The sequence below is a fragment of the Centroberyx gerrardi genome, chromosome 18 (assembly GCF_048128805.1).
Source record: "Centroberyx gerrardi isolate f3 chromosome 18, fCenGer3.hap1.cur.20231027, whole genome shotgun sequence".
Classification (NCBI taxonomy): domain Eukaryota; kingdom Metazoa; phylum Chordata; class Actinopteri; order Beryciformes; family Berycidae; genus Centroberyx; species Centroberyx gerrardi.
This window is the reverse complement of record NC_136014.1, coordinates 26616982-26744762: the sequence shown is the minus strand read 5'-3', so window position 1 is coordinate 26744762 and position 127781 is coordinate 26616982. Positions and strand designations below refer to the sequence as shown.

The 127781-nt window shown below is 41.4% G+C and overlaps 5 protein-coding genes across 5 annotated transcripts; 2 read left to right on the top strand and 3 right to left on the bottom strand.

Moving 5' to 3' along the window:
• Window positions 1–1518: 1518 nt before the first annotated feature.
• Window positions 1519–2871, bottom strand: insm1a (insulinoma-associated 1a). Its single transcript, XM_071914523.2, has one exon. It carries the CDS (start codon window positions 2869–2871, stop codon window positions 1519–1521), a length of 1353 nt encoding a protein of 450 aa, XP_071770624.2.
• Window positions 2872–6370: 3499 nt separating this feature from the next.
• LOC139908573 (cilia- and flagella-associated protein 61) lies at window positions 6371–46311 on the bottom strand. Its single transcript, XM_078289779.1, has 25 exons — window positions 46169–46311; window positions 45594–45744; window positions 44931–45007; window positions 44543–44610; window positions 44324–44444; window positions 43323–43455; window positions 41389–41508; window positions 40110–40241; window positions 39954–40051; window positions 38377–38416; window positions 36775–36914; window positions 35704–35830; window positions 33898–33975; window positions 32979–33182; window positions 31307–31435; window positions 26121–26248; window positions 21065–21157; window positions 19858–20026; window positions 18529–18706; window positions 14952–15244; window positions 13635–13962; window positions 11892–11965; window positions 10570–10775; window positions 8033–8129; window positions 6371–6896 (listed from the first exon to the last, which is right to left on the bottom strand). Exons 1-25 carry the CDS (start codon window positions 46309–46311, stop codon window positions 6702–6704), a joined length of 3522 nt encoding a protein of 1173 aa, XP_078145905.1. The 3' UTR covers window positions 6371–6701.
• A 424-nt stretch (window positions 46312–46735) lies between these two features.
• On the top strand, window positions 46736–56596 carry crnkl1 (crooked neck pre-mRNA splicing factor 1). The gene is made up of 14 exons (XM_071910613.2): window positions 46736–46900; window positions 47264–47416; window positions 47910–48001; window positions 48212–48370; window positions 48973–49139; window positions 49398–49576; window positions 50087–50257; window positions 51073–51264; window positions 51982–52041; window positions 52220–52300; window positions 52902–53141; window positions 54229–54330; window positions 55057–55305; window positions 56080–56596. Exons 1-14 carry the CDS (start codon window positions 46853–46855, stop codon window positions 56500–56502), a joined length of 2316 nt encoding a protein of 771 aa, XP_071766714.2. The 5' UTR covers window positions 46736–46852; the 3' UTR covers window positions 56503–56596.
• Window positions 56597–56615: 19 nt separating this feature from the next.
• naa20 (N-alpha-acetyltransferase 20, NatB catalytic subunit) lies at window positions 56616–61103 on the bottom strand. The gene is made up of 6 exons (XM_071910614.2): window positions 61029–61103; window positions 60330–60354; window positions 59765–59855; window positions 59067–59202; window positions 57624–57769; window positions 56616–57058 (listed from the first exon to the last, which is right to left on the bottom strand). Exons 1-6 carry the CDS (start codon window positions 61079–61081, stop codon window positions 56973–56975), a joined length of 537 nt encoding a protein of 178 aa, XP_071766715.1. The 5' UTR covers window positions 61082–61103; the 3' UTR covers window positions 56616–56972.
• Window positions 61104–63117: 2014 nt separating this feature from the next.
• Window positions 63118–96551, top strand: cd109 (CD109 molecule). The gene is made up of 33 exons (XM_071910620.2): window positions 63118–63188; window positions 64288–64454; window positions 64567–64595; window positions 66298–66534; window positions 66928–67053; window positions 67890–67929; window positions 69152–69233; window positions 69354–69447; window positions 69732–69870; window positions 70606–70715; window positions 71172–71453; window positions 71808–71909; window positions 72332–72394; window positions 72826–72999; window positions 73226–73378; window positions 74288–74377; window positions 75266–75335; window positions 75426–75537; window positions 76729–76846; window positions 77377–77490; window positions 78711–78926; window positions 80142–80289; window positions 83340–83516; window positions 84430–84511; window positions 85808–86036; window positions 87447–87618; window positions 89477–89667; window positions 91898–92056; window positions 92344–92409; window positions 93589–93722; window positions 95089–95245; window positions 95883–95985; window positions 96364–96551. The coding sequence occupies exons 1-33, from the start codon at window positions 63118–63120 to the stop codon at window positions 96549–96551; spliced, it is 4395 nt and encodes a 1464-aa protein (XP_071766721.2).
• The last annotated feature ends 31230 nt before the right edge of the window (window positions 96552–127781 follow it).

Here is a 127781-nt window from a genome sequence, read left to right as displayed (position 1 = left end):
TATTTGGACATTTAGCAAAATACTGCAGAAACATCCAAAGCGGTAAGAGCTAAGGGTTACAAAGAAACAAAAACAACAAAAAACATAATGATTGCATTCGATTATTATTATTTGAGAGTGTTTTTATAAAACTCCAGATCATTGATTGCTATTTCACTTCAACACACCGTCCATCTGATATAAGTTAAAGAAAAAGAGTCAAGTTTGGCTAACACCATGAGAAATACAGCAACAGATCACAAGTCGATCACACAGAGCAATAATTTACACAAATAATTTAATAAATACATAAATAAATAGAAAATGGTCATAAGAAGTTAGATATATAATAGTGGTAATACAGTAGGCTTTGTAAAAAATAATAATAATAATATTGATACCCAGCCAGTGATAAATAAGTGATCAAAAAACAATCCGTGTGTAACGTGTCAGTTAAGGCAGTTTTACAGCAGTTGTACAGGAGTTTCTAATCCAAAGGCATTACCGGCTACACTAGTTTTTATTTTTTTTTTCATCCTTAGGCAAAAGCTAAACGTAACGTCCACAGACTCACAGCTATATTAAAGCTAATCAGAGCGGTCAGAGCGGTTTCCAGCCTGTGAATTCAAGGCAAGTTTCTTCATTATTTCGGCTGGGACTTCCCTCTCTTAGGTCTAGAAGCTAATAGCACTTGTGCGGAGATGCTAGAAAAATAAATTAACAGTCTAACGCTTTAATGTTGATGGTGATGAAACAGTGACTTCAAGAAGAGACCCGGGTTCAAACGCCACCCGCCGCCCTGCTGGAGTGTCCTCGAGCAAGGCACTGATCCCCACCAGCTGCACACCCTGACCTCTGACCTCTGACCTCCCTGTGGGGGGGGCGGGGTTAAGTGAGCTCATTTAAGTATCACATTATCATTATTACATTATGAACATCCCCCCAGTTGCTGTCTAGTGATTGCAATGCAAAAGAATATCCACTTAACAAGTCATGTTGTCTCCTTCTGTCTTTAAATCCTAATTTTTAAATCCAATTTTTCCTAAAAACCAGGTGAAAAAAACATAATTCCACTTGCTTCCAATGAAGTTTCACTTGTTTCAGGATTGTTTTCAAGAAACAATATCTTGAAATAAGGCAGAATGAGGCAGATCAGCCAAGAAAATGACACAGAAAACAAGTTAATTTGCATTGTGAACAAGTGGAATAATCTCATCTCCACTGGTGGATCTTTGCTTTAAGCAAAAAGAATCAAGGCAGAATCTGTCAGATCATTCCACCGAGGAAATACTTGAAATTAGTTAATTTGTATTTAGAAAAAATGAAGTTATCTCACCACAAAGGCAGAATTCTTTCACTTGTTTAAAGAAAATTAAGATTTTAGAGCCAACTCTAGATGAATTGACTCGTTCAGACGGAGGTTGGATATTATTTGCAGTGCAGCTGTAAAGTCAGAGGCTCGCTGTCAGAAAACAAGCCGCAGCTCTGCGCCTTGTCTCCGGACAGCGTGAAGGTGAAGGCGGGCGGTCAGTCTCCAGATCAGCAGGCCGGGCGGAGCGGCATCTGCAGCAGGATCACCTGCCGGTTCTCCGACGGGTGGCATTTGTTGATGTGCCTCGTGAGTCCCGGGGAGCTGTAGAAGATGGCGGGGCAGTATTTGCACGGATAGACCTGCGAGGAGTGCAGCAGGCGGATGTGCCTCTCCTGGCTGCCTCTGTTGGAGAAGTTCTCCCCGCAGACCGGGCACAGGTGGCACGAGGACGAGCTCAGGTTCAACGGCGCTGCGCTTTGGGCGTTTTGGTCGCAGGGCGGCGCGTCCTCGTCCTCGACCGGTTTTGGAGAAGCGTGCTGCGACGTCAGGTGCTTCCGCAGGTACGCTTGACGCTTAAACTTTTTCCCACAGTGGTTACAGTCGTACAGGCCTTCCTCTGAGCCCGACTCGGACGGGCCGGGGCTGGGTGTGTCCCTGTCACTACAATCCTTCGCTTCCTCCACGGCAGCCTTGTCAGGCGCGCTCACCTTCTCGCTCTCCAAACTGACGTTTTGCGCACCGGGCGCGCCGCTCTGGGGCTTCGGCTTGTGCCACCGCCGGTGAGACGCGAGGTTTGCCGGGCAGCTGAACACTTTGTCACATTCAGGACATCTGTACTCAACCCGCACTATTCTGGAGCATTTGTGCTGAGCCAGAGCGAACGGGTCGGCGTACGCCTCCCGGCACAGCTGGCACACAAACTCGCCGAGCGGGTTGTCGCCGCCCGCCGGCTGCGGTCTGGCAGGCTTCTGGTCCACCGGCGCTTCTTTAATTTTGAGCCCGAGAACCGGAGATGTGGTGACGTCGTCCTCAAAGTGCAGTTTACGTATAGCTTTGGTTTTCTTGGACGATGGTTTGCCTTTGCGCTCGGTGTCGCTGGACGGCCGTTTGGTCCCGTTACCGGCGTTGGGAGCCGTGCCGGTGGTGGTCCCGGTGCGGCTGCTGTTGCTGGTGCCGATTTTCAAATCCACCGGGGCGAAGAGATGGTCCAAAGCGGTGAGCGCCGCTGGTGTCGGGAAAGATTCCGCGGATACCGGAGAGCCGAGGTTGAAGCGCCTCTCGAAGTAGGAGCGGTCGTGCTCCTGGCTGACGGGCCGGGTGGGGCTGTACAGCGCCTGGTACACCGCCTCCGGGTTCCCAAACTGGACCGGCTTGGTGTCCTGCTCCGGAGCCGCGGCCGCCGCCTCGCAGCTCGGTGTCGGCGTCAGCGCGCGCCCCGGGATGGAGGCGAGAGAGGCGGAGGGCGGCGGCGGCGGCGGCACATCAGCCGGCGTTTGATCCGTCTCCTCCTCATCGGACCGGACCCGGTAGGACACCGGATTGGCTTTCTTGTTCCTTTTCACCAGAAACCCCCGCGGCATGTTTGCGCTGGACGGAGCGGGGAAGGCACTTTGGACGAGCGACGCTGCGGGAGAAGAAATCCACTTTCAGACGCGCGCGGACTGACACATCTGATGCGCTTTTTTTTGTTTTCTCCTGCTATTGATCCTCTGTTCTCTTCCCGAGCTGCTTTCACCACAACATAGCTGCACTCTTTTTAAGGCGACATGATGACATTGTTCCCGTCCCCCGTGTTGCCTCATCCCCGACCAATCAGAAGGAGCCGAGGTCCCCTGTGGATTTGGGAGTGGGTGTGGGAGGATGGAGAGGAGAGGAGGAGAGGAGGGGGGGTGATGTAGGGAGGATTTGCAGATTGCAAAGCAGATGTACCTGAGGGTTTTATTGTATTACTCCCCCTCCTCCTCCTCCTCCTCCTCCCCCCTCCTCTCGTCTCGACCCGGGCACACGCCAGGAGCCTCCTGCTTTTACGGTCTGATGAGTTTGTATAGAAATCTACACGTGCCTCGGCTTTATGTGTCTCCTTAGGGTGGGGGCTGTGATTTGTCCAAAAAGGAGACATCCGAACATAACGACGTCTAGGTGCCAGAGATTAAAACCAAAAAACCCTGAAATGAAACGAGAATACAGGTTTGGAAAAGGGAGAAGTAGCCTAAAGCACAGGCTCGGGTTGTGGTCAATAGAGGGTATCTGCCAGTTAATTATAAGACTTTTTGAGACATTTTAATACCAAACAAAATAAAATATAAGACCAACTTCACGATTGAAATAAACGTGAAAATGAAGTTTGATTTGAGTCTGATTTGCCACTGGAAAAACAGCCGCGACCAGAAACTCCAAACCTGAATTTTAGACTTAAAATGCTTAAATTAACTGTATTCAAGACCGTTTAAGGCCTTGAGTCGAGACAATATAATGTAAGACATGTTGAGACATTTCAGGAGCTGCAGACATTTTGAGGAATAGACGTGGAAAGCAATTTGCCAACAGTTGCTAAACGGTGAGGTAGCCCGCGAGTAATTGAGTTCAAATTGGCAGATACTTCACTATAGAAGCTTAAATTAGATGAAGACAAACACAAACAAACAGAAACATTTCAGTCCGTCCGCTGCGGCCTGTGACAGTTAACTCCGGACATATGAACCAGTCATTTTACGCATACATAATTAATAGAGCGGGGTCCCCTGCTTTGCATTACAATGGCCGCGCTTGTGCAAGCTGTAGCTGTGGAGCCGGCCGTGATTGAAAAGGAAATTGCACGGTAAAAAAGAAGAAGAAAAAAAAAACAAAAAAAAAACTCGGGGCCCCCAAAAGCAATCTGGCCCCCAGATACCGTCGGCGCGTGCTGTGCGTAATCAGTGCGCTTTTTTGGACAAAGCATCTCCAAATGGGGCAAAGCAAGATTATCTGTCAGTTAAAACACATCAAACCCAATTCCTGCGGGTCAAATCATATCCGTCAGTCGGATATGAGTCTGTCTTCTGCCGCGAGGAATGACGAGTCACATGGTCCACATTTAATACCAGTCTGGTCCAGCAAGTGGGTTTAAATCACACTGGTGTGTGTGTGTGTGTGTGTGTGTGTGTGTGTGTGTGTGTGTGTGTGTGTGTGTGTGTGAGATCAGAACATGTTGCAGGGCTCGGTCTGAAGCAGCAGGTTATGCTTCATGTCTCTGAATCTCATTGTTGACCTCAGGATGGATTTTATTGATCCGCTCAGATTAAGAACTCATCTGTCAAAACTGATAATGGAAAAAACCCAATAACGGCTCTCCTCTCATTCATTATTATCGCTCACACGAAGGCGTGTTGCTTCTTTCTCGTCTCTCTCCCAGCAGACTTTATCCAATAAATCACCTCTTTACTCCACTTTTGATGTTTTTTTTTAATATATATATATATTTTTTTTCAATCTAAATTTAGCATATCTATACAGCAGTCTCTTATATATGTGTTCACCTTTCATAGCCATACAGTCCATGAAACTCGTTTAGAACCAATACAAAACTTCTGTAGGCCTAATGAAGTTTAGAAATGGAACAGCAACTCCAAAATATGAAATATTACGGAGTTGCTATTGGTAAAATACACCAAAAAGCCTATGCCATAAAATACCATTAAGTAACATAATGTTACTATAAACTCACAACGGAGAACCACAGACAGACAGTCCCTATAGGAAAATTATAGATGAATTTAGCTAGAAAAATACCATAAAATACAATAAAGTCGCTATAAACTCATTGTTGATTCCCACAGACGCGCACATGTAAGTCTCTATAGGAATATTATTATAGTGATTTTGGTGATTTAAAAAATACATGATCGGAAGTTATCTATTTATCTGAATCCCAGAATAACAGATTTTTAAAAAAAATGTATTTATAAGACAGAAGTTTTGTTGCAGTGTCTCAGTAACCCGCGGCCCGTTCAGATGCCTTCGGGTTGTTTATAGGTGCGGACATATGCGTGTGCGGTTATTTGTTGAGAGGCGTGTGCTGAGCTGCAGCCCTCTGCCCTCATTACCATACAGCTGCACCCCCCCCTCCCCCATCACCCCCCCCTTCCTCCACCCAAAGGCTCACAAATCCACTTTCATCTGCAGCAGCGGCTGCGGGCCGGTCTTATGTCTTATCGGTCACGCTGCCAAGTCACTATTGTGAGTTTGTGTGTTCAGAAACATGATGAGTTACAGTTGGCTGAGGGGAAAAAACTAAGATGTTATACTATGGAAGTGTGATGGTCTATTGAAATAACAAAAAGTTTCAGATTATGTTCTAATTTCTCACTTTGATTTGGATTAAACTATTTAGTAATTAATATTTAAGTAAGAAATCATAACCTAGTATATGTAAGAACTGAAAGCTCACACTTGGACATCAAATTTTACTTTTCCATGAATTTCAAGGTCTTCTTTGGTCAAATTTATAATTTATGAATTGATTGATTGATTGATTGATTTAGTAGTGTATTTAATTTAAGGATAGTGCAGTTAACATTATTACACTTCACAGTTGAAATATAAAAGATGTTGCACATGGAGTTTCCAACTCCAGTCCCTAGTTGGGCTTTTAAATAGACTACAACTATCTAAAATATCTTGTATAGGCTAATAAAAAGTACAGAAATTTAAAAACGGCCTTTTATAGTCTTTTAACCATCATACATCATCACAATTGCACAATATCACATAATGTATACAACACATGAAACAACAAACGAGATTTAGAAATGCATTTATAATCTCATTAATTGATTGTTTGTCAGTTTTAGGATTAGCTGTGATATGAAGACCGGCTACAAGTGAGGACAAGCTCGATTAGACTTCAGCCACTTCTTGACTTGTATAAAATTGTATTATCCTTATAGTTTTATTTCAGTCGGTAGTTTATTCCAGAGTTTGGTTTCCTTTACAGAGAATGCTGGTTGTGCAAAAGCATGAGTCCATTATCAGTAATCATAATTTCATTTCAACTTTGCAGTGGCAAAATAACAACACACACTGGCACAGTATGAGGACAGTATGAGGACAGTATGAGGACATTTTATTTTCAGGGACACTAATTTAGGCACAACACCACATCGACCCAGTTTCCCCATGGGGATTATTAGAGTTTCATTTTATATCTTCAAAAAAACAAAACTGCCCATGCAGCAGTGATAAGTAATCATAACTTCACTGAATGACTGAATGCTAATAAAACCATGTGGAGGTTTAATTGAAGATGGAGAAAAACAGGTCGTCTTTATTATTATTATCATATGATTATTTTAAGTTCGACAGGAGAAGAGGAGTCATGGCCTGTGATGCAGATGTGATGATATGTGTGTCAGTGTGTGTTGGGACTGTCCGGTCACAGCAGCCCCGGCAGGGCGAACATGGGCAGCTGGTTCCTGTTGTACCTCAGGAAGTTGAGCGCGGCGCTCCTCAGAGCCGCCGGCCCGTCGCTCCGCTCAAACTGCTGCTGCAGGAACAGAGCCGGACTCTCCGGGACGTCCTGCTTCCCCTCCACCAGCCGCCGGACCAGCTCCGGCACCGAGCCGCCGTCCTGACAGACAGAGAACAACATGTTGTTTTTAGATAATCAAGAAGATAATCAATTATCAAAGATGGCTGTATTTGGTATGTAAATAGCTTCAAATAATAAGTATATTTGGTACAGCAAGGCATTAAAGGAAAAGTCCCTCCTTGAAGTACAACACATTCCAGCAGTTATTTAGTGATGAAGTGTCGTAATTTACTTTATGGGGAACCCACTTTCCCTCAACCTGCCTTGTCTACTTCTACTGCAGTTAGTGATTTCCTACGTTTCCCAGAATGCCTTTCGACAACCCACAGAGAAGGGGCGGGAGCTTGTCGCTTTCAATCAAAGGTGGCCATATCGGCATGTAAGTAGCTTTAAAGTGTGATCATTCAGCTGTGGGTTACACAAGTCTATAATGATGGCCACGCCCCCTTCCTCAAACCCCAACCTGTCTCTCTGCTGCAGTGCATTCTGGTCTCTCTCCTGCTCCTGTGGTGGAGAAACTGGTCTCTCTCCTCTTCTACGATGGATTTCTCCCTGTATGATTGTTGAACGTCTCTCGGTGCAAAATGGCGGCTCTAGAAAGAAGCCCTCGCTCTTTGATTCTGAGGGACTGACACCAAAACCTGACGTTTACCGCTGATGTTTTACATCCTGAAACAAACTCCATTGGAGCTGCTGGAAATGTCTGGAGGTGACGTCACCTCGTCTACGATTGGCCGGTTATCCACCAAGAAGAAAAAAACAACTAACTACTGAACATATGGGCCCGGAAAAGTCTGGTATGCCGTCTTGTGCCTGACACCTGTCATCACCCGCAGAACATCCAGGAAAACCATGGAAACAAGTCCAGGCTTCTTTTTTTTATATATTATTCTTATTTTATTCAATCAAATATTTTTTTTTATTTTATAGTTTTATTTTATTTTATTTGCCTTTTTAAATTTATTTATCCATTTTAACTTTTATTCCATGCACATACATGTTATTAATTTTTCATTTGTCAAAGAAATAAAGAAAGACAGAAAGAAAGTGTTGAGAAGTAACACTAACATGCACCGTGTCAAACTAAAGTGCTGGACATCAGATCTAGTTGCCATTTTGCACATAAAACCATAAACCTAATCTTGTTGTTTTTCAGGATGAAGATGAAGACCGACCTGCAGTTTTGTTGAAGCGATGATCTGCTGAATCTCCAGCTCAAAGTCGGAGAAGCGGTCGTGAAAAATCGCCAAACTCCATTTCTCCCTGAAGAAGCTGCAGGAAAACGAAGGAGAACCAACTCAGCAATACATTCAATTTATGCATACACACATAATACATGCTTAATACTTACACAAGTACACACACATGCTCACACACACATAACCACATTGGGTTCCAACTTCCAGATTTTTTCCAACCTTCATTTCTTGATTAGATTTGAAGACTTTTGTGTTCAGAATGTTTTACTCATCTTGTTCCTACTAACTCACATCACTCTGTAGAAGATTATTATTCTTCACAGCAGCAAATAACAGAATATGTGAGATGACAGGAAACTAAAACCACAGATGTGTGTGACAAATGTGCAGTTGTATGTATATCGGGACAGTAAAACAATATTTTTCCATACTTTTCCAAACTTTTTTGTGCGACTGATGTGGTGTTTTGAAGGGCAATATTGATATTTTTATACCGATATTATATTCGACCATTCATGTCAAACAAAATACTTGAGTATACAGTATTTCACCCCAGAGTTTTCTTCTTGTCAGGGTGGAAAAGCCTCTGAAACATTTAGAGCATCATGGGACACTAAAACTCTCCACTGAAACCCAGACTGATGAAACTCTTTTAGTGTCAGCAGCTCTTTAAATCAGAGTGACCCTCCACACCTGTTCAATGGTAGAGAAACTCTGGGAGACATTACTGCCTTTAAATGAAGAATCAATTCACAAAAGCCCTTACTGAACATTTAAATAAATAACTAAAATGTGCAAAGAACCTAAAATGTCAAAGCTGAGTTCAGGAGGAACCTCCATTATATCAGCAGGAGACGACACTGACAGGCTGATATCTGATATTTAATTAAAGGCCAATATCAGCAAACCCTCACAGGAACCCTGCAACCAAACACACAAAACCACAACCACTGACACACACACACACACACACACACACACACACACACCCAGAAGCCGCACTAATTGTGGTCGTTGAATGGCCCCCAACCGCAGCACGGTCAATCAATTATTTTAACGGTTCGCGATGCCCAGTCGGCCTCAACAATGACTTTAAGAGTTTAGGAGTCAGCTCCTCATTGAGCGGCGAGTCGTGGCGCGCGGAGGAATCCAGATCCGGCGAGCGCGGCGCGGCGGCGGATCTGCGGCTTTGTCCCCGTCTCCCGCCGCACAAAGACAGACCGGCAGCCGCGTAAACAGATTAGGAGCCGGGGGGACAATAGCTGCCGAAGTCTGGGGGTCAACTGTGTCCAGACCTCAGAAGCAGGTCACCCGCTAGTCCACAAACACACACACACACACACACACACACACCCTGAAGTCACACTACCAACACACAGACAAAAGACACTTTGCACTCCTAAATCCCCTTTCGCCTGTTTAGTCCTTTTGTCTGTGTTGTTTGATGTGAGGTTATCAGTCAGAGTGGGAGATGAACCCCAGTCAGTAGAGATGGGACGATGTGTTTATCTCACGATACGATTCAATACGCGATATTTGATTCAATAAAACCACGATACGAAGTGATAAATAAAAGTTCAGTGACAACAAAGTCTGACTGTGCAGAATTCTGTTTATTTCTGAGACACAAATCTTTCTAGCGATGCCATTGGCTGCTAGAATGTAAACAACAATTTAAAAATGTCATTACAAAGTGACAATAATATAATTTGGATGGAGAGCTTGTGAAACTGTGATGGTCAAGAGTCTCATTAGTGATTACTACAGCAGAATAACATGGAGCTGATATCACCATTCATGTTCCTGACACACCATACGTGTTGTCACATTTTTGTATCGAGATATAATGAATTTGGATATATTGTCTCATCCCTACCAGTCACCACACAAATACTGGGAGGTTTTGGTTGTGGCTGGGGATTTTGTCGACCAGACACTTTTGCAGGTAAGCAGCCAAATTCTAAAAACTTTTCCATTCTTTGAATCAAAGTGTCTGGTGGAACGGTGAAAGTGGCCGGTGTAGTTCTGGCAGGTGAAGTTAGTTTCCATAGTTTCCTTCCTACAGTTATTTTCTAAGGTTGACCCCTTGCCTTCTGTCTCATGTCAACATGAAGACGTTTACCGTTGATGTTTTAGATCGCCGAGACATTTTCTGCTATCAAACTCCATTGAAGCTGCTGGAAATATCTGGATCTTGTCTACGATTGGCCATATCCACGAAGAAGAAAAATACACCAAACAACAAAAAAATATACCACCAAATGGGCCCAGAAATGCAAGGTGCATCACCAGTAGCTGATTTTTTAACATTGTTAAAATATTTTAGGGTGGATTTTTCCTTTAAGTCCTTTGTTGACAAAATGCTAAAACTTTTACAGACTGGATGCTGTATTTTCTATAAATATTGAATGAAGAACTTCAGGTGAGGATATATTTTTTCCCCCAAAATGGAGATGTGGGGTTTTGGAAATAAACTCTTTTCATACAGCGTGCAGTATGTCCTACTTCCCTACCTGTACAGGTCGTGGACCAGGCCCTGGTCGTAGCGGGAGGCCAGCTGGTTGAGCAGCAGCTGGTGTTTCCCATACAGACAGAGGTAATTGGAGACGGGGACGGGCTTCAGCGACAGGCAGGTGACGGACTCCACCGCCTCGTAGCGGTCCAGACGCAGGCGGAAGTAGTTCCCCGTCTCGACCCGTCCGGTCAGGACGTCCGCGCCCTGTGGGGAGAACGCCACTCGTCACACCGGTGTTTCAGCTGGAGTTTAAACACAAGTCTTTTCACGAGTGAACACATGAGTCAGGGAGAGGAGGTGGGCTTTGTTCATGAGATGTGTTGATGAATACTTGGGTTGATTTTCAAAAGAATGGAATAACTTGACACCACCTGCGCCTGAGCAGAGGCAACCTCAGAGGAAACTAGTTTCAGTAGAATGTAACTCCTCCTGCCTGTCTGAGGCAGCACTTGTATGAGTGATCAATACATACGTCCTTATACCAACAGTTAATGTATTCATTGATAGCATGTGAGGCCTCAGTGGGAATGGAACCCTTGACGCTGCAGTTTAGTGCCTTGCTCCACATATAATAATATAATAAACTTTATTTATAGAGCACATATGGAGCCACACAGGACATCATTCATTATTAGATAGGCAAAATGAAAAACTTCTGTCCCACAATAACTATGTTGAGAAATGACTGAATGCAATGTAATACTACTACTACTACTACTGCTACTACTAGTACTACTGCTACTACTACTACTACTACTACTACTACTGCTACTACTAGTACTACTGCTACTACTACTACTACTACTGCTACTACTGCTACTACTAGTACTACTACTACTGCTACTACTACTACTACTACTGCTACTATTACTACTACTACTGCTACTACTAGTAGTATAACTACTACTACCACTACAACTACTACTATTACTACTATTACTACTGCTACTACAGCTACTACTACTACTACAGTTGCTGCTACTACTGCTACTACTAGTACTACTACTGCTATTACTCCTACTACTAGTAGTATAACTACTACTACCACTACAACTACTACTATTACTACTATTACTACTACTACTACTGCTGCTGCTGCTACTACTAAAATAATAATTAAAAAGTCACTCATCTTAGACAAAGGTCCATATAAAAATAATAATGATTTGTGTAGTGTAACATTATTACGTCTGTCTATTCATGCCCACATTCCACTTAGTGTTCTTTTCAAAATCTACCTATTAGTGTGAAAGAGAGATGCAGACAGAACAGAAGTAAACACAGTATTTGACAATGAAAGCTCACGTGTGGAACAAGCGCCGGCCGTCCTGCCGGGTCAGGGCCGGCCGGCTTGGTGAAGTGCAGGTAGCTGAATCCTCCAGGCAGCCGCCCACCTGAGGACAGGATGAACACACGATGACAGAAAGAGACAGCTTAGTTACAAAAGATTACTCAGAAACACTGTATGCATTAGTGATTTGGCAACGCTTTCTCATATTGACTTAGCAGTAATAAAATGCACGACCACTGCTAGTGAAAATGCGAAATTAAGAAAATATTGTAATTAAAAAGCCCAAACACCTACAGGCCCAGTGGTTAGAACAGGTGCTTTTGTAGTGCTGAAACATGTACTAGAACTAAAACTTGGGGGCAAAACAGATACAGCTGAGAAAAGAACTACAACATTTCAAATAAGTAGTAAGTAGACAAGTAAATAGACCAAAATTATAGAATAGGCAAATAAAACGAGGAGCCTGCATTGTTGTTACCATGCTGCCACTCTGGAATGGAAAGCTTGAGCAGTGAACTCAGATACCAGGCTATGATATGGCATTTCTGCTTTCTCTGAACATGAAAATCCCCCCTGAAAAGTTCATGGGTATTTCATCTGTCATAGAAGGGCAGAGAAGAGTGGCTATTTTGTTCATGTAACCTGCGGAATGGCCTTGGTTACTCTGTGAATACCCAGGAACACAATGCAGCATTGTTATGGTATGATTATCCGCCACAATAACATGGGCAGTGGGTGGGTGGCCCGAACGAAAGATTGGAAAATGTTCCACAAAAGCATGATCAGAAAATATCGGTGCTGTAAATTCTCCCAGATAGAAAAAAACAAACAACAAATACAGATGGACAAATGAACTGGAAACAGGACAGAGAGAAAAGCATCAGGCAGATTGGCGTCAGAGTTGATGATGAGACAATCTGTCCGACATCATGGAAACCTGAGGTGTGCTGGTGAGTGTGAAGGTATTTTTCTGATGTATTTGTGTGAATGTAAATGATTATCCTCGTGTTTGTTTATTGATTATAAATAGAAAAAGAAAAGAAAAGAAAATAGCGAGAAACCAAAGCAATTATACCATGTAAAATCACAGGCTATCATTACCTAGATGGATCCCTTTTTAAAATGCCAAATTTTTTCACAAGCTTATATTTCTTGCTCATTTTGTTGGACGTTTGCTAATAGGGCTGAACAATTTAGAAAAAATATCTAATTGCGATTATTTTGACTGATATTGCAATTGCGATATGATTTGCGATATTAGAGGGAATGGTCATTTTTACATCATTATTCTCATTTTCATTGAAAAACGTATTAAAATGATTATGGTGTGAAAACAAAGATGTTTTCTTAAGTCTGTAGAATATGATGTGTAGGCCAGGACATCTCTGCAGCACGACAATATTTAATTTAAAATGGTATTTTGACACACATTTCGCCTTTAACAAATATTGCGCCTCCTGCGATTTGAAAATTGCAGTAGGCCACATTGTGATTTCGATAAAATTTCGATTAATTGTTCAGCCCTATTTGCTAATAGTGGTGATATGACTTGTCAACCATAGCTGATGATTATTCTTCTCAAATATCACAATATATAGAACAACAGTGGGTCTATGACTGTATAGTCATATGTACGTATATTGGAACGGAAAACAAATATGTTTCCACGCTTTCACAGACCCAAACTTTTCAAGCCCTGAAACTCAAATTTCTCAGTTATATTTCTCCAGACTTGCAGACCTGATCCTGCCTGATCTGAGTTGGAATCAGACCTTGGATCTTGGCCTGTGTGTAGAGGGGAGTGAGTCGGTCCATGTCGGGCGGAGGCTCGACGGCCGGCTCCAGCGTCGGGTCGAAGAAGGGCAGCAACATGGCCGCCAGGTCCTGGCCCACCTCCCTGGAGCTGAAGCTGGCGTGGGACCAGCGGTCGGCGTAGTAGCGGCGGGAGAATTTGGTGAGCGGCCCGGCGGCGCGGATGGTGGAGTCGTTGGTGTGGAAGGAGGCGTCTATAACCAGTCTGCCGTCAAACACCAAGCAGGCGGCGTTGATGCTCCTGAAGGCGTCGTAGTCGACTCCTTTAGAGGAGAGGTTGAGAAACACCTGGAGGGAGAATAATCAAATCAACAAGTAGGTATCAGTATGATTGATCAGAATCACTTTACTATGTGAAGAATTTTGTGTTTCCCATAAACTGATTACTTCCTGTTGCAAAGATGTTGCAACGTGTCCCATTCCCCTTCCATGGTGTTTGTTTTGAAGAGCAAGAAGAAGAAGAGCTGCTAACAGCCAATCTGCATTCTGCAGAATCTGCATTGAGCTAACATCAAGTTGACACTCTGCAGTCAGAACAGTTTAACTGGAATAAAGTTGTGGATTACTGGCAAAGTGAAAGATTCTTGTTTTGTACCATAAAGTAAAATCCCTTTGTGCTGTAAAGCAATCCATCAGATTTCCCACCAAATCCGACCCAGTGGCACACAATGTAAAATGCAGACATTTCTCTTGGCAATTGTCTTGTTTGTTTACCATAATTATGCCAATGTCTCTCAATTAATATGGTGATGATTTATTCATGTGAAAATGCTATATGAAGCACCTTTAAGTGCAAATTACAATAACTTTACAGGAGTTTGTCATGGTGTCATTGTCTCAACAGGGCCTCGCCTACAGTGTGATTCTATTTTACACTAAAATGTAAGAAAAAACACAAAACAGACAACAGAATCCTCTAATATCTGAGACATTGTAGGGAAACAAACCTAAATCATTTTGTGCCTTGTAAACATGGTGTAAGGTTTCTTCCCTGGTGGGAAATGAACAGCAACAATCAGCCACATGCTGGTAAATTCAGGCTGTCGCCTGTTTGCTTCTCAGCTCCAACAGCCACCTTGGCAGGTAACCAGCCATTGTTCGGAGGTTCTTTTCTACCCTAAAAACCATAACTGGCTGGGTAAGCAGTGAAAGCGTCCAGTGAATTTCAGAAAGCACCAGCCAGTGTGGCCAGAGGACAGAAAAACATCAAATTGTTACAGGTTGCTTCACTGTAATGTCTGTTTTTCGGTGGTATTGATGACCCGATGAAGACTTACACCACACTGCAGGTGGAGCAGCTGTCCGTCGCTGGTGAATGAAACGGACGTGAGAGGCTCCAGGTGTTCTCCGTCATTCATCTGGGCCAGCAGGCAGTTGCGGTGGACCTGGACCTCGGCCTTCTCCAGGGCCCGCGCCACGGCTTTCTCCACGGCGGGGTCGCCGAAGCGGGAGACGGCGGGCTCGGAGGGCGGCAGGACCAGGTGGATACGAGATCCCCGGACTCCGAGGCTCAGCAAGGTCTCCACGCTGGTGTAGACATCGATGCTGCTGCCGTAGACTACGGCGTTATCTGGAGGGACGCCGTGGGAAGGGAGATGCAATTCATTTTGTTTTGACATCTCAAACAACATGATTGTACAGCACAAACTCACAACAAAGTATGGTACTTGATCATGTGAGTTGGATAGACCGATGTGGATACTCAATTTTCTAAAGAGCCTACTGAGTTTCAGGTGGTACGATCATGTGAAAAGTAGTCAGTAGATATTCAGTGTCTGGGGTAGGGCTAATCTTTGGGTTAGGGTTAGAAATAGGGTCAGGTTAGGGTTACATCACAGAACTCGAATGGATAGAACGGCCCTTCCACTGTTTGTCATGGTAATTTAGCTAGTTCAGCATAAAATGGCGATTATGGAATTTTAAGTGTTAGTTGCTATGGTGACAACACAAGTCTGGACATTAAGGCTGTAAAGTCTGTCACGGTGTGAGAACTGAGCGGATGAGTCTGTTAGCAAACTGTCAAAACTGAAAGCTAACGTTAGCGACGAGGCTAACGTAGCTTTATCACAGACTGTACTTCTCTCTCTAGCTCTTCTAGTCAACATTAGCATGTTAGCAATCCATGGCAGCAAGGAGACAGAGAAGCTGCTTTGGTTCTTGCTGTAAAACCTCTCAGCTCAGTGACTTGCTGTGAGTCTCTTTATACAGAAGCTAGTCCAACGGGTCACAGCAAGATGGCCGCCGCTCCGACCTTCCTGGAACGTTGGTTTGAATGGGAATGACTTCTATCCATTCAAGTTCTATGGGTTACATAGCCTGTAGATATGCAGCAAATGTAAGTGACACTTTGTGGAATATCTACTTGTCACCAGATAGTTGAGTATCAACATTGGACTATCCAATTAAAGTGTTGCCTGGTACTACGCTGCCCTACAAAAGCAAGGCCAAAGATCATGACTAGGGTTTAAATTTCCTATGAACAAAAACCCATAAATGTTACTCTGTACTAATACATTTGCTAGGAAATAAGATAAACTTTTAAATTCATTTTGCTTAGTTTCACTGCTCACATAGTTACAAAATTATTACAAAATTGTAATACTTCTACAGACAGTAGAAATACTTCTACAGACAGGATCCTGTATAATTTAGAGAAATTGAATGGCAACCTTCAAGAAATGATTTTTTTTTAAATGGATGTATAGCATTTTGCAAAGGACCGCTTCATTTGTATTAGAGAGGGCTGACAAGAGTGTTTTTCCCTTTTCAATCTACAGTCTCCCAGATGAGCAGTGGTTTGCTGGTCCGCTCAGGTTTCCACGCAGCCTTGGTGGAGGATGGAAAAAACGACACATGCTGTACAAGAGGCTCTCAAATTCCTAAACCATCAAACCCTCTGAAGTTAAGAAATACCTTGATGGAAATGAAAAAGGAAACAATGTAAATAAGAGGATCTAATTGAGCTTTGCCTGAGTGAATCTGTCCTTTGATGCAGGCTGTTCTAAGAGCCCTCTTGTGCTTTTACAGACTATGAGCTCCTATACTATGAGCTAGAGTATGCGCTCCTAATCCTTCGCTGATTATATTAAAGTGAAAGCACAATGCTTGGTGCAGAAGGGCAAGAGATAGAGCCACTTCGAAGGTCTGTATGAAAAAGACGACATAAAATTTGTTTTAATACGTGTAAATTCATAGCAGGGTATTTCTATGTTTTTGTGAGTGCTCAAGTTGAGAAAATTCTGGTTATGAGACAAAATTCTGGTTATGAAACAGCTCATGTTGTCCTAAACAGAACAAAACCACAGCAAAATCTACGTTTCCAGCCCTGTTCTCTTCTCATAACAACAAACAGTGCTAATCGAACATGTTCTATTAACTTGTGAGAGTTGTGTGTCAGCAAACAAGTCAAAAACAAATGCATGTAAACACAGTCTTGACCTGGAATTAGCTTAAAGCAAAAAGTGTTTCCTATGTTTTCATTCAGCAGTGCAAGAACACTTCCATCACTGTTCGAGAAAATAGGAAATCGAAATAAATAAAACCAAATTCAATGACTGCGGTTCCACTATTCTCTTTACTGTTTTCATTCATAGATTCTCCCTATTTGTCCAAATTAAATTCTGCTGCCTGTATGCGCACTGGTGGGAAATCTTCTCTTAACTTAAACTTAAGAGCGAAAAACAACTGTCTCCTAAACAGCAACACACACACACACACACTAACACACACTAAGAAGAAGGCATCTAGTTTCATGTGACATCTTCAAACTTTCAAAAAATTCAAACAGTAATCTCCACCTGCCATCCAAGATTCAGCAGCCATTTTTTTTACTAATTTACCAACCAACTAGATTAGAGCAGAACTGGGTTGCTGTGTACTGTAATGTCAGTACTGTATAGAGAGTAGGGTTAGCTCTGTGCAGTGTTTGGCTTGTTTCTCTCTGTTTCCCCTCCTCTCTTGCTGCTGAGTGAGCAGGCAGCCGCTCAGCCTCTCTCCATGGTGCTGAAACAGGAGAAGCTGCTGCTGCCTCTGAACCACAAGGCTGCCAGTGCACAAGGCTTTATATTACTTACTCACTTTATCCATTTACTATTACTATTAATATTACTTTTACTACTAGAACTACCCTAGGAAATACGGAAATAAATGTACTCCACATGAGTCTACTAGCAACATTTTAATTTGTTTGTAAAAATAGAGTCAAATTAATAGTGACTTTGCATATGAAATAAGAGAACAAATGCACTCTGGTTGAGTCTAGCTTCAGAATTTTAACTACTAATCATTATGATTTACATTTTAGTTTAATTTGCTATTACTATTACTATTAGCATTAAAACATAACACATGAAATAGGGGAAGACAGTTACTCTGCTTCAGTCTATGGTTAAAATTATTTACTTTTAATTTCCATTTGCTATTATTATTACTATCACTACTAGAACTAACATATGAAGACGTGGTATCTGCCTGAGTCTACCATCGTGATTTGCATTTACTAATAGTTTCTTTTATGACTGGCATCTCCTAATTAGTATCTATAATAGCCTTCCTCTAGATCACGGCACAATTCCTTCAGAGAGCAGATTAATTTTGCTTAATGACACTGTGTATTTTCTCCTCCTCTGAAAAGCCTGCCTCTCAGAAACTGATATGATCCTGGAAGATGGATAGGAGAGGCCAAGCTGATTCACAGAGATAAAAGATTTCTCTGCAACTAATTAGGTGCTAATTACACTGGAGCACTTCAGCGCTGACTAGCTGAATAATGACACACTACTGCGGATTAATTTTAGGTTATGTGTGTGTATGGGGGGAGGGGGGAGGAGAGGGGGGGGAGGGGCGTTCACGTACCCTGCAGCTCCACAAAGTTGCTGCTCAGCCAGCGGCGAGCGGCGGCGCAGTCGTGCGGGTCGTTGAGGGTGAACAGGTTGGACGGCACCGGACCGGTGAACCTGTGGCAAGCGGACTGAGGCTGCAGCTGGCTGCTGGAGACCGGCTGGCTGAGATCCACACCAGTAGGACAGGGGACCTACAGGACCACACAGCACGATGAAGACAAACCAAATTTTATTTACATCGCACATTTCATACAACATCACCCAAAGTGCTTTACAAACACGGTTAAAACAGTTCACAAACACAGTGAATAACAGAAACAAGATAACCAACATCATAAAGACACAAGAACAGAGAATCAACATTAAAAAATTGTATAAATACCTGGCAAAATCAACAAATGAACATAGCATTTGAATGGTTTCATTTGAAACTGCCATATAATATGGTCATTTATTATGTATTTTTACATAATAGAAAAACACATTTTCCTTATGAGACAATAAAGTCTTCACTAAAACAAGTCCCTGTGGATTTATTGCACAGGAATAAAGTGAGAATAAAGTGATTTTGATGTTTATTCTGGTGCTGGTATATTGATTTCTTAGCATGTTGATACGTTGGCTTGTTGGCTGTTGCTTGTTTATGCTAGCTGACATATTGTTTGCTAGTAGCATGGTTCCTCTGGCTAATGATGATTATGAAGACATGAAATATGAAAATCTATCTCATGATTAGTTAGAGTTATATATCATATCACAGTATAGATATTGTAGCCGGAGTGAGTAGTCATGCACTGTTCTCAGCTCTTGGTATAATTGTTTGCTGGTGTTATTTGGTTTCTGAACTGCTGAGCGGGCTGTTTGAAGCCAGCAGTCTCAGTCCCATTATCTTATTGCTGTTGAAATCAAAAGCAAGTTTAGAAATTACTGAGTAATGCTGTGAACTAGGGATAAACCTGAGCACTGGTACAGGACATTATACAGTAGGTAACTTTAGCTGTATTTGGAGTTGAGAGTGTGTATTGAAGGGGGCGGCGGTTCTGGGACACCACAAATCACTGTCGAGCCTTGTGGAGGTGCTGTGGGCCTGATTCAATTAAACATCTGTGATGGGAGGAACTGCCCGCTCTCTCACTCTCCACCCTGTAACATTTAGATTAGGAGGCTGCTGAATGCTGCTGCCTGTCTGATGGGCCTGTGGATAGCCTGATATCCTCTACAGCCACCAGTCTTTTACATCTGAATTGAGCTTTCTGTATGAATGCTCACACTGGATCATAACATCAAATCTTGCGCAGAAACGTGCCGTATGCATGTCAGCAGCAGTGTTCGGTTCTCTGACCTGGTACTGCTGGCCTGTGCAGAGGATCAGGTGGTCGTACGGCACCTTCCTCCCCCCAGACACCAGGACGTGTTTGGCCTGCCGGTCGATGCCCACCATCTTCCCCGTCACCACGCTGACGCAGGAGCACAGGGAGAGCTGGGCGAAGTCTCTGCTGCTGTACGCATGGCTGCAGGAGGCAGGGAGAGAAGAACAGCTGATAGTGGATTATGCTAGCAAAGTTTCTCTGCTGTTAGGTAAAAACCATGTATCTGCAAAGAGTACTTTGAATGCTTATTTTCACATTGATGACACAGGTTTTGGCCCCTTATATGGTTCTGGTGCAGGTTGGAGTGCAGTATTTTTTCTTTGGATATTTTACTACAATAAAAACCTAAAATCTAAACAAGAAGGATACACTCTTTAGGAGTAAATGAGACTTAATCATACTATTCCATTCATGTTATTCCAGCATCACATTTCCCTCGCCACTGCTAAATGAATACAGAGGAAACACTGGAATCCCCTTGGCTCGTTTCTTACATTTGTGGAAACAGTACATCTGGGAATCATTACTGCCCTGCTTTTCCATTTACATTATGTACTGCTTAGATGTAGTTATGAATAAAAAAAACACAAGTATGCTGCTTAAAGGGAAAGTTCAGTGATTTTATAAGCCTATCCTATTAGTCACTAATCAAGCTTAATCTTAGCATGTGTCAAAAATGTTTACATTAGAGCTGGTTATCATTTGTTAGCAATGCTAGCACAAGTCAATGGGGTATGAAACATAACTCTTAAAATCACTTGCAGGCCATTCCATATTACTTCCATAGCTGCAGTAATAGTAAGAATACATAACAGAACTGTCTCAAAGCACTTGAATGGGATTTTGAAAGCAATGGTTTCACACCCCATTGACTTGCACTAGCATTGCTAACAAATGCTAACAGGAGGCTGGTGCTGATTTCTCAGAGACAAAAACTGTGATGTAAAAATGTTTTGAATGTTATAACAGTGAACATGGTTAGTGATCAATAGGAAAGGCTTCTAAATTCACTGAACCTTCCCTTTAATAAACTAAAGTTATATAGCTGTGGATGGTAACCGGAGTTCAGATCACACGAGTTATAGATTTCTTTAGAACTATCTCAAGGTATAGTGAGATATATCTCTTTTGTGTCGTCATATCAGATCTTGTGCGAAGGTACATATTACATTCATTCACCTTGTGGACAGAAACCCGACATCCTCGTGGTCGTAGTCGCCGGGGAAACCATTCGTTGAGATCAGGGTCACGTTGTTGAACCTCAGGTGAGGGCTGGAGGAGGATGAACAACGTCGGAAAACATGAGTGCTCGTCCAGAGAATACTCAAATTACATACTGCGAGGCTGGAAGCTGGAGGGGAGGACGATTTTCCAGGCGAAGGACGAGTTCAAGAGCTCCAAAAATGGCACTTAGAAAGCCTGGCTGATGTCAGCGGTGTCAGGAAGAATATAAAACATATAAAGAGTTAGAAAAGATCTTAACCTCTGCTGCCCGGCTCTCGTTTGTGCATCCAGCACTTCTCTACCAAACATGAACACTCTATGGACGCAGGAATGCATCTATTCTGCTTTGGCTTTGACCCTGCACTCCTCAATATTGGTTGGTGGTCATGCTGGAAATATAGAAGTATAAGCTTATTGTACTGCTGCATTCATGCTAAGTTTTCTGTACTATTCACTGATAAATGGCAGGATAAGTGAGGAGCAGATGCTTCTGTATGTTCACTAAATGTTCCTGAATGTACAGCTAATTCCTTGTTGCTTTTCTCTACATAAATTAACATAAATACATGAATTCCACTCTTTCTAAAGCCCTTAGTGAAAGCATGTTTTTTTGTTCTTTCCATGGCCTGTAATGCCTCTGTTCTGGAGCCCAGCAAAATGAAGTTTGTTTTCCACTCAGCTAAAATCCAATTTAAAAACCTGTAACTGAGAGATGAAGGATTGTCAAATAAACAATATGTAATATGCAACTAAACAAGTTGTAACTGTCATTTGGCCCCATAAGTTTTCATTAAGAGTTGGACACAATGGGAGACTGGATGAGAAAGGGCTGAACAACAGCACAGCATTTCATTTTCAGCTTTTTCGGGGGGGACACACTCTGGATCAAATCTATGGGCGTAGTAGTAAATGCCTATAAATGCAACTTGGTTTGCTCTCAGGTCAATGGCAAGATTGAAAAATACAAATTTACATGAGAAAAGTGTACAGATATCAGACAGTTAGGAGAATTATTGGTTGTTTGCTCTTGTCCAAAGCCAATCACAACATGTGCTTCAGTAAAACTACATAGATAAGAATGGCGTGACGTTTCAAACAGGCCACGCCCACAAAGTGCGGGACAAGTGATCTGCCCCGCTCTGATGTATCTCTATCGGCAAAACATTTTCTGTGGTTGCTTGTGAAATGTATACGGTGTAAATAATTTGTCGTTACCTTTTCACAGTTATCAAAGAACTGCATTATCATTAAAATGTTTATTCTGTGGAAGTCACAAAATGCTAACAAGCTAGCGAACTTCCGTGCGAACTTCCGCTCAAGAGAGGAGTCGTGTTCGCATTTTGAGACTTCAAGAAAAAATTTTAATGATCCTGTTGTTGTTTGACAACCGTGAAACTGTAACGACAAATTATTTACACCAAATACATTTCACATATATTAGAACACAGAAAAAACAACCACAGAAAATGTTAATTTACTGATTTGCTCATAGAAACTGAACAGGGTTTCGCACTTTTACCACACTTTGCAGGCATGGCCTTTTTGCCGTGTCATCGCCATTCTTATCTATTGTGCTTCAAAGAAATAATTGGAGGTTACAATTCACCTTTCTCCAAATACTAAAGGGGACGTGTCTCCCTGTTTTCCCCCCAAAATCTTCACCTATGGAGCTGACCTGTTCTGATCACAGGCTTCACTCCACAACAAGTCTCCCTACTGACAGACAGAAATGATGAAACTCTAAGAAACTCATCACATGTATAAACAAAATCCCCTCAGATGTGGAGTCCACGGGGTGAAGTCTCGCCAGATGGGGGGTCTCCGGCCTGACGCTGATTTATTCAGGGGTTCTTAGCATGAAACAGCCTGCGCTCCCCTGCTGCAGAGAACCTCTTGTGTGTTTACTGTCCGCAGTGTAAAACGTCTCTTGTGATGCAAATGAGCTCTTTTGTCCCTGGCCTAAAGGGACATTACATTACTGATAACAGCAGCTACAGCTCCTGCGCTCGCTGAATGGCGGAGGGTTGTACCTCGCTCAGCGTTCAGCCTTATCACGCCGAGGCCTCAGATCACCTACTGCTCCCTCCTATCTCATCTGCCCACCGGATCAGATGCAAATAGAAACGCACACTGCGGCACCGGACGCCACACCGCTGGTAGAAATTACGCTGTGGCTGGGAAAACTGTGTTTTCTACCAGCCACTCTGGCAGGAACCAACCATCATATGGAGATTTTAGTCTGTGCTAAAAAATCTAGTTTTGTGGTGAAAGAGTCAGGTAAACTTGGGGATTTTTGGAGGAGGAGGTAGTGGATGAACACAAACATTATCCATTAAAGTGGTAATCCTCCAGATTCTTGTTTTTTTTTTATTATTCAGTCTCCATCTTTGTCCCTCAGCCTCACTGTGGTGTTTCTGCACTGCACTTCCCACAGATCACCTGTCAATCAAACAGTGTGGGCGGAGCTTGGATTTTCTGTCGATGCAGTTTGAGTTTCTCTTTTCTTTGTCTGTTCAGTCATGGTGGCTATCACTGCTCATGCTAACTACCCAGTTCTTCTTCTTCTGTTTAAAGACATTTATTTATATGACAATGCTGTGGATTATTACTTTAAGTTATCCATTGAAATCCATAGACTTCATCAAAACAATCTTTACAAATGGATCAAATAAAGAATCATTAAGCATCAGATCTAAGCTTTGTGTCATCAAAGACTTGATCCTTGATTTTGCTTTGAAGTGAACATGCAAATAATGACAATCATAACAATCAGACAATCATTTCAGTCAAACTTTCCTTGTTAATCTGTGGCAGGAGGAGGATTTGTGCCGCAGCAGCGAGGCGTTAAGGCCCATCACTGCAGTCTGGACGTGACTGAATTACCAGGCGCTGGATCTGTGCTGTTATCAGGCGGTGACAGACGGCCACACTGACCCGCAGCCTGACCGAGCCTCCAGAGCTCTTTATCTGTCTGACCCCGTCCCAGGCAGTGAGGGGGGGGGGGGGGAAGCTGTGGTGAAGTGGGGTGGGTGTGTGTGTGGGGGGGGGGTTTAGCCGTTTGGGCAGGGCTGATAAGGAGGGCCCCAGCAGGCCGAAGCTGACCCATCACTCACCCTCTCAATGCATCGCCGCCTCGCCATTAGTTGAGCGGACACTAACTGCCTCATTAGTCAACTCATTAGTGACAGCAAACACAGATCGCGGCAGCAGATCCCTGACGGGAGAAACAGCGGAGTGGCTAATTAAAGGGGCCTAGCGCTGGCCCTGCTGAATGCCAGGCCGCAGACAGCTGCGTGCCGGCCGCCCAGCAGCGCCCGCGTGCCAGGCCCCGCCGCCGCTGAGAGCGCCGCGCTTCCACTGCCGCACAGCCACGGCTCCGGTTGCCTGGCAGTTATCTCCCCGTTCTGAATCAGCGGCTCCCGCGCTTCTTATTATTTGCTGAAGCGGTTAATCTGACAAAGCGAGGGTGAAGGCAAACACGCCGCACATCCGCCCCCCGAGTCAAGTGACATTTCCAGAGATTGGATTCCTGGAATAAAAGATGACAAAGGAATAAAAGAGACACCTGAATCTGGGATTGCTGAAGATTTAAGACCTCTGCTCATTCTTGGGAAGAGGATCTCTTTACACCAGGACACTTTGGAATAATTCTCTCTAGATATACTGTATATCCTGTAAATACTTGAATCACATAAGTCCCTATTCTAACCAGTCTACTGTCTCTCAGCTCCTGGTTGTGAGGTTCTTCTGTGCTTTCACCATGTGCATCAGCTTGTACGTTGAAACTGATGAAAGCGTTTCTGACTCTCTGACCCACCTGGGCAGGAGGGGCAGAGGGAGGATTGCATTACTTCCACACATGTTGCTCTAACAGCCCAAGCTGCTCACACAGTGTTTCCTCTGTAGCTGTTTTGTAGCAGCGGTGAACAGGTTTATCTTTTGGTTTTGGTTCAAGTCCAGTAACGGTCTTCCTGCAGGTTACAGCACTACAACTATTCTTACTTGTCTCATTTACTAGGATAACAGCAATTTGGTTGAACATTGGGTGTATACTTTTTGTATATTTGGAGTTAAACTGAACTTATAATAGCAGTTTTCTTGCTGTGGAGCCCAAGCCACAGCTGAATGGTTACAGAGGAAACACTGTCGCATTATTAGTCACTGCTGCAGAAGCTACTATTTCTAAGAATATACACTACCAGTCAGAAGTCTGGACCCACCTGATTGAATGTTCTATGTGTTTCATTCTCTTAAAGCCATTTTGATCTAAAGGCTTCTGCTTAAATGCTTGAAATTAGTTTCTTAGACAAATATAAATAGTGAATCCTATGTATGAATTTCTTTCCAAAGCCTTTGCCTTTCCATCAAGGCAAAGGGCGGCTGCTTTAAAGAATCTAAAATATAAGATAGTTTTGATTTAACACTTTTTTTGGTCGCTGCATAATTCCATTTGTGTTATTTCATAGTTCTGATGTCTTTACTGTTATTCTAAAATGTGGAAAATGTGAAAAAAAAATGTGGTCAAACTTTTGACTGGTAGTGTATAATGAACTGATTCTACATCAACAATCTACAATTTGGATAAAAATTACACTGGAAACTACTAGGGATGGGATGATCTGCTTATCTCACGATACGATTCAATACGTGACATGGGGTGCAGGATTCAATCAAACCACGACACGATGTAATAAATTAAAGTCTCACAAATCTTTCTAGCGATGCCATTGGCTGCCAGAATGTAAACAACAATTTAGAAATGTCATTACAAAGTGACAATAATAGAATTTGGATGGAGAGCTTGTGAAACTGTGATGGTCAAGAGTCTCATTAGTGATTACTACAGCAGAATAACATGGAGCTGATATCACCATTCATGTTCCTGACAGCAGAATAACATGGAGCTGATATCACTGTTCATTTTTCTGACCCACGATGCGTCACATTTTTGCATTGCGATGTATTGATATATCGTCCCATCCCTAGAAACTACATTCAGAGGTAGACTCACCAGAAAGCAAGCACCTCCAGGAAGGATAAGCCAGTGTCGGACGCTCCCACCACCACCACCCGGGCGTTCACGGTGACCTTTGGCTCCATGGTTAGCTTCCTGCTGATGAGGTTCAGGGCAAACGGCTCCTGGGAGGCAGAGAGAGGAACAGTCAGTCAGATTCACCGGCTTTATTCCTCTAAAAAAAACTATTTTAGAGGGGTATTTCTGTGGATCGAGCCGCAGTCTGTCAAGGTTTCAGTCACAAAGTGGCTGCTGCCTTTTACGAAAATTCATTAATTCATCAAGTGTATGCACCCTTAATTATTAAACCACTAAAAGCATTACATAATGATGTGTCCAATTTTTTCCCATTTGGATTTCATTGAAGGACGAGGCTCTGCAGCAGGACGAGCATTTATCAAGGCACTTCTCCTCTGTCTGCCTGAGAGAGTCCCAGCTTTCAGCCAAAAACCTTTACAATATTTAAGCAGTGTTGATGCCAAATGTTACACTTCCAACATGCGGGCTGAGTGAAACATACTGAATGCCAACCGTGCTTTTTAACATTTAAAAGTGGGGGCCAAATCTAGAAGAATTTCTCCAAATGTCACAGCAGAGGCACCAACGGATTCTGGGGGTTTGAGAGGAATACAGTGAGAACGACATGGCATGATTTTGGCTCGTACAGAAAGTGTGTTGAAGTCGTCATGGAGGGACATTTTGAAAGCTGAGATATTTTCATTCTAAAACTCGAAGCCGCAGGTGATTGACAGCAGCTTGGTCCTTCTACACTGCAAAAAAGTTGACAAGTTGTCCAGTGATTTGAACTTGCTTCCAGACCTATCAAGCTTATTTTGTGATATTTTTTGTCAAATGATCTCACTTTTACCAAGTAAATGTCCTGAAACAAGTTACATTCTCCTGGAAAAAAAGTCAAATTTGTTGAAACCAGTAAAATGATCTGCCAGTGCAGTGAGATGATTTCACTAAAACAATCCTAAAATAATCTGTCTGGAGACAAGATGAAATAACTGAACAGTCAGTCAGGTTTTGCAGTGCAGTGTTAAGCAGGAGGTAACATTGCCATTTAACTCCCAAACTCCCATTTTTCCAATTCCTCCACCGCCTCCCGTCTCCGCTCGCCGCCCTGCGATCTCAGCGCGCTAATTGCTCCTTCATCATCCATAATTAGGTAGATTGGCCCCACAATGCACCTTGTTGGATGGAAAATGGCATCAAGCATAAAAAGGGGAAACCTAGCGGGGGAATTAACCTTTGTGTAATATTCAAATGAGTTCCATGAGGGCCGGCATGCCCAACATCTGTCATATACCATACTGATGGACCGACTCAGGGCTTTGATTAATCTGTGCTTATGTTAAACATGTGTGCATGCATCTGATATCTTCTTATATTCTGACTGAGGATGTAAAGAGATGAACTGTTTGGATTCTAGCTAGGAAATGAAAGCAACTTATGTTAAATAGAAGTCTTACATTTCTATTTTAAATTTTATATACTACTTATTCTACTCATAGTTATATACTACTTATATACTAAATACTTTATATACTACCTCAAAAAAAGACCTTTTTCCTAAGTCTACATTAAAATCTTTTATATAGTACATTTTTTACATTTTTCATGTTAGATGTGACCTACAAGAACAAGTCGAGTTCCTTGTATGTGCAAACTTACTAAATCTGATAATCTGATGCCAATAAATCTGATTCTGATTCTGTTATATAATAAATATATTGGCATGTATGTATATATTGTAGATTTTATTCTGTGATATTCAGTGATAGAGGGAAGCAAAACGGACATTTATTTACATGAAAATGTCGCTGATTATTACTTTAAAGAGAAAAGTTATCCATCTAAATACATAGATTTTATCAAAACAACATTTTCAAATGGATCGAATAAACAATCATTAACCCTCAGTTCTGAGCTTTGTGTCATCCGGACGCTTTATTTTGACATTTATTTATTATTTTGACACTTATTTATATGAAAATGTCACAGATTACACATTAGAACACATTAACTCCCTGCTTGTACGCATCTAAAACACATGAGGCAATCAAACGAACAAAGCTGCTCTCTGGTGTGTGTGTGTGTGTGTGTGTGTGTGTGTGTGTGTGTGTGTGGGGTGTGTGTGTGTGGCGTGCAGCAGGTGCAGCGCTCCTTATCGTGCTGGAGATGCCTCACCTTTCCTAAACACAATGAGCGTGGCTCTGTGTAATATGATCCTGTATTGACAGAGAGGGAACAGGTGCTTTAAATTTGATTAATGTGCCGGAGCCGGAGCCGAGGCTTTACACCGGGAGGCTGAGACAAAGCTGCAGGCGCTTATCTGCACGCCGGCCTGGAAGTCATGGTTGCTGTGTTACGAGGAGTGCGTGTGTGTGTGTGTGTGTGTGTGTGTGTGTGTTGGGGGGGGTAAATCTGATGGAGTGAGATGGCCATGCAGGTGTAGCTACATGGCGGCGTTTAAAGAGAGCTGCACATGTAGCAAATATTTGAGGTGTGTGACGCTAAATTAAATCACAGCCACATTAAGTTCAACGAAGCTTGTGAGAGTTAAGATCAGAGCGCACGGCGGTTCAAGGTTCAATTTCATGTTTTAGCAACCAAACAAGTGGAAAACATGAAGTGCAGGGCAGGAATTGAACTTCTGTCCGTTGGACACAGTGGCTCGGTCTCCAAAACTTCACCAGCCACTTTCACTCTTTTACCAGCTACCTGTTTTTAGAATAAAACCCTTACAGAAAAGTCACATGTGCAAACCCACAAGTGAATTCAAATTTCTGGACACATGTTGGTTTTCACATGTGACAGTTTTTACTCTGGGTTAGGCTAACCCTTTGCATTTTCACCTGTCATTAGATATGTCAATAGCTGTTTCACATGTGAGAACTTCTCACATGCAAAGAGGAAATGCGCAGGTGAAAATGTCAATGGGAAATGTCACATGTTGACATACGAAAAGCAACGTGTCTAAATGAATGAAAAGCTCACCTAATCATGCAATATCTTCTTTAAATAATCTATGTACTTTTCCCCTATTTTCTGTCATCATTATTAGTCATACTATTCACTTTTTCATATAGTCTTGTATTGAATTGTATTTGTAGTTTAGATATTGTGTTAAAATTGATTATGATGTTTTTAATAGGGAGGCTGTACTGCTGATTTTAACATGTGCTAATAATAATAAAACACAACAAACTAAATGATGCTTGGCTCCCTGCTGAAGCGGCTGGTGGAAAGGGCAAACCGACAGGCAGCAGCCAAAATTCACCTGTATCTGGCCGGTGGGCGGTGTTAACTGAGAGAGTGGAAATACCTGCATTTTCCAAACTCATCAAGATCTGGAAATGACCAAATTCTTTCTCCAGACTTGTGTAGGAACCCTGCTCTTTCTCTTTTCGTCCTTAATGTAATTACATTTCTTTCCTTGCACATTCATCCAGTTCTCCAGGAGCACAGGCAGCACTAACACAGTAAGAAGCTCATCAGCATTACTGAGCCAGTCCAGGTAAAACTCCTGACCCACATCAGACCTGGAGTCACATGCTGCTGCTGCAAATCATTAGCAGCGTTTGTTTTAACCTGCTTGGAATACCAGATGGGCGGGGTTTACCACATTAGGACAAATTCTGATAGAGTCAGGCAAGTTGTCAATCACAGAAAAGACAATCACTTCCTTGTCACTCATTCCATACAAGCTTCCTTCTTGAAACTTTAACCTCAGCTTTCAGGTTGTAACTACTTGGGAACTGGTGGTTTGGCGATGGACCCTGATGTTTCCAAATTCCTGAATTCTGACGTCACCAACAAGAAAATACCTGCAGTCAAGTGTAGGGAATGATAGATTCATTTAATAAAGAATCTAAACCATTCAGTCATAAACAATTTAAACTATTGCTGGATTTTTCATTTGTGGTTGACATTGCCATGTTCAGTTTGCTGTTAAACATGAACCTAAATTTATGATCATTATGTTCATGTGTGAGAAAGCTGATCAGGAACAACCAAAGTCTACAGAAAACTGCAATCACGGCTTTTGACGGCTTCACACAAAAGTTTGATCAAGTTGTTCTGTTATTCCCATTCAACATGAATGCAGCACATGTGGGCTAAAACAAACCATAAAAAGTCCATATAAAGAAATTATCCATAATATACTGTTTTGTATTCCTGTCACCAACCAGCAGCTGATTAAAGTGGCTCTGCACGGTGTCTTGACTGCTCTTCGGTAAACCATAAAAAGTATTTGGAAATACTATATGTGGGTAAACTGCAAAGTCTAAACATACTAAAATAAAATCTAGATATTTTGGAGAAGTTAATCTACTATGTTCTTTTCCTGTTGCACCAGAGTTTCCCCCCCATCCACACAGAAAAATAAAGGTACGAACTGGAACCAATAATGGTTCTTCGGAGTGATGCCACAGAAGAACCATTTCTGGTTCCACAAAGAAGGTTCTTTGAAGAACCATCTCTGCTCTCCTTTGCTTAGACACCTGCATTGTGTTTTTGTTCATCTGCCCTTGTATAGCCTCATTTGCAACTCGCCACCATCGAGTAACTAAGCCTTTTAATAACTAAACCTTTTATAAATGTTGAAAGGTTCTTTGTGGAACCAGAAATGGTTCTTCTATGGCTATTCATAGTATTCCCATGATGTCGCATGCATTTCCTACCAATATGGCGCTTTACAATACACACAGCTCATTGGCTGTGCTTGTCATTTGATTGTAATCACCTGTTAATTTATTACAATCACCTGTTATTTTCCTACCAAGATGGCCGTGTGGTGATGTAACAGAATACTATCAATACTCAAAAGAACCATTTTCGGTTCCAGTTTGCACCTTTATTTTTCTGTGTACCTTCAAGTGATATTTCCCAAACACTTTATCTATGGCTTGTCCCTTTTGAAGCAGCGCCCTCTGGTGGTCAAACTGACCCCCTGTGGTCCCCTTCCTCCCTCCTTCCCTCCCTCCCTCCTTCTCTCCCTCTCTCCCTCCCTCTCCCTCCCTCTCTCCCTCCTTCCCTCCCTCTCTCTCTCCCTCCCTCCCTCTCTCCCTCTCTCCCTCCCTCCCTCCCTCCCTCTCTCTCAGCAGACAGCAGCCTGCAGCTCATCTGCATTCCCTGGCAGGCTGAGGCTGTCAGCCAGCTGCTGCTGTGCCCACCTGCTCCTTGGTGATCTGTCTGGACGGGCCGTTGGTGCCCAGCTCCTCCGCCGGGTAGAGGATCTGGCGTCGCGGGCGGACGGGCACCGTGCAGCTCAGGACGCAAGTCAGAGGGTGGACGCAGGAATTCTGAGAGGAGAAGAAGAGGGTTGAGTGTCAGAGAGGGTTACATATCCTCCCGGGCTGTGCAGCATCAGTGTGGAGGGCTTGGGAGGCAACTGGCAGGCCCCGATGTGATAATTATCTCTGGTGAAGAGGTTGGATGATGCAAGGCTTCCACCATCGATATGCTCTGCCAGCGAGCGGGAAACACCACCAGATCCACGACTGGCAAAACCCAGCGCTCCATCCACTCCCTGAGTACAGCTAATTCTCTCCTCTGGTTAGCTTTTCCCATTATTCTATTTGCACCTCATCATCTCCCAATCTGGTGCTTGTTTGTGAGAAGTAATTAGCAGAGGAAGTGGAAGCCTCTACACGGCGAGGAACCGTCTTGTTATGGTGTGGAGAGGTGGAGCTGGCAGCGCCGGCGGCACCTGCTGCCCCGGCCCCCGGGACCGCCGGCCTGCAGGGAGACGCACGCTGCAAGAAATGTCCGTCTTAAAGCTGCAGCAGGCAACATCTTTGTGTAAAAATCCAGCTGTCTTATCAGGATAAATCACAAAGTGGGGCTGCACACAGAAGAGCGTCCCATCCCCACTAACTGAGATGCTGTAGATTCACCCTACAGTATTATCAGTATCCCAAATGAAATTCTGGTCTTGTGTATGGACTCGCCATCGTTAGATCTTTTCCTCTCTCGTCTCTTTGGTATAAACCAGCGTTTTAAAGGTCAACGGTCACAACTAAGGTTTAGATTTCACGTCAAAAAGAAAAATTAGATCCATAAATACTTTGGCAATACTTTCGTCGGGACAGAAGATAAACACTGAAGTCATGTTTCTCAGCTTCACTACCCGTGCAGTTACGACTCTTTGGCTTTGCAGGGCAGGAATGAACTTCAGCTAGTTTTCAAACAGTTTCCTCTGGCTGCCATTTGGAGCCGCCAACGTGTGAAGTTGCTTCGTGCAGCTTTAACAAGTCCTTTATATCGTTATTTTCTCAAGAAACACTTTTGCTGTATTGAGACAGTCAGAAGGCTGAGAGGGACTATAAAGTTTCTGTCAGGAGTTTGAGTTAGGAGTCTTTAACATTAGTGAACAGCATCTCTAGATACTTAACAATCATGCATTCACTCTTAAACTACAATAAACAAATGAAAAGGATCAGATAGGTGAGATAATTCCACCTTCCAAGTTGTTGGATTTTTCTTGAATCAAACGATAATATATTGGAGTCCATCTGCCTTATTTCATGATAATTTAGTGTTTAAACTTAAGACCTTTCTTTTTAGTATCAACTTCACTATTTATACTGTATTTGTCTAAGAAACTAATTTTTAAGCATTTAAGCATAAGCCTTTAGGAGAATGAAAAACATAGAACATTCAGTTAGGTGTCCAGACTGTTGACTGACTTAGATTTAAGACTGAATGACTTGTGACGATGGACATTTTTTGCAGCACATGCACTAATGAACATGTGTAACTGAGCAGACTTGCACACTGGAGCAGGCATGATGATGCTCAGGAGCCGGTGAGGAGCCGGTGAGGACCTGCCCCCCTCTGACCCACCTGTCTGCGGCGGGGGGGGGGCAGCCGGAGGTACAGGCAGGACTTGCGCGCCAGCCGCAGCGCCTCCTTCAGGAAGTGCTTGGCGTGGTGCTGGAAGACGGGGCTGAGGGCGAAGTGGCACATCTGAGCGTGCTCCTCGTAGCGGTGGTGGCTGAAGTAGATGAAGTTCTCGATGTTGTAGTGGGAGCGGATGAACTCGACGTCCTGAGGGACACAGAGTCACACGGTCAGACTCCTGTTAATAAACTCCAGGACTTCTCCGTGGCAGAGAGACACATTTCCAGGACTAATATTTGTCAGCGTCTATGTTCAAATGTTTTTTTTTGTTGAATAGTTTATTTGAGTGTCCCTATCGCTGAGGGAAACAGTTTAAACAGTTTATGCTGAGATTATGATGTGTGGATGATGTGTAGAAAGTCAGTACAAATGAACAAACACAAAAAACGATTCTCTACTGAGACGTTTTTCTATTACAAGAACCTATTCACGTTTTTAAAAAATGATTGATTGTCGTTGCTGTATTCTTGACTGTATTGTAAATGAGGGTTCATCCTTCAACGCAGCACGAGACTTAAATAAAATAAAGGTTCACAAGTTGTTTCCAAGGTTTTTTCTTGAATCAAAGGATATTATCAGTCATCTGCCTTATTTCATGATAAGGTCATATAGGGCATCAAGCAAGACTTGAAACAAGTGAAACTGCATTGGCAACAAGTGAAATTATCTCACATTTTTTCATATATTTTAGTAAATATTAGATTTTAAGACTCAACACAAGATTGAATGGACATTTTTTTCTTTTTCTGCAGTGAAGAAACACTATGGTTTTAATGCTACAATTATAGATACGTTTTTAATGGAGTATAGCATCTATTCATCTTTAAAGACAGCTTCAGACCCACTGCCTTCTGGTAAGTACCTCCTCGTCTCTAATGATCAGAATCCCCACAACTTGGCTCTGCGCTTCGGCCACGAAAGCCTGAACCGGAGTCCCGTCCTAAAAAGAACAAGAGAAGAAGACCACACATAGAAAATGAGATGAGATCATTTGAGTTAACACGAAGTGAAAGCGGCCTCACACCCTAGCCGAGTCCGATGCCATGAATACACATGAAGTGCTTCCATTCTCATTTGAGAAGTAATTATGTGTCCTGGAGCTGCAGCAGTGACAGCTGGGGCGTCGGGCGGGACGGGGATCCGCTGAACTGAAGTCTCACCAATCTGTTCCCTGGCAGAGACGTGATACTCCTCACCACTCCAACACAATCATGATAATAATAACAGCTCCAGTCACACCTTGATACTCCAAATCAATCACCGTTTCATTCTGAAAGTTTGGAATTTTAATCTTATTATTCCTTACCAAGAACTTTGAGAAAAGGGTTTTCTGTTTCTATCATCTAGACATTGTTTGTATTGTTTGTGTTTAAGGGAAGAAAATGGGCTGAATATGGGAAATATCAGACTGATTCACATTCTCATATTTCTTTTAGCAGTGGTGGCAAATTAGCTAGCTGTAGTGGCACACTGCCTCCTCATAAAGAAGGGGGAAACAGTAAACAAATAAGTAAACATTCAAAAAATAAAGATACATTTAGAGGGAAAGAAAGAAAGAAACAAACAAACACAAAGACAGAGGATTGATACTGTGTGATACATGCGTACGTGCTTACTTCATTATTACTACATACATACTTTATTAAAGTATGTATGTATGTATGTATGTAAAGCATGTATGTAGTAATAATGAAGTATGTATGTATCTCAACCTACCCTCTGTCTTTCTGTTTGTTTGTTTCTTTGTTTCTTTCTTTCTTTCTTTCTCTCTAAATGTATTTATGTATTGTTTGCTTGTTTGTTTTCTCAGTTGTCTGTTGTTCTTTGTTTTGGGGTTCTATCAGCACCAAAACAACAGGCTGCATTCTGGGAAAACATCCATAAGCAGTCAGTGAAGTGAGTGTCAGTGGGTGTTGTCAGTGTTGTCAGTGTTGTCAGTGAGTGTTGTCAGTGTTGTCAGTGTTGTCGGTGAGTGTTGTCAGTGTTGTCAGTGGGTGTTGTCAGTGTTGTCAGTGGGTGTTGTCGGTGAGTGTTGTCAGTGTTGTCAGTGGGTGTTGTCAGTCAGTGTTGTCAGTGTTGTCAGTGGGTGTTGTCAGTGTTGTCAGTGGGTGTTGTCGGTGAGTGTTGTCAGTGTTGTCAGTGAGTGTTGTCGGTGAGTGTTGTCAGTGTTGTCAGTGGGTGTTGTCAGTCAGTGTTGTCAGTGTGGTCAGTGGGTGTTGTCAGTGTTGTCAGTGGGTGTTGTCAGTCAGTGTTGTCAGTGTTGTCAGTGGGTGTTGTCAGTGTTGTCAGTGGGTGTTGTCAGTGAGTGTTGTCAGTGTTGTCAGTGGGTGTTGTCAGTGAGTGTTGTCAGTGTTGTCAGTGAGTGTTGTCAGTGTTGTCAGTGGGTGTTGTCAGTGTTGTCAGTGAGTGTTGTCAGTTAGTGTTGTCAGTGTTGTCAGTGGATGTTGTCAGTGTTGTCAGTGAGTGTTGTCAGTTAGTGTTGTCAGTGAGTGTTGTCAGTGTTGTCAGTGGATGTTGTCAGTGTTGTCAGTGAGTGTTGTCAGTTAGTGTTGTCAGTGAGTGTTGTCAGTGTTGTCAGTGGGTGTTGTCAGTGAGTGTTGTCAGTGTTGTCAGTGGGTGTTGTCAGTGAGTGTTGTCAGTGTGGTCAGTGGGTGTTGCAGCAGCTGACCGGGTCTCTGCGGGCCTGGCAGTACTGGTCCAGGTCCTCCAGCAGAGCCTCCTGCAGGTTCAGCCTCTCCACCACACAGCAGACTGCAGGCCGGTCTGCAGCCAGCGCCGGCCGCACCGACACACTGCTGCAGCAAGCACACCGGACCAGGAGGGAGTCCGCTCATTACATCAGGTTTAACATGCAGTATCTCTGAATTACACAGGATTCAGCTGCTAAAATGTTTTGTCAGTCAAGGACTTCAGGTACTTAATAAAAGTACAGTCACACTTTACTTGAAGCAGATTGTGAAGCATTACAAGCAGATAATAAGCCTGTTAGCACAGATCAACTTTTCTTAGAATATAATCATCAGACAAACATCATGATTCTAAGTACATTTTTAGCACTTTTAACTTGTTAGCACTGTTTTTAAACCTGTTTTTAATCATACATGTTTATTACTTATTTATTGTATATTTATACTAGCTGCATTTACGGATTGCTGTTGGACTTGTTACATGACAATAAAGAATCGAATCGAATCAAATCTAATGATAGAAACATCAAATAATTACATTAACTAAAACATCATGTCATTAGCCTTTAAAGTATCCAGCCCACTCATATTTTGCACAGTGTGTATATTATATCATGCTCTGATTATACTAATTATCATGCACACACCATGTGCTTATAATGCCTTATGAGCACCACTTCCACTAAAGTGTTCAACGACGACTGTAATTTGTTTCATTTTGTGCTATCAGTCACTGTGTTTCTCTTGAGGAATGAAACTCCTTTTAAAGCAAAGGAAAAATGCAAACCAAAACAAGTAAAAATACAGGAAGCATTGGGGCTTATGGGAAATGTAGTCTTAATGTGGAGAAACACTAGAGCTAACATTACTACTGGTGTGAGATAGAGGAGACCAATCGTCTCCAACATGCTCTCATTGGTTTACAGTCATTAGAACAAGATATCTCAGTTAATTTAACAAGGATATATTGATGTGTAAAATGCTACACACAGCACCTTTAAAACAAAGACAAAACGGTCAGATAGAAGAGGTTTCTGTTGAGTTCGACCCACCTGAGCGTCCCGGAGCGGTGGCAGATGTAGAGCTGGTGGGACAGGGTGCTGCTGGGACGGGGAACCAGCCTGGAGAAGCTCTGCAGCAGGGGGAAGTCCGGCGTCAGCTCCGGGACCGTGATGACGCAGAAGTCCCGGTCCTGACAGAGACAACGACCAGGGCTTCAACTAATACTGTACCTCGGTTTAGAGAACGGCGAGCGATGCAGTGTGTTCTGTGTGATCTGATATGTTTAATGTTTCAGAAAGACAATTTTCTGAGTAGATTCCAAGAAACTCCCAGGGTTCCTACACATTTCCTACACTGTTACATCCCACTACTATAATTGAAGAGCGGTATGTGTGTTTGTGTGTCCCGAGAGGAGAGGAGGAGAGGAGACAAGGAGAGGAGAGGAGAGGAGAGGAGGAGAGGAGACAAGGAGAGGAGAGGGGAGAGGAGAGGAGAGGAGAGGAGGAGAGGAAAGGAGAGGAGAGGAGAGAGAAGAGGAAACACGGAGAGGAGAGGAGAGGAGATGAAAGGAGAGGAGAGGAGGAGAGGAGACAAGGAGAAGAGAGGAGAGGAGAGGAGGAGAGGAGAGAGGAGAGGACAGGAGACAAGGAGATGAGATGAGGAGAGGAGAGAGAAGAGGAAACACGGAGAGGAGAGGAGAGGAGATGAAAGGAGAGGAGAGGAGGAGAGGAGACAAGGAGAAGAGAGGAGAGGAGAGGAGGAGAGGAGAGAGGAGAGGACAGGAGACAAGGAGATGAGATGAGGAGAGGAGGAGAGGAGAGGAGAGGAGAGGAGAGGAGGAGAGGAGGAGGTTATAAATTCTAGTATCATGAATTTGTGATGTTCAGTACATTCCAGGAGTTATTTTGTGATGAAGTGTTGTAATTTAGTTTTTTGGTGCACCCACTTTCCCTCAACTTGCCTCGCCTACTTCTGCTTCAGTTAGTGATTTCCTGTTTCATGTCGTCTACATTTGGCCAGTAATAGCTAATGCAATAGCTGTTTTTGTAACTGTTAAAGTGTTTAAGGATGGATTTTTTCGTTAATGATAGTTGGGTGATATAATGGCTGGTCAATATGGCAGCCAAGTAGGCCACATCACTCAAGATTATTCTTCACAACAACAAATATCACAACATGTGAACTAGTATTGGCTCTAAAACTATATTAAATGTGTGCTCATATTTGTATTAGGATTCAGAAACATTTTTGCATACTTTTCCAGATTTTTGTGCAATTTAAAAACTTTTCAATACCTGGAAATGATCAGCCATGCTTATTCCATGATTTCCAAACTTTTAAAACCTTTCCTGATGTGTGAAGGAATCCTGTTTTTTACCTTTACTCCCTCAGTCTGACTTCTTTACCTAGCACATTTCCAGCATAAATATCATAATTTCTACCATACATCATAATTTCTTGCATATATCATCATAGGGACACAGTAATATTTGTTGCATCTTGCCTGGGTGCTGTGGCTCTGACCTTTGACCTCCTTATTGGCTGCTAGTCAGGTAGAAAATCCAGGAATGGAAGCTTATTCTACTTTTCCACTAATTGGAAGTCACTCTGGGTAGGAGCTGAAACGGGACATGTAAATGTAATATACTCACTGGGAAAAGTTTGAATATGTGTGGAAGAAAGTCCACTGATCTGGAAGAGAGGAGAGGAGAGGAAGGGGAAGTTCAGTGAAAATCAGTTTTCTCTGCCAGCGTCAGAAGCGAAGCCAACCGGGAGATCAGCGCACCGGAACGACCGGCCGGCCAACCCGCCCGCCGCTTCCAGCTCAACTTCTCGCCTTCGACTCGCTGTCACTTTAAGCGCGGCTCTCATTAATAACATGCTCACTCTCGGCGGGGAGCGACTCGACTCCATATTCAGTAACAGCTGGGAGGTAAGGCGATGGTGAGAGGAGCTCAGCGGGAGCCAGCTAACAGTCACTCTCCCTGCTTTAACGACACAGCGGACGACTGGAGCCGCTCTGGACGTCTGCCACCGCTGCTATGAAGGGTCGGACTCACACACACACACACACACACACACACACACACAAATCTAATATAAGGAATTTGTTTTTTCTGTATCTGTTCATTTTGAATTAAAAAAATCCCTGACTTTCTTCATTTTCATTCAATTTCATTCTTCATTCGTCTCTAAATTACAGAAGATTATTTCATTCTGTAAAAGTGTTATCACCTTTGTCAACCAAGATCTTAAGTTACCTACTGTGCTTTAAAAAGTACCATCATTTTTGTTCAATTAATCATTTTTGAAAGAGAAGGTGCCACTTATTTTCGTCTAGCCAACTGTTTTTATTGTATATCTCATTTTAGAACTAAACTCTTTAAATACACTGCAAATTCCCTAACTAGGTATTCTGTCCAGCACAGTATTCTGGTGCTGGCCTAGTTCTCTGTCAGAAAACGTCTTTACTGAGCATTTTACATTTACTTAATTTTCCAATTTAAAAAAAAAAAAAAAAAAAGACATATATATATGTGTATATATATATATATACATATATATATATATATATATATATATATATAATATAATATATATATATGGAAAGCGGTTTGTGTGTTTGTGTGTCCCAAGAGGAGAGGAGGAGAGGAGAAACAAAGGAAGAAAAGGAGTGCACTGTAGCACACTTCCACTGGTGCTCTTTGGTGACTGTGGGATCAGAGTCTTCAATGGATGATTGATCATTAAAAAAGCCTTTACTAAGTTGGGCTAAAACATTAAAATAGCTGGTGACCTACACGTTGTGGCTACCAAGGCCTGTTAATCCACTTCAGTGCCTTGAATCTCCTTTTTTCCATTGAAAAATAAATATTACTTGAAGTTCATCATTCATCATCTCTAAAATATAGAGAATCCAGTCTGCTAAAGTGTTGTTTTGTCACCCAAGGACTTAAGATACAGAAGATACAGCACCTACTACCCTTTAAAAAGTACCGTTTGTTTTCATTTTGAGCTGTTAATCATTTTGCAAGAGAAGGCGCCACTTATGTCCTTAAATTTTTTTGCTGTATATCTCATTTTAGAACTTAACTCTTCATATACAATGCAAATCCCCCAACTAATGAAAAAAAAAATCCCACGAAACAGAGTTTGTTGGCTGTCTGGGTGCGCTTCATTTCTGTAACTGCTTGGCTACAGAATGCACATGACCTCACCCTGACCTCACCTCATCTCATAGTGCTTGTCGATGCTGAACAACTGAATGCAGAAAGCGTTGGGTGTCTCTGAAAACCCTCTGGGCCCCGCGGACTGCGTGTTCTCCTGCTGAGATGAGAGAGAAATGAAACTCTTCAAATCCAATGACAAGTAAAAGCAAACGTACAGCAGAAGAGAAGAAGAGAAGAAGGTCCAGACAGAAGGACGGCTGCTTCACCTCCACTGTGCCGCTGGGTGGAGAAACATGTTCACTCTGCACCTCCAGGTCTGCAGCTTCACCTGAGTCCTGCACTGACACCTTTAAACACATGCAGTCAGTGTAATCTATTAGAGTCTGTCTGCTCATCACATATACAGTAACAGTAACAGTTAGTATATAGTATTATGCAGTAGTGGTTATTGTGGTTGGGAGTGTATAACACCTGCAGTATAGACAGACACCTTTTGCACATCCTCTATACATGCTGTACCTTCACATATTGTTTTTCCATATATTCTCATTTTGCTCTCAAATATGTATGAGAAGTATGAGAAAGTGAAAAATTACAAACAATATCTATCTATCTATCTATCTATCTATCTATCTATCTATCCAAACATTTTCATACTTTCATTCGTACATTTCTGCTTAGCATGTTCTAGTGCTGAAATTGTTGGTTGTGTATGGATATATAAACCACATTTTGTTATGTTTCTATTTATATTCTGTTTTTCTTTACTGTATTTGCTGCTGCGATTTCCTAATTTAAAGTCCCAGTGAAATGAAAAATTACTTTGTCACCATGGTACTTCATTTTCCATATCATAATGTACAACTATTTAACAGTAAATGCCATAAAACATTACAATACTTCTATTTTCTCTGACTTTTATTTCAAAATCCCATTACGTTTCCTTCCTTGACAACAGTGTATTTCTAGTAGTGACTTCATGGCGCACCAGTAGCTGTGCATAAAGATCCCCCCCCCCATCCCATCATATAAAACCTGCAACTTCACAGCTTTCAATAACAATGAGTGGAAACATGGTTCAGACTCCATGGTTGCGTCCCGGTGGCTGAATTTATTCACTTTCTAGAATCGCAAATTTGTGAAGCTCAAGATTATGTGCAAATGCCCCACCGCAACATCCTGTTTCAACCGGAAATAACCGGAAATACGTTGAATTACAGAAGCAAGACACCATCAAGATGCTGCTTCTTTGTGACATTACGTTTCATCTTATCTTAATTCATCCTATCAGTACTGGTGCAGATCGTGATGTGTGTGGTCAGTGTGTTTGAAGCGGACCTGTTCAGCTTCATCCTGTGGGCCGGAGCTTTGTGTTTGCCTGGGTTCCTCCTCCTCCTCCTCCTCCTGCTGCTGCTCCTCTTCCTCCTGCTCCTGCTCCTGCTCCTGCTCCTCCTCCTCCTCCTCCTCCTCCTCCTCCTCCTCCTCAGGCTGGGCAGCAGGTTCCGGTCCGGTCTTATACAAACCGTCAAACACACCGAGCTCAAAGCAGTCGTTCAGCAGCTTTAGATCAACCTCGGTGCTGACACTGATGAAGCCAACAGCAACTCCATCACTCTGCGGAGAAAACACACATCCATCAACACACACACACACACACACACACACACACACACACACAAGGTCACACTGACTCAGTACACGCTCAGTACAGTGTTTCTGAAAGTTTTACTATTGTTTCACCTTCCATACTGTAACACAGTTTTCAATGCAGTGATAAACAACAGCAGTATGATAAATGGGCAGGTAAATGTTTTTTACACTACTGTAATAAAGTAATAAACCTTGTTATTTATGTTTTACGTTTCCAGGTTGTTTGGAATCAACAGAAGAAGAAGAACTGGATAGTTAGTATGAGCAGTGATAGCCACCATGACTGAACAGACAGAGAAAAGAGAAACTCAAACTGCATCAACAGGAAATCCAAGCTCCGCCCACACTGTTTGATTGACAGGTGATCTGTGGGAAGAGCAGTGCAGAAACACCACAGTGAGGCTGAGGTACAAAGATGGAGACTAAGAGAAAACAGGATCTTGAGGATTACCACTTTGACCTTTATGACTATTTCTTACTTATTTGCTCAGGTCTGGGTTTGGTTCAGGCTACATATTGTCTATAAATATTGATTTTATTAATTTATCATTAGAAAATCATTAACAATTTTCTAAGCTCACACAAAGCTATGAATCCTTGTGCTGGTTTTGGGTTTGGACAGAAATGTCTCAGGTTTGAGTTCAAGCTTGACTCTTAAGCAGAAATAGACACACTATCATTAATTATTTAGGACATGAAAATAATGAAAAACTGTTTTTTCTAAATGACATATTCTGCAGTCACACAAATAATTCATGAAGTTCTTTGGAGAGAGAGTGGAGTAAACAGTCCAACCCTCTGGGGCAATGTTGCTCTGTCTGTTCTCTGAGTGCTGAACATATTCAGACAAAAACCCCAAAATGCTACAGATGTCTGGACACAATATGTTCAGTGAGAGCATGTCTTGGCCAAGTATCAGCTCTCATCTGCCATATGCTGCCATGAGCACATGTCAGCTCCACTCAGGGAGGGGAGGGGGGGGGGGGGGGGGGGAGGAGGAGGGGGGGGGGGGGGGGGGGGGGGGTGTCTGTCGTCCCTCCGCTCCCGAGGGAAACGCTCCACAGCGGGATTTCTGACAATCAGGCGAATGCATCTGCAGTGCTGCTATTACATTTTTAAATTGCCTAACAGTGGATCAGAAATGACTGGGAGCAAATGGTTTGACTCACATCAGAGCCGGCTTCAGAGAGACGGGGAACAATGGGGCATCTTGATTTAATAATTGCTGTGGATGACTCTTCTAAACTAATCGAATAAGATCAGAAATGCGCCTGAATTTAAAAACAATACATGTACACCGCAAGGCAAAAGTTTGGGGACACTTTGCCTTTTCTACATTTTCAAAGTACTACTACTATACGGGAAAAATGGCTGCAATGCTTTTTTTTTTTACATAAAATATCTATTTCCTAATCCTTTGGTTCTATTTCTTCCACACTCAGCTTCATGTTCATCCAAGTGTCTCTTTGATGTGAACAGAAGGTTTTTCATGGCGGAGCGTCTCTGACTGTCGGCATGAAGAAAGTGTGAGCAGCAGTTCAGCTGCTGAGGAGGTTTTTCTGATGAACATATAGTTTAATTGTTTTAGTGTTGTCATCACAAATATGATGATGTATGATTTTTTTTCTCAAACTAAACCTAGTTCGTCTTTAATGGGGTTAAGTTATTGCAAACATGCTGATTTATTAAACATTTTCAGAAGCTAGGTGTCCCCAGACTGTTGATGCAGTGTGAATATGAATGTTGACGTCAGCAAAGAGATCAAACTGGTAACAAACCTCACAAACAGCTACATGGTTTTCCTCATTTTGTGCCTTGATGAGCTCTGCCAGGTAGTAAGGTTGATCTGTGTGTGTCAGCTCATTTGTCTGCTCCGCAAGTATGTGTGTGAGGTCATCATGATCCTCAACCCTGTAACACACAGCGTGGACGTACCAACATGAATCACCCAGGAAACAAGAGGATATCAAACACGAAAACGCATATATTATAGTTTAGGCATATGGATGATGCTCTCACCCAGAGTGACTCACATTAATGAGTGTAACACTAGAATGAAATTAAATTCCTAGATTGCTAAAATTACAAGCAACCAACAGTACGGAGGTCAAGGGTCAACATTGCCCTGACAGTAGATGTAAAAGCTTCTTTGTGCACTCGTAGTTTTTGTATTTTTTAATTTTACTTTTACTTAAATATGTTATGACTGAAGTATTTTACCTGACTACATTTTAAATTGCATCAGTCAGAGTGCAAATTTTGTCTCCATGAGCACAGAAACAGAAACTGGTCATTTGTAAGAATGTATCTGCATCAAACTTGCTAAAGCATGTGGAGGAAACAGCTAACTAACATTAAATGCTCAAATTTAGCTGTGATAATAGCTTCATTAACATTAGCCAAAAAGCCATCCATACAGTATTATTGGTTTGCGTTAGCCTAGTTGTTGTCTAGCTAGTTCGCTAGTGACAAAAGAAACATGATGGAGATAGGCATTTTGTGTTTTTTTTTAAAGATGAAAGAAGTAACTTTTACCCTGAGTACATTTTAAATTAGCTGCTTTTTACTTTTACTTAAGTAGAGTTACTGGTATAAAAATACCAGTAACTTTACCTCTAGCCTATTTAAGTAATATTTTAGTGAAGTAGAATCACTTATTCTTAAGCAACTTTTCTAAAATGTCTCTATCATTGATGCTAGAGAAGTGGCAGAGAAGTTTTGGGCTGCACTGTACAGTTTCCATTCTCTCTAGTCATATGAAGCATGTAGCTGTGCGGACCTGGCTGGGCGGACATGCAGCCTCGGACAGTACTTGTGTCTGTGGCAGACCGACGCTAAGCATTGTGGGCCGCGGTCGCTCAGGCGCTCCATCGGCTCAAAAACCTCCTCCAGCGCTGGCTCTGGAAACACAGCGGACACAAGGCTGACTCTCAGAAAATACATTTCAAATAAAATAAATGATGAACTAAACAGTGAGATCAAAGTAATTTCTTTTCACCTAAGACACTGATGTTTGGGCTGAGCAGGCAGATGTGCTCCAGCTCTGTGATGGCATTGAAGACAGCTCTATATAAAGATGCATAAAGACATTATACATTGTTTAGATTATATTTTACAGTAACTTGCACTGTGGGATCATACAGTGTTTTTGCTTTTGTGTGTATATTAGCACTTTACATTTAATATTTCAACTTATTACAGTCCAATGCCCCATTACAATCCCCACACCACACAGCAGATTGAATATCTTGACATATGCAGTTCAGTATATGCAGTATTTTTCCTTCTTTGGATTCAACATGGAGGAATGACAGTGGAATTGAATTTGAATAGACAACAGAGATTCAAAAAGTAAAGATGTTGTGATGATGTGTCTGTTTCCATACCTCACTATCTCCTTCACGCTGTCTGTGGCGAAGCTCGGCTGTGCCACGAACAGGTGGAGGAACAGTGTGTTCAGAGGCTGCAGCAGGGAGAACATACAGTCACATACAGGCTGTCAGTTCACTTTCATCTCACTTCATTTAAGATGTTCTTCAAAAACAAATATTGAGTTGGTGCCACCAGCACTGCCAGGGTTAGGGGTATAGAAAGGCACTAACGGCAGGGTCAGGGCCATTCATGAATTGAATAGAGAATGCATGGTAAATTCCATGAAATTCCTCTTCTAAGAGAGTTTGTCTCGACTCACTAAACATTATAAATGAAACATTATGAATCAAATAAAAGACAGTTCAACAAATCAAATACATGCAATCATAATGTATGGATTACCATTACATGTTCTGCACCAAATACCAGCTGAAAGGTTCCTTTAACATTTTATGATATTCAGTATTGATAATATATAACACTATGTGTAATCTCAGATATGTGGGAAGAAAAAACAAAAAAAAAGGAATTTCACAAAATTTCACTGAATCAAATTCAACTTCCTGAAATTCCAAATCAGTTCCAATTCTGTTTCCTGTAGGGTTTTTTTTTAAAGACAACAACACAACAGCTGATAGGTCTTTGCAGGATCGTCCTGAGTAATAAGTGATACACACTGTGTATTTTTTAGCGCTGAAGTGTTTCTGCAGAAAAGGCTCCCAGCAGGTCTGATCCACCAAGTCTCCGATGGGGAAATCGAAGAAGGCAGCGTGGGCCAGGATGTGATTCTGCTCCGTGGCCAGAGTCACCGCCAGGTTGGCTTTCTCTCTGGACCATCAGAGGAGCAGAGAGGAGACAAGAACCAGAGAATCAGGTCTACATGACAGACAACACAGTCTTGGTCCAGCACTTTGTACGTTTGTACAGAAAGGTACTGGAAAATATAGCTATTATGATGACGAGGACAATGATTATCGCAATTATCATTATCATTCTTATTATTAGTAGTAGTAGGAGCAATAGTAGTGGTAGCAGCAGTAGTACTAGTAGTAGTAGTAATACTAGTAATAGTAGTAGCAATAGTAGTAGTAGCGGCAGTAGTAGTAGTAGCCTAGTAGTTGCAGTAGTAGGAACAATAGTAGTAGTAGTAGCAGTAGTACTAGTAGTAGTAGTGTGAGGAGTGTTATCATTGTTAGCAGTATCTCTATAGCTCTACAGCTAGTTTATGAAACGGAAAAATGTCAGTACTTACAGAACATGAATTACATTGATCCTCCCAAACACTGCCACAGCTGAGGGACTGACCAGCCTGTCGATCTGCTGAGCATCAGCTGACTCACTTCTTCTCACGGTCACAGCTTCCACTTTACCACAGGCTGAAGTTACAGTCCTCATCTTGCCTTGGACTGGTTTTAATGGAGGGGCAGAGTATCATGTCAGATATGAGAGCGCAAACAACAACAACAACAACAACAACAGCAGCAGCAGCAGCAGCAGCAGCAATTTCTTGACCAGACAAATTTTAGTCTGGGCAGATGCTTACCTCTCCGCTACCTCTTCTCACCTGTTCTTTATAAACTACAGGCGTATAAACTCGCTTTCTATCAATGTGAAGAAAGTTTACAACCCATATCAAATGTTGTTGCTTACAAAAGTGCAGTTTTTGTTGTGTTTAGATGGTAAATATTTGGTTAGCTCGCCACAGTAATGACACAAACGTAGCTTACTGGCTTCGAGCGATGTGAGTAACCATAGTAACAGAACGCTGGACACGTCAGAGGTGAAGGGTCGTTTGCAAAGCATACTGGGTACTGTCATGGTGGCTCGCACTCCGTTGTGGTTGTGATTAAAACTTTTACCGTCAACGGTTTGTTTTTGTTATTTGTTTTAATTAAGTCCCGCAAGTACTGTTAATTGTTCTTATCCTGCCAGCAACATGGCCTCCACAGCGGCGGGTAAACAGAGGATACCGAAGGTGGCGAAGGTAAGAAAACCAAAGACAGTATGGCCATGAGCTAACTTCGGCTAAGCTAATGCTAACAAACGGCGCTGAAGTTCTTCCGTTCAAATCTTCTCTGTCTGTAAACGCAAATGAGGATTAAAACCAAAGACTGGAAATAACTGCCTCTAGGGGTCTAACTTTGCAGTTAGCATCTGCTAACATAAACATCAAAGTTAGCCAACAAGCACCTTAGCATTGGCAGGGATAGCTTTGCACTAAAAGTTAAGAACACTACTTAATCACAGTCAGTACAGTTACTTAATCACAGTCAGTGCAGTGCTGGACGACAGGACACAGTGTTCACGGTGGGAGCAACATGTTTAATGACTCTCCGTGCTGTTCCAGGTGAAAAACAAAGCTCCGGCAGAGGTTCAGATCACCGCCGAGCAGCTGCTGAGGGAAGCCAAGGAGAGAGAGCTCGAGCTGCTGCCGCCGCCGCCGAAACAGAAGATCACCGATGAAGAAGAGCTGAATGATTACAAGCTGAAGAAGAGGAAGGTAAGTACACACAGTTAGTGAAGTTTCAGACGTACTAGTATGACATTACTGCACCAAGTGTGCAATCTCTCCAAAACCGACAGTTGAGTTCTCCTAATGCTGCCTTGACTTTGTAAAATAGGTTTTCTAGAGTCTTTCTCACATCAGTACTCACCCAACACCAACATATAATTCATTTTCATGTATTAGCTGTGTGTACTTGCACACTGGCTGCAAAACCCTTAAATGAACCTGTTTTAACTTGTTATAGTTCTCAAGAATTTGAATGGAAAGCTATAAGACACAGTGTGACTATATTTGCGTTATAAGCCTCACATGTTCATCCCGCTTATTCACATTCACATGTGTGTATGGCTTGAGTCAAACGTGAGTAAAACTCTTATTTAACAGGAACAAAAGCTCAGTCTTCAGCAGACTAGGAGACAACTTTTTAATTTGTTAAAAATCTAACCCCATTTAATGAAATTAAATGGTTTGCTGTCTTTGCTTGCAGGGGTTTGAGGACAACATAAGAAAGAATCGCACTGTCATCAGTAACTGGATTAAGTACGCACAATGGGAGGAAAGCCTGAAGGAGGTCCAGAGGTATTATTAACTCATTATAACAATGATATGTTGCTGCTGTCAGATCAAAACCTTTTATTGTCAGAAATTCAACTATACAAGAATGTAACCTTAATTTATCCAGGGGAAGCTGACTGAGCACCAGTTCTCTCTCAGCACCTGAATCCTTAACAGTCCCAGTCTTTGCTCTGCCATGCGGTTTTCCCTCAACATTGCCTTCTCTCCTCCCAGATCTCGCTCTATTTACGAGCGCGCGCTGGACGTAGATCACCGCAACATCACCCTGTGGCTGAAGTACGCCGAGATGGAGATGAAGAACCGGCAGGTGAACCACGCCCGCAACATCTGGGACAGAGCCATCACCATCCTCCCCCGGGTCAACCAGTTCTGGTACGACTGACGTTTTGTTACCTGACGACAGATTATACTGCAGTGCTTCCCACAGTGATGGTGGGGAAGACACACAGTCATATCAGAAATTAAAATTCTATGAGCATAACGAGTAAGAGTGGGTTTCACATAGAGCAGTCATATGGTGATGAATTGGTGATTTGGGGAAATCATGACGCACAATGTTGCTGTCTAAACTGATGATAACAAGCTAATTTTATTTAAAAAGTCTGACAAAATGAGGTGTGAAACATTTTAAGGAACATTATTGGAAAATGACAGCTTTGTTTGACATCACACCTAACATTACCCTTCGGTTTAATGGTATGAACATTAATTTGATTATTTAACATGTGATTTTTGCATACGTGAGCCATATTGTGATATATATCGATACCGAAAAACATCGTTATGATTATTGTGATACTGATTTCAACCATATCGCCCAGCCCTAGTTTCACATGAGCATAAAGAAAAAGAATTGGTTTCACATGACCGTCCCAATGTCTTTTTTGGCCCTTTGTTCCAATGTCTGCCAGAGAATACTCTCTACATTACATTACATCACATCTGATCTACATTAAAGTGTTTCTCTCTGACAGGTACAAGTACAGCTACATGGAGGAGATGCTGGGGAACGTGGCCGGCTGCAGGCAGGTGTTTGAGCGCTGGATGGAGTGGGAGCCGGAGGAACAAGCCTGGCACTCTTACATCAACTTCGAGCTGCGCTACAAGGAAGTGGACAAAGCCCGCAGTATATATGAGCGATATATCCTTCTGTTGGTGTTGACACGGCTAGAAATAAATTACTCACCCCACTGAAAGCAACATTTACCTCCACAGGATCTGATGTAGCTGTTTCTTCTGCTCGGCACTCATCTGCACATTTTGCTGCACTAACACTACAACAAACGTATCAATAGATGATTTGGTGTGAATATTAAGAGGATATGAAGTTTGTAACAGGCTTTGTATTTTGTATTTTTGGTGTTCATTTGTCATTTAAAACTCCTTAACTCCTCTGAACTCGTGATTGTTCACCCTGAGGTGAAGAACTGGATCAAGTACGCTCGCTTTGAGGAGAAACACGGCTACATCGCCCACGGCAGGAAAGTGTTTGAGCGGGCGGTGGAGTTCTTTGGCGAGGAACATGTGGATGAAAACCTCTTTGTGGCCTTCGCTCGGTTTGAGGAGACGCAGAAAGAGGTTTGTGCAGCTTATTACAGGAAAAATCCTTTAACAGAATTAACACGTTTCTGTGACAGCTCAGTTTAGATTGGTGAATGTGAACAACAGACTTCCAAATCAAACAACAAATCAAAGACATAAATCCTGGTTCTGCTCCATTGAAAGTGAATGGGAGAACATGTTTGTGGACACAGTGACAGTGTGCATGGTGATTTTACAGGGAACAAGTTACATTTTTGGCTCATAACTGTTAAAAATAGAGTGAAAACGAGCATCATTCAGATGTAAAAGGTTCTGTGCATTTTAAATCAATCATAAGTTAATTGTCAGAGGAACAGTTTCCAGTTTTTGTCTTTGATTAGATTAGAGCCTTTGTCCTCTGGCTTCTTGAAATACTGATAAAACGGTCTTAGATTGTGGAAATAACAGGAAGTGTGTTTGTAGGAGCATCATTTCTTCTTTTCACCAGCAAACCAAATCTTGTTCACTGACCATCATTTTCCAAAACGTCCCTCCCTTTGCTCCCAGTTTGAACGTGTCAGAGTCATCTATAAGTACGCTCTGGACAGGATCCCTAAGCAGCAGGCCCAGGAACTCTTCAAGAACTACACTGTGTTCGAGAAGAAGTTCGGAGACAGGAGGGGCATCGAGGATGTCATCGTCAGCAAGAGACGCTTCCAGTACGAGGAGGAAGTCAAGGTGCTTACATTAGACTAGTGCCTTAAACCCACCGTCATTATCCTTGAAGAATTCAGTCAGCATTATGCATGGTTCCTAAGGCGGTCTGGAAAAGTACGGGAAATGAATTTGGTCACATTCAGGTTGTGAAAAGTTTTTTAATTTAGACAAAAATCTGGAAAAATATGTAAGAAAATCCTGTTTTTCAGCCCCGATACACATGACTATGTATCTTATTTCTTATATCTTATTTCATATATAACATTTGTTGTTTTGGAGAATATTCTTCATCTGTTGAGTGGTACAAGCTTATTGCCCTGCTATTATTAACAGAAATGATATTATACTCCAACCAAAATCAAGAAATTAAGACCAAGAAACAGTACGGAATTTGAAATGGGAAATACACTCACTGTACTCAGTTATTACTGACATGATAGCAACATTTGATTCATACATTATTATTATTTGATAAGAATATGATTAATAGTTAATTATGGTTAATTGTCATGCTCATTAAAAAACCGAGCCGCAATCTAAAAGTTGCACATGAATTGAAAGTCACAAAACAGCGAAGATAATCAGATGAAGAACAGGCCGCAGGTTTTCCTTAACAAACATGTAGATTTGGAAATGACCGCCAGTGGCTGTTCAGGTTCTCTTCTCTCCCAGCCATCATGTAGCTCCCTGTCCATTCAGTACAGTGATACTCCACTGGTGAAACCGTGAACTTTGGACTCCATCAGTCGCCGTGGGCTGTGGATGAAAAAGTTAGCTCCTGTCCTGGTTGTCACTGACCTCTCGAACGTAATTATTTCCTTTTTCTTCTTGGCCAGGCGAACCCACACAACTACGACGCGTGGTTCGATTATCTCCGTCTGGTGGAGAGCGACGCCGATGCCGACACGGTGAGAGAAGTGTACGAGAGAGCCATCGCCAACATGCCCCCCCTGCAGGAGAAGAGGCACTGGAGACGATACATCTACCTGTGGATCAACTACGCTCTGTACGAAGAGCTGGAGGTCAAGGTGGGTTGACTCGGTTTTGCTAATGTAATCTGGCCATCTGCTATTGGCTGGTCTTTGGTGCCAGGTGAAGTGTCTGACAACATTATGGAAAGGATCCTACAGAGAAATAAAACGTTTTTCTTTACCTTTCATCTTTCTTTTGATCCGGTCTGTGTGTAACCAAGTCTCGCGAGAGTTGAGTTGTTGCAGGAAGTTACACACAGACCGGATCAAGCGAAAGGTAAAGAAAAACGTTTCATTTCTCTGTAGGGTCCTTTCCATAATGTTGTCAGACACTTATAATAACAATCTGAGCCTGTCAGTGGCAAAAACAAGAACTTCGCGGCTGCCGGCTGAAGCGATCTCGCTCAATACTGGACCAGTTTCAAAAATTGTTGTCCCCTTTAGTCACTTAGACACAAAAAGATGGGAAAATAGGGTCCAGGTTGAAAAATACCAAAATTACCCTTTAAAATCTATTCTAAAACTTAACAGGAGTCAGTGGAGAGATCTTAGAAAGGGAGTGATGTGATGATTTTTCTTTGATTAATTTTCCACATAACTGAGGATCAGTTTGCTGACAAACTGTCCTGGAACTGACCGGCTCACTCAGAGCCTCTAAACCAATCAGCTTGATTTCCCTACTGGGATAATTAAAGTTTCCTCTCATCTCAATTAAAAAAAAACGCTAACTGTGTGGAACAGAAATGACACGTTCTTCAATTCTGTCGTCGGCAGGATCCTGACAGAACCAGACAGGTGTACCAGGCGTGTCTGGAGCTCATCCCTCACAAAAAGGTAATTTTGGTTTTTATTTTTCTATTTTCTGCCCTGGTATAATGAGTCCCTCCTTGTTGTTTCTCTTTTTCAATAAACAAGGTCTGTTCTCTACAATCAGAAAATATGGTTGATTGTACTGTAAAAGCCCTTTTGCTGTCATTTCTGAATCTTAATCATGTTTCTTCTTTCCACTCAGTTCACGTTTGCGAAGATGTGGCTGCTCTACGCTCAGTTTGAAATCCGCCAGAAGAACCTGCAGGCGGCCAGGAGAGGCCTGGTAAGAGACCAGCCAAGGACTTCTAATCATTTCCTTTTCCTGTAGATAAACGTAGAGAAGATGGGGGGTAAAAAGAGGACATAGCCCAGTAATAACATCCTAATAGGGTACATAGTCAATTAGTGCTGAACCAATTAGTCAATCGACAGGAAAGGATTATGACTTTAGTAATTGATTCATCATTTTCTGGTTATAGCTTCACAAATGCTAAGATTTGCTTTCATTTCTCCGTTTCATACAAGTATTAAATTAATACTTTGGGTTTTTTTTGGCTGCTGGTCAGACTAAGGAAGCAATTTTAAGTTTTGGGCTCTGGTGACTTAAAAAAATAAAAAAATTATCAATAGATTAATCAAATCATCGAAACATTTTTAGGTCATCGTCAAACCAAATCAGTTAACCTGTTAGCCTGTTCTGATGTTAGCTGTGTTAACTTTTACATAATTAGTCTCCACTATCAACAGACCGTAAAATATCAGAATTATTTTCTGATGCTAACAGGTATAAAGAGAGATTGGGAGCATCAGTAGCGCCCGCTGCATGTCTGCCTGTCCTGGACCGTCTGTGCATCTCATTTTCTTTTTACACCTTCTTCTCCCAGGGTTCGGCCATTGGCAAGTGTCCGAAGAACAAGCTGTTCAAGGGCTACATCGAGCTGGAGCTGCAGCTGCGAGAGTTCGACCGCTGCAGGAAGCTGTACGAGAAATACCTGGAGTTCGCCCCGGAGAACTGCACCACCTGGATCAAGTTCGCCGAGCTGGAGACCATCCTGGGAGACGTCGACCGGGCGCGCGCCATCTTCGAGCTCGCCATCGGACAGCCGCGGCTGGACATGCCAGAGGTTAGGGCTGAACAATTAATCGAAATTTTATCGAAATCGCAATGTGGCCTACTGCAATTTTCAAATCGCAGGAGGTGCAATATTTGTTAAAGGCGAAATGTGTGTCAAAATACCATTTTAAATTAAATATTGTCGTGCTGCAGAGATGTCCTGGCCCACACATCATATTCTACAGACTTAAGAAAACATCTTTGTTTGGTACAGATCCCCGCAAAAATCACACCATAATCATTTTAATACGTTTTTCAATGAAAATTAGAATAATGATGTAAAAATTATCATTCCCTCTAATATCGCAAATCATATCGCAATTGCAATATCAGTCAAAATAATCGCAATTAGATATTTTTTCAAAATCGTTCAGCCCTACCAGAGGTATCCATTACCAACAGCTTTGTTCATTTAAGGGTTTACTGTGGTAATGTGTCACCCCATCTCTACTTTTTCTGATCACAAAGCATTTGACGCTGCCAAAGGTGAAATAATCTGCCTGGTCATGTCTGGTGTTTCAGCTCATAGAGAGCAGAGAGAAAAAAGTTTCTGCTCCTAAATCACTTCTCAAAACATACTATTACTGAAAAGCTTACCTTTTAATCCTGGTCTGATTATAGCCAAGTTGCCTCATTCATTATTGATTTTTAAATTTTCTACAAGATTTTGATTTCTTTGCCATTTATTTGTCTTTTTATCTCTTTGCTGTTATTTTTACAGTACCTTCCATTTCTATTTTACATTTCATCTTGCACTTGTTCCTTGTGAAGCACTTTGTAACTTTGACTCTGTAAAGTGCTCTATAAATAGTTTATTATTATATACAGGCCTTTAGTGCTGATTCGCTCTTTAATGAATGAAGTGGATTTAATAGATGAAATCAATAAGGGGGCATGGCTTTCACCCAGAATCACTTCAGTCCAGTCTGTCTGATAGAAAGAGCAGGCAGTCGCAATGTTTTGGACACTTCCTGTATAGTCAGCACACTTTGTACAAATGATTACACAGATTCAAGCACTTTAAGTAAAGTGATAATGTCATTTGGAAGCAGTGATGACAGAATCCTGCGCAGCTGATTGATGCCTGTGTGTTTCAGGTGCTGTGGAAGTCCTACATCGACTTTGAGATCGAGCAGGAGGAGTTCGGCAACACCAGAGAGCTTTACCAGCGGCTGCTGCAGCGCACCCAGCATGTCAAGGTGAGAACTGCAGAGAAGCTTCTGCACTTACAACCTGGAGAAGTTGTTTTCCCAGACCTGGAATGGTTTTGTAAAATTAGACATATTCAAAAGTTTTGGAAATGTCGTGGAAATCTGATCATAATTTTCATTTTCAACTGACCGAGTGATTAATTTCAAGTTTGGCTGCTGGGAGATGGATTCATATTTGAGGGAGGAATGAACCAAATAACTAATTACTTTAGTCCCCAGTTATAATTCAAGGTGTCTGCAAGTTCCGTCAAGTTTAATTATAAGACTTTTTAATGCCAGGTAGAATGAAATATAAGACTAACTTTGCAACAGAATGCAATTGAAAATGGAAACCGCTACAGACTGGGCTGATTTATCTCCACACCAAGCAGAGCACACAAAGCAAAACACATTTTAGACCTCCAAGACTTCATTTAAGACTTAAAATATTATATTTAATTGTATTCAAGACCTCTTAAGGCCTTGTGTTGAGATATAATTTAAGACGTTATTATTATATTATTACTTGTTCAGGACCTGCAGACACTGAAGAGAAGACCTTCAAATCAGTGATTCAACAAAAAAATATAACATTTGAAAATTTACACAATCATGGAATTTGACCAGCAGAAATTGTGTAGGAACCCTGATAGGCCGATTGATTTTTCTGATAGCTTCATGATGGTCCGCTCCGCTCAACACTAGCTAACCTCTCTCTCGTCTCGTCGTCTGCAGGTCTGGATCAGCTACGCCAAGTTCGAGCTGTCGATCGACGGGCCGGAGCGGCTGCAGAAGAGCCGGCAGATCTACGAGGAGGCCAACAAGAGCCTGAGGAGCTGCGAGGAGAAGGAGGAGCGGCTGATGCTGCTGGAGTCCTGGAGGGACCTGGAGAGGGAGTTCGGCTCGGACAGCTCCGGGGAGCGGGTGAGGAAGCTGCTGCCGGAGAAGGTGAAGAAGAGGAGGAAGCTCACCGCCGAGGACGGGGTAAGAACCAGGCCGAGGGTTTCAAAACGCAGCTGCGTGATACCGTGTTGCAGTGTGAACTGAGATTTTGAGGTCTGGTATTTGAGTCTAGTGCTGAAACGATTAGTCGATAGACAGAAAATAAACCAATTAACATTCTGATAATCAATTAATCGTATTTAACATATGCTGGTCACATAAATGCTAAAATTTGCTGTTTTTCTCTGTTTCACATCATTATAAAATGAATACTTTGGGTGTTTTTTGGCTGCTGGTCAAGTAAGAAATTGTTAGAATCACTTTGGGTTCTGTGAACTAGGAACTTAATCCAAAAAATAATCAATAGATTAATCGATAATGAAAACAGTAGTTAGTTGCAGCCTGACTTGAGTCCAGTCGTGAACATGTTGCATCTCAATTTTGCATTCATCCAACAGGCAACAAATTGAGATTTTAGAATAGTGAATTTGAATCAAAATATTGAACTGATAAGCATCACATGGACCATTTTCACCTCCATCACTTAATTAGAAAAATACTGTACTGTCTCCTATATCAATATATACTGAACAAAAATATAAATGCAATATATGTAAGGTTTTGGTCCCATGTTTCATTAGATAAAATAAAATATCCCATCCATGAAAAGCTTATTCCCGTCAAATCTTCTGCTCAAATTTGTTTATATCCCCGTTAGTGAGCATTTCTCGTTTTTGTTCAGTATCTATTACAATCTTGATCGTGTCAAAACTCACAAATTCATCACGAACTCTTTCTCCCCCCCCTCCCTTTCAGTCGGACGCCGGCTGGGAGGAATACTACGACTACATCTTCCCGGAAGACGCCGCCAACCAGCCCAACCTCAAGCTGCTGGCCATGGCCAAGATGTGGAAGAGGCAGCAGCAGGAGGACGACGAGGAGGAGGAAGAAGAAGAAGAAGAAGAGGGGGCTCCGGATAAAGATCCAGCGGCAGCAGCGGAGGAAACGTCGCCGTCCTCCGACAAACCCACATCTCCGCCCGAAAACCTGCCGGAGGAACCCGCCGACGGGGACGAGGGTCCCGAACCCGAGCCGGGGCAGGGGGGCGCGCACGACGACCGAGACGACGACGACGACAGCAGCAGCACCAGTAGTGAGAGTGACAGCGACCATAATGATGATGATGATGGTGAGAAAAAGGAGAAGAAGAGCCAGAACGGTGACGAGGAGGAAGATTAGCTTCACTTCGTGTCTTGTGGAAACGTTTCCCATCAGACAGCAGAGGAGGAGAGTGGCGGTTTTTCATGGATTAAATTTCTATTGCCCTTTTTTTTACAGAAACAACAGAAAACAGCTCATGAGCGTTCTTTATTGTATGTCCTTGTGTTCTTTGCATCTGTGCCATTGTAAATACATCACTTCCACAAATTGAAACTCGCTCGTTGCGTCATTTCTTCAGCAAATGTCGAGTCAGAATTCACAAGAGATGAAACCGACTTGGGAATTCTGTCTTTGAGTGAAATTAAAATTAAAAAAACTACACTTTAAATCAGTGGCTCTCTGACTAGGAAGCTGCTTCTGCGAATATTAAATCCTGTCGGACCGTTTTAACTATGTACAATATAACTATACCTCCCCAAGCAGGTGTTGTAATTACATATTTCACACTGGATTCTGGGCGTAAAGCGTCAGAGAGCCACGGTCTATCGTTATTCGATGTCTTCTGGTCGGACCGGATGAGGCAGCGGGATGATGGACTTCTTCTCTGTGTCTCTGGACAGAGCTTTCCTCATGTCTGCAGGGGGGGAAGGAGAACAATAATCAACTTTATTTATACAACACAGAACTGTGTCTCAGGCTTTTTCAAGTCTTCTGTTAATGTTAAAGTCCCCATGAAATGAATTCCCATTACTTTTACTTTGTGGAAGACAGAGTATCTTTAATGGTGACGTCATGCGGCACCAGGAGGCGTAAATATAAATTCCAACCAATAAAACGTCACTGATTTTTGAACAGTCCCGCCCCTCTGCCTTTCTCTCCCTAACTAACTCTCCCATTGGTTTACACTGCCGTTTCATGGGGTCTTTTAGTTCCTTTTATTCTACAGTATTGTATTTTTTTGCGACACTCTTGATTCCTGAAGGAGAAATTAATCTATTCTCCGTTCTCAGTATTTTAGGCTTTTAAATGGGACGCATAAATCCCATTTGTTGCATCCGAAATTCCCGTTTTCCTGCTTTTCTCATTATTATCCCCATTTCTTATTATTATTTTATCCCATTATTTCCTGTTTTTGTGTGTTTTTCCTCTCCTAATCATCTCATCCCGACCCTGGTTTTAAGTTGGACAGTCCATCTCACCGTAGGCGTCTTCGTCCGGCTCTCCGTTGCTGGCAGAGTAATACTCGATGACCGTCCTGTAGACGCTGTAGCCCAGCTGTTTGTACATGTTCACCGCCACCTGGTTGGAGACTCGCACAAACAGATCCACGAAGAAACCGCCCTTCCTACAGGACAACAACAACAACAACAACACAGTACAGTGAAAACTTCAGTCATCAGCTGCCCACAGTGACAGGCAGTTTCCAACACTCACCACCAGCCACTTTCACTGTTTCAAATTCAAGATCAAGTGTCTTTAAATATCACACACACAGCAGACACAGGGTCAGCAGTGCAATGAAATGCTGTCTGCTGGGTCCTCGCAGTATAAAAAGAATAAGGAACATATAATTCACAAAGAGAAAAAATAAATTAAAATAAAGAATCTGATTAAAATAGAAGAACAAGTTAAGAGGAAAATACAAAAGCATAAACATAATATTGTAATGCAAGTTATTATACGTGATTTTCAGAATGGAAAACGTCAAAACAAAAGTTATTTATGTGCCGCGTAAATTTCATGACTGTTGAACCTCACAAAACTTTCAAAATTGTTTAAAAACCCACGGGCAAAAAGGGGAAAATAAATTCCCTCATTCCTGAAAAAGCTACTTTTTGCAAATGCCTGTTTGTGTGACAACAGCGATACGTGGCTACGGCTTCACACTGCAGGCCTTCAGGCTCAATTCTGAATTGCCGCTCAGTTTTTTGGATGACAGTTCATATCTTGTCTAGGATGAAACTCATATCTGAAACAGCCATCCACAGAGGAACCAACAAAACAACATCCATTTTTGTAGCTCCACTTCTCCCACTTGTTTTCAGTGACAGAATGAGCCTTCAAGCTTTAACTGAACTGAAGTGTCTCCCCAAATACCAATCAATTTAGCTATTTGTCTTTCCTTCCATTGTCGTCTTGTTCATTCATTCATTCAATGTTTATTTGAATAGGGACAGATACATAGAACATTTAAAAATAAATAGTCTGTTACATGTAATAACATTTATGACCTAAGCTAATTTGCAGTGTTTGTCCCTGTTATGTTGTCCTCCTCGTTAACACTGCTCAGTCAAAATTACTACAATTATGGCAATTATCTTATTTAAATTATTTAAGATTTACTTATTGTCATGGCAACACTGGCAAATTCAGATCTGAGCGTTCAAAATACAAGTCGCATGTAGCTTGCATGCCTCAGGATCAGATTTTGTAGCTCATATCCATGTGGTTCAGATGGGAAGTGAAAAAAATGTGACTCCATGCCGCTTTTTTCTGTTCACTGATTAGAAAACATCAGATCTGAGTCACATGATGCGAGGGGGAAACAGGTGTGACTTGGTGGATGAAACTGTGACAGCTGCAGTGTGAACGCAGCCCGGGTCTCACCACCCTGAACTAGACCAGCAGCAGCAGCAACAAACCTCTCTGAGATTTCCTCCAGCATCTCCATGAGCTTGGCTGCCAGGCCGAGTCTCCTGAACTCCGGGGCGACGGACAGAGCCGTGACGTGGCCGTGCCACTCCTCCCGCGCCACAGATCCCTCCGCCTTCCCCATGACTGCAACGAGGAACAACAGCAACATGGAACAAGCACTTCAGCATGTTTGGTGGGTTTAGTTAACACAGGAGTAAGACAAGTGGAAAAGTGGAATGGGTGGTACAACTCTGTGCCCTTATGTAATGTTAATAAGCAGTGAAAGCTTCAAATCTGAAGTTCTGTGGTAATTCCCTTTCATAATAATGAGATACTGATATCGTACTTTATTGCTCCCTGCAGGGTAATTCCCTTTTTCCTGGGACCCGGGGAAAGTAAATATTCCATGACTTTCCATAACTGAGACCATGACCTAAAAAAGTGTCTTCCTTCCTGGTTTGTTAATGTTGTTTTTCAGTCTGGTTTCCACTCCAGTTGGGCTGAAAACCACCTGATGCAACAGAGGTGTGAACACACACACAAGCTGTAAAATAAATTCTGCTATATTCCTGGAAAGTGACCCATTTGTAAAATTCCCTGACTTCCCCAGAGAATTTATCCAATTCCTTGACTTCCCCTGTCCTGAATACACCTCTCAAGACTCTGCCGGCCAAATATTCCAATATAAAAGAGCAGAAGTACTCACTGTAGCCCATCAGCTCTCCACCAGGAGCCTCGGCCACTATGAAGTACTCCGGCCAGTGGGCGAGGTACTGCAGGTAGAATGGGATTCCATACTGGGAGACGGGGTTAAGGAAGTCTTCACAGAAAATAACACTGACACTGTGTTGATACAGCCAAGCTTTTCTGTGCATTAGTTTCCACATTTACATATATAAATAATTCTGCACACTGCCGAAAATTGACTGGACAAAAACCCTAACCATTAGAAAAACATCACCACTTATAAAGCATAAAGACAATATGAAAGAACCTACAATAGAAAGCTGGATTTAAGAACAGAAACTAATGCTAACTAAATAACAAAGCTAAGTAAGGAGGAAAACAGCGATAACTGCTGTGAGAGCAACAGATTTAACCCTGATCTAGAACAGGAAACAGGGAAAGTGTGTATGGTGAGTTTGGTTGCAGATTGTTTGTGACTGATCAGAGGTGACAGCTGACAACATGTGGAGGTTAGCCAAGTTAGTTAGGCTAACGTTGGCTAGCTAGCAGCTCATCATAACATACACGCTGTAAAAGAAGGATACTGTTTCTGTCAAAGGGTCGAGGTTGCTGTTGGAGGAGAAAGAGACAGACATTAGCCTTCAATCGAGACCGACAGCACGTTCTGTTCTCTTTAAGTGGAGAACCACACGCCAAACTTAACTAAAAAATCAGGCAGTTTAATGTTTCCTTGTTTTTTGGCAAACGTTAACACCTGGTAGAACATAATTGAAGATTATGTACAGATCCTTAGCGTCTACCGGTAAATTCGGCATACGCATGCTCGACCAAAAACCACTTATTTCAATTAAAATTGAACTTTTGTAATTGGTTCACCCTGCTCCTCAAATCCAACCACGGTGTATTTTAGCGGAAGACTGTGGGAATATCAAGCGAACCAAATTCCAATTTTATTAAAAATAATAGGTGTTTGTTGGACTAAATATATGCCGAATTTACCACTGGCTACTGATGACTCAGAAAATGTCTTAACTTCTGTTCCTAGAGGTGTGTATGTTTGCCGATAATCAAGAAAGCATTAAATTGACAGATTTTTGAATGGAGCTCGGCCTGAAGCTCTCCCCATCCTAGAGAGAACGGGCTGGAGTGGATCCATGGTCACACCGTTAGCTGCTAACGCTGCTGCCGCTCAGACACCAGACCGTACAGAGGCTCTTGTCAAATAGACAGAGTAAAGGGGGATAATTTAACCTAGACCGTAAAATTGACAAGATTTGACTCACATGTTGTTGAATTTAAACAAATCATCGCATGTGAAGGCTCGTAATGTTGTCATCTTGGCTTACTGCTGTGTGTCCTTTCACCTTACAGAGGAAAAGAGATTTTCAAGAGAGATTCAAGAGAGAAAGAAAGAGACTGGCGCCCCCTACCGCCGAGGAGGGAGTACACGTGGAGGAGTGTGTGGAGGCCTACATTGTATTTGTTTTTCTGTGTAGTGTGGTTTTATGTGTGTATGTCCAGTTTGCAGTTTTTTGGTGTTTTTTGTTTGGATCTTTTCTTTTTATCTATAGCATATTTTTCCTTGTCAATAAAATGTCCATAAATAAAGTTTGATTGACTGCTGTTGGTAATCTCTCCAGTCATCGCCATCTGCTGTTGAAATAATGAACAGCACCTTCTTTCAAGCATATGAAAACTTTCAAACATTAATGGAGTTCTATTTCTTATTTCCACCATTGTTCACCACATGATTCCTATTAAGAAAGCTCAACTTCTTAAGCCTTTGAATAACATTTGACTGTTAGGATTAAGCAGGAGAGAATTCCTAATAACATGAGTATGTCCTCTACTGCTCAATCTTGATGGATTGGACAATAATCCCATTTTTACTCAGAATAACACCAACATCCATCCTGCCAACAGAGGCTTGATTCAGTCAGACATTCAAAAAAAAAAAGTCTGGTCAGTTCTGGAGTTCATCCTCCTCTTCATCCTGAAACCAATGTTCTTCCTCCTCCTCTTTCCTCTTCTTCCTCCTCCTCTTCACTGTGCCCATCATGCATCATTGTTTTGATCATACGCCTCCATTTCTTTCACGAAATCATCATAAAGTAAATGTCCTGACACAAGTTACATTCTCCTGAAAAAAAAGTCAAATTTGTTGAAACCGGAAAGATGATTTCACTAAAAAAAATCTAAAATAAGCTTTAAATAAGTCAGTTTTTGCAGCACACTGAAGAAATGTCCATCTGAACAGGGTATCTGGTCTAGTATTGAGTCTTAAAATCTTGTTTCCTTTATAACAAGTGAAAAATAATGCAAATGTGATGAGACACTGTCACCGTTTTCCACTGCAAACCAACTTGTTTCAATAATTTTCTTGAATCAAGAGACAACATCTTGAAATAAGGCAGTGTGTCATGCTGTGGAAAGTTTATTGGATATTTGTTTTATAGTGAAGATTGATATTATATTTTGCTTTATAGATAAAGGGAAACCCAGGAAGGCAGTGGGGATAAAAAAAAAACGATACAAGTCTCTACGAACTAGTAATCCCTTAAAATAACCTTACATTTTCATTAATTTACATTAATTCACCCCTTAATTCATGCAGCATCCCCTTAAAATTAATTAAGGGCGTTATTAATGGAGGAGACCCCATCAAAACCTCCTTAAACTCCTCATTAATCTTGACTGCTTACTTTCTAATTTAATGAAAAATTGAGGGAGACAGGAACTTTCCATTAATTTCCACTTAATAACCTGTAAACCTGCATAAAAGACATGAAAAATCCCTTAATTTCTAGTGTCTCTGTGAACCAACCCATGAATAAATCCCTTATAAACCCATGATACTAACCTTACTTTATGAAAGCTGTTATTTTTAATGGATAATTCATGTTTATGTAATGGAGAAATTAAGGACATTTCAGGGATAAAATTAAGGGGTTTGGTTTCATAGTGATTATAAAAAGTAAGTATTTATACCTGTTTTTCAGCTTGACTTGAAGATGGAAAACACATTTGTTGGAGCTTCCTTCACCCATCGCAACTAAAACTGCAGGTGTGTTTTCTCTCGTGTGTCTAAATACAGCCTGTTCCAGAACAGCCTTGCACCCCTGGGACCTCCTGAAAAAAAAAAAAAAAGCCTCTCCCTGGGGCGAGTTCTGCCTTCTGTGACCCGATCCTCCCTTCATCAGATGATATCCAGTCTTAGTCATAGCAGAGAGGCTTCATGGAGGTTGCTAAGCGTCTTCCCTAGGGGGGGGGGGGTAGGAGGGGTTACCTGTCTACCTTTCTCCACAGGTATGAAGGCAGCGACTGAAGCGGTCTGATTCTGATTCGGAGCGGCCGGCAGAGCGGCTCGGTCAGATGGAGTGGCTCCAGGTTTGGGGATTCTTCGCTCTGTTTGCTCTGCCTGCAGCCCAGGAGACTACAGCCAGGTACCAGGCAGCATCACACACACACACACACATACACATACACACACACACACACACACACACAACACACAGGGAAAACAGGCCTAAGTGACACTTCATGAGCTGGGAATCATAAGGTACTCTCTGACCTTGTTTTGATCAAAGATAGAAAGTATATAACAGTTTTACCAGGCGGTTTGTCAAGTCTTTGATGCACAATTTCTCAGAACTGCACTTAGACCCTTATAATTCCAAGTTCGATGTTTTCCTAATTTTATAGTGGGAGCAGCTGTAAAACTTTAAAGGTTCTATCTGACTTTGTTTTGCTGTGTGGTTCTTCCAAAAAAGGGGTTAAATATTTAAATTTAAAAAGATAGAAAGTACATAACAGTCTTGCCAGCTAAATCTTTGATGCTCAATTTCTCAGAACTGCACTCCATGCAGATAGATCCTTATATTTCCAAGATCATGTTTTTCCTAATTTTATCGTGGAAGCAGCTACGGCGTTTAAATGATTGCATCTGTTTTTATTCAAAACATCCGAGGTGTAGAGGGAACAGAAACAGGCCTAAGTGTCATTTCATGAACTTGGAATCATAAGGTTCTATCTGAACTTATTTTTATAAAAGTTCAGTTGATCTTTGAGTGTTTACTTTGCTTGTGTGGTGTGTGGTTCCTTTAAAGAAGAACATTTTGTGGGGTAAATATTTAAAAAGATAGAGTACATAACAGACTTACCAGCTACATCTAAATCTAGATGTTCAATTTCTCAGAACTGCACTCCATGCAGATAGACCCTTATAATTCCATATTATTATTGCATACATCGCCAGTATGCAGACTGGAGGATGTTATAGAGCATTAAGTGTTATAGTGTTATAAAGTATGAACAAGTTGTCCAACACCAGGTCTCAGAAAAGGTTTGCTGCAGCTCTATATATTACATTATTACATTTGCACATTTTATATCTATATTCACACACTTTATATGCAATTTATGCACGTTTTATATATGGAGTTAATAAGAGTTTGTGACCCAGGATGCAGTTTTCCCCTGCAGGACGGCTCAGTGTGTGTGTGTGTATAAACTTGCCTCCTCCTGGTCCCCCCCCCCCTCCAGCCCTGGCCCTCTGCCCTCCTACCTGCTGCTGGCTCCCGGGACGCTGCGGCCCGGAGTCCCGACCACCCTGTCCGTCACCGTCCTGACCGCCTCACCCCTCACTGTGCTCGCTGAGATTGTAAATGGCAACAGCAGCGTAGCTTCAAATTCAACTACAATCGATGGAGGTAAACCTTTAAAAACTCACCCTGGAAACGGCTAATTATCTGAAATTTGCTTAGAATAATAAAGAGCTGAAGGTGTAACTGAAATCACCCAATGTTATTTGTCTGTTTAAAGGTTCAACTGGGCTGCTGTGTTTACCACCTGTAAGTACATCACAGTTTATTTTTAAGCTGTACAGTGTAATGTGACAGTGAGGATTTTGTATAATATGAAAGTGGGATTAGGGGTTTTATCTCCAGATTTGAATTACCTAATTTTATGCAGCACTAGTGCATAAGGGCCAATTTTAGTTTTGGTCCCTCCTGTTTTCTACTACAGGCTGTAGTGTTAAAGATGTTTCTCTTTGGATACTTTATCATGATAAAAACAGTCATTCTGACCGTTAAGACTACAAATTTGATACTGATATTTCAATTTCCCATGTCCTCTATCAGTGGGAGAAGTGTCCTCGCTGAATGAACCCAGAGGAAACACTGATTATCTGTTTTCAGTGCAGAGAGGAGGGATTTTTCCTGGAAGTATAAACTAACAATGTGGGATGGAAACAGATACAAACACATAAATTCAAACAGATGTTGAGCAGATCCAGAGTGAAAGCCTGTTATCTGGACTGAAGCCTCAGGCCTGAAGTTCCCAGCCTCCCATCCTTTTGTTTATGGACACCTGAGAAGACTTTGGTCCGGTCGGATCTTCATCGTCAGAGCAGCATAGAAAACAGACTTACACAAACGAGTTCAATCACGGTTTAGGTGTCACAGCCTTTCTTTCTTCCTGAGAGAATGCTCGCTCCTTTGGTCCACTGGCCTACATTGGTTTCTGCAGATTGTAGTTTTATTTCTACAAACATTTCTCTGCTGTGGAGGCAGAAATAATCTGATTGGTTGAGTTAAACCTCAGTGGGAAAGAACCACAGTTTCTCTGGCTAAGTAACATTAGACTGAAGCTAATATTATGAAGCCTAGTGCTCTACTAACTGAAACAATATAATCTACCATACTAAGTTATCTAGGTTAGCTAGTTAGCTAGCTGACCTTCAAATTCAAACTAGCCATACTAGCCTATAGCTATCTTGGTAAGCTAGTTAGCTAGCTGACCTTCAACATCAGGAATACTACAGTCATGAATGAATGAAAAACATAATTATTACCATTTATATTTTTTACTTATATTTTGACCAGATTTCCTTTAAGTTTGCCAGTTAGCCAACTTGCACTTTGTATAGCTATGATTCTTTGGCTCCACCCACTAAGATTTAACTCAACCAATCAGATTATTTCTGCATTACATGTTTGTAGAACTAAAACTACTATCTGCTTGGTTTCTGGTCTAATATCATTTGGTCTGCTAGAGTATTGCACTTGTATTCTACACTTAAAATTTTAAAACAAGTGAAAAAAAAATAAATAAATACATAATTTCACTTGTCTCCAACCCAGTTTCAGTTGTTTCAGTGATTATGTTAAAAAAAAAAAAAAAGGGACATTTTCTCGAAACACGGCAGTTTAGCCCGCTTCATTCAACAGGTCATTTGATTCAAGAAAATTCTTGAAGGAAGTTGGGCTTCACTGGAAACAAGTCAGATTGTCTCACTCTATTCACAGATTCACTTTTTTATTTTTAAGATTAAATAGGGTTATTACTGTTAATAACTTGGAATTTGGAATTGGAATTACTTGGAATTTTTTGGCAAGAAAATTGTGCAATTCATCCAAAAATACCAGTATCAGCTGTCAAAAACTCATATTGGTTGAATCCTAAATTACTTATTAGTTTGGATCTGTGTCCCTTGAGACTGACCCTCTTTAAAATTCCTTGTTATTGATCCTCATGTTTTTTTCCCTGCAGATCCATGACAGCGAGTCGAGCTACTGGCACCCGTACCGGCTGGAGGTCAGAGGTTACACAGGGAGCGTCATGGTTTTCTCCAACTCCACACAGCTGCGCTTCGACCCCAAAGGCCTGTCCACCTTCATCCAGACGGACCGACCCAAGTACCGGCCCGGCCAGCTGGTGAAGATCCGGGCCGTGTCCGTTCACCCCGACGGGAAGCCCTACGTCAGCCCCGGAGACATCATCATCAAGGTGTGTGTCATCGACATAGCACAAATTAGTACATTTCCCAAAATGACATGATTATTGATATACTGCTTCTTTATATTTTTGATATTTTTGATATGCTGTATCTTATTATTATGCTTCTAATTACATCCCAGAGAATAAATTAAACATCTGCAATATCAATCAAAGTTAACTGTACATTAAAGGATAAGTTCAGCAATTTTGGACCTATATATAATGAGTATCTTCCGTACCTGTAGTACTTGGACCCACAGACAATATTGGCTCCCGAGTCAGCTGTCAGTCGAAACAGCGAGCTCCGCTGCCTCTTGCTGTATGGGACTGTCTTGAAAATAACGTGAGAGCCAGGACTTGCCAGGAGTTGTAATAATCTTTTCTGTTTTTTTATCGATCCAGGATCCCAGGGGAAACATGATCAGACAGTGGCTTTCTCTGGACAGCGTTCTGGGAGTCATATCCAAAGAGTTCCAGCTGTCGGACAACCCTCCTCTCGGCACCTGGACCATCGTAACTTCAGTCAACGTGAGTTTGTGTCATCTGACCCAATCTGCCAAAACGTAGCGTATCGTTTCACACAAAACACTCCATATCGTGCTGCAGTGACGTTTGTTTCATGAATAAGTCCGTGTTGTTAAGGATACACCGCAAAAACTGACACACCTGTTATTTCATCTCGTCTCCAGACTCATCAAGCTTACTTTAGGATTTTTTTTTAGTGAAATCATCTCACTGCACTGGCAGATAATTTTACCGATTTCAACAAATTTGCCTTTTTTCCAGGAGAATGTAACTTGTTTCAGGACATTTTCTTGGTAAAAGTGAAATTGTCTTGGAGAAAGTTTCTTGATTCCAGATTTTCTTCATTGTTTTATAATGATTTCTTGAAAGAAGTCATATTGGCATGAATCAAGCAAGATTATCTGCCAGTGCAGTGAGATAATTTGACTAAAAATATCAATAAATAAGACTGATAGGTCTGGAAACAAGATAAAATCACTGGACAGCTTATCATGTTTTTTTTGCAGTGTATCAAGTATTTGTTTGGGATTTTCTCAAAATTTGGATGAAATGTTTTAAGATATCTACAACATGCAGCACTTGTTGAATATGTCTACAGGGAAATAATCCTTAAAAGGTGTAATGGATACAGTATGTACACTGAAAGTTTCTCATCCTGCTGCCACATTACTTCACTTGTTTTGATAAGATCAGATTTTAAAGCTTTAATTCCCCATTCATTCCACGTTAAATTCCAGTTTAAGCTGTACTGTAGAGGGAGCTCAGCGAAGGAATGCAGATGACTTGTTTCCTTCCTACAGAAATGTGTTGGTATTTGAAAACGAGTCTCTGTTTCACAGGGAGTTCTCAGTGAGCAGCATTTCGACGTGGCTCATTACGGTGCGTATGCTTTATCTGGCCTCCATGTTGGACCTCTCTGACGTTTCTCCCACTTTTCCTTTGTACAATGAAAGCTGGATGATTCTACGAGGAAATCTAAATTTCTGTCAAATAATTAGAATCACTTTCATTCGGGAAGTACCATAAATGTACAGAAATTGGTCTGGGTGATATTGGTGCAGAGTAATGATGCGATATATCTTGCACTGCCCCTTGGTATGGAGAACTTAGGACAAAACTATTAGTTAAAGCTGCACTCAGCAAGAGTTTTTTTTGTATTTAAAAATACACCCGTCTTCAGCCTGGATCAAATCACTGCAGCAGAGACGAGTGTCCCATCCTCTCTAACTGAGACACGATAGATTTGCCTAATTTAAATTCTGGTGTCAGTGTCGTCACTAGCGGGAAATGTTCTCCCCACACAGGAAGCGACAAATCAAAACTTAACAGCAAAAAAATATATAAAATTGTCTCCTAAACAGCAGTGAGCGAGTTCTGGGTTTTGAAGTCTGCAAAATTCAAAGAAATTGGGGCTGCCAGTGTACAAAGTTGTCTAGCTCAGCGGTAATGTAACTTTTCATACTGATTGATATTAGTTGTTTATTCTGTCCAGTATTCTATGTGTAAAGCCCAGCTATGTGTATAATACAGTTGTGCAGATAGGCATGGTGAACTATCACTGATTTATTTATTTATTTATTTGGATCCCCATTAGCCACTACAAAGGTAGCAACTACTCTTCCTGGGGTCCACACAAGTAAACATTACACCATAATGCAAAACAATAATGTATTCAAATCCAAGGCAAAAAGAAACAGAAAATAACAACAACAACAAAAAAAACAAGCAAACTACAACAATAAAACTACCAATAACAACAATAACAACAATGACAACAAGTACCCACACTATATCTAAATAGTAAAACATTTGATACAGCTCAGGAATGATAGTAGTACCATTAAAAACAACATAAACATGACCAAGAAAATTCCTCATTAATGATCATATAGTCAGATATTATGTAGCAAAACGTGTCCTATTTGGAGAGGGGCTGGTGTTCTGGGCCATTAGGTGTTTCTTAATTAACTGATGGTGTATATATATATATATTGGTGTACAATATTCCATGCGTTAGGCCTAGTTATATCCTGTTGCATAGAAAGTCAAAACATTATAGTCAGATGATGTTGAAATCCATGTGTTGTCTGTTTGGTTCCAGTGCTGCCGAAGTTTGAGGTTCTGATAGAAGCTCCGACTGTCATTTATCAGGAGGACAGTCTCCGGGGCTCGGTCACAGCCAAGTGAGTCTGTCACCACGTCCTGCAGCTTACAAATCCACTTATTCTGTCATTTTTAACCTTTATTTTGACAGGGATGGTTCACTGCTTCTCATTCACAGTGTTGTGTTCTGGTCCCTGTAGGTACATGTATGGCAAGCCTGTCCAGGGACACATGAGTATAACATTCCTCCATCATTTTCATGGCATTGAAGTAGCTTATCATGAGGAAGGAGAGGTATGTTGTCTCTGTTCAGGGCCCCAACTATTGCCATAAACTTTGATGTATTCTCACTATTTTCAACATCAAAAACCATCTAGGGAATAACGCTGGACATTAGCTTAATCACTGTGATATACTGTTTATCCATCTGAATCTGCTGCTATATGCAATTAATCCAAATACTATTGCACACAGCTAAATTATCACAAATAACTGATGCATTTTTAAAAGATATTACATGCCTTTACATGTGTGAATGTTGGCCAAATATATGTAATATCAGTGTTGCTTTGATACAGATTGACCACACCGCAGACATTATGTTTGATGTTCCCGACTACAATGAAATGAACAAACGATCTGAAGACTATTTGTCCTATGAACGCTATATGGATGAGTCTCTCACTATTGTGGTTAATGTTACGGAATACATAACAGGTAATCACTCTTTATTTCCCAATATCAGCACCATGCTTCACTTATTTATGAGTCATTGTAGAGTGAAGAGTAAAAGGGTTGGCTGGAGATATTTTGAGCAAATGCACATAGTTTCTTGAGGAGATTGACTTATAAATGGACAATTAGTGCTCATAACTAAATGGTAACTCAAAATACCTCAGAGCTTACAAATATTAGCAACGTGAAAAAGCATGTTATTGCCTCAAAATGTATGGAGAACTCCTGTTTTTTTTTTTTAATAGACAAAAATAACAATACTACACAAAACACACAGAACTGACACAGAAACATAAACATGTAGAAACATCAGAAAACAGAAGAAAAATACTGTAAACAACTGTAGAACAAAATATATTAACTAGACAGAATGGAGATCACAGACCAGTCATGAACAAAAAAGGTAGAGAAAGTCTACTGATATATACAAATGCAGGTATAGTCATATATGCATATACATATATAAACATATATAAAGTTACATAAAAGAACAGAAGATAATAAAATATGATGCATTATATTACAGTCGTTATGAATAAAGACCAATGAAAAAGAGAACTCCTGTTAAACTTGTTTTTAAAAACTAGCTTTGTTGTGTGTGACCGCATAATTTCAGTTAGCCTGGATGTTTTTATTAGTAGGATCATGCACCGACTGTCTGAGCGCAGTGATTTCTCCTAACTCACATATCACTGTCAATGCATTCTCATTTTTCAGGTCTCACGTATAACAATACAGCAACAGTGTCTCTGGCAAGGTGCCGATACAAACTGGCCTTCGAAGGCTATCCCAAAATATTAAGGCCCTCTTTGAACTTCACCGCTAAGGTAAGGGAAGCAACATTTCTGACTATCAAATCAAGTTATTTGAGATTTATTTATAAACCGCTTCTGCAGTGTGATCAGATCCACAATAGCGAGGCATATCACTGTCTCATACGGCCTCAGATCAGTGTCTGGGTATTTAGATAAGTGAGCTTTTGTGTTTGAGAGCTAATCTTTTCAGAGCCACACTTCATTCATGCTTTGCCACCACTACTAGTTCTCAGCACACGGGACAACAGGTGCCATCACCACTGAAGTATCAATTTCATAATCAGAATCACTTAATTCCTCATACAGTAAATGTACAGTAATTTGTCTTGGTAGCACCGGGCCCCTTAAAACAGGGACAGCACATACCATAGACAGTAGATTTTACATATTGTTCCATAAATATACCTACAGCATTAAATTGTAAAGCAAATCTAATGGTACACTATCAATGTTTTCTTGATTTTACAGCTGAAAGTATCCACATACAACAACCAACCCCTGTCCCGAGAGGACCAGAGAAAGACTGTTACAGTTTCAGTGATGCAGCACAAGCTAGCTCCATGGAGTGTGAGATGGGATGAATTAGGAAGCATGTTGCCCCGATTCCCAAACATGTCAGAGCCTTCGGAAACCACTCCTCCCCTGCCGGAGGAGGCTCCTCTCCAAGAGATGGAGTTTCTTGTCCCCGCAGACGGAGTCATTCCCCTTTTCATTCAACTCTCGGATGATACTGAAACGCTCACTATCGACGTAAGAAAAGCTGCAAAACACTTCAAAACCTTAATTAGCACTGACAGGTTTTATTGCTATGAAAGGTTGTGCATTATCATAAGAGGGAAAGAAAAAGAAAAAGCCATATTCATGGATAATACAACTATGATGGAGCATGAAAAATGAAAATATTATGAGGACCTAGAATTGAACCATGTGGGACGCCAAAATAGATGTTAGAATTGCAGGTGTTAACCATCTAGAGAGACAAATTGGGATCTTCTAGTCAGGTGCAGATGCCCGTGAGATCTTCTATGAATAGAATATTAGCATCAAGAGGAAAAAAGTAAAGGCTGTGTTACATATTTATCTTTCTGTTTCTTTGACTCCTAGGCTTCATTTGAGGACAGTGAAAAGACACTACAGCTCTATAGAAGCTACACATCTCCCAGTCAGTCCTACCTGCAGATTCAGAAGCCCCGTCGGCCTCCACAGGTAAACATGAGGAACAAACGGTCCGAGGTGCAATACACACTTTATCCCTGCAGGGAAATTGTTGGGAAAGTGTTGTTGTTGTTGCAAAAACAGGATATACAGATAGTACAATGATACATCTGCTCTCAAATGACTCACCCTCACTCCATGCGATGTATGCCTTCAGCACGGCTCGTAGCACACACACACACACACACACACACACACACACACACACACAATAAATACAAATGCATTTCAGTGCAGCACAAAATACAAAAATCCTACATTTCTTGCACCACATTAGTCTATATTATAATCAAGTCTAAATACAAATTGGAATCCTTTCTTCGGGTCTGGGATGCCAAATTAGGTATGAGTGTTTATGTTTTGTGTTTGATCTTCTAATCATATTAAGTGACATAGCCTTCCTTTTTTTTAAGGTTGGTGTGTCCCTCCTGTTGCCAATTAAGAGCAATTTTCAAATATCTGAGATTCACTACATGGTAAGTACCTCAGTTGGCAATCAGACAGGATATCTTATATTTTATGCTTGATTCATTTACATTTTTACATTTTACATTATATTCATTCAGCTCAGGTTCTCATTTAGAGCAGCGAGCAATGAGTACAACAAAGTTTACATTCCTAGATTATCAAAATTAAAAGGAACAAATAGGGTTTGGGCTGTAGTGATTTGACAATATCCCTGTGACTATAGAATGATCATGTAAGAGCAAAGTGCTACGAAAAGAAATCATTTAAGAGTTATGGAGGGAAATAGAAGGGATTTTTTAAATAGAGAGGATATGATTCAATGGGGAGAAGGTGACATTTCTTACTATGAAACATTCTTAGATATCAACTATCTAGTATATCAAATCATGCATTTGGAAAAAGGCCTGACATGTATTTTCTGGTGTGTGTGTGAGTGCAGGTGAAGTCCAGAGGTCAGATCGTTTCTGCTGGGAAAGCCTCTGGTTCTCTCACTCTGACCCCAGAGGATTCCTGGGCTCCTCAGGCCTGCATCGTAGTCTACTGTGTGCGTCCGGATGGAGAGATCATCAATGATGTACTAGAGCTGCCCATCAATCAAGTCTTAAAAAACCAGGTGGTTGTCTGCAGGTTTCTTAATCTTCGCTGTGATAATTGGCCTGATCACTTTTTGCTTTAGTGTTCTGTGGATGCTGACAGAGAGGCAGCAGGGCATAAATCCACCTCATCTCAGTTTATGAGGGTGTATGATTCTGTGTGATGCTACAAAATGGTATATAATGGTGTCTGATGGTGTATGATGGTGTATGATGGTGTATGGCTGACCAGCCTGTGTCTGGCAGGTGTCAGTGAGCTGGAGCGAGGCCAGGAAGAAGCCAGCTGAAGAGGTCTCTCTGCGGGTCTCGGTGGCGGAGCCTGGCTCCCTGGTGGGGATCCTGGTGGTCGACAAGGCCACGCACCGGGCCGGCTCACACAACGACATCACCAAGGAGACGGTGAGAAAAACACTACTGGTTCACAGAGCGCTAACGTTAATGCATTATGCTAGCCTGACTCCTAGATACATATAGTATACATGTACACAAGTACAGACACAGCCTGACTGGCAGTAGTTTTAGCTATAGTGTCACCTAATTTCCAATGGGGGTAAAAGTTATCTGATGAACATTATTGTCACCGTCTCTTTAATCCATTCTAATTTTTTGGGACCATAAAAATAGTGAGCAAACATTCCTTTGTGGATGTGGATTGCTGTTTTTTGTCCGGCTCCTATGACTATGGATGTGCGTGAAACCACTTTTAATTACTTAATTACCTAATTTCCAATTCCCATCCATGGAGCAGGCTGGAGCACACAGACTGAGGGTATGTGTGCTTGCTCAAAAGCACTTTGGCAGCAATGGACACTGTTGGGACCAGGAATTGAACCATCTACCCATGACTTCAAAGTGGCCCTAATTATTCAGTCTGCTGACCTACTATAAGGCATATAATGTAATACATGTTTCCTTTTTTGTAAGGATTTTAGTGGTCATATAATGTGCTTAGCCAGGTAAAATGGTCTATTCCGGTAATCTGTGAATAACAGAAACTTCCATGACTCTCCAGGGTCTTCTCCAGTTTAATATTTTCCAACGTTAGTTTTACAACTATACATCCACCACCCACACACACACATATCATTGCTGGTGTAATATCCCCTTGCAGTTACACCTGCGAAACCCAATCTGTTGACCCCACCCAAGTATCGGTTTGACGTACACCGAGGCACCGTGAACTGTTTCATCCCAACTTGGTCAAACAGGTTTTAACAATGCATTCCCTTTTTTGTCTCAAGCTGTTTTGTCTGTCTTTGTGTGTTGTAACAGTAGTGGGCTCTGAGGATGTGGGTGTTGCTTTCACAGGTGCTGGGGGAGATGGCAAAGTACAGCGGTAACAAGGCAGACCTCTACTCTGACAACATGAGAATGGGAGATCCATACTCCATCTTCATGGTAGCCTTTTCCTCTCCAGAGACATATCAGATATAATGATTGTATCACAAATATAATGTATTATTATCCTGTTTACTTGGGGTGTGAAAATATCCCCAAATCCCACCCCTCCCTCCCTTATTGTCCCCTTCTGTTCTCTTCTTATCTCCCTGCTTTGTTGCTGTACTTAGCTATACTTACTGCATATTTTTTCTATGATACATGATCATTGCTGGTACACAGGAATATTTATTACATCCAAGTAGACACTATTGGTGACCTACAATGGCTATGTTACATGCACAGAGTAGCCTGGGAATTTGCCATGCTCCAGTTAATGGCTTATTTGGGGTATAACCCATTGACACCCTGTGACCGAGTCTCCCTGTTGCCATGAATTAATCAATTAACAGAATATTCCTTTAGTGTCCAGACCACAGACAGAACAGTCTACTAACAAAAAAGTATTACGTATGAAAAGGTGCAACCACCAGCTACCCCCTCCCTCTTTGACTGAGCAATAGTAGGTTAATTCTAATATGCGGGAAAGAAATGATGATCCCAGTAGTTTTGTTGAAATCAAAATGTACCGTAATGCTGCGTGAGTCTGACTTCATACAGCGAAAACCAAAAGTGAAAGGAGTAAGATGTTTCCATGCCACAATAACCCGTTTAGTATGACAGGCATCTTGACCGGGTTTTTCATAATGGGAGTATGAGCTTACTCAGGTTATTCTGACCCAGTTTTGACAATTACATGTGTCAACTCAAAATCAGGTAAATGGAATAACCAGGTTAAGTATGTAATGAAGCCTATTCTTCTGTTGCACTCCTCCTTCTTGGTCCAGCCAAATGCCTAAAATGTAGGGGTAAATGTGTATTTTTCATATCTTTTGTGTCTTTGCCCAGACATGTGATGTTGTGGTGTTGACCGATGCCAGTTTACACAAGAAGGGAGATATGCAGAGGCCTGAATTTCGTAAGTTTTAAGAATCAGCTCAAATGACGGCCTTGAGTTTCAAAATCACTGACCATTTGCTAAAGTCACTAATGCTCATATTCCCCACAGCAGGGGAGGCATTCGCAATCTCCCTTTCAGACCAGGAAGATGGTTCAAATATGGAGCCACGAGAGCGCTGGAACTTTCCGGAGACCTGGCTGTGGCTGGACACCAACACAGGGTGAAGCTTCAGTAACAGATCATGGGATATTCAGCCTGGACGTTCTTTCTGTGCTGCTTAATGAATATTGTCCACTGTTGTAATGAAGTTTGAGGATTTTTCTGTTTTCTCAACAATTTATGAAGCAGCTAAACTGAAAATAACAATTTTCAGTAAGGTGTAAACAATAATGAAGCCAACCTTCCCTAGTAGAAAATACTTCAAAGAACTCATAGCATTCATTGATGTTATGTTGAAGAGTAAAGCCTGTGAATAACCTTGTGTTTTTGCGAATAATCTCAGTGTTTATTGCCCGATTACATATTTTTGAGAAAGTGAATTGCCTAGGTCAGGCTTTTTTTGCTTCAAAAGCTATATTATCTTTTGACCACTCATTTCTCAGTACCTCAACAGGTTTTCCACAGGGCTCAATTTCCAGTCCACATTAATTACATTAGGTTGATAATGAACAACCGCAAACTGCATCTGTATGCTGATGATACCACCATTTATTCTAATGGTTCAACAGCTCAGCAGGCCAACAATGAGGTTTCAGTCCCATTCAATATAAAGTTGTATCATGCACTATTACTTTTAAATCAAGAAAAATATCCTTTAATTTCTCAAAGTCATGCAATATTGACAATATAGCATACGATGAGTAAATCATGGAGCTGCTCTAGGCAACTTCACATGTTGGTGGCGCCAAAAAGCAACAAGAGCAAACTGTTTGAAAACTATTTGAACTTCAATACCCAATAATTCTGTAACGTGACACACTCATTTTTAGCAACCTGGCCAGTTTTTGATCGTTTTACACCAAATTATGTCAAAGGGACGAGAGAACCAAAAGATCTAACGTTGGTGAGTCCAGTTTTCTCTGGACGGAGCGCTACTCGCTGCTGTTTAGGAGACAGTATTTCTCTCTTAAGTTTTGAATGGTCACTTCATGTGGGTGGACAAGATTTCCCAGCAGTGACCATACCAGAAAACAAAATTTAATTGGCAAATAGGGCAAATCACAGCATCTCAATTAGTGGGGATGGGACGCTCTTCTGTGTTGCAGACCTATTTCGTAATTCAAACTGATAAGAAGGGTGCATTTTTACATACATTTGCATAAGTGCCGCTATCATTTCACATTCTATAAGTAGCCACATTTATCCTATTTTTTAATATTATTAAAGGCAGGTTTCTTGTCACCTTTCACAGTAATTCAACCACAGCAGAGATGACTCTGACTGTGCCAGACAGCATCACAACCTGGACAGCCACGGCCTTCGTCATGTCTGAGAACCTGGGCCTGGGGGTCGTCGAGACGCCTGCAGAGGTAACCATGCCTTCCCCTTCAGAGAATAACTTCAACAAAATCCTCCTAAAACATGCCTTATTACCTGCCTTAAAACCTGCTTATTATCTAATTGTTGCTATTCTATTTTGTCATGCTTTGAGCTGTAATAGTAATAGTAGTGGCAGTAGTTGTAGTAGTAAGAGTTGTTCTTGTTGTAGTTGAACTAATATTGTAATATAGTAGTAGAAGTAATAGTGATATTAGTAGTAGTATTAGTGCTATTATTACTAGTTTTACCATTAGCGTTAGCATTAGAATGAGTATTAGCACCATTTACACCTGGTGATACACCTGGTGATATGGTATTAGTTCCCTAAACAGTATCGTTGTGTTTTGTTTTGTTGCATATTGTATTGCATCATTTTGTTTTGTGATTGATTGTTGATCAGTTAGATCTTGGTAGGTTGTTCTTTGAGACAGGCTTGTGATGAACGGCTTTAGAAATAAACTTGTGTTGACTTGACTGATTAGTTTCCAGGCGAGCATCTTTACTCTGACTGTGTTCCCAGCTCACAGCCTTCCTGGATTTCTTCCTGTCCTTGAATCTGCCGGCCTACATCATCCGCGGAGAGGAGCTGGTCCTGGAAGTCACTCTGTTCAACTACCTGCCACAGGACCTGGAGGTCAGACGCTCTGTTTCACCTCAGACAGCTGTGCTTTGTGCTAGAGGAGCGAGTCAAAAAGTGTGATATTGGTTGGGTGTAATGTGAACTAAGTGTAAGCCAAAATGTAGAAACAGGGTAATGTAGGTGAGTATATGTTTGATTGGTGTTGAGAGTGTGTGTGTGTGTGTGTGTGTGTGTGTGTGTGTACCCAATGACATACCTGTTCTCACCCTGTTAACATCCATATATACACATAGACGTACTTCCAAAATATCACAAGCAATAGATGCTTTGCAGTTGCATCACAAATCTCCAAGCAACCACCGCTGGCACCATCATGGATGTCCACTGGAAAATTAGCTGTGTACAAATAGCAAATGCAAAGCTATGACAGTGGGGACGTTATTAGCTAGTGCACCCAACATGAAGACAACATGTAGCTTGGTACGGCAGACCGTTTTGTAGCTCATAATCTGAATGTATCATCAGTCTCTGATGAAGCATATATATTATGCTTCATCACCTCCATATTCGTTTTTATTTCCAACCAAAAAACACAAAATGCACAAGTCGTGTTTCCCACTTTACAACTACAATATCGCGTGCAGGTTAGCAGTGTAGCATTGTGATTTCTTTACAGAAAAGGCCTGGGGTTGCTGCTTTATATTCATCTACTGTGTTTAAAGGGGTGATATAGGTCACTGTGAATACAAAAAGTAGAATGTAATAGGTCTTGTGTTGCTACCTCAGACTATATGCCTGCATTATATTAGTCTATTGAGTTTAAGAGTGTGATATCATCGTGTACAGAAATAGTAGAATGCTACAGGTCTTGGATTACTCCCTCCGACGACTGTGCTGCAGTAGTAGTGGAATGGGAATGTGATATTCACTCTGGTTCACAGGGTTAGTGGGGTTGTGATAGGTGTCATGTTGCTATAATCTGGTGTGGCATCAGGTTTTAGCATCTTACACTGATCACCTTTCACCTCCGAGGCCACGACAAACAAATCAAAGCTCCCTGCTGCTCATTAGGCTGACAGACTTCCACTAGAGAAAAGATCTGAGAAAATCCTAAGAGGGTTATCACTCTTGTGATCTGAAATGTTGTTGAAGCAGTTGGTACTTGAGTACAAAGAAAAACCCATCCTCCTCTTGTTTCCTTATACATTATTTGGCTTTTCAAACCGCTATAACGTGATCTGGGTGGACTCCTCACGTCAACTTTCATTCAACAGGTCATGGTGATTGTTGCCGAGAGTGAGACCTTTGAGTTCGTCTTCCCGGACAATGAGCTGAGCATGCCCAGTGTGCGGCGGGTGTCTGTGGGGAGCCAGAGCGGTACCTCCGTCCTGATTCCCATAAAGCCCGTGGTCCTTGGAGAAATTCCCGTCTCTGTGAAAGCCGTCTCGTCTGTGGCCGCCGACGCCGTCCGCAGGATGGTTCTGGTCAAGGTGCTGTGAAACCAAACAGGGAATGTCATTAACAGTAACGTATAAGCAATGTGTCGCTCTGACATGAGATAGCCATCATTTGCAAAATGGGACACCTAGTGGTATAACATGATTAATAACACAACATTAAAATACTATATGGTGCTTTTGAAAGGATAGTTGGTTATTTAAGGAAAGGCACCACAGGTGAAGATGGCGATTTTGGCTGGATTGGTCAATTTTGAAATATTATAATAGTTTGCTTCTATAACTACCCTGATTTCATAAAATATACAAAACAATCAGACAAAAAAATCTATAATTAGTTAATTTCTATGTTTGTATACCAGCTGCATTAAGTGCACCAAGCACAACATTGGCAAAAAAAACAAAAGGTCAATTTCTCAAAATGACACATTCCCTTTTTTACAGCTAACTTGCCACCAAATTTGACCTGCTGCTTCTTAACAATAACAGATGGTGATTTACAGAAAGTTTTTTAATATCTTTCGTCATTCCTATTCTATGGGGTACATGTACATAGTCATTTGTACAAATCTCTGTACATGACCATCTATTTCATTATTCATCAGAGTGAAACAGGAAAATGCACTCTGACTTCATCCACTGAGAAAAATGTGTTCTGATACGCACACTTGAACATTTTATTATGAAATATTAACTAAATATTAGCTTGAATATGTTAATAACAAAATAAATAAAAGTCATAATACAAAAACTGTTTGTATTTGTATCCATATCCACTATATACAACTTCATTCTGATAGGATTAAAGGATTAAAGGATATTTTTTGCCCTATTTGCCTGCAGTGCCTCGCCTTAACCACAACATGACATTACTTATTAAATCTAAATTATTTATTTTTCATATTGATATGAACAGAAGTCATATCCACTGACATTAAATCGTTGGCATTTAGCCGCTGCTCAGAGCGCCTTGTGAGGAGTGAGAAGGTTAAAGGTTCAGTCTCTCGCTCAGTGAAACTCACACAGCTGTGAGGTTGAAGCTGTCATGTTTTGTTTACGGGACAGAACGTCTAAATCCAAAATGGATTTTAGAGCGGAAACTCAGATGCAACCTGCCTTCATCTTCCATTCCGCTGTAACCCAAGAAATCTTGATCTTGTTTTACAGCTCTGCCTTTCCCAGAAGTATTACTCATCACTTTTGTTTGTGTGTGTTCATCTTTCATCGCTGTTGATGTTGTTGTTGTAGCCCGAAGGACTGGAGGAGTCGTTCTCTACCGCTCTCTGCCTGGAGCTGCCCGCCGCCGCCGCCGGGACGAGCCTCTCTGAGCACATCAGCTTCACCTTCCCGGCAGGTGTGGTGGAAGGCAGCGAGAGAGTCTCAGTGTCTGCGGTTGGTATGTAAACAGGCCGGGCGGCGACCCAACACGTGTTCACGCTCTTACAGATATTTGCTTTTGATCACCTGAGGCTTTCGCTTTTTCCCATAAAATACCCTGAACATCACAGTAGACCAGGATGGAACAGAATAGAAAAGTAGAATCTTTACTGCCACTTGACCAAGGCTGGGGGAAACTGTTTGCATTAAAGCATGATGGACTAAATTTAATAGTTCTGCTACATAAATGGACACCAAACAACACATAATGAGTACAAAACTGAGCAGACAGCACACTGTATGTAACACATATGGAGCGCAATATGTTGAGATCGCACATTTCCATATACTAACTTGCAGACATTGAATAATGATAATAAATAATAAACTTAATTTTTTTGGCACCTTTCAAAACAATTGTTACAAACCGCTTCACAACAAATAAAAGCATAGAGTAAAAATATAAGGCAGTGTCGATAAAAACACAAAACTAAAGCAACAATAACAATAAAGTAAATAATAGAACAACAGTAAAAATAAAAAAGAAATCATTATAAAAGCCTAAAAATAGAGCAACTATGACAATATATGGGACACATATGTGCAAGACAACATGGAGTGCAGTAGGTTGAGGCTGTAATTATCCACACAGTGAAGTCCAGACACTGAACATGGAACACACATGTGCAAAAAAGCATGGAGTGCAGTGAGTTGAAATGGTATTTTTCCATGTAATAAGGTGCAGACAGTGAACACGGAACACGCGTGTGCAAGACAACATGGAGCGCAGTAAGCTTTGAACATGGAAGACATGTATGAGGACAGTGAGATGCAGAGTTGTAGTGAGATTAAAGGCTGAGTGTCCTGATGGCAGTGAGGAGGGAACCGGTGTTAAAGCGGAGGTTGTAATTCATATTATCACCGGCAAAAGAGCGTTTTCCTGTGGAGAGAGCGGTGGCCAATCAGATTACAGCTTCATCTGATGTATGTTGATGTAGAAAGATGGAGGAGAAACTCATCTTGTTTGAGTCTGAGCTTCCAGAACTGTACGATACAATTACAGTTAATTAGAGTTAGAAATAAACTCTCCCAGTCCACATCCGTATTTTCTGTTAGCACATTTTGTGGAATATTCTCCCTGAAAACATTTAGATCTGCTGATTCGGTTGCTTCGTTCGTTTAAGAATCGTCTTAAAACCAACTTTTACTCACTAGCTTTTTATCTTTGTTGATCAGGTCTTTGTGGATGTGTGTATACTCATGACTGTGTGTGCGTGTCTACTTATTATATTTTTCTGCTCTTTTTTTCTGTTTTTATTCTTCTTGCATTTGCATTCTTCTTGTCTTGTTTTATTCTTTGCATTTTTATCTTTTATCTTGTCTTTTATAACCAGTTTCTATAAAGCACTTCACAGATACAAATTTGTTTCGTTTTTTTAAAGCGCTATATAAATAAACTTGACCTTGAAACTTGAACTTTTTATACTCATTGCAACCTTGCAATATATGACATCTTGTTTTCTAACAAATTTGGGTGTGTAAGTATTGTGCTAATTAGATTTAAACTCACACAAATAATGTCATATTTTGCAAAATTGCTAGTGGTGTAAAATACTGGTGCGAAGATTGAACCCTAACCCTAATGTTTTGACGCATTGGGTACTGGGACACACAAAACAAAACAAAAAAAACAAGATTTTGACCATGAATCATACAGTTCTGTGCAAACTGGAAACTGATAATATGCTGATAAAAGCTATTTTACAATCACCAGCTGTGTGATTGTTTTCTGACCCGTTTGGATGTTACGTGCCACAAAGTGAAGCACATCTGTCACACTAGTCAAGCGAACAGGCTGCTCCGGTGGCTGCTGTTTGTTATCCGCCTCCATAAACATGTCTGTTGTTCAAGTGGCAGTTGTTCTAAACATCAGAACAGAGGATTGAGTCACATCTCCATCTTATCATCCTCTTCCACTTGGAAGGAAAAGGAAAAAAAAACCATTCTACATTTCCTCCCTGCTCCTATTTCTTTACCCAGCTCTTCTCTGTCATGTGGTCATGCTGAGAATATTTGTTCCATCTACCGCTGAAGTGCTGCGGCTTTGACCCCTGCACTTTTCTTTTGGTTGCTTGTAATATTGGTGAAATAGGACTATAAGCTTGCTCTATGATTGCACTCATGATAGGACACTCTGGATCAGCTGAAATCTAAAAATGGAAATGCATGTTACACTTTACATTTTAGGCAACATGTTTTTTAGCGAACATGTATCCAGAGCAACAAGCTACAAGTACACAGATTGGAATTTTAGTTATGCGAACATTTCTCAGAGTCAGAGCTTCACTGAAGGCAGAAATAATGTGATTGGTTAAAACTCAGTGGGCGGAGCCAAAGAACCACAGTTGTTCTGAGCACTAGCTACTTAGCTAACTTGTAAACCTGAATGGCAAAGAAGGAACTCTGGCAAAATATAAATAAAAAAATATAATTGGCAATGACTTATTTGTTTCATTCCTTCATGTCCATGGCATCATGATGTTGAAGGTCAGCAGCTAGCTAAGTAGTTTACCAAGCTAGCTATAGGCTAGTATGGCTAGTTTGAATTTGAAGGTCAGCTAGCTAACTAGCTAACCTAGATAACTTAGTATGATAGATTGTATTTTTTCAGTTAGCAGCAGAGCGCTAGGCTTCATAATATTAGCTTCCTCCTCTCTTACCTCTTGTCTTTTTCACTGAGTTTCAGTCTAATGTTACTTGTACTTGTGAAAAACTGTGGTTCTTTGGCTCCGCCCACTGAGGTTTAACTCAACCAATCAAATTATTTCTGCCTCCAGAGCAGCTCTGCGTCTGATAAATAGTTTGTATCACTAACGCTCCAATCTGCAACAAGCACAACAGTGAAATGTCTTTCAGGTTGTAGATCTCCCACTCAGCATGATGAGATGTTTCCTCACCACTTGTGAATGTTCAGTTTGGCTCGGCTCTGTCTGTTTGTCACCGAGGGTAAACATCACTCGTCTCCCTGATGGTTCTCATCTGTTTTGTCTGGTTTCCTTGGCGATGAAGGTGACATCCTCGGCCCGTCCATCACCGGTCTGGAGTCTCTCATCCAGATGCCGTACGGTTGCGGAGAACAGAATATGATCAACTTCGCGCCCAACATCTACGTCCTGCAGTACCTCTCCGCCACCGGACAAGCCGACCAAAACACCGTGGAGAAAGCTACATTCTACATGATGAAAGGTATCAATCACCAACTGAATCACAATCACAGAAATATACAGGAATGTATTTCAGTGAGACTGGTGCAGCGACATATTAACAACTGATTGGGTTTCATAGTATATACTGACACCCTAATATATCCAGATATCCAAAGTCCAATGAACGTGAAGTTTTGTGGACAAATTAATTAAATTTAGAGGTGGTTATTTGAATCATACCCTACAATGACTATCAGTTAGTGTTTCAAGATATGTGAAATTACGCTTGTGTCTATAAACTCACCAACAAAATAACTTCTTCCTCCCAACAAGAGATCTAACAAGTGAGCAAAAATCAAGGAAATGTGAAGATACCTTTAAAAAGAAAAATATCAGTAATCGGATACTCTATGCAGCTATACACTGTCCTGCTATAAACATGTAAACATGAAAATAATTTTTTAAAGACTAACTAAACCCCAAACCTAATGGTGAAAAGCAGGGTACTGAACTGGCCATCTGCTATTGGCTGGTGTTTGTGCCAGGTGATGTCACCTTCTACAGAATACAACAGGTGGTGACATCACCTGGCACAAAGACCAGCCAATAGCAAACGGCCAGTTGAGTATCCTACTTACACTTTAATTACTCTAGTTATTCCTTAGGAATGTAGTTCCCAATTCTTTGTGCAATCAGATTAATGTAATTTTTTACATGGGATTTGTTACTTTCCAACACTGTTAATAAATTCTGTAGCACAAACTGATATTGCTGCTTCTTTGGGTTTATATTTTTGATTTGTTTTGGACAAGGAAGTCCTATACATTTTTTTGCGATCAATTATTTATTTGGCTGTATTGACAATAGTACATCTTGCAGCAGTATAGATAAAGTACAGAGAAGAGGTATACATGTTAAAATATCCAAACCCAACACACACTCGTCCTCACCAGGTTACGAGCGGGAGCTGTCCTACCAGAGAGAAGACGGGTCCTTCAGCGCCTTCGGAGACGGAGACCCATCTGGAAGCACTTGGTCTGTTATCGTCAGTTATTTTAAATCTGGCCCACAGTGTTTGTGTCATGTTTGGGTTTAAAGCGATTCCTTGACATTTTTATTTGCGATGCACTTGTAACTTTATGGGGAAGAACTTCAGTCCTTCAGCTCCCATGAAAACTGCTTCTTCACATGATGGTTTTAAATGAAGAATTATAGCAATGCTGACAAGTCAAGTTTTTAGGTGGAGAAAATTAGAATCAGAACCTTGTAATGGATGTAATTCAATTGTAGTTAAGTACAAAACAGTGACAACATATTTAAAGGACCATACAGGTGTTTTTGCATGTTTTAGCCAATTTACTACACTTAGCGCATACTCTGGATTACTACCGGCCATTTTCCAAAGCATACTTTTTTCGATTTTTTAATATTTAATTGATTTCCCCATTTTTTTATTTTCATTTTAACATTCAGGTGATAAATCTACCTTAAAATTCTCTGCTGCTCCAGCTAACATTCCTGCACAGATTTAGAAGTCATGGATGTTTGAATTTAGTGTGTAAAACAACTATTTTCTGGCAAAGACGTACATTCTGTTGTGTGGCTGTCAGACTAGCCAGACTAACTATCATAACTTTTTTTAAAGCAAGAAGAAGCCAATTACACATTATCCTTTTCTCGATGCCCATGTTTGCTCTTAGTTTGTCTTCTGGGTTTGATTTTTAAACCAAATAGCGCGTGAATGCAACGCTGTTTGGGAGTTTGAAGTCCCAGCTGTCAGAGCTTCCCACCAGCATGTGAACGCACCAGAAGACTTGTCGTCGTTTCAAATCAATGCGGGCCTTAAACTTAATTACCAAAAATAAAACAAAAATAAACCCGGGTAGGTTGTTCACTGTGATGGATTACCCATCTCAAGCAGGTTTTAAGTCTATGCAAGTTGATTTTCGTACCGTAATGAAATTAATGGAAATGAATGGCTGCCTGGAAGGTAGGAAACACGCATTCAAACATCTAAAAAAGTGCAGTTTGCTTTCAAAAAGTCAGAATCTTTATTCTCAGAATTCTGACTTTAAACTCAGAACTCAAATTTTTCACGTGGCCCTGATCCTCTTCTTTAGGAGACAGATAGGGTGACAAACTGGGATAAAAAACATGAAGACAAATGAAACCACACATGAGGATAAAGATAAAATAAAATATAAGGAAACGACAGGATTATGAACAGGGATTAAAAAAGGGACATAAAAAAGCATTATAAGAATGCTTTCCTGTAAAATCTAAATAAAGTACAGGATGTCATGCCTGTGTTCCTGCCTCTCCTCTCCACAGGCTCTCAGCCTTCGTGCTGAGGTGTTTCCTGCAGGCGCGGCCCTTCATCGCCATCGACCCGCGGGTGCTGCAGAGGACCGCCGCCTGGCTGGAGGCCCAGCAGGGGGCCGACGGGAGGTGGGAGGAGCCGGGCCGGGTCATCCACACCGAGCTGCAGGGCGGCCTGGACGGTCCCGTCTCCCTCACTGCCTACGTCCTCATGGCTCTGCTGCAGGACGAGACCTTAAAGGTACGAGTCATGGCACTACAGACAGTTTTCTTTAATTCAAGGAAAAATCCACCCTAAAAACAGCTACTGGCACCTTGCATCTCTGGCTCCATTCAGTAGTTTGTTGTGTTTTTCTTCTTAGTGGATAACCGGCCAATCGTAGACGAGGTGACGTCACCTCCAGATGTTTCCAGCAGCTACAATGGAGTTTGATATGAGAAAATGTTTCAGGATGTAAAACATCAGCGGTAAACGTCAGGTTTTGGTGTCAGTCCCTCAGAATCAAAGAGCGAGGGCTTCTTTCTAGAGCCGCCATTTTGCACCGAGAGACGTTCAACAATCATACAGGGAGAAATCCATAGTAGAAGAGGAGAGAGACCAGAATGCAATGCAGCATCAATATATGTTGGGTTTTGAGTAAGGGGCGCGACTTTTACTTTTTCCTCTTCTGACAGTAACAACTAGTGCTATCGCTCTCTCCACCTACATGTAAAAACCAGAGTGAAGTTGGCTTGATATTGGATATTGGCTCTTCAGTGGATTTTCGTTTTTCTTCCTTCAATAACTTGTAAAGCAAACAAGTAAAAAAGCACATTGATTAATTTATTTGTGATTATTGGAAGAGGAAGAACAGTCTACAACAACTGGTTTTAATATTTGAGAAAAAATATTTCCAATGTATAAACACATTCAGTGTTTTTTTCCACCAATATCCAAATCTGCACATGCTGTACATGTTATCTACTGCTGTATTTTGAATATATGTGATAAAGTTATGGCTTTTACAACAAAAACATACACACCTAAACATATTCTCTACATGCTGCAAGTTTCACATATAGTTTTTCCTCATATTCTCATTTTCTTCATTATATATTGCATATTTGTTGATCTTTTTATAACTTGTTACACATATTTCATATTTAGTTATATTCTCATATTATGTATTTTTCATTAATTTTTTCTTTGTCTCAATAAGTTCCAACGCTACTATTTTGCACACTCTTAATGCTTTCATTCTTTCACTCATACATTTCTACTTCACACGTTCTAGTGTTGAAATTACCAACAGATGACCCTCTTTTGCTTCATTCTTATTTCTATTTCTATTTGTCTGTGCTGTATCTCATTATTATTGGCTGCTGAAAGGCCCAGTTTCCCCACAGGGATCAATAAAGCTTCATGTTATCTTAATCAGCAGTGTAAAAACATGAAGAGGGGAAAAGTAATGTGGCCACAGATGGGAACAAACAAACAGACTAACAAGATGCATAACAGACAGTTTCGGGCCAAGAGTGGACGCCCAAACATGTTGCCTCATCTCATCGCGTCTTTATGGATGGATCTCATAAACGCTGTTGAAGTGAACTGATGTCTGCTCATGTCTCCTCCTCCTGTGTGTGTGTGTGTGTGTGTGTGTGTGTGTGTCAGCGGCAGTATGGCAGCCAGGTGTCGGAGGGCCTGATGTTCCTGGAGACCCGCCTGGCGCTGGGCGTCTCCAGCAACTACAGCCTCAGTCTGCTCACCTTCGCTCTGGCGCTGGCCGGCAGCTCCAGCGCCGACGAGGCGCTGAGCGAGCTGATGGGACGGGCCGAGATGAGAGGTACCGGGACAGGGGGGGGGGGGGGGACACAGATTTATTCTTGAGTCCATAGGTTAATGTATCCAACCACCTCTACATGCTGTATTTTGTTGAATCATCTTCCTTACATAGCAGAGCATTCTGGGTGTCCAGAGGAAGAGTTTCATTCCAAAATTAGGTGTCCACCATTGATACCCCCCCCCCAAAAAAAAAACACAATGTCAAACCAATCCAACCAATATAATATCCAGTCGAAATGATTTACTTTCTTAGAAAATGATTGCTTGCATAAAAGTACAGCTCAAGTGCAAGATATTCTACATATAACACTTTTGAGCATGAAATCATTCTTATTTATGAAATATTGACTAATGAATTACAAGGACTTCAAATTTCAAGAAGTCAAATCTTCAATTAATTTAAGGCAGTCAACTCTTGGAAAATCTTTTATTTCTCTTCTCTTGGCTTCAATCATTCATAGCAAACTACTTTTAAAACATTTTTTTTTCATGTTTTTGAAGAGTTGAGTGTCTTGAATTCACTGAAGACTCTTTTCCAGACACGTTTCCAGTGCAAGTTTGTTTATTTCTGCAGCCGTTTATCACAAGCATGAGACTGAGCCTAACTAGATCTAACTGATCAACAGTCAACCACAGAACAGACTGATATAAGACAAACATCAGGAAAAGCACAAGACACACAAAAGCAGATTTTTCTAGACTTTTCTGAATGTCTGGTTTGTCCAGAGTCCTCTGTATGCAGATAGTGAGAAAATGATTGCTGGCATAAAAGTACAACTCAAGTATTGACATATAATTGTGAATATATTGTACATATTACATCTTATTTGTTAAGTACTGAACTTCAAATTTCTTTGTTTAGTTTTCCAAAATGCATGTATTGTGTTCCAAGACGTTTTTGGAAGTCTTCATTTCTCTTCTCTTGGCTTCAGTCTTTCATTGCAAACTAGTTTTAAACGGTTTTTAAAATTATTTTTGAAGAGTTGAGTGTCTTGACTTGCCCTATTTACTTTTTTTTAAACGTCTGGATGCCTCAGAAAGGGCAAGTTTTCAATGAATTCATGGCACTCCGCTCTTGGAAAAATCGTTCATTTCTTTTCTCTTGACCACAGTCATAGCAAACTAGTTTTAAACCAGATGTGTTTTTTGAAGAGTTGAATGCCTTGGATTCATTGACGACATGCTCTTTTTTATATTTCTGAATGTCTGGAGGCCTCGATTCCCCAGTGAGCGGCTCTCTAGTCTGACAACAAGGCAGACTTTCTCCTCTGTGCGGATAAATCATATGTATCACAGGGACGGGACGATCTGCTTATCTCACGATACGATACACGATATGTGGTTCACGATTCAAAACAACCAGGATACGATGTGATCAATAAAAGTTCAGCGACAACAAAGTCTGACTGTGCAGAGTTCTGTTTATTTCTGAGTCGCAAATCTTTCTAGCGATGCCATTGGCTGCTAGAATGTAAACAACAATTTAAAAATGTCATTACAAAGTGACAATAATATAATTTGGATGGAGAGCTTGTGAAACTGTGATGGTCAAGAGTCTCATTAGTGATTACTACAGCAGAATAACATGGAGCTGATATCACCATTCATGTTCCTGACAGCAGAATAACATGGAGCTGATATCACCATTCATGTTCCTGACAGCAGAATAACATGGAGCTGATATCACCATTCATGTTCCTGACAGCAGAATAACATGGAGCTGATATCACCATTCATGTTCCTGACACACCACACGGATTGTCACAGTTTTGTATCGCGATATATTGAATTTCGATATATCGTCCCATCCCTAATATCAGATATATGTCAAATGGTTGCTGTATCTGCTCTGTGTGTAGACGGCGTGCCGTTCTGGACGTCCTCGGACGCCGGGCTGTCGGCGTCGTGGCAACCGCGCTCCGCAGACATCGAGATGGCCTCCTACCTGCTGCTCTGTCTGAACGAGCTGGGAAGCGTGGAGCGGGGCCTCGGCCTCCTGAGGTGGCTCGGCCAGCAGAGGAATCACCTGGGAGGATACGGGAGCACACAGGTGAGGTCTGAGAGCTGGAAATATTCCCTGTATTTCTGCACAGTTCTAAAGCCGAACTGAAAGATTCAACACAGCCTCATAAAAGTTTGTGAAATGAGCCTGAAACATAGATTACATGTTGTGGACAGGAATTATGTGAAGATTCAGAGGTGTGACCAAGTCAATTTTGCTCGAGTCTCAAGTCTAAATGTAGAACAGCAAGTCAAGTCAGAACAAATCAAGAGTCCAGTATCAATTTAATATCTTAAAGAAAACTAAATATCTAGGACTTTTCAATGCAATATGGTTTTAATAGGATAAAAACTTGGTAAGAGCATCATGAGTTTGATTTCTATAATCAGTTTCAACTTCAATAAATTCAATCATTCCATACAAATTCAGAAAACAGAATTTAAATTCAGTCGTCCGCTGGAACAAATCTCATCACTTTCAATCTAAGTCATTTACACAAACACAAGATCTCAAGTCAAGACTTTAGAAACCTTTTCAAGTCATCAAAGTACAAGTCAGAGTCAAGTCCCAAGTCACCAGAACCCAAGTCAAGTCAAGTCTCAAGTCTTCTCTTCATGCAGCAAGTCAAGTCTCAAGCAATTCAAACTGTGACTCGAGGGTTAGGGTTAGACCTCACCTCTGATGGTGGGGTTTAACCTTGGGTTGTGTAGCTTCCTGGCCATGACAGAAGAAAATAATAGGTTTATCAATAATTGTAAATAGGTGAAACAAAGGTGGGAGACGGGACTTTGACAAAGCAGATTCTGCCAATATATAAAAAACTCCTATTTCTCCTATTTACAATTATTGGTATTGGTATTAAACGTATTATTTTCTTCGTTCCATCATCATAAGTTTCCTCCGACCGGATTTCGGAGTTCCACTTAAAAGAATAAAGAAAGCGTTTCTGTTTAACTCAGTGGGCAGAGCATGGCACCAACACTGTAGAGTCAGCGTTTGTTTCCCAGCTGGGACGGCTCCTGCTGAACATGGTCCTGCAGGGCAACATGTCCGTCAAACAGAACGACCTCACTGTGCCTCCAAAAAAAACTGGAGGGAAAAAAAGCCTTGTTTTTTTAGCTTGACCACTTTTGAGCATTTGTCAGTTTCTCCAGCGGGTTTTTGGAAAGTTTCCACGCAGCTCGGGGTCGCAGAGTTTCCTCAGCCCACAGACGAATCCCTCTGTAATCCTTCAGCTGGAGTTACAACACGGAAAAATCACCAAAATTACGGAGTTAGGAGGTTTTCACATGACAGCGACGGCGTGTCATGTTGTTGTAAAGGATGGAGGGCTTCGCTGACGGGACGGTGAGGCTGAGCCGGGTCGGGCTGACGGCTTCCTGCTGATGGAGCCTGAAGGCTGTCAGAGGAAGAGGAAGAGGAGGAGGAGGAGGAGGAAAGTTCTGCTGTCTGTGGTTTGAGTCGCATCACAAGGAGACTGTGGCTGTCTGGGCATGTGGTGACGAACAGCAGTTACTGTACACACACACACACACACACACACACACACAGGAACACACACACACACACACAGGAACATATACATACACACACACACACACACACAAACATATACATTCACACACACACACAGGAACATATACAGACACACACAGGGACACACACACACACACACAGGAACATATACATACACACACACACACACACACACACAGGGACACACACACAAACAAAAACACATACACACACACAGGGACATATACATACACACACACACACACACACACACACACACACAGGGACACACACACAAACAAGAACACATCCACACACACAGGGACACACACACAAACAGGAACACACACACAGGGACACACAGGAACACACAGACAGGAACACACACACACACACACACACACAGGAACACACACACACACACAGTTGTAAACAGGAAACCACTTGAGAGTATCGAAGTGAAAGTCCAGCAGCGACTGAACTGTAATAGAATTTATTAGCACAAATGCATGAAGTAGAACCCGACACACACGCACACACACACACACACACAGGAACACACACACACACACACACAGAGTTGTAAACAGGAAACCACTTGAGAGTATTGAAGTGAAAGTCCAGCAGCGACTGAACTGTAATAGAATTTATTGGTGCAAATGTGTGTAGCTGAACCCGACACACACACACACACACACACACACACACACACACACACACACACAGACCCAGCTCTCCAGCGTGTTCCTCTCCTCTCCCTCAGGACACGGTGGTGGGTCTGCAGGCTCTGTCGGCGGTCGCGGCTCAAGGCGCGTCACATGACCAGGACCTCACCATCAGAGTCAGCACGAACTCCACCGCCGCCGCCGCCGCCGCCTTCCACATCGACCACAACAACTTCCTGCTGCTGCAGAGCCAGCAGGTACACACACACACACACACACACACACACACACACCAGCTCAAGTAAATAATGAATTTCTCTTTTCAGGTTGTTTCATTTGATGATCGGAGGAGACAGAGCGGCTGGGAACTATTCAGTGTTTCACAAGAAAAAAAGCACAAATTAGAGAAGAATCTGAAAGAATAGAGCCAGGTTTACCGACATAAACACTGAGCAGGTCTAGTCAGATAAATACTGATCCAGGTCTACAGAGATAAATACTGTTCTGTTTACTGTTCCTGTTCCTGTTTGGTTTTACCCTCCAGATCGCCCCACAGGCGGAGCTGAACCTGCGGGTCACTGCAGAGGGACGAGGATTCGCTCTGGTTCAGGTACAGGAGTCACATGTGAAGACAGTCACGGGACAGAGAAACACCGTCCTTAGTGAACTGATCTGGGTCGGCACTATAGGATGAGTCACTAAAACCAGCGCCTCCTGCTGGTCTGTCTTTAGGCAGCCTGGACTCAGCCTGGAGAGTAAAGTCAGTGTGATGTTGAGGTGTCAAGCCTGACTTGACTTGGCTCTACAGTTCCCATTAGGGATGTCACTTTTAAGAAATGTTCTTGAAAAAACAGCAACATGTAGCTTGTGACATAGAAAATACGAAACGTGGTTTTCTTCAATCAAATCTTTAATTAAAGGTTTGAAACATGGGCCTGTTTATAGAACAGCAAAACAAAAACAGAATTATGGCCAATAAATAGATTATTTAAATGATCTCTCTCTCTCCAGCGATTGAATCACTGAACACAAACACGCTTCATTTTGCTAAATCTGCAGCCTGTCTGGCCAGTTAGTTTGCACCTGTTGTATTTAAATAATGATTTCAGTAAAACTCCCGCTGATGCAATTGAAGACAAGACCACACTGTTCAATTTGATCGTAATTGATAAGCTTGATCGATCAAATTCACACTTACAACCCTAGTTCCCATGGTATTATCTAGTACTTTCATAATAGGCATTGGAAAGGCAAAATGAGCAAATGTTTCCAAAGTATTACATAGTAATTATTCAGTAATGATTGAACAACTTGCTACATTAATGTAGTCCTGTTATCATTCTAATAATGACTCGTTATCACCAGAAATTACCGGCATTTAACAGAGAAATTATACACTATAATTACAAATAGTTACTCGTTATTACCAGAAATGACCAGTTACTTCCTGATAATGTCCATGTAATTACACAGTAATTACCCTGTAGGCCTAATTTGTGTACCGTAATGTGAAGTGCCACTCACAAGGGAAACTGTTTTGTGCTTTAATTAATTTCACACAAGATGAAAACAATGTGTTCTCCTCAAATTGTAATACAACACAATCAAAGAAAGAACAAAACAAACAGAAGAAAGAGAAAATATGTGAAATGTGTAATATCAATGATGTAATAATCCCAAAACACAAAGCAAGAGTTAGTTGCATGGAAGTTGTTCTTTCCCCTTTTTCACAATAACCCCAGTCTCATTTCCCTTCTTCTTCTCTGTCCTGCCTCCCTCTCTCTCTCAGCTGAATGTGTTTTACAACGTAGGCAGCGGCAGTTTGTTGAGGAGAAGAAGAGCAGCGGGCGGCGAGGCGTTTGCTCTGGAGGTGGAGCTGTTCGACACGGAGACGCACGCCGTCCGGCTCTACATCTGCACCAGGTGAGGCGCCTGACGCAATCATGACAATCACAGTTATTTGTATCACATTTTTTCAAAACAGTGTCATAAAATCCTTTACAAACAATAAAACTAAATAAATAAAGACGTAAGACACAAAAATAAATAAAAGCCAATAAGGTAAACAATAAAAACTCCAGATGTGGATTGAAAACAGGGTTACATAACAATAAAAACAGACAAATTCAGTAGGAATAGCAAAGGGAAAAAAGCATATTTTGAAAGCCTGTATGTAAATATACATTCAATTTTAAGAAGTGATATAAAATTAATATGTTAAAATGAAAGGTTTCATTCCTAATGCTATATATCCATTGGGGAAAAGTTTTGGTTACTGAAATTCATCCATCAATATTTAAATAGTCATAACTTTAACAGCAAGTTGCTGCTTGCTTTCTGTAACAAGTAACTTTTAACTTAAATTTTATTCATTAATGACTAATTTATTGACTAATTTCACATAATTTCTTATTTTCATGCAGTGTCTATTGTCTTTTCACTTGTTGCTTGTTCTTATGCTCTGTAAAGCGCGTGGTGACAAATATTGTTTATTATTAGTATTGTTATATGCCACTGTTGTTCTTATGTATCAACCATTTTGTCAGAATAGGCGTCATTATTTTCAATGGATATCCCATTTTGGAATAAAACTTTTTACATGTTCCTGTTTATTTATTGCACCTGCTGAATTAAGTAATGTTTTGGATAGTTTAAACCTGCAATAAGCGATATCAGACCTTCTAACTAGTCCTGAAGCTAATGTGTGTTATGTGGAGATTTCACTGAGACATAATGATATAAACCAATATCCTTGTTATCCTGTTTTCTCCTCTTTTCTAAAGCTTGTTGTCAGATTCTGCTCCTGAACGAAGCTCCTCCCGCTCCATTCAGCAGCTTTTCATGTTTTTTAAAACTAGCTCGTCTCCTCCCTCGCTGTTTAAAAGCGGCGCTCTCCCCCTCCCACTCCTGAAAAACATTCTCGTAATGGTGGAATCAATGAAGCGAGCGAGTAAACTTGTAGTAAACTTGTTAAACTAGTAAACTTGCTACCTGCCTCTTCACTTGTCATTGTGGGACATGTGACCTTCAGCAGGAGAAAGATCTGTCAAAGTGAGACTGGTAACCGGTGAGACTTCTCTGTAGGTACGGTTAGCTTAGCTGTTAGCATTTATGCACGATGCTTTGTAATGTTTGTCCTTGGTAGGCCTCCGTAGTGCAGTGGCTTTGCTGTGTGTTATTTACAAATGTGTTACGGTTTCCGTCGCCCTCTAGCGGTCAGAAGATTTAGCTTGTCGCAGCTTTAAACGTGGCGGTGGTGTTCAGTGTGATGCGGTGTCGCCCCCTGCAGGCTGCAGGAGGCGGCGGGCCTGGAGGCGACCGGCATGGTGATCCTGGAGGTGGGCCTGCTGAGCGGCTTCAGCCTGGCGCAGAACGGCGTGCCGACCGGAGCTGTGGTCAAGAAAGTGGAAACGTCTCCGGGGAAGGTCATCCTGTACTTAGACTCTGTAAGGTTCACTCTGTACTTCTTTGATGTATAAGGGTGCAAGCTATAGCTGTGATCTCTGTCTACCCAACGATGTTAAAAGGGCAAAAATAATAATAATCTGCAAACTGAAATTACAGTTAAAATGTACAGTTGTTATGCTACGGAAAATGCAGTGCTATTGCGCAGTGAGCTGTCAAAACAACATGAGCGTTTAGCTGAAATTTATTATTTATTTACCAAATCACATTAAGTCATGTAAGAGCCTCAATATCACAGCAACATCAACATTTTTTGAAATCTGCTAGATTGCACCAAACCTATAAATTCATTTTTCTATATTTCATCTTTGCAAATTTGTCAGTGACTGTGCTGATAAAGGTTACACAGTAAGAGTGAATCAGTGACGGAAAATAGTCTGACAACAGAAACAGAAAGATCTGTCAGTGACGACACCTGTGTTGTGTTGAAACATCAAATCAGTGATCACAGACTGTCGCAGGAGACAAAGTTGGCTTCGTAACACTGCTGCCAGTGGAGAGAACCGATCAATACACTGCTGAGAGGAAGCAGAAGTACGTCAGTCATGTTGGTGAAAGGTCTAGATCATAGTGTTTTGATGATGATGATTAAAATGTAAAATGTAAATGTGTTTCCAGGTGACGACAGAGGAGATGTGCATCCAGATTCCTCTGGTTATGGAATATAAAGTCGCCAAAGTCCAGGATGCAACTGTTGTCATCTACGATTATTATGAACCACGTAAGACTGGAGTCTAATAACCAGCTTTATTTGTATGGCTTATAGTTTTAGAAATACTACTACTGCTAATACTACTGCCACTACTACTAGTACTAATACCAAAACTACTACTACTACTGCTATTATAACTACTACTACTCATACTTCTACTGTACTACTACTACCACTACTGCTAAGACTAGTTCTACTGCCTCTACTAGCACTAATACTACTTTATTCTTAAAACAATAACATAAGACATTTTGTTTTAACACTTTTCAAGCTACACACTTTAGAGAGAAACAGGTTTAGCAGTAGGAGAAGCAGCACTTGAATATCAGTGACCACATGGTGAGCCTGCAGCTTTGACCTCTGACCTCTCTGTGTCTGTCTCTGCAGGGCGGAGGACGGTGCGGACGTACAGGTCGTACTGGAGGCAGGACATGTCCGCCTGCTCCTTCTGCGGCGATGACTGCCGTCAGTGCCGAGCGCAGGACCAGCACATGAGCGCCGGCGCGTCGCACGCCGCGCATCACTTCCTGCTGCCCCTCTGCGCTCTGCCGCTCCTGCTCATCTCCGCTGTGTAAACGAGACAGAGGCCGGTTCAGCTTTTAGATGGACACTAATGTAAGGTTCAACATTTTGTGGAAGGTGTCAGGCCGGCGTTACACGGTGAAACTATTCATGCAATTTGGTTGCATTGGTGAGTTGCGAGTTGCACAAAGATTTCAAATGCAATCAAAACTACACAACACACTCTGCAATAGTTTAAATGGTTGAGAGGGGGAAAGTCATGTTTTACAACGGCAAACAAATTAAAAAGTTACTAATTCAGCATGTTAAATCTCTTCACTTTGGCTTAATATGAACATAATGTAAGCTACTGTATATCCACAGTTAGCAATTAAGCTAACGCCAGCTAACGTCCACTGCCACGTTAACTTTCTATACAGGAAATACTTAAACTACCTGGAATATGACAATATTTACATGTAAAGTTAATCCACAAATACCTCTAAATACTGGATGAAGATGATTTATTTTTCTTGGATGTATGTCACAAGCTGTTTGCTACGCTAACATTTCTGCTAGCTTTGTTATCTCGGTTGCATACAACAGAGTTGCGTGAAGACGTTTCACCTGTAACGCCGGCCTTAACACTTCACAACACATTATCACAAGTTCCCAGTGGCTTCGTTTACATGCACAGAGACCCGGCTGCTGGCCATACTCTGCTTATGGTGACAGTGAAACACTTGCTTCTGTAGTTTGACGTTTTTCCGGGTGAAACAGGATGTTGGGACGGGACGTGATGCGGGGAACGACTGTTCAGAAGTGGGTGGGTTGGTCCAGAAGAGACATGGAAAGTGACTCATAAGAAGTAGCAGCTAGCCAAGACCACCAGCCTCCATCACTGAAGAAGAAGAAGGAGATGAGGAAGATTTTGCATCAAATTGGCATCAAATTGTACCCAGAATGCTGTGCAAGTTTGAATTTGACAGAAACCAAAAGTGGAAGCAGTGAGATGTTTCCATGTCACAGTCAGCTGTTTAATGCTGCAGTAAGCTGGAATCTTAACCAGTATGAGTTTACCAAGTGATTCTGAACCAGGTCTGATGTTTACATGCATCAAACCAAAACCAGATTACTGAGAAACCAGTTCAGAAGGGAATTCTCTGTGCATGTAAACGTGTGAGTCACATGGCCTGATGGGTAAAATATCTGTCAATGGAAATGATTTTTGAATGATGATGTTGAACTGAATATTTTGTCTTAGATGTTTTTTTTAAATCATGTACTGTATCATGTTTGTAAATGAGGTTTGGTAAATTTCTTTGTGTAACTGGATGATAGAGGAGGGAATTATATTTTTTTCAAGGTTTTTCTTGCAATGGATCATGGGAAAATGTTAAAAATTATGTCAGCATGTATAGCCAAGCAGATTCTACCACATTAATAATCTTTCATACAAATGTGATTTGCTTTTTCTTTTTTTTTTTTATTCTGCCTGTCACCTTGCATTGTTTAAAAATATAATAAAAATATTTTAATGTTGTTTTTAACTGCAACAATGTATTGGACAATTATAAACTGCGTCAGCTAAGGATGTATGGAGCCTAAAATTCTTTTTTTTTTAAATTTCCATCTTTGATCACCTGTCACTCAAACCGTGTGGGCGGAGCTTGTATTTTCTGTTGCTGCAATTTGAGTTTCTCTTTTCTTTGTCTGTTCAGCCATGGTGGCTATCACTGCTCATGCTAACTACCCAGTTCTTCTTCTGCTGTTTATTCCAAACAAACCAGGAAACGTAAAACGCATCACTTCCTGTGCGGCAGAGGATTTTTCCCAGGAAAGAGCTACTAGACACCGGCTGTTTAGAACAGACAGTGGAGAAGATTTATAAACTGGATATAGATTAGATCACTGTTGTCTTACAGAACAGACATTTATTTATATGATGTCACAGATTATTACTTTAACCAGCTGCGGTAGTATAAATACATGACTGTACTAGAGGAATAGCCAGTTTGTGACGCATCGCTCTGCGTTCAATTCAATCTGAAAAAAAATTTCTCAGATGAAAGTCTCTGGGTGAATGTGTATCTATCTGTGGATCCTTAACACTTGTTCTTTTAGAGTCACCCTCATAACAAAGGAATGCATAATCACTCACAACCACCAGGAACGCTCAAAACAGGAAGAAACACTCAAATACTGAATTATGATTTAAAACAATCACCTGCATTTCCCCTTTTCACGCTACTTCACTTGATTTATTATTGGAGGAAGTATTGAGTCTGCAAACATTCTTACAGAAACATTTCTCACAAAGACACAATCATGATGACACATTTTAAAAATGTCATGCCAAAACAAGATGTAAAACTAGTAACAGTTTAGAATATAAAAATAATAAAAGTTTAGAAAACATCATACAAGATAAAGGACTTAAAAATAGAAAAGAACACCATCTAAAAGAAGGAACACAATGAAAAGGGATACAATAAACAAAGAATTGAATGTTAGAATAGATTAGATTAGAATAGAATATGATATCTGTTGTATTTTTGAAGTATAGGATGTGATGTAACTATCCCTGGAATAAAACTCTTCATGTTGTATATAAGAACCATATTTAATTTACATTCCCGAAACCATCATCTTGTGACCCCTCGAAGTCATGTCGCGCTCCCTGGAGGCGGTCCCGACCCGCAGGTTGAGAACCAGCTGGCTCGCAGCACAGTAGCGGCTCTCCGGCTGAACGATATGAACCGGCACTAAATAACCAACATGGAAGATTTACTCTGTGTGACTGTGAACCTCTGACCGGCCAGATGAATCACTTTAACGTGGCTCATCAGATGAAGAAGTACACTGCAAAAAATCTCCATCTAAACAAGTCATTTAGTCGATTATCGAGTCCTGAGATCATAATTTTCTTAAAATAGGTGAAAAAATCTGCCAACGGTGTTATATAATTTCACTTGTTTCCAATGCAAATCAACTTGTTTGAAGAATTTAGTAGAATCAAGTTTCACGTTTCAACAGACTGACACTCATTTCTAGAAAACTCCTGAAACAAGTGAAGCTGCATTGGAGACAAGTGGAGTTATCTCTCCTCACTGCAGAATGTTTCTCTTGGTTTAAGAACATGAAGATTTGAAGGCTGAATATGAGACTAAATGCACTATGAACCCAAAAAAACGAACCCTGAAATGTCCTTCATTTCTTCTTTAGGATGGGTTTTAAAGGGATTTATTCATGGGTTGATTCATAGAGACACTAGTAATTAAGGGGTTTTTCTTGCCTTTTGTGAATGGTTTACAGAGTTATTAATAGAAAAGTTCCCGTCTTCCTGAATTTTACATTAAATTAGAAAGTAAGGAGTCATGATTAAGGGAGTGACTTGTTAAGATGGATGTTTTGTTTTTTTACAGTGTATCCAAAACGCAAGCAGGAGCATGAGTGGCACTTTAAAGCGTCTCATAACTCCGCACACTAAAGCAGGTATGCTGCCACAGCGGTGCGATAAATCTGCGCGACAATCAAAGTGATTGAGGCATAAACGTGAAAGGCGGAGTGTCACGACTTCAAAAGTTTCCTCTGATGATTGACAGCTTGACTGGCACGTTAACCGCTTCTGCTGCAAACCAGATCCGTTTGCAGTCCAAGGCCCGAAAAATATTTGACCCACATGTTGAAGGAAGTTCCTGTCTCGCGGCACAGGTGGGATGGATACTGTAGGAATTTATCGACCTCTCCGCTCGTTACAGCCCGGACGTCCCGCCTCATTACACCTGACCTCCGCTCGCAGTGCCATGCGGGTCGCCTCGCTCCGTGCAAAAACTCATGCACATGACCGGCCGATTATACGGCATGAGTCAGCCTGAGTCACAGCAGTCTGTGTTACTATCAGCCAGGATCAGTAAACTGTATAATCTTAACAAAAAGAGATGTGGTCCAGTTCACGTGTGAGTGTGGTTCAGCCCAACACACATCTGGTGTTACTTCTCAACACATTCATCTAGTGTTGAAGTTGTGGTGAAACTCCTTTTGCTCCTCTCCTATTTATTTCCCCATTTCCTATTTTTCGTGCTGTAGCCTATTATTTACTGCTGCAATAACCGGGATCATTAAAGTTTCGTCTGATCTGATCTGATCTGATCTGATCAAATCCGATGATCTAATCTCAATTGATCTGATCTAATCTAATTTTGAAAAAAGTGACACCTTCTTCACTCACAAAATGATTGATAGTGCAAAACTAAAACAAAATATGGTACTTTTTGAAAAAATAGATTACAAAAGTCCTTACCTGACAAAATAATTGTCAACTCATCATTCCACAAATTCAAGTAAAGTCTTCAACCCAAAATCCAAGTCATTTCCCTCTCTTCCAATTCAAATCCAATTCATCATTTATTTCAAAAGTTGTCAAATTTTAGTTAAAATCACTTCACTTGAGTTGCCATCTCTGCTACTCAGCATCAAGCAACTGTTTGACCTCTGACCTCTGATCTGGGTTCACTAAAGGCTTGTCATTACAATCAGGGTGTTAATCAGTCAATAAACTCTCGTTTGATGTTTAATATTTTTTATACACTACTCATACTTTTTATATATGACTCATACCAATACACTACTTCCTAACTTTCTATATACTGTACTTCTATTATTTTGTGTTGCATTGTATTTAATGTGACCAAGTCAGATTCCTTGTATGTACAAAACTGACTTGGCCAATAAAACTGACTCTCATTCTGAACTTCTGCTATCAAGCAACACATGTGCATCGTCCCAAACTAAAAAACAAACGGATGTGTTGAACGTGACACCTTCTTTGTGAGGACAAGGCTAGTTTGGCCGGTTTCATCCACGCAGGAGAGAGCCGACCCCGTGGAAATCCCACCGAGAGCGGAGATCAAAGCCTCCCGCTGGAACCGCCGGCTCACGGCTCGGCCCTGAAAGCGTGTATCCAGATCTTGTAAGAATATAAACAAGACCGCAGAGGCAAAATATTTCCTCTAAAGCGCTCCTAACTCCAAGCAAACACAGGCCCCTCAATACATCATTTGTCAGCGAGCGGGCCGGCACCATATGTACGGTCCGTTCAATCAACACATGCACCGCAGACCGCACCGCTCATTCTCATGGACATCAAACAATGCAAGAATGTCACAATTATACAGCGCCGGAGCTACCATATTTCAAGAGAGCGTTTTGGACAAAAGGAGATGAGTCATTACAACAGCTGCCGCCATCTGGGTTCCATTATCACACGATTGGCCTCATGAGCACCGAGGCTGCAGGCCGATGTGCCATAAACTTGTTGGTATTGGACAAAAATCTAACAATACACTCGAAGGCAGGAACAAGAAATGAACATCTTCTATATACGGGACTGTTTAGTCCACGTCAACAGATTATGGAAGATATTCTTCAGCACTTTGCGAGGTGACTTCATCAGGATTCCTTCCCTCTGATGTGAGAGTTGTGACAGTTGAGGCTTCAGCGGTTGCATCACAGAACTCCTAGCAACCCTCCGCCATCATGGAGACCCAGTGGAGGATTGGCTGTGCACAGATGATGGTTAAATATATCAAGCAGGCTAGAGAAAGAGAGCTAGCTGAAAAGCTTGTTGTGGTGTGTCTGTAGATCCATTCAGTAACGTTCTCAGTAAAAGTGAATAGTGTGATAAGGTGGATTTGGTTACTGTGACACAGTAAACTGTCTTGTCTTTAGCCCTAGTCTCTACTCCAAAACACTCTGAGTTGTAGCTTGAGAAGAGTCAGCTCAGTTAACCTGAACAAACTGTTAGCTAGCTAACTAGCCGGCAAACACACTGATGTTAATGTGAACATGCTAACGCTAGCTGCTACTAGATACGTTAGCTAGTGTGCTAATCAGATGTGTTAACAACAAGACAGTGATGTTAGCTGACCAGATACTATGGTTAGCTAGCTAACAAGCTGACATTATCTAAACACTAAATCAATCAGATGGATCAGTGATGAAATGATCAGTTCCCAGCTAAAAACAGCACAGAAATTAGCTCTTTATTCAATTCTGCTGAAATGGCCAAATTATATGTTTAAAAATCCCAGCCACCAAGAGTCATCCAATATGGCCGTCAGAGGGTGAGTTTACATCACCTGAAAAACCAGATATAACAAGTCAAGCTGTACTTGTTTCTTTCTGTCTTTTTTCTTTCTTTCTTTCTTCCTATCTATCTATCTTTCTAAATGTCAGGGATTTTATGATTTTATATTATTTTATGAATTTAAAGGGACATTTTCCCCCCCCTCCCACACTAATTTCTTCTCGGCTCAAAAGACTCCATTCACTCAGCAAACTCAAAGGCTAACTCTGATATTCAGGTGTTATTACCACTAATTTGGAGCATAAATGTAGTGGTCAGGCCGCAAATTTTGTCCTCTTATCTTAAAATTTGATTTCAGTGGTACTCCCTGGATCTACAGCAGAGTTCACCTGGTTAACTCTGCTTCATCAGCTGAAGAGTTTCTTTCCATAATTACGGGGGGAAAAAACGGAGAAACCTTCGTACCACAGCAGGTTCATTCAACCTGCCATCTACAAACTGGAGTCTGTTGGTTTTACACAGATCGGGTCTGATTCCACGCTGATTTAACCTGACTTCCTTCATGTGCCATGTGTTAAAAGGTTACACAGAGGAGAAGGTGGTTTTTGCCCATGTGTTTGAAGTGTTTAATTCCAAAATGAGATATCCACCATCTGAAACAGTGACTCAGCTCTTGCAAAATGATTAATTGCACAAGATTAGGGCACTTCTCAGAGGATTGCAGGCAACTTAAATCCATAGATCCATCAATAGATCCATAGATAACACCTGGACTGTCTCTATTTTAGAAATATTGAGTAGTAAACTTCTGGTTACATGTATTTCTTTTGCCTCTAAAATGTATATTGACAATCATGGGACTGAATCCTCCTTCTGTGCTCAGCTCTACCAGTAGGTGGTAGGCTTGCTCAAGACAAAAAATCTGGGTTTGAAATCCAAACGACAACTTTCCATGACACAAAGGTAACAACGGGAAACTTTTTATAGAGGCTTTCACATGGCCTGCGTAAGTTAAACTGTGTGAGAATCGAGCCTCTCTGGCTGCCACTGTTAATGGAAGGCAGATGGACCTGGCCCACATGCAGCAAGCTAATGAGGGAAATATGGAATCGGTGTAGGCTTCACACAACCATGCAGACTAGATGCTGATTGTATATTATGGTCTGTCGCTGTCACACCATCCTATTATTTATGTGTACAGTGAAGAGGAGACATGCTAATTCAATTATTGAGGTGCTCTGTGCAAAATAATGCAGCCTGACACTTAGTATCCTTATGCAAAACAATGATTTTAGTCAGGATGCAATACAAATATCACAACAACACTTTAAAACATCATGCATCTACTATAGGTGAGCAATTACATCACAAAAAATCCTATAGCAATACCACAGGAGATTAAAAAAACAAAAACACCACCAAGTGTGATTAAGTCACTACAATAGACACACTGTAAATCCATATTATAAGAATATTCTAGTGATTTTTTTTGGTCAGTGTGCCTCTTCATGCTGAAAAAGGAAAAGTGCATTCACGTGGTACACAGTAATATGGAAACATGCTGATGTTCTCCGTAAAATAAGCTGCTTTTTACAGCCTACTTTGCAGTTTCACTGTCGATTTAACTGAGCCACATTCAAAAGGCCGGGCTCTGTAAAGCGGCCAGCGGAGGAGATGAGGTCAAGGCTCAGCCATACGTTACACAAGAGGGAGTCTGGCATTCGTGGTCCAGACCAGCAGGACAGAGGATGACAGAGAGAAGATGAAGGAAAAGTCTGGATTCTCTGTAGTGACACACAAAGCAGCTTTTGGTGCACTTTAAACCCTTAAAACTATATTTATCCAGGGAAAGCTGACTGTAAATCTGCACTGCTGTACGACTCGCATTTCTCATCTCTCACTTCTCCCGAACAGATTTTCCCAGCCGGTTTTGGGGGATTTGAACTGGCAACCTTCTGTTCAAAAGAACATGAGGCGGCAATGCAGTTGGGCAACACTCCAAGCAACAGGCAACACAATGAGAACCAGGCAGGGTCAAGAATGGATTCAAATGTTTTATTCCAGCAAGATGTTTCTATGATTAAAGCAACAAAGGCAACTTCAGACACTTTTCTGTGATTGACAACTTTTCTGAATTGTCCTGTTGCGGTAAACCCCACCCATCTGGTACCTCAAGCAGATAAAAACCAACACTACCACTTATTTTGAAGTGCTATTCATCCCAGGTCTTTATCAAAGCGCTACCAGCAGACCCAGGACCACACACTTGAACAACACCGCTCTAATGATCCATTTTCCGCTCCAAAAGTTACCTCGTTTATCACCGCCGCAACACAGACAGAGTGAAACCATTAGCATCAATAGTTAGTCCAGCTGACAGCAGAGAGGATATTTGGTTGCGTGTCCGTAAGTGTCGGCCACTCCTCGGAGCTCCGGCCCGTAACCTCAGACACCCGGGTGGCTCTTTACTGAGCTGCTGCAGCCAAACACACACTCTCACGGCCCGGCGTGATGTCAGCTCGGAGGGCAGAGCCAGGCACAAAACATCAGAAACTGTTAGAAACCGTCCGGTCCAGGATCTGCTGGCAGCGGAGTCAACAAGACCTGGATCAAATAGTACTTTCAAAGCTCTTAGGGTGCGATCACACCTACTGTTTGTTTTCTTTGCTCCGAACCAGAGTGGAAAAGTTGACTTTGTTGTATTTTTGTGTTTGGTTCATTTGGGTTCACACTGTCTGATTACAAGCAAACCAGGGCTTGTAAACAAAAGTCACATGACTCACAAGTAGCTCGCTTATTGGACAGAGTTTTGGTTACTTTTTTTGAACAAATCCCATTCCTGTCATTTTAGCGAAGCATGAACTTGTCTGCACTCTTTGCCGTAATTTATCTTCTCTGTCCACAGCTGAATATGAGCATCAGTCCAGACTTTCCAAGCATGAGGAACTACCCATAATCCCGTGGGTTAACGAACCACAGTTCTCTTGTTAGAGGACTGAGACACTCTGTGTCGTTATTTGGTGCCACCAGAGTTCAAAGGTCATCGTTCTCACCCGGACAATCCAACTAAACTAAAGGAGGAAACACTGCAGAGTTTGAATAAAGCGCTCTAAGCTTGTTTAGTGTGAACAACTCCCTTAGTGTTTGTTTTAATCTGCTTGGTGTACCAGGTGGGTGGGGTTTACCACATCAGATTCAGAGTCCAAGTTCAAGTTTTTAGTCTGGGAAATATCTACTAAATTGAATTTCAAATGCTTTCCTCTTTTCTCAATCCTCTTGTCACTCTTGTATGACCCTATGAGGTAAACCCCACCCATCTGGCACATAAGGTGAATAAAACAAACCATAAAAAGTATTTGGTTTGCGTACATACTGAGCTACTGTTCTGACAGATTGTTCTATACAGCGCCTCAACCTATCTGCTGCAGTAATGAGAAACTGGCAGGAAGCATCAGATTGTGATTACATTAAGGCTGGTCTGCTGTACATCATATAGTTTCAACCAAACGATCTGATTGGCCAAAGATGCATTCCAGTCATGGTGATAATTCCCATAAAGCTTAATTGATTGTTATGGCAGCTAGAGAGCTAATTAGTGATTTTTCTTGTTTTGTAGTAAACTTTTCAGACAGTACACACGTGTTGGAAACCATTGTATAAGCCAAAAAAATAAACTTTCTGACCCTCATCACATCACTGAAGTGCCCATAATCACAACAGAGGGTATTATTATTATGCTGTTCATGTCATAGTGAGGTTAAAGTGCACCAAGTTTACTTCCCCTTTCATTTACATTGCATGTAACATTTATGATGGAGTAATTCTTGAATGAGCTTTTCCTAAGAACCAGTCCAGAAGCTTTCATGTTCTCTGAGAACATTTGACCAAAGAGCGCAATTAATCTGAGCTGTGGCAGCAGAGACGCAGTTTGTTGATGTAACATGTTCCTTAAGATCTTGCCCAAAGAAAAGTTTTGGGGGAAAAGAACAGCTTTAAGACGGAGAACACATAAACATTAGAGAAGTGTTTCAGTGTGCTGAAACAAAGTCTTGCACTGATACGGCTGGGCTGGATGGAGAGTGACTAATGATTTACTGTAATGTAATTATTGCATTGAAAATTAAACACAATGTTACGTCAGTATGAGCAGGGCAGGAAACCAACATTTTTATCCACACTGGCTGCCTCATCCTAAAATTCCTCAGCAACTCAAACGAGTTCATTATTTATTAGCGGGAGTTTTAGAACGGGACAGACCTCAGAATAAAGCAAAGCTACTTAGCAAACACAACTAAAATAGTTAAAAGCCTGCTGCTAGTGGCTGGTAGTGCTGCACAATATTGACAATTAATAATGTAATTTCAATTATTTCATTGACTATTGTAACCACCTTTAAATCTCTTTTAAAAACTTGTATCTACAGTCTATGTACAATTCCAGTTCTCCTATGCTTGTTGCTTGTTTATAATTGTTTTCTCTTATTGTATTGGTACCACTGGTTATTGGTTTTGTGTATTTGCATTATGTTGTTTTAATGTTTAACTTCATTTTATCTGTATTTTATTTTAACTTGTACAAGCACCTTGTAACCTTGTTAAGAAAGGTGCTATACAAATAAAGATTATTATTATTATTATTATTATTGCAACTGCGTTATAAATTGTAACAGTATACAGAGAGATTTTTCAATATATTCGATTTTTCAGCAAATGAGAACCATTTCTAATAGAAATTGAGATGTTGCTGGTTAAGATTTGCTCTGGTAGAATACAATAAAAGTTGTTTTTTTACAATGTGCAATTTAATTCAAAGGTCAGAAATTGGGCTCAGCAGCAGAATAATCACGTTCAGGAGTTCATTTTGAGCATCGACCACTCTGATAAAATAACTGCAGCCTCTTGCAATTTGGAAATTGAAGTGGTTCATATTGTGATTATTGATTTGTTTTCAGTTGTAGCCTGAATATGACCAACGTTAGTACTTCCCTCAAGTAATCTATGACTTTTATTGACGGTCATTGGCGATCGGTAGGCATGGCAACAACACTGATAGAACTTTTCTCCTCCTACACAAGTCTGCAGCACAGTGATGATGACCTGCAACTGACAGAAACCATAAAGTCACATTTTCACAATAGAGAGGAAGAAACTAGCTATTTTTTTTATTATGCAAACGAACGTATACATGTATTACATACATACAAAGAAATACACATATAAACAGAAATACACAATATACACGTATGCCTACAAGTCTACAGCTATACATGTAAAAAAGAAAAAAAAAGAAGACAGAAAAAGAGAAGGGAAAAAAGATATATAACAGTAATAATAGCAATGAATCAGAGGACAAACTTTAAACACTATCAAATTAAAAAACTATATATATACAGTACATGTTTTAAATGCAAAAAAAAAATAGAATTAGATGAAAAAGTAGTCAGGGAGGTGGCAGGAGGTTCAGGTTTAATTGAAAACAGATACAGTCATTGTGGTTTGTTATATGCTGATGTCACTGATAAGAAGACAGCATACCAGGAGAAAACTAGCCAATCAGAGCAGAGATCCAACAGAAACGTCTAGTGAAGAAAACATATCACCATGCTAAATACTGGAATAATAAAACTGCTTTGTCATTTGCTTTTTTTGCCTTGAAAACGCCAGAAAGTGAGTTCTGAAAGCCAGTATTGATCAATAACCCCCGCAGATATATTCTGATCATCTTGTGCTGATTTACTGCCCCTTTAAAATATCAGAGGTTTCCATTGCTGTGTGTGGGAACAGAAAAGCGATAACAACTACCAAATCTGTGCTAAATCTCACATGGAAAGATCTTCAGCTTGGCCGGGGACCAGGTGTGATGTCACCCGGCCCGGCCCGGTTCAGAGGGAGCCGACCCGAACCCGGCGCTCGCACCGCCGCCGCGCCGGCCTGGCAGGACCCGCCACGGATCCAGTCATGGAAAGTCTGCCGGGCTCGGCCGTCTTCCCCCGCCGCTCGCTCTGCTGTTTAAAAAGGAGCTGACTCATCATCACTCAGTCTGGGGTCGCTTCAAAAAGGAGCCGACGCGGGTCGAGCTCATCGCCGGGGTTTTTTTTTTCCCGCTGCAGAAGAGCACCGAGCTGAACTCCTGCTGTGGTTTTCCAGGGTGTTTGCAGGTCGGTTTGGTGTGTGTGTGTGTGTACGGTGACGCACACAGATATATTTGGCACTGAGACACTTTAAAGGATGCTGGCAGGGAAATTGTCATGCTGTACCTCTCTGACACAAACAGGCCCACAACTGCTACTTTTAATACAGTGATAGTTGCACATACCGGAGGTTAAAGTCACACTGAAACAGCATTTTGAGAACATTTACCTTCCTGGTTAAAGCAGGATGTTGGGGCGGGACATAATGCAGGGAGGAATCATTGAAAAGTGGCTGACAGTGTGTAAACCAATGGGATATCAGCTATAGGGAGAGAAAGGCAGTTTGATTTGACGGGGGGGGCAGAGGGGCGGGACTGTTCAAAAATCTGTGATGAAGCCATGAAGTAACCACTAAAAATACACTGTGTTCAAAAGTAAAAGGTAAAAAAGTATATCTAAAATATAAAAATACAAGAAAATATTTTGTTGGGCATTTATTGTTAAATAGATAAGGCAAGTTTATTTCTATAGCACATTTTGTACACAAAGGCAATTCTAAGTGCTTTACACAAGGTATATAAGACATTAGATGAGAAATACAGAATAAGATAAATAAAATAATAAAAAAGGTGTGTAGGTGTATATCACAATATGGAAAATTTGTTTTTCATTTCATTGTGACTTTAAACTCATGTAAAGTTTTCCAAACTTTTTCAACTTTTTCATAGCGTGCATCACACTAACGAAGTAATGAAAATGAGGTTGTTTAAAGGTGCAATAAGGAAGATTTTGACTGTGCCATAGCAGTAAATGACCAAATTTTTCATATCTGTGGGAGCTATATGGGACAGTGCTGTTGATCAACACCATTGACTCAACGGTTACCCGTCCAGCTGCTGAGATTTCTGGCTTTCAAAACTCTCTTTCTGGCCCGTATCTCTGTTTTTGGAAGAAAAACTCTGCTGGAGTTCCAGGTTGTACCGGTACCGGCCCGGCATGGCGCCGGTGCAGTGGAGAAGCAGCAGGGAGCGACGGAGGAGCTCGAATCGATCCGATACGCGAGGCTGGTGTCCATCCACAGACCGTCAGCCCAGGAGAGAATAAGCGGTTTTAAATGTGGAAACGTCACCTTCCCAAGAATGTTCATTGATAGCAGTTGCGGTTTAACGGTGATGTAAGTAGAAAGTCGAGCGGTGATTTATGAATGGAGCCAAAAATGACAGAGTGGGCCATCTGTAACCGGGAAAAAAATGTCTCTGAGGGAAAGGTCAGAGGGTCGGGCTGCTGGGTTCCTCTCAGCGTTACGCCAGAGGAATGGTGATTGGCAGCGTGTGCAGGCGGCCTGCTGCAAGTCAAACTCCTCCATGTTGAGTTAGGACAGTTTATGGTCTCTGGGAGTGTGAAGGCTTCTCGGGAGCTGCTTCCAGATCTGTTTTGGCCGCTGGGAAAAAAATGCAGCGTCATGAAAGTTCAGCGGTCAGTGGAGAGAAGAGAAGAGCGAGTGTGGAAGGAACAAACTGTGTTTTGTTACCCTACTCTGGTTACTTGTTCCTTTCTTAGTATGTTGAACTTATTGTAGTATCTTGGGTCGTGTCTCTTCCTCCATGATAAAACCCCAAAATCAGTGATTCTGTGATCTGTTGCTCCGGTAGAGCAGACTGGAGAATTGTGTTTTTTTTCTCTCTCCATTCACTGCCATTGTCTGGAGGAACAGCCTGAAAATCACTTCTAGCACATAAAGGAACGCCGACAAAGCAGATTCTGACAATATGTAAAAAACGAGTCATGCTGCTGAATTATTTTTAAGTGAATCTCTTTCTTTGTGTTTATTAAACCTTTCAGTTTGAACAAGTGGAACACCGAAATCTGGTCGAAGGAAACTTATGCTGAAATAAGAAAAAATAAATTTATCAATAATTGTCGTTGGGAGACAGGGAGTCTGACAGGAGTTTGACACATCAGATTCTGCCAATATATAAAAAAACGAGTCTTTCCTTGACTACTAATTTTAAATCACATCCATTACAGACTACACATTTTGTAGGCTCTATAAACATTGCATCAAAAAACTGGACAATTGTAAATTAAATCTGCATCAAACCTGTTCAGGCATGTGGAGGAAATGTTAAGATAACTAACTGCAACATTAAATGCTCAAATTTAATCATGATAGTAACTTTAACATCCATCCAGCTACTTACTTGGTTAGCGTTAGCCTGGTTGTTCGTCTTGCTAGCTAGTTGGATAGCTAGTAGCAAAACAAACATCAATGAGGGGATTGGGATGAGCTTTTTTTTTTTTATCACACATTGAATAATGACATGAATTTCAGAATCATATTTTCAAAATGGTGAACATAGACTGTAACAGCATGTGCAATATCACATGTAGAAATCTCTGTCCCAAACACATTTTCAATGAGCTACTTTTTTACCCTAACCCTAGATTTTAACACCAGTAATTTTACTTCTACTTAAAATTTCAGTGAAGCAACACTCTACTAATACTTGAGTAGGATGTTGTCCAGCGCTGGTTAAGTGTGTGTCAAGTCTTGGGTGTTTATAAAGTCATTTTAACCAAACTGGTTCATCTCCAAGTGCTTTACAGAGAGCAAAGAACATAAGATGGAGAATATAACGAGATAAGTGTGTGTGTGTGTCTTGGAACAAATAGATTAATCAAAAAGTGCTTTCAGAAGACAGGTCATAACAGGACAGCGATACAGATAAATGTGTGTGTGTGTGTGTGTGTGTGTGTGTTGGAGCGGCAAAGGGATTTCAGAGGCTTGTGCAAACGTGCAAAAGTTTGATTTTGCAACCATTTCTTCTAGTAAATATTGACTTGCTTCACACTTATTTACTCAGGATACTTATAGGATCAGATAAGATGAACCTGGCTGATGATGAGGGGAAACAAACTGCAGAAGAGTTGGACCTAGATAACATTATAAATTAAAGATACTTCTTAATCAACACAGACTTCCTATTGGGAGGACTTCTCACACATGTCAACTATTGAGAGATTTAATGATTTACAGATGCTTGCAGTTTACAGATTTACAATTTTACAGTCCAGTGGAAGAGAATAAATACTGCCTTTCACCTTAAAATGCTGTGAATACATGAACACAGTAATCCTGCCACCTTCCAGGTCCTGTGTCTGGGCATTTATGGAGCGTTTTGAAGCGCACGACCGAGCGTTAGGCCAGAGGAATGGTGATTGGCAGCGCGTGCAGGCGGCCTGCTGCAAGTCAAACTCCTCCGTGTTGAGGAAGGACAGTTTATGGTCTCTGGGAGTGTGAAGGCTTCTCAGGAGCTGCTTCCAGATCAGTTTTGGCAAAATGCAGCGTCGTGACTGAGCAATTCTGTCAGCGAAGGGATGTGTGTGTGTGTCAGAGTTCACCCTAACCCAGACACTAGGCATGTAAAGAGCATGTAGGACTCTATGGAACACGTATGACCCACTGCACTGTTTTACATTGATCCGCCATTTAAAGGTCCCATATGGTGTAAAGCAGGACTCCCTCTCCTCTGTGATGATAAAGGAGTTGGATGTGTATCTAAACATGGTGAAAGTATCAAAACTAAATCCACACAATCCATATTAGAAAAGCGAGCCTCTAAACGAGCCGTTTGGACTTCCGTAACTTTGTGGCGTCACAAAGGTTCGCTCATTATCATTTCTGTAAGAAATAATAGACTAACAAAGTGTTTTTTTCAAAGCGGTCGAGCGGTCGTCATCGTTTATTACCGGAGAGTTTTCCCTACCTGTAGCCGCCGGGCCGCGGCGTCTCACGTTTCGCTCTCGAAACGGTTAGCCAATCGGAACAGAGGGGTCGTGAATATTAATGAGCCTTAAAGACACGGCGACAGAAACGGCCTGTTCTTGGTAAGGCTCAGAGAGATGCTGGAAAATGAACGTGGAGAAATGGATTGAGAGTGTTTTTGGTTCATGACACCACACACACAGCTTTGAATGGACCTCAAGACACAAAATAAACACTGGAAAGTGGAGAATATGGAGCTTTAAAATTACGTTTAGAGCTCGGTGGGTGAGTACAATTTTGGCTAAATGTTTAAAATCCCTATATTGAGCTGATGAATTCTGCAAAAGGACATAAAAAATACTGAAGAAGTGTATGTGTATGTCTTTGAAGAAGAGAGGGAGCTGCTCATACTGTCGTTAAAATATTAAGTTGCTCAAATGCAGTGAATGTAATAATATTATACTTCCATAACCTTTGAGGCATGCTTGTGATAAAGAGCTATATAAACAAACATGACTAGATTAAACATGACTTACTGTATTTCTGTGTCTGGGCATTTTTTGACCATTTTGAAAAGTACAACCCAGACTCAGAGTTAGAATAATAAAAACAACATACCTGCTTTCATCAACCCCCCCCCTCCCTCTAACCTCCCAGCCAGGTTTCTATGAAGCGTTCGCCCCGGTTAAACAGCACAGCGGACAGTTACATCAGATCCTGTGGATTGGTAAAAGGCAGAATTGTGTTTATGACATTACTTCAAGACAAATTATCTCTTCTATTCGTCAAATTCTTAGTCCTTGCCAGACAACGGAAACTGCCGGAGAGCCGCAGTTAAAGCCAGATTCCTATTAGCGGAAGAGCTCGCATTTATATTCAGCCTGAGCCCAGCGTGGGTTTATGTAGTCAGCTGCCATAGACTTACTAAATCACCAATTAAGAGTAATGAGAAGCAGGCAGCAATGTTTATTTTCAGAGTCACGTGTCGCCACCATACATGTGAGTGTGAAAACAAGTGGACCAACATGGAAAAAGTGAATGTTACAGATTTTACTGAATTAACTTGATACAGCTCATCCCGTATATTTCAGCGTTGTTCGATGTTCTCATGCAGAGAAAATCAGAGAACGCCTCCAAATAAAAGTTGTTGATTGGGGATTCTGCCAAGCAGAGTGACTGCAGACGGGCCAGGATCCCTCCAGAGAGTCACAGCTACTTCAATCGTCCAGCACAATAAATATCCAATACATTTGCCTAGGTGACACTGGTGCTGGTTACTGGTTTCCTAGAACCAGTATTGAAAGATAATTGCTTCCAAGTTTTATGTCCGATTCAAAAAAAGTAAAAACCAGGTGAAACGGGAATGCTTGGTTTGGTTTTCTAAGTAAACAGCACAAACTTAAAGGAATAAACCCCGTTTTGGGAGACTGTCCTGTTGGTCAGTTTTCCCCTTAAGTGATGAGAACAGTGACACCAAAATCATCCATGTGACCCGGTAGATCATACAAAAGCACTTTAGCATAGCTAGACTATGTTGAGTGACAGTAGGCTCCATGCGAACACCAGGGCTGCCAACTCTCACGTACCGAGCATGAGACTCACGCATTTGACACTTTTCACACGCTCTCACGCCACAAGTCCATTTTCTCACGCAGTGAAAAACAAATTCATATGGCAAGCCTAAGCGGCCAAATTACGTCACTTTTAAAACTTGTTTTGTTAAAAAAAAAAAACGCCGTAAGGCAGGAGTGAGAGTGAGTTGCTATGGTTACGGGGATGCTCTGTGTCTGTCGCTCTGAAACTTTCTCAAGATTCCCAATAATAGGTTTTTAGGTTAGTATGCCTATGCAAAATCATGAATGTAAGCACCTCAATGCTGAAATCTAGCAATATAACATAATTTTACATTTTTGGTTAACATTATACAGGGTTGCTGTTTCTTGACTTAGTCCAGGAGGTTAGGTGGTGTAGAAATGCAGGAAATTTGCTTTAAATTACTAATTTTTTTTTTCTGGGGGAGGACCCCCAGACCCCCCCGCCAATTATGTATCTTACCAACCCCCCTTTTTCTCGCTTTTAAGATGTTTGTGGCCTTTCAGCACTCAACACAGTGTAAGTAGTGTACATAGTGTACGCTAAAGTGTTAGCATGGAGCCTACTATCAACATGCTGCTACAGTGCTAACATGGAGCACACACTGATGAGTTTGTTGTCAATGTTCCCCTTATTTAACAGGTAAGTTGACCAATCTCCCAAAAACTTGGTGTTTGGCCATTATTGGACCAATTACATTAAAATTTAGCCATTACCGGTGCTAAATAAACGGGAGTCATTGTGGGGGCTGTGATTTGTTTCATAATCTAGTAAAAATAATTTATCTACTCACTAGCCAACCTGGAAGATTAAAAATTCAACTTCTAGATTAGTGGTTCTCAATGTGGGGTCCGGGGACCATCAGGGGTCCTTGAGGGGGTTCCAGGGGGATGAATTGTTAAACTTCAGCATTATTTCATTTATAAGAACTTAATACAATTAAAGAATGTAGAAGAATGACTATTTCTGGACAAAATCATATCTGACAATAAAAATATTCTCAGGTTTTGGGTCAGAGAGAGAAAATCTCATCAAATGGAGGTCTGTGGCCTTAAAGCGGACTGAATTTGGGGTCCTGGATATGAAAAAGGTTGAGAATCACTGCTCTAGATCACTGTCTGTGTATCATACCTGTATCTTTAGCCTGGAGGTCAGAGAAGTGAAAGGGGTTTATGAACACTTTCCCCTCCTCCAGCAATCCTCCATCTTTTACGCTGCTGGTTGCGAGGTCACATGAACTATTACACGTGGCGTCATGAACAGTTATCAGATGGTTTCTGAGCATTTCAGTGTTGATGTTGAAATGAGTTATAACCATCAGACGGTAACAAGATAAGGTCAGTCCAGAATCAGACGGGTCGTATCATGTGATTACATCACTCTGGTGGAAGCTACAGAGTCTTTTCCCTGCCAGGCTGAGGTGGGAGGCAGAGCAGATTTCTTTCCACATAAAATATCCATCGTTTGACAAAAGGTGATACTCCCTCATCTTACAAAAATAACACAATGATGGTTCCTTTCAACAGATATTAGGTAACTTTGCCAGTGTTGTTTCACCACATTTAATGAAACGATTAAACGATGAATTATATCACATTGCAGATGTAGACTTCACTTATTTCTCCCGAGGGCGGCCTTGCTGTTGTTCAACTTCTTCCGATGTGAAGTAACTGTTAGATTGTAAAACTAGACTTTCAAAGCAGCTTTGCCAACACTGAGCTGAAGTACATGGCTGACAAAATGATCATACTCGTAGAAACTGGATTGATCTATATTGATTTTGGTTGATTCATGACCTCCTTAATATCGGTTGCTTATAAAACTAGAAATCTGGGAATTGAATCTTTCTTCTGCTGCTGCACTTATTGTAAATCTCTCTCTGGATCTCTGGATGAGAGCGTCACATAGTTGGCAAAAATGTAAAATGTGAATGTAGATACTGAATGAGGGACCTGAAGTGATGATTGTTTTCCAAAATCAATATCAGGCATTTGCACAACATGCCGTCAGACCGATTACCTTCCACGGGGTATTTGTGACCTTTTAAAAACTCTAATTGAAATAGTGCCTTCCTTACGCAAATGGTATCAATAAGCTGCCATGTGTGTTTTTTTTTTTTTGGCTGGTTCTAGGAACTCTGGCAGAGCGTCAGCATCAAAGAGGAGAGAGCAGCGAGTGAGAGAGACAAGCTAATACGATGCTTTGATATGTGGCGTACACATCGACCCTCTTGTCCAGGATGTGACTCTGCTCAGCTTCAGTTCAAACCAAACCACATGCTTCGCACACCAGCTCCTTATCGCAGCGCGCTCGCACTGCGCTGCGCCTGATCCGCTTAATCCACGAGCGTATTGCTGCGGCTGGACGGAGACCGCATCGCTGCAGCCTCATGACCCGCGTACCTACCTTGTGTACTTTAAAAACCACATGGGCATCGATAAGCATGGTTTTCTTAAATTCCTGGAAAGCCTGGAAAGTTTTTTTTTTTATATATTTGCAACAGCGATATGAGAAATAGGACTTCCCTGTTCCAAGAAAAAATACATCCACATCGTCAGCCCTGCAGCCAGCAGTGGATCATGTAAATCTTATAGATGACGTGTGGAGATGGAGGGAAAGCAAAAACATAAAGGTTCCACGTCGACAGCAAGGTGATTTTTGGCATTCCTGTGTTTGACTTTAACAGCCTGACAGTTTCCAGGCTGATTCGCAGAATGTGCTGCCATACAGCAGATCTTAGACAATTTATGGAAATCTTTGTGTTTTTCAATTTAGCTTGTATTGCTTGGATGTTTTTGTGATGGTTTAAGTCCCGAGGGGAACACGTGTTGCTTTCACCTGCCTCTGTCCACAGGTGGGTCAGAGGTCAGAGGTCAGAGGTCGACCACAGTGCAGCAATCAGTGCTGTCATGAGTGCTTGGTTTGTTTACGGCAGTGATTCTCAACCTTTTTCATATCAAGGCCCAGAATTTAGTCCACATTAGGGTCACTGTCTCTCGGACCCAAATCAGAGAATGTTTTTATTGTCAGATCTGATTTTGTCCAGAATCCCATCACTATCTGTATTGCAGGTAGAGAGATAACAGAGAAACTATGATCAAAACAGTTATTCTTCTACATTCTCTAATTGTATTAACTTCTTGTAAATGAAATAATGCTGAAGTTTAACAATTCATCAATTTGCTGGGGACCCCCTGGAACCCCCTCAAGGACCCCTGGTGGTCCCCAGACCCCACGTGGAGAACCACGGGTTTATGGGATGCTGGGTGCGTCCTGGTGCCGAATATCTGGCGCATTAGTTTTGAGGCAGTGATGTTTAATGTAGCGTCCGAAACTTTGTTCGGTCGTTGCTCAAGGACACTTCAGCAGAATTGGGTCATGGAGGATAAAAACCTGAGACTTTCTGGTTACAGGTTGGAGTCTCTAATGACTCTCTGCCTCCTTAAATTATCACTTTTCTTAAAACTACAATCTGCAATTCTAAAATTTCCAAAAATGCAGAAAAAACAGCTTCAGGCATAATCAAGACACAAATCTCTGGCTCGCATGACAAATTTTGAGCAGTGAAGGAAAAATCCGCCCTCGGCTCTTTACCCCGCTGTATATTATCAGTCTGATGTTCAATACATTCCAGCAGTTATTTAGTGATGAAGTGTTGTCATTTACTTTTTTTGGTGAACCTACTTTCCCTCAACCTGCAGTGCATTCTGGTCTCTCTCCTGCTCCTGTGGTGGAGAAACTGGTCTCTCTCCTCTTCTACGATGGATTTCTCCCTGTATGATTGTTGAACGTCTCTCGGTGCAAAATGGCGGCTCTAGAAAGAAGCCCTCGCTCTTTGATTCTGAGGAACTGACACCAAAACCTGACGTTTACTGCTGAGGTTTTAGATCCTGAAACATTTTCTCATATCAGACTCTATTGTAGCTGCTGGAAACATCTGGAGGTGACGTCACCTTGTCTACGATTGGACGGTTATCCATGGGAATAGTTTTAAATAGTTGGTTTTCGTGTAGTTTTGTTTGTAACCCTAACCCTAACCATGTGTCGGTGCTTTCTGACCCCACAACCAGAAACATGGTACACATAAAGTGATAAAAATTGACATATATTGTTATCACTGGACTAGACACATCACTGCAGCTCTCAGCAGCTTGCAGAGCGCCACAGAAACAGACTTTGTCCTGAGGTAACATTCGAACGAGCATAAATCTGCATGTGATGAGCAGTCAGCCTTCCCGTCTGTTCCTGGGAGGGTTCTGATGATTTGTGACGTCTGGCGGCTCGGCCCGGCTCCAGCACATGCCCACTTTGACTCGGGGCTAGACCGCGTGCGTGAGGACTCCTCCGAGAGACAGAATATTGGACCTGCTTTTTTTTTTTCCGAGGAGGTTCACGTCTGATTCCCCCGTTACGTGAGGTGCCACATACTGCAGGATGCCAGATTCGGCAGAATTATGTGTTTTGAGGAATTTCCGTTCGATGGCTCACTTTGAACATCTGAGCTCCACATGAAAGGTCTGCAGAGGTAGACCCTGAGAGAGCTTTCAGAGACCAGCGTCTGGCTATTTGCAGCAAAAGGTTCATTGAAACATGTCACAGAAAACTGAAGTAAACCTGCTTTTACTGAAAACAAACATGCTGATTCCCACAATGAAATCAAATATCTATATAGTTATGCAGGAAAATAAAGAAATCTTTAAGTTAAAGGAATACACTCAGTCTTAACTCAAAAGTGAGAAAATGAAAACTGGACTTGTAGTTTTGTGTAGGAGATTGGTAAATCACAGTAAAACACAAAATATGGTATAAAAATGACTACTTTACCTGTTTCCATAGTAAGTGAAGGTGGTGGGTGATGGGAGACTGTGTACAGTTACAAATCACTACGCAGCGGATGAATATGTGGTTATTCACCTGAAATAGTTCCAAAAATAAACCTGGCTACATGAGCTATATATGTACTTAGCCTACTGGTATTTCATTTTTAAGATTGACTAATCCAGAGGCCATATAATAAAAAACACTAACAACATTTTATTAAAAAAAGGTCAGTTGGGTAATGCTAGTAGCATAGGCTACTATCACTTACTATTTAATTTTAGAAGTTCTCATTTTCTCACTTTTGAAGTAATAGCGGCTACTATCACTCAACATAGTGTATGCTAAAGTGTTAGCATGGAGCCTGCTATCACTCAACATAGTGTATGCTAAAGTGTTAGCATGGAGCCTGCTATCACTCAACATAGTGTATGCTAAAGTGTTAGCATGGAGCCTGCTATCACTCAACATAGTGTATGCTAAAGTGTTAGCATGGAGATACTGGGGATACATGGATGAACATGAAACTTATGTTCACATCACTTAAAGGATAAGGCTGGTGTTTTTTAATGCATTTCTTACCGTCAATAAATCCTATGAAAATAACAAAATCAGCAGTGATTTTGTTTTGCCAACAAGTCTCGTCCATGTAGCCGGTGCCCAGTGCAGCCTCATGTCCCAGCAGCCACAGAACTCCACTGTATTAAAAAACTATTAAAACCCGTCACAGAGCCATGCTGCTGCTCTGCAGCATATTTCATCATCACGATGCACCGGGCCGGACGACTTTTTCCTCAAACAACTTAATAAGCCGACCGTAAACACGTTTTCCATCTCAGGAAAGTAGTTCCGTAGCACAGAAAATAGTCCCCGGCGTAATGAAGAATTTGTTCCCATTTGAATTTGATTTGGTAATAACTACAACAGCCTGACTTTTCATGGTAACAGTTAGCCATTTTTAAAATGTAAACTATGTCTTTGTGAGCTGTATTTAAAGGTTTTTAGCTTACAGTTGGAGCCAATGACTTCCGGGTTGACGGCTAAAAATGGAACATGGGAATTCAGAAAGTAACGGGAGTAGAGCAAACACATTGTTGATTTTGTTATTTTCATAGGATTTGTTGACGGTAAGAAATGCATTAAAAAACACCAGCCTTATCTTTTAACAGGGAAGTTAACAAATGGTATTTTCCTTTAAACATGATCCAAATCGAAATTTTCTTTATTGATCTCATCCATCTTTTGGAAGGAAATGACTTGTTTCAAGAGCTGCAAAAATTGCTTTCCAGCTCTTAAATGATCCAACTGCCATGAAGCAGTCCTCAGTACACAACACATGTTGGTCTGTGGAAGCTGCAGTATGTAAACACATACTGTACCAGCAGCCAGTTCTCCTAAATGCTCAACGTGTGTTGTTGAACTGCGGCGGTCTGTAATGACTTTGAGGTGACAGATGAGCAGAAACCAAAACTATCCCTTTGAGTCATTTTAGGGGTTCTAGCCTGGAGCAGAGAAATAGCAAACAGGGATGAAAAATGATAAATAAATATTATGATTAGTAAGATAGCAGTAGGCTGAAAAACTCTGTTCTGAATGGCGAAGACACTGAAGAGTTAACGGTCTGTTGTGGTTCTGAGGTGACGGATGAGTTTGTGTAGTTAACACTTCTACTTTGATGTAGACAAACACTCATGTTGGTGCAAATTGCTCCTCTGATGTGCCGACCCTGCCTGGGAGGGTTAGTGCCTGACGGAGCTCACAGCCAGACTGCATTAAAGACGAGAGGTCGAGTCCTGAGAGGAAAAATAAACTGAATATAAACCAAACCAAAGAGCAAGTCTGAGTCTGAGATGATATCACACAAATGGAAAAGAATGAAAGTCAGCGGCCTGTTGTGTCTGTGTGGTTTGTGCAGCCTCTCTGTCAGCAGCCTCTCTGTCACTGCTGAGGCTGACAGCTGATCTGAGTCTGTCTGCAGCCGGAGGAGCAGGATGAGTAACGCTTGTGAACACAACTCACTCTGCACTCTTAACAAGGATGTGTCATTTTGAAACGGAGGCTAGTTTGGGGCAACACATGTTTGGGTTACTTTTATACACTCACCGGCCACTTCATTAGGTACACCTTACTAATACTGGGTAGGTATCAGCTTTCAGCTCAGTGTCAACCGGCTACCAAAGTGACGTCTGCCTCAAGGTTGGACGTGTTGCATTCTGGGATGCTTTTCTGCTCACCACAGTTGTAAAGAGGTTATCTGAGTTACTGTTGCCTTTCTATCAGCCCGAACCAGTCTGGCCATTCTCCTCTGACCTCTGACCTCTGCCATCAACAAGGCATTTTCGCCCAGAGAACTGCCGCTCACTGGATATTTTCGGACCGTTCTCTGTAAACCCTAGAGATGGTTGTGCGTGAAAATCCCAGCAGATCAGCAGTTTCTGAATTACTCAAACCAGCCCGTCTGGCACCAACAACCATGCCACGTTCAAAGTCACTTAAATCACCTTTCTTCCCCGTTCTGATGCTTGGTTTGAACTTCAGCAGATCGTCTTGACCACGTCTACATGTCTAAATGCATTGAGTTGCTGCCACATGATTGGCTGATTAGATATTTGTGTTAACAAGCAGTTGAACAGATGTACTTAATGAAGTGGCCGGTGAGTGTATGTATTCAGTGTTTCACCCAGTTTTCTTGTCAGGGTGGAAAAGCCTCTGAAACAGCATTTAGAGCATCATGGGACACTAAAACCCTCCACTGAAACCAGACTGATGAAATTCTTTTGGCAGCTCATTAGGATTAGGGGAAAGTCTGGGATAACCACCTTTAAATGAATGATTAATTTACAAAAACATAATTAACCAATTAAATTAATGAATAAAATGTGCAAAGAAAATGAAATTCATTATAGACTCTATCAGTGAACTACATGCCTGGCCGATATCCAATATTCAATAAAAGGCTAATTGGTCTGATATTCACAAACCAATATATCGGTGAAACCCTCTTAGGGATCCACCAGAACTGAGGCCCGTTTTGGCCCCTAAAATCTTTAGGTCATTTTAACATTGCACATGATGAAGTTAAACATGGTCTTCGACACAAGTAGTTTTTGAACATTGCTGCAACATATTGGCAAACCTATATGACAAAAAATGTTCAACATTTTGTGCCAATATTCAATATTTTTCAAGATTTTTTTTCCATTTTCAAGTCAAAAATTTCAAGTATTCAGTGTTTTCTCCAGAATTGTATTCTTATCAGAGTGGAAAAGCCTCTGAAACAACATTTATCTTGTTTGTAAAGTTTATTATTATTATTTTTCTGTTGTGTAGTCATTCTTCCCATTCAGCTCTTTTCACTCTATGAATATGAATTATCAAAGCATGTTACATTAAAAACTAAACTGAATGTGTGCCGTCCTGAAACTAGACACACAGATGTGTTGAAGAGGACACATATTTCTCTGTAACAGTGTCAGTGTGCCGGTCACGGTGTTGGCAGGCTGGCGGGGAACATCATGTACGACACACTGAACAGACCTGTGATGAGACAGAGCTGGAGCTGCTGATCTGCCGTCCTGACACTTTGTTCCAGTCAGGTCTGAAATATCACAGGATACTGGTCAGGGTAACATGTCAAACTAATGGATTCTGGTTGTGGTGTGTGTGTGTGATAAGTGTGTGTCTGTGTCTTGGAACAAATAGATTAATTAAAAGTGCTTTCAGAAGACAGGTCAAAACAGGACAGCGATACAGATAAATAAGTGTGTGTGTGTGTGTGTGTGTGTGTATGTGTTTGTGGAGATAGATAGATAGATAGATAGATAGATAGATCGATAGATACTGAGCCTAAAGATAAAGCTAAAGAAAAATGTAAAACAAACAAAGCGAATACAGAGGGCTTTCAGGTGACGTAACGCACTCTCTGGCGGCCATATTGGAGGTCCTCAGCTCTGCATGCGAACAGCTGATTGTGTTTCTAAACGTACAACTTGGTACATTTATATGCTTTTGTGACAGGGAACTGATCATTTCATCACTGATCCATGTGATTGATTTAGTGTTTAGATAATGTCAGCTTGTTAGCTAGCTAACCATAGCATCTGGTCAGCTAACATCACTGTCTTGTTGTTAACACATCTGATTAGCACACTAGCTAACGTATCTAGTAACAGCTAGCGTTAGCGTGTTCACATTAACATCAGTGTGTTTGCTGGCTAGTTAGCTAGCTAACAGTTTGTTCAGGTTAACTGAGCTGACTCTTCTCAAGCTACAACTCAGAGTGTTTTGGAGTAGAGACTAGGGCTAAAGACAAGACAGTTTACTGTGTCACAGTAACCAAATCCACCTTATCACACTATTCACTTTTACTGAAATACAGTCACACCACAACAATATCTCTTTTTTTAGTTTGGTTATATATAGAGCCTTGCAAACATATTCAGACCATTCCTATGGTGCCCCATTTTGTGAAATAATAACATGTGAAATTACATGGTACATTAAATGTCAGCAAAAACTAAAATGAAAAAATCTCCAATGGACCTCCATGATGGCACCATCTGTGGCTGCTAGGAGATTTGTGACGCAACCGCAAAGCCTCTAAGACACAAAAAAAAAAGTAATAATGCACTGGAAAAAATACAGCATAAAGAAGCAATTGGTATGTGCATGTACACGTGTGTGAGATGTTTTTTCAATTATCACTAAGCTCCAGGTTTTGTTTAAAAGTCTTAAAAGGCTGATACAATCATGAGATAATCTTTTACTTCCCGCCGAGCAACAAAGGTGACCTCATGTATCTGCCTGGTAGAAGGATTAAATGTGCTCATGTAGTTATGCGATCATTTTCACAGACTACCTGTTCCACATGTCAAATAAATCTTCTGTTTCAGTATCATACTTGTCCCTTTAGATCTAAGTGGTTACAGGTCTTGATGCAATGCGACGCTCCATAAACAGCTCCAACAGTGAGCGGTTAGCACAGCGCTGAGACCGAGGCTGACATCAGGTCCTGTGTTTCAGGAACGGATGTAACTGATTAAGTAATTCCCAGAAAGCTGTTAAAATCCATTCTCTTGGAATTCTTCGCATAAATTCTTGTGTTTATGGGAAGTCAACATGAAAATCTGTTTGAGTATAAAAGCATTTAGGAGGAAAAGCTGCTCCTCCCTGTTCCAGCGCTGTTATTAAGATCAATACATCACCGCTGGAGAACGACTAATCCCACTGTATTAACCAAGGAGAAAGCCTCAGATGGTTCTCTATAGGTCGTCTTTAGCGCCATGCTCAGCTGGGTCTGATGTTTTAAAGGGAGCGTGTCTATGTTCCCTCAGCCCTATCCCAACTTACCTTCTGACAGCCTTGATCGCAAGCTTGCTCTAACCTTAACCTCAGTGACCTCATGCCTCAACCCCTGACCTCAACCATACGAGCTCCTTGCCTAAACACATAGGGCTGAGGGAACATATAGGGATAACCCCGTTTTAAAGAAGTATTGTATTGTAATGAGGAGACGGCCTACAGGGACGAGGTGCAACATCTGGCTGAGTGGTGCTCGGACAACAACCTGGTCCCAAACACCACCAAAACAAAGGAGATCATAGTAGACTTCAGGAGAGCCAGGAAGACCGACCACCTCCCCCTCCACATATACGGAGAAGAGGTGGAAAGTACGGAAAGCCTTAAGTTCCTTGGAGTCTACATAACAAAAGATCTGACATGGTCTCTGAACACCCCCCACCTGGTGAAAAAAGCCCAACAGCGGCTGTTTTTCCTCAGGACACTGAAACAGGCACAAACTCCTCTGCAACTCTTTGCAGCTTTTACCGCAGCCCCGTGGAGAGCATCCTCCCCCCCTGTGGGACCGTGCGGTACGCCGGCTGCACAGCCGCGGATCGGAGGGACTTTACACCGAGAGGTAAAAGCGGCCCAGCGAGTTATCAGGACTGAGCTCCCGAAACCTGCCTGAAGCCGACTGAAGAAGAAGGCCAGCTGTATTATCATGGACACGACCCACCCTGCGCTTCCTGTTGGTCCCCTCACCGTCTGGCAAGCGGTACGGGACAGATCACTCAAAAACAAACAGGCTGAAATGCAGCTTCTTTCCCAGAGCTGTAGCCCCCCCCTGCCACCAACTACCACCTGCCACGCTCAGATGGTTTTACATAGAACCTTTTTAGTAGTGTAAAGAACCCTTAAGGAAAGGTTCTATGTAGAACCATCTCAGCATGGCAGATTTTTCTAAATCTGAATATGAATCTGAATAGGTCCCACATAGGGCCATGCTGAGATAGTTCTACTGTACATAGAACATTTTTGGTGCTGTAAATATCCCATATAGAAAGGTTTTCTAGTATTCCCATAATGTCACATGCATTACGGTGCCTTACAACATACACAGCTCATTGGCTGTGGCTGTCATTTAATCATAATCACTTGTTGATTTATTATCATCATCTGTTATTTTCCTACCAAGATGTCTGTGTGCTGATGTCACAGAATACTCTGAATGGCACAATGCTCAGACGGTTCTAAATAGAACCTGTTTGGTGCTGTAAAGAACCATTTAGGAATGCATGAAATCAGTAGTATTCAAATGAGTTTTTAACAACCATACTGGGTTCTTTAGTTTGATATGCCATTTTTTTTATTTTTATTTTTTTAAACCAGAGGGGGCATTATGGTTCCATATAGAACCTCTATCCTAACCAAAGAACCATTGAAGAACGTTCCTTTTTCTGGGTGTTGCATACCGTCCAAAATGTTATCACAATTTTATCACTTCACTTATCTCTCCTTTCGCGTGCTCACAGTCCTCCTCCATGTGTTAGCACACGGCTGAGCACACTGAGGAACGTGGTTATTGTAAAATGTTACTCAAAAATGTAGAACATGTCAATTACTGCCTGTTAGAACCGTGTCAGACACTGTGAGTGGCGGATCAACACGCGTGTTCGCACACATGCGAGAGCTTTGATGCCAGCCATCTTTTATTAACACCGGGGTTTTCCAATCGCCCAAGGTGTTGGAATAGTTTCCAGTCCAGCTACATAAACATCGCTCCGCTCTTTTTTCCACTCCTTTAAAAAAAATAAAAAACATGCACGTTAACTTTAGTGTCATCTGAAATCCACAGCTGATAAGACGAACACAGGCATCACACTTCTTTCTTTCTTTCTTTCTTTCTTTCTTTCTTTGTGTGGATTCGTTTCAGTCATCCAGGTAGTAAGAAATATAAAAAAAATAGAAACAAAATCCACTGGACTTCATTTTAAGTCCAGTGGATTTTGTTTATATATATTCTTTTAACTTTCTTTCTTTCTTTCTTTCTTTCTTTCTTAAGTTTGCTTGAATACTCACTACGCTGTATTCCTAAATTTACATTTTTACAGTTTTATTTTATACTTTAGTCGCTCACTCAGAGCAACTTAAAATGAATGCAAGAGTAGATTCACTAAAATTGATTCCCAGCATCCTTCTCTGCTGTGATCCTAAATCGCTATTTATGTTCTTCTCCTCGGTTGCTGTTATTTGTATATTCTTAAACAAAAGGTGGCTTTGATTTTCATATTCCCAGAAGTGGAAAGTAACTAAGTACATTTACTCAAGTACTTTAGTATAATTTTGAGGTACTGGCACTTTACTTGAGTATTTCCATTCTGTGAGACTTTCTACTTTTCCTCCTCTACATTTCAGAGGGAAATCTTGTTCTTTTTCCTCCACTACATTTATCTGCCGGCTGGAGTTACTAGTTACTTTGCAGAATAAGGTTTTACACGCAAAACATACGATAAGCTCATAAAATATGTTGCATTGTTAGAGTTTAAACTCCAACAGTATATGGAGCAGTTAGACCGACAACATTAAAATACTTCTTACAGGTTAATGCTTCAATAATTTAACTCTCTGACAGAATGAGGACTTTTACTTTTCATACTTCAGTTCATTTTACTGCTAATGCTTCTATACTTTTACTGAAGTAAACTTTTGAATACAGGACTTTTACTTTTAATGGAGTATTTTTCCATTATGGTGTTGCTACTTTTACTTAAGGATTATTGTACTTTTTCCACTACTGCATTTTCTGTATTTGTCGACTTGACAATAAAACACATCCAGGTGGACATTCAGAGTTTTGCTTGGAAACACGTCAGATTTGCCCTTTGGGATTAGATACTATCTGTTAACGCAAAGCTCATATTTCATCATCCCACTAGATTTATTTCTCCTTACCGCAGCGCTGTTGCTCAACCCGTCCTCCATCTGTTAGCTTCACCTGCTCCGCCGAGGCGTCGGGAGACTCTGGAGTTTTACGGAGTCCCGGACTGAGCGAGAGTGAGCCGTACGTTTATGACAAGCAGTAATGCCGGTAACATATCATGAGCTTTGGGTGGATGCTTTTAGTGTCCGAAGGGCCTTACAGCAGGGGCTCTCCGACGTTTTCATGACAAATAGACACAAATTAGACACCGGTCCCACATTTGATAAGATTTCATCCAGGGACCCACATATGGGAGGAATGTTTTTGATTTAGTATTGACTTGTTGGACTGACTACACTGCAAGTAGGGAGATAATAGTGATGGGAATGAAACCATAATAAATGCTACAATTTGAATAATCATTACTACTTACAGTATTCTCTTATTAAAAAAGGATAAATAAAAAATTCTCCTATTAAATTAAACTATTCCTCATTTTGCTGGGGAACCCTCTGAAACCTTTCAGTAACCATCGGGGGTTCCCCGGACTTCAGTTTAAGAACAACAGCCTCTCCCTGCATGCAAGTGGTGCCAGATTATACCGTCTGAAGGAGTTTCCGACCAGGAAGTGCTAGCCTGGTAAGACCATCCTGATCACGTGACCTCACATTCTGTTTCGCTCCACGGATCAGTCTGGACTTCCAGGCGC

Coding starts and splice junctions, on each gene's coding strand:
- LOC139908573 (XM_078289779.1), bottom strand. CDS start 46,311: ATGAGGACTGTAACTTCAGCCTGTGGTAAAGTGGAAGCTGTGACCGTG. Junction 33,183..33,897: donor TGATCATTAGAGACGAGGAG/GTACTTACCAGA, acceptor TGTGTCCCTCAG/GACGTCGAGTTCATCCGCTC. Junction 21,158..26,120: donor CTGGAGGTGCTTGCTTTCTG/GTGAGTCTACCT, acceptor ATCCTCCTCCAG/CCCTCACCTGAGGTTCAACA.
- naa20 (XM_071910614.2), bottom strand. CDS start 61,081: ATGACAACATTACGAGCCTTCACATGCGATGATTTGTTTAAATTCAAC. Junction 59,203..59,764: donor TGGAGAGCTGATGGGCTACA/GTGAGTACTTCT, acceptor TCCTCGTTGCAG/TCATGGGGAAGGCGGAGGGA. Junction 57,059..57,623: donor GCCGGACGAAGACGCCTACG/GTGAGATGGACT, acceptor CCCCCCCTGCAG/ACATGAGGAAAGCTCTGTCC.
- insm1a (XM_071914523.2), bottom strand. CDS start 2,871: ATGCCGCGGGGGTTTCTGGTGAAAAGGAACAAGAAAGCCAATCCGGTG.
- crnkl1 (XM_071910613.2), top strand. CDS start 46,853: ATGGCCTCCACAGCGGCGGGTAAACAGAGGATACCGAAGGTGGCGAAG. Junction 47,417..47,909: donor ACAAGCTGAAGAAGAGGAAG/GTAAGTACACAC, acceptor CTTTGCTTGCAG/GGGTTTGAGGACAACATAAG. Junction 53,142..54,228: donor CGCGGCTGGACATGCCAGAG/GTTAGGGCTGAA, acceptor TGTGTGTTTCAG/GTGCTGTGGAAGTCCTACAT.
- cd109 (XM_071910620.2), top strand. CDS start 63,118: ATGGAGTGGCTCCAGGTTTGGGGATTCTTCGCTCTGTTTGCTCTGCCT. Junction 66,535..66,927: donor CCGGAGACATCATCATCAAG/GTGTGTGTCATC, acceptor TTATCGATCCAG/GATCCCAGGGGAAACATGAT. Junction 73,379..74,287: donor ACGACATCACCAAGGAGACG/GTGAGAAAAACA, acceptor TTGCTTTCACAG/GTGCTGGGGGAGATGGCAAA.